Here is a 144,179-nt window from a genome sequence, read left to right on the forward strand (position 1 = left end):
TTGAAAACGCAGAATGTTTATCTCTTTAATGAAAAGACAGCCTCTGTGGTCTAGTGGTAGAGCGTTCGCCCGGAGAGCGGAAGGTCCGGGGTTTGATCCCGGGCCGCGTCATACCAAAAGACGTTAAAAGATGTTACTTGTTGTTACCCTGTCTGGTGCTCGACATTAAGGGGCTAAAACAAGGACTGGTCGGCTCGGAGTCACTCTGTGTCTGAGTGGGATATTCATGTTAAACTGCGGCATGGTATATCAATGAGCTAGCATTATAAATCGGCAGCCACACAAACACACACGTACATTCACGTCGCTATATAAGTGCAATAATCTTGGACGCGACGTTAAACCCTATTTCACCTCACCTCACCTCACCTTAAATGAAAACACGGTAATAAGTTCACAGGTTTATTAATAGCTAATCAGATAAACCGAACCTGCTCTGACAAAGGTCACTGATTAATCAAATCAAAGCAAATACACAAGCGGCTCAGCTAAGCAAGTGTATTACAGTAATAAAACGAGAGTACTTAAACCAACACTTTGACAAGATACCGACCAGATGCCTGGACAACAAATTAAGTCAACTGCGATCAGTTAACACCTGAGTCAATTAACTCAGCACTCTAATGAGTGAATAACCTCGGCTGTGTTAAATAACGGGAAATAAACACAGAGGGCCTATGAGTAATGATTCAGTCACCTACACTGAACAAGGAAATATTAAAATTCCCAAATAGCAAGACAATCACGGAAAAGTTGGTTATCCACGGATTACTAGAAAAACAGATTATTGGAAACACTAATTACTAAGTAGCTAGGCAATTAAGGGGGAGGTTGGTTATCCACAGATTACGAGGAAAACAGAGTATTCCAAACCCTAGCTACTATGTTTAGCTCGGTACAACCAGAGTAAGTGAGCAGAAGATCGAAAGGTGTCCCGAGACCACTAACTAACGTTTCGAAAGAGACCACCTCGAGGCACACCGACTCGTTCGAATCTTGGGGGGTAGAGACACAAGATCCTGACAGAAGTATAACTATACAGCACGCGGGAACTGGGGAGAATCATCTCTCCTGGGCCCTGTTCCTGAAAGCAATCTTACCGCTAAGGTGATCGTAAGTCACATACTTTAACATAGACTTACGATCATTGTAGCGCTAAGATCGCTTAGAGGAACGAGGCTCTGGAGGTAGAGGGGAATGTCCGAGTAACTCTCCATCCCTTAAAACTAATGGAGCAGAGGCCCCGCTGGGGCCGAGACCCATTATTTTTAAGGAATGGAGAGTTACGAGGATATTCTCCTACTTAAAACTCATCCCTACGTTTACACTTTGACAAAATATTCTGTCGTTGAAAATATTTGAAAAATTCAAATGCTGCTTCAAGATAATGCACATACAGTTGACAAGCAACTCTCCATTCCTGATAAATAATGGAGCGTTCAAACAATAGAATGACGTCACAGATGTGTTTCAAAGACGGGGAATACAGTAGTCTGAGGCTTTTAGCCAAACTGTGTTTCCAAACACGAAAAGCAAACTAACTACTATATCCAAAATAAAGCACTGAACATAAGCTATCCAACGGTATGATTAAACATCAACAACAAGCTATATCTATATTTATGTACAATTATCGATGAGGCAAAACTGATAATAAATACAGAAATATGTGAGTGTACATATAAGTTCCCCTAATGTTTGAAACTCATAGTTATAAAAACAGTTTCACCACAAGAATAAGGCAGCGAACATGTCAATACATGGTATGAGTGTGCCATTTTGAAATAGTTGTGCCTCTAATTCCCAAAAAGTATGCATAATGACACTGTACAATGACGACCGCCGGACGTGGCAGAGCGCTGTCGGAAAAAAGGCCGGATAGCGGAGAGGTCACTAGACACGAGAGAAATAACAACCCCGTGACAACAGACATGAACTTTATGTTTTTGTTGAATTATTTTTAAGTCTTCCACTGCGTCTATAATCGGTTTTAATTTAGCCGATTACCGCAAATTTTGAACCACATGGTAAATGTGGCTTTATTTATCGTCACTGCATCAAAATTAAATACTTTTGGAAAAGATTGTCCTACGTTTATGCAGTTATATTCTATTTAGGGACAAAGGGAATCTGGAATGGTAATTGCCATTTAATACATCGACTGTGTGTTGCCAAGATGAAGTTTGTGAAGTTGTGGTTTCTCTTCTTTCAAGTAGTGATTATATTCAAAACGCCTATACTAGAGAATAACATGTCTCCAGTATCTGCCGAAACAGATACCATAGGGTGTAAAAGGAAACGGTGATATGGGACTCTGAAATGGGGCTCCAAAAAGTACTAGAATATATCCGGTCCGTTACTTCTTAAGTGTAATCCACAATATAACATTTTGTTACTTTTGACCACTTTCTGAAAGGTATTGTGTATTCTTTGGTGAGGTGGGGTGAAATGGGATTTAACCTCGCGTTTAAGATTCTTGCACTTGTGTAGGGACGTTCAAGCACGTGTGTGGGTGGGTGGGTGTGGGTGTGGGGGTGGTGGTGGTTGTGTGTTTGTGTGACTGTCTGTACTAGTCCGAACTAATGCCGATTATATAGTGCTAGCCCACTGAGACACCATGTCGCAGTTCAACATTCAACACCCCATTCACACACAGTACACTGACTCCCAGCGGACACGTCCTCGTTTTAGCTCCTTAATGTCGAGCGCCAGGCAGGGTAAGAGGGTTTTTACGTCTTTTGGTATGACGCGGCCGGGAATCGAACCCCCTTGACCTTCTGTTCCCCTGGCAGACGCCCTATCCACGGACCACGGAGACGGTCACTTGTGCATTCATATCTTTCGGCCATGGGTGCCGTGGTAAGCTACACTTATAAGAGTGTTATATAAAGTACCCGATCTAGGCTACCAGTTGTTGGGCTTCCATTTATGTGGAATGCTCGGTGACTGGGATGAACAGATCGCTGACTTAGTGTACATTTAGGTGCCTCATTATGAGAGTGTAGGTTCGAATCCCGGATAGGTATCAACCCACAAAAGGTACTAGAATTTGTAATTTACTAAGAAAGTGTATTCCCAGATAGAACATTTGTTACATTTGAACATTTTTAAGGGCATTGTGAATTCAAACATTCAGGTATATCACGGTTTGTGAGATTGATGAAGGAGGAAAGTCAGAAGTGATGCTGGCCTAAGACGTTTACCACTTTAGTGAAAGCCACGTGCGCCGTATGTAGCTGCCAAACCGAGAAACATCATCAAGTCAAATCGAATCTTGGATTTGAACCAGATCGTAGGTTTCGGGCACGCCTAAGGGAGGCAACTCTACACAGCGATTTCTGGCGCGTTATGCGACTGCTAAATATGATACAGGTAAATATCATTTTCATGAATACAATGTTCTTAATATACACAAAAACGGTTGTAAATAACGGTTTTTTTAGCATTTCATTACACTTAAAAAGCTGTATTAAGTTTGAACTATTGAGCAATAATCTTTGAGAGCAAACTCTAAGCGAGACTACTTTTAATTGTTCGAGGTTTCAAACTTTTAATCATACACATGAAACGGAAAGAACGAAAAAAGAGAAAAAGTATGGACGGAGAAGAAGAGGAGAAGAAGAGAAACAGAGAAGAAAGGAGAAAAAGAAAAGGAAGTAAAGAAGAAATAAGAGAAGAGAGGAAGAGGAATAAAAAAGAGAGGAAAAAATAGAAGAAGAGAGGAAGAAAGAGAAAAGAGACAAAGAAAAGAGATAAAGAAAAAAGAAAGAGAACAAAAAAGGGGGAAGAAAGAGGAGCAGGAAAAGAAACAAGAAAGAGAGAAAAGAAAGGAAAAAAGGAGAGGAAAGATACGAGAAGAGGACGAAAGAAGGAGGAAAAGTAGAGAGATCACACACACCTAACCTGTCTAGATGTACACACACACACCTGTCTACATGTACACAAACACACCTGTCTACATGTACACAACACACACCTGTCTACATGTACACACACACCTGTCTACATGTACACACACACACCTGTCTACATGTACACACACACACCTGTCTACATGTACACACACACCTGTCTAGATGTACACACACACACCTGTCTACATGTACACACACACACCTGTCTACATGTACACACACACCTGTCTAGATGTACACACACACACCTGTCTACATGTACACACACACACCTGTCTACATGTACACACACACACCTGTCTACATGTACACACACACACCTGTCTACATGTACACACACACAACTGTCCTACATGTACAACACACACACACACCTGTCTAGATGTACACACACACACCTGTCTACATGTACACACACACACCTGTCTAGATGTACACACACCTGTCTAGATGTACACACACACACCTGTCTACATGTACACACACACACCTGTCTACATGTACACACACACCTGTCTACATGTACACATACACACCTGTCTACATGTACCACACACACACCTGTCTACATGTACACACACACACCTGTCTACATGTACACACACACAACTGTCTACATGTACACACACACACACCTGTCTAGATGTACACACACACACCTGTCTACATGTACACACGCACACACCGTCTACATGTACACACACACAACTGTCTACATGTACACACACACACACCTGTCTACATGTACACACGCACACACCCGTCTACAGGTACACACACACACACTTGTCTACATGTACACACACACACACAACTGTCTAGATGTACACATCACACACCTGTCTAGATGTACATACACACACCTGTCTACATGAACACACACACACACTTGTCTACATGTACACACACACACAACTGTCAAGATGTACACACACACAACTGTCTAGATGTACACACACACACACACACCCGTCTACATGTACACACACACACACCTGTCTACAGTACACACACACACCTGTCTACATGTGCACACCCATCACCTGTCTACATGTACACACACACAACTGTCTAGATGTACATACCCATCACCTGTCTACATGTACACACACACACACTTGTCTACATGTACACACACACACAACTGTCTAGATGTACACACACACACCTGTCTACATGTACACACACCTGTCTACATGTACACACACACACCTATCTACATGTACACACACACACACCTGTCTACATTTACACACACACACCTGTCTAGATGTACATACACACACACCCGTCTACATGTACACACACACACACCTGTCTAGATGTACACACCCATCACCTGTCTACATGTACACAAAAACACACCAATCTACATGTACACACACACACCTATCTACATGTACACACACACACACCTGTCTACATGTACACACACACACACCTGTCTTCATGTACACACACACACCTATCTACATGTACACACACACAACTGTCTACATGTACACACACACACACACCTGTCTAGATGTACACACCCATCACCTGTCTACATGTACACCCAATCACCTGTCTACATGCATGCACACACACACACACACACACACACACACACACACACACACACACACACACACACACACACACACACACACACACACCTGTCTACATGTACACACACACACCTATCTACATGTACACACACACACCTATCTACATGTACACACACACACACCTGTCTACATGTACACACACACACTTGTCTACATGTACACACACACACTTGTCTACATGTACACACACACAACTGTCTAGATGTACACACCCATCACCTGTCTACATGTACACCCAATCACCTGTCTACATGCACACACACACACACACACACACACACACACACACACACACACACACACACACACACACACACACACACACACACACACACACACACACAAACACACACACACACACAAACACACACACACACACAAACACACAAACACACATATCTTATGTAGTCACTCGCCCTCACTTCTCACTGCTGTACCCCTGGTATTTGGTCCTCGCACTGCCACCTCTACTCATTCTATAAATTACACAATTGTATGTGTACTACCACTATTGAATACAACATGTTGTATGCATCAGTACATGGGGGTCAATATATTCATTGCAATGCTTCAAAGTAAACTGATATATGTAGATCCCTTCCATGATCCGTTATTTGTGAGATCGATTCGCCTGACCCCCACCCTTGGTCTGCGTCACTAAAGTGGTACAAGTCAGCGGTAGATGACGCTGCAATACACTGTGCAGAGATGCGTCCCTTAGGCGTGATAGAAACATATGGTCATGGGTTCGAATCCCAGAATCGCCCTTACTATGTTTCTTTGTTTACCAGTACAATACCCATGCTCGAGGGTGTCTCCCAATGATAAACGAGGACATGCCAAATTATAGGGCCGGAAGTAATTACCTCCCTTGATAAAGTAATTGCGATATGTATCCCTATGAAGATGTGACATTTGGTAAATTTTTTATGGGTATGGATAATATATCTCCCGAGTTAATGTCAGTAATAGGCCCCGGTGGGTCTTTATAAGGGATAGCCGTTGTATAAACTGCATGTGTAAGCCACACCAGCTATTCACGGTGAACAAGTCGCTTACAATGTGTGGACGAGTGGTCTTCCTTCTGTATTTGCCAGCAATATGTTTCTCATTTGGTGAGTGCTTTGTTGAGTAATTACTTATTCATGAATTCATATTGTCCTCAATCAATGTACTAAATGACCACAAACTCATGTCTATAGATGGTAGATGCGTATTATAGATCTTATGGTTGGGGGACCAGGGGCGCCATCAGTTTAATGCACACCTTTCAGACAGTCATATTCTCAATGAAAGATTCACAGAGCTGTGTATTTAGTAAGATCAGTTATGTCGGAGAAAATGGCAAAATAACACATATGGTAGAAGTGTAGCACTTTAATAGCGCCCATGAGAACAAAATATCTGAATCGGAGTCAATTTACGTTAAACTGAATTACTCATTCGCTGTCTCCAGCTGTGCTTTCCAATGATGGCATTGGGACTCAACGTCGGCAGAATCCGGATGAGATTGATGAGAACTGGGTAAACACGACAATTGTTTCGGAGGTTGGGGATCCTTGCCTTACGCAGCTAGAACCCTGCCTGAATCTCTTCCAACCTCTGCAACGCCTGGATGGTCCACAAGACCTCGTTGTTGATGGGGACCTCAATATACCATGCGGGTAAGTAGGCACTTGGTTGAGTGGCTTTATAGTTATGAAGATAGCAGATGCTTTATCTCACTTTGTATTGACTCACTTTGTGAATGGTTACTGCCAGGGCAATTATTTTCATGTACCCCACCAACAGAAACTTCTTACATTGAATCGTAATCGTAACATCAGAAGCACTATGTACTACTACACAAAGGGTTTTAATCAGAATACAGTATTGAATAGTAACAGGAATTTAACGAGAGATGTCAACCACAACATACTTGAATAAAGTTTAATAAAATATGTTTAAACTAGATTTCTTATCCATGTGAATATAGTAATATGAATGTATTATCTCGAATCTGAAAGATTCGTTTAGCGAAAGTACGCAAGGGTGAGAAGTCTAGATGCATTTACACCGTCTGCAAGTTGTTGGGTAATGGAAAATGGAATATTGGTAAATGCGTTACCTTTCAAGGTATTGTAGCTAATGAAATAGATTAAATGTGTTACCTTCTGTGCTACACTCTTCAGAAAACAGATACGCACAGGTAGATTTTTAGTAAATGTATTGTACCTAATAAAGTTGATATATTTAATTTAATATTATAGATAGAGCTCGATAGTCACATGTTGTTGTTTAAAGGCATTTGAAAACTGTTCATTGTATGTCACATAAGGCCACAAGGTTGCGCTGAACTCAGTATCTCGTGTAACCGCCCCAGGCAGCAATCACGGCTCTGCATCACCTCAGCACTGACTGGATAAGTGTACGAATTCCTGTCCTGCAGAATTCTGCGCCATTCTGCTTGTAACGCGTTGGCCAGTTATTGGAGTGTCTGTGGCGTGTTCTGACGTTGACGTACACGTCGATCGAGTTCATCCCAGAGGTGTTCGATTGGGTTGAGATCTGGAGATCTCGACGGCCAGGGCAAGACGTTGATGTTGGCATTATGAAGGTAGTCTACCGTGCCATGAGCTGTGTACGGTGGAGCGTTGTCCTGTTGAAACAGCTCCTTCTGGCGGTCAATGATTGGAAGAAGGTGAGGTTGAAGAATTTGATTCATGTAGCGATTTGCTGTCAAATTTCCCTGAACCATAACCAAGTTAGTTCTCGTGGGGTAGGATATGCGTCCTGCAGTCTCCGTTGCTGTATCACTGCGATGACGAAGGTGGAACAGTCGAATGTAGCGATCCTGTGCAGGGGTGGTAACGCTTGGTCGGCCGGTTCTCGGACGGTCTACAGTGGAATTAAACTGTGTGTTTCGGTCACAAAGACGGCAAATGGTGCTGTGGTGGACGTTGAAGTGGCGTGCAACAGAAGACTGCGATTCCCCTCTTTTGATACATCCTGAGTCTCGGCATTTTCGAACTTAAAACATGTGCATGTTGACAATTGAAGGACAAATTATTGGCTCATGCCTGCCTTTTAGTAGCCATTACCACGAGTTACGAATGACATAACTTGCACGTGCATTTGGCTTTACTGTTTTCCTCAATGACATTTTTGAACAAGTGTGAAGACATTCCAAATCGACAATGGCTGTGTTTTGACGCACCGTTTGTCGAATTTCTGGCCACAAACATTTTCCAATATAACATATATCCAATGTATATACCGGATTTGTTGTGCAGTCAGGTTCAATGAACTACATACTACCTTTGCGTTTCATTTTTTGAAGAGTGTATATGGGATAATGTAATACGGATAAATGCGTTATAATCTACTTTATATGAGGTAATGATGTAAAGGTAAATACGTTACCTACTATATTACACGGGGTAGTGGAAAATGCGTAACCTTTTGATTTATACGGCGTAGTGATGTACAGGTAAATGCGTTACCTTCTGTTTTACACAGGGTAGTGATGTACAGGTATATGCGTTACCTTTTATAATACACATGGTAGTGATGTACAGGTTAATGCGTTATGTTCTATATTCCACAGGGTAGTGATGTATAGATAAATGCGCTATGTTCTATATTACACATGGTAGTGGTGTACAGATAAAAGCGTTACTTTCTATATCACACAGGGTAGTGACGTACAGGTAAAAGCGTTACCTTCTATATTACACAGGGTAGTGATATACAGGTATATGCGTTACCTTCTATATTACACTGGGTAGTGATGTACAGGTAAATGCGTTATGTTCTATATTCCACAGGGTAGTGATGTATAGATAAATGCGTTATGTTCTATATTACACATGGTAGTGGTGTACAGGTAAAAGCGTTACTTTCTATATCACACAGGGCGGTGACGTACAGGTAAATGCGTTACCTTCTATAATACACATGGTAGTGGTGTACAGGTAAAAGCGTTACTTTCTATATCACACAGGGTATTGATGTACAGGTAAATGCGTTACCTTCTATAATACACATGGTAGTGATGTACAGGTAAATGCGTTACCTTCTATAATACACATGGTAGTGACGTACAGGTAAATGCGTTACCTTCTATAATACACAGGGTAGTGATGTACAGGTAAATGCGTTAACTTCTATAATACACAGGGTAGTGATGTACAGGTAAATGCGTTAACTTCTATATTACACAGGGTAGTGATGTACAGGTAAAAGAGTTACCTTCTATAATACACATGGTAGTGATGTACAGGTAAATGCGTTAACTTCTATAATACACAGGGTCGTGATGTACAATTAAAAGCGTTACCTTCTATATTACACAGGGTAGTGATGTACAGGTAAAAGCGTTACCTTCTTTATCACACAGGGTAGTAATGATGTACAGGTAAAAGCGTTATATTCTATATTCCACAGGGTAGTGATGTACAGGTAAATGCGTTACGTTTAATAATATACAGGGTAGTGATGTACAGGTATATGCGTTACCTTCTATATTACACAAGGTAGTGATGTACAGGTAAATGCGTTACCTTCTATATTACACAGGGTAGTGATGTACAGGTAAAAGTGTTACCTTCTATATTACACTGGGTAGTGATGTAGAGGTAAATGCGTTATATTCTATTTTACACATGGTAGTGATGTACAGCTTAATGCGTTACCTTCTATAATACACAGGGTAGTGATGTACAGGTAAAAGCGTGACCTTCTATAATACACAGGGTAGTGATGTACAGGTATATGCGTTTCCTTCTATATTACACAGGGTAGTGATGTACAGGTAAATGCGTTACCTTCTTTATCACACAGGGTAATGATGTACAGGTAAAAGCGTTATATTCTATATTCCACAGGGTAGTGATGTACAGGTAAATGCGTTACGTTTAATAATACACAGGGTAGTGATGTACAGGTATATGCGTTACCTTCTATATTACACAAGGTAGTGATGTACAGGTAAATGCGTTACCATCTATAATACACAGGGTAGTGATGTACAGGTATATGCGTTACCTTCTATAATACACGGGGTAGTGATGTACAGGTAAATGCGTTACCTTCTATAATACACAGGGTAGTGACGTACAGGTAAATGCGTTAACTTCTATATTACACAGGGTAGTGATGTACAGGTAAATGCGTTGCCTTAAATATTACACAGGGTAGTGATGTACCGGTAAATGCGTTACCTTCTATAATACACAGGGTAGTGACGTACAGGTAAAAACGTTACCGTCTATATTACACAGGGTAGTGATGTACAGGTATATGCGTTACCATCTACATCACACAGGGTAGTGATTTTCAGGTAAAAGCGTTACCTTCTATATTACACAGGGTAGTGATGTATAGATAAATGCGTTGCCTAAAATATTACACAGGGTAATGATGTACCGGTAAATGCGTTACCTTCTATAATACACAGGGTAGTGACGTACAGGTAAAAGCGTTACCTTCTATATTACACAGGGTAGTGATGTACAGGTATATGCGTTACTTTCTATATCACACAGGGTAGTGATTTTCAGGTAAAAGCGTTACCTTCTATTTTACACAGGGTAGCGATGTACAGGTAAATGCGTTACCTTCTATATCACACAGGGTAGTGATGTACAGGTAAAAGCGTTACCTTCTATAATACACACTGCGTTATATAGTGGCATTTTATACAGGTAACTGCGTCACTCACTCGCTCATTTCAATGTGAATATTTGTGGAAGGTCACATATCCAGGAGGAGATCCGGGACTGCCTCGACGATAACAGTGGATGTAAGGACAACATGTTCTACATGTTAATACAAGTATCTCAGCAGGCGTGGGATTTCATTTGCCAACACAGCCAAGGTATTCTATTTTCTAAGCATGGCCTTAAATTGATTAAAATCATAAAGCTTGTATTAGTACCCATTGTAATTCACAAAAGAGATCCGTTGTTTAATACCATGAACTGGGCTTATTCATGGCAGATTGTGTGATCGATGGTTATGTAGATAAATTTTACGTGAGTGTCATGGGCGGTTGTGTGCGCGATGGTTATTTAGACTACCTTTACATGGGAGATTGTGTATTTGATCATGTAGATTCATTTCCCATCAGAAATGGGCTTCATACATTATACCGATGTGGGGAATCGAACCCAGGCCTTCGGCCATGAAAGCTGTTAGTTATTTGCAATTTTAGAAGATTGATCTGTAAATTCACAAAGTCAATACCATTATAACTGTCATACAACTCAAGTTATCAATTTATGACATGCTCACGGGTACATTTGCTTTTGGGTTTCATTATGCATGCATCTCAACAGATGATATTCTCAGCAGGGGTGGTAGGGTAGGTCACACCGAAGACGTGAGTCCTTCCCCACGTGGGTACAATGTGTGAATGCCCGTGAAGATACGGGGTGGAATAGGTCTTCAGAAACACATGCTTGCCGTGAAAGGCGACTATGCTTGTCGTAAGAGGCGACTGACGAGATCGGGTGGTCAGGCTCGCTGACTTGGTTGATGCATGTCATGGATCCCAATTGCGTCGATCGATGCTCATGATATCAATAACTGGATTGTCTGGTCCAGACTCGATTATTCACAGACCGCCGTCATATAGCTGTAATATTGTCCAGTGCCGCGTTAAACAACTCGATCACTCGATGAGAACGCTTTAACCACTTGGCTATCCCACCTCCCTACAGCAATTGGAAAGAGAAAGAGGCCATGAAAGCTGTTGGTTATATGCACGTTTAGAAGATTCATCAATCTGTAAATTCACAAAGTCAATACCATTATATTCTCCATACCTAGCACACAGGGACGTTTCACCAGCCATTGTAATTGCAACTGAGGAAGTAGTTCCGAGTTTGCAAAATATTTTAAATCTAAACAAATGTAATTAAAAAAATTAAGGTCACTAAAATTCTTTATCATACTTTTGGTTATGATTATATATAAAATCAACTTCCAAAAAATATTTATAAAGATACGAGACAGTTGTTGGAAGCGAAAGAACCCACTTTGGTCAAGTAAGAAAAATGGCGCTTTGCGAAACGAACAGTCTCGACTGACGAGTTAAATGAGAAATTAACAGTTTATGATAACATTTTCAAGAGAAGAACAAACGACAATATCACCTTGTCAATGTTGAACTAACGTAAAAAGTCAACAGTTTGTGTACAGGCCAGACACTTACAATTTGTTGGGAGATAGCTCCTTCGTCAAAGTCTTATGTTCACTGCAGTGAAATATCAAGTGTTATGTTCACTACAGTGATATATCAAGTGTTATGTTCACTACAGTGATATATCAAGTGTTATGTTCACTACAGTGATATATCAAGTGTTATGTTCACTACAGTGATATATCAAGTGTTATGTTCACTACAGTGATATATCAAGTCTTATGTTCACTACAGGGATACATCAAGTCTTATGTTCACTGCAGTGATATATCAAGTGTTATGTTCACTACAGTGATATATCAAGTGTTATGTTCACTACAGTGATATATCAAGTGTTATGTTCACTGCAGTGATATATCAAGTGTTATGTTCACCACAGTGATATATCAAGTGTTATGTTCACTACAGTGATATATCAAGTGTTATGTTCACTACAGTGATATATCAACTGTTATGTTCACTACAGTAATATATCAACTGTGATATTCACTGAAATGAAAGTATCACTTTTCTCAACTTCAGAAGATTGTTCTTTCACACTGAAGTATATAATAAATTGTTATATGTACTATACTGATTATGTTGAAGGAATATGTGAATATGATTAACGCTCGCAAACGTTTCGTGGGTAATTTTGTGCCACCAGGATCTCCATCTATGTTCCAGGATTTATAGCAGGGGAAGCCTGCTGGGCCTCTTCGGATTTCCACACCACGATCGCTGGGTGTGGCAATTCTAGCCAACAAGAAGTGTGGTAAATAGTTTATATCATAGTATTATGTTCTCACACTATTTACCTGCATATATTGACACGTCCTACACATGATGACATCGAGTTTATTTTGGTTTCAACGGTAGCATGTCAGGAGACAATTCTGATTCTACTTTATACTAAAGCCCACAGAAGTGATCCCTCCCCTGACCTGAAGACGTTAAAAGATAGTGTTTGTTGTTACACTACCTGCCGCTCTGCGTTAAGTTGTAAAATATTCGTTTTTATTGAAGGGTGAAGATCCACCTTTTTGTATACCTTGCCATAGCCCTCTTACTATGAAGCACATTCTGCTGGAATGTGTTGATTTTGCACTTGTCAGGCAACGTTTTTATGATAATGTTCGTACCTTATCTGAACTTTTTACCACGGTTTCTAATCACTTGATTTTAGCGTATTTAAAGGAAATCAAGCTCTATGATAAAATATAGATTTTTACCTGAACAGTCAGTTTTTTACCTCTGAATGTGATATATGACAGAGAGTTTAGTGATTTTCAACATCACTTTTATTCAATTGGTTGATATCTGATTACGAAAAAGACATTTCTCGCCGCGAATAGCTGCAAAATTGCTGATGCGGCGTTAAGCAATATTCACTCACTCACTCACTCACTCACTAAGTTGTAAAATAAAGACTGATCGGCTCGAAGTCGTATAATTGTTTCAGGGAGTGGGGGTGGGGGTGGGGGTGGGGGTGGGGGTGGGGTGGCATTCAGATTACATTGCAGCAGGGTATCTCAGTGGGATGGCACTATAAAAGGGTCCCCAGTTCGGTACAGTACAAGCAGATCATACACACGTCGCTATTGAAATGAAATAATCTCACCTCACATCACCTTGTCTACATGTCAACGACACGATCATATTCGCAGATAATGTTTCTTTCATTTAAAAAAGGCCAAAATGGTTTATATGTCACATCTCCTTCAGAGGAAGTATTCTATCTTGCGATAGAGCTGGTTGTTGTATGGCTCTCAGCGTAATCCCGGAGATACAGGCACTACATGAAATTGTGTCTAGATCTACATCCTTCCAGTTTGATAGTGACTTTCAGTTTGGTCCTCACTGTAAGAAGGTTCATACTCCAATGAACTCACACAAAGTGATAGGCAATTCATAAATAATGATATGTTCAATTATAGGTTACAAAACATAAAGTCCCGGTTAATCCAATATTCAAGTATGTGTGGCAATACACTTTGTGGAGACAGTACGGTAGAAATAAACGAAGAGAATGCATTTCAAGTTTTTGGGACAACAGAAAGCTTGGAATTTATCGCATTTCTATATACGATTGTGTCGTCATATCTTTTGCGTCACAATTAGCGATAACGCAAAAGATATGACGTCACAATGACATGCGGTGTGAAACGATACCATTCAAAGTTTGCTTAAGTTTCGAAAGAAGTGCTCACTACATGCATTCAATGCCTGTCATGTGTTCAAGTGAAGTAGACATGTGAAGATCCGGGGTAGAATAGATCTTCAGCAACCCATGCTTGTCGTAAAAGGCCACTAACGGGATCGGTTGGTCAGGCTCGCTGACTTGGTTGATGCATGTCATCGATCCCAATTGCGTGGACCGATGCTCATGATGTCAATCACTGGATTGTCTGGTCCAGACTCGATTTTTTTACAGACCGCCGTCATACAGCTGGAATATTGATGAGTGCGGCGTTAGACAACAAACCAACAACAATCAATCAAGTGAAGTATCACGGTGTAAAAATACTTCTTGAGCATATACGGCGCAACAGTTTGTTCAAAGGCTGTTGGGGGGCGGTCGGGTAGCCTAGTGGTTAGAGCGTTCGATCGTCACGCCGAAGACCCGGGTTCGATTCCCGACATGGGTACAATGTGTAAAGCCCATTTCTGGTGTTCCCCGCCGTGATATTGCTGGACTATTGCTAAAAGAGGCGTAAAACCATACTCACTCACTCACTCACTCAAAGGCTGTTGGCGATGATTCGGCTTCACTCAATATTTTTGCCAATACCAAAGAGTTCGCGTTTAAATTTGTCATGGTAGAATGAAGGTAATCTTCCAATGTGTTCAGTTAAGCCCTAGGTTACATGTCCATTTACCGCGCTAAATTAAACATTTGAAATGTCAAGCTGCGCGTTTGGTTCCAAATTCAATACAAATGAAAGCTACAGGTACTCTTGTTCTACACTGGAAACACATTATGTTTATCTCCTATTGTTTTGCAATAAGCCTTTAACAGTTTAGGATTACAACAACATAGATTTGGCCACAGTCATATCTGGAGAAAAAGTAACGTTGAGCAAACCTGTTCCCCAAAGTGGAATATATGTATTTACCAAAAACATCAACTTGAATCAACGACTATGTTGAAAAAAGAATAGCTTCAGTAACCCTTAATCAGTTCCAAACTTCAAATTGTCAAGAATGACGTCGATTTCGTTACGCGATTTTGATTGGACTATGTGTGGACTCGTAACTCCATATTTCCAGCCTAGTTTGGCAAGGGTGAAAACTGGATTTTTATAGACAGATAACTCCCTTGCCTCGGGAAGATGGGACCCCTGTGACTAATGCTGTGATTACTTACATGAGAACTTATCACAAGTTTTTCCCCACATGTTGAATTCGAATTTCAAGTTGGATATATAAGGTTTAGAGATCATTGTTGTCTCAATTTGCTTGTATTGAAAATGAATAACTCTTGTCACTTTATGATAATATACGTCTTCATCTTTTAAAAGAGCCATTACCATGACTTTTTGTAACTTAAGTAGTTCAGATAAAAAAAAATTGTTTTATGAATGAAGATTCATTACAAGCTACACTTGATAACATTATTTGTTGTATGTTCCAAAAAAGACAAAAATATTCCCAATCATCTCTTAATATGCTCGTTGCTGTGTAAACGTTTCATACAGCTTTATGGAGTTTATAATATTATTGTGTATCATAAGGCAAGTACGCCTGGATGTGCAGGCGTTTATGGCAGTGATGATATACTCATGTTGGAATATATGCTTGAACATGTGACACATAAATAAACATTTCTCTCTCTCCTCATCTCTCTTTCTCCTCCTCTCTCTTTCTCTCTCTCACCCCTCTCTCTTTCTCTCTCTCACCCCTCTCTCTTTCTCTTTATCACCCTTCTCTCTTTCTCTCTCTCCCTCTCTCTTACTCTATCTCCCTTCTCTCTCTCTCTCTCCCTCCCTCTTACTCTATCTCTCCTCTCTCTCTCACTCCCTCTTACTCTATCTCCCCCTCTCTCTCTCTCCCTCCCTCTTACTCTATCTCCCCCTCTCTCTCTCTCTCCCTCCCTCTCTCATATCTCCCCCTCTCTCTCACTCTCTCCCTCCCTCTTACTCTATCTCCCCCTCTCTCTCACTCTCTCCCTCCCTCTTACTCTATCTCCCCCTCTCTCTCTCACTCTCTCCCTCCCTCTTACTCTATCTCCCCCTCTCTCTCACTCTCTCCCTCCCTCTTACTCTATCTCCCCCTCTCTCTCACTCTCTCCCTCCCTCTTACTCTATCTCCCCCTCTCTCTCTCACTCTCTCCCTCCCTCTTACTCTATCTCCCCCTCTCTCTCACTCTCTCCCTCCCTCTTACTCTATCTCCCTCTCTCTCACTCTCTCCCTCCCTCTTACTCTATCTCCCCTCTCTCTCTCTCCCTCCCTCTCTCATATCTCCCCCTCTCTCTCTCTCACTCTCTCCCTCCCTCTTACTCTATCTCCCCCTCTCTCTCACTCTGTCCCTCCCTCTTACTCTATCTCCCCCTCTCTCTCACTCTCTCCCTCCCTCTTACTCTACCCCCCTCTCTCTCTCACTCTCTCCCTCCCTCTTACTCTATCTCCCCCTCTCACTCTCTCCCTCCCTCTTACTCTATCTCCCCCTCTCTCTCTCTCTCTCCCTCCCTCTTACTCTATCTCCCTTCTCTCTCTCTCCCTCCCTCTTACTCTATCTCCCCCTCTCTCTCACTCTCTCCCTCCCTCTTACTCTATCTCCCCTCTCTCTCTCTCTCTCCCTCCCTCTTACTCTATCTCCCCTCTCTCTCTCTCTCTCCCTCCCTATTACTCTATCTCCCCTCTCTCTCTCACTCTCTCCCTCCCTCTTACTCTATCTCCCCTCTCTCTCTCTCTCTCTCCCTCCCTCTTACTCTATCTCCCCTCTCTCTCTCTCTCTCCCTCCCTCTTACTCTATCTCCCCCTCTCTCTCTCTCTCCCTCCCTCTTACTCTATCTCCCCCTCTCTCTCTCACTCTCTCCCTCCCTCTTACTCTATCCCCCTCTCTCTCTCCCTCCCTATTACTCTATCTCCCCCTCTCTCTCTCACTCTCTCTCCCCATCTCTCTTTCTCTCTCTCCCTCTCTCTCTGTTCACATTAATTACTGTAAAATCCTGAATCTGGACATTTACTAACAACTATGCCTCTTTAACAGTATGCCTACCTGCATCAGAGACGTTGTGGCGAAGATACCTGCTTGCACTGCAGATGACGCCTCCCTGCTTGGTAACCTGTCGACAGTGTCGGAAGCCATGATCCCAAACTCGTCATGCTAGAACAGTACACTCATCCATAGGTACAAGGGACCGGCCGTCTAATCTTCAGATGTTACCTACAGTAACAAGGGACCGGCCGTCTAATCTTCAGATGTTACCTACAGTAACAAGGGACCGACCGTTTTATCTTCAGATGCGCGTCGGATACTTGGTCACGTTAATTGCAAACATCATTTTAATTCTGCTTAATAAAGGAATTATCACATCCGTGTGGGTGTCACATCTATTTTCCTTAGGTCAGAATCGTTACTGTGAACAGTATATCAGTAATATCACGGTGTGTCAGCTTGAGGAAAGCCTCCTATAAAGGAGTGTTTGATACTGACAAACCAAGGTTCATAATCGGGACGAATTCCTGGAACGGTCATTTTTTAAAATTGTTTTCAATCTGAATGCTTACTTTCACTAGCGATGTTCGTGGGGCATGACGAATGACGGGAGATACGTACCGGCTGTATTACAAAGGTATTAATGTTTGGTTCGTGTCACTTGCATCCACATGTAATTTCATGAACCCACAGACGTATGCACAGCCCATTCATCTGCCAAATTACATAGTGTATAACCCAAGTAATTCGTGGTAGATAATGTTCCTCCTGTCAGTGATGCTAATAAGTGTCTACCTCCCATGGCAGACCACACAGGAAGGCTCATCTAACATTTCCTAGTGAGTGAGTGAGTGAGTGAGTATGGTTTTACGCCGCTTTTAGCAATATTCCAGCAATATCACCAGAAATGGGCTTCACACATTGTACCCATGTTGGGAATCGAACCCGGGTCTTCGGCGCGACGAGCGAACACTTTAACCACTGGGCTACCCGACCGCCCCTCTAACATTTCCTAACACCGGCAAGATGGCGGTTATTGCTAACGTTTCTATTACATTTCTCGCACTGGGTAAGGTCAACTGTGACGTTCGGTTTTAAGTCTTCTCTAGTAAATGGTAAGTTAAGATGTTTAGGTGTTGAACGTTGGGAAGGTGGCTATTAATGTATGAGTGTAGCTGGTAGCTAGATAGATTGTTTTCATGGAGAATGTTGGCCTCCGGTCCATGTTTATACAGGTGGTCAGTCAGCAATTTGCATAATAAATACACATAGCCAGGTGTCAAATTTCATTCGTATCCGTTGATGCCAAAAGCATATTGTATTTTTTATGTGTAGGGTACGACATAGATTTAGCAGGTACGTTTTTAACACCGGACACAAACCATCAAAAATGGTATTCATCTTCGACGTAAGCTTCATTGTGCACAGAGTGCACAGCCTTTTCTCTCTAGGAATATTGAAATACCTGCCAGTTCCTATTTTGAGAGAGTGAGTGAGTGAGTATGGTTTTACGCCGCTTTTAGCAATATTCCAGCAATATCACGGCGGGGACACCAAAAATGGGCTTCACACATTGTACCCATGTCGGGAATCCAACACGGGTCTTCGGCGTGACGAGCGAACGCTTTAACCACTAGGCTACCCGACCGCCCTCCTATTTTGAGACCATGGGAACTGCAACGAAAGTTTGCCATCATGTGTACACAGAATTTTGCAATTGTAACATGTTTAAGGTATAATTCCGTATCATTTCCAGTAACTGTTTTAGAATTGCTGAAAAGAAAGGCGTCCCAATACTGTTCAAACCAACATCTTAATCCTGCAATTAGTTCCCTGATAAAGGGTTCTTTACTACTTACTATTTGTGATTCCAATACATAGCCAAATCGAAACAACACACAGGCCATGTCACCGAGTCTGGCCGATCCATTCCGTCGCCTAACGATCGGCACGTGTTGCTTGAATTCAGTTCCAGCCCATATTCCCCACTAAGCCTGTATCAAGAACTCAGACAAAATTGTTATGGATGAGCAACTTCTTTATTACAATTTGGCGACGTTTCGGTGTAGAAACGTCGCCTAATTGTAATAAAGAAGTTGCTCATCCATAACAATTTTGTCTTAGTTACCATTCCAACTTCTAAATGCCACTCAAAGAAGCTGTATCAAGAAGCTAATAGGGTCCATATGACGTCAACAATGACGCGTAGGCTGCGACGTCATTACTATTGTGGCGTAACTTAATATCACGCAAACAATAAAGTTGGTATAATATGTTTTATTACCCACGTGTGTCATACAAGGTTGACCTTGTTTAATTCGTTTTGATTGGATAACCGTGACCTCTGTCACACGGACTACTTTTTTCATTCATACAAAATCGCCTGACGTCATTCATTTTGCAACTACAAGGCAGAACTGAAGCAATCTCATGAGAGCGAGAGATATTTCCGTAGAAATGTGCCTGATTTCTGATTGTGTGGCCCAAAATATCCCAAATGTGAACAATAACATTCTCTATCTCTAGCGTAAAACGCTGTGAGTAGATCACGGTTGTCTTTTCTTATTCCGGTGGTGACCTTGCCCTTCGTTCGAAGCTGTCACTGACATGCAAGCAGGTTTGAGTTTCACGTCTTCAGTATAGGGTTGTACAGTTAACATGAATGTCTTTGGGGAACACTCTGATTTCTCTCTTCCAAAATGGTACGGACATGGTATAAATTCAGCTGATAGATCAAGGAAACCGAACCATTTTGAATGCACAGACGGGACCCCAGCAGTGCGAGTGACCGATCAGCTGTTGGTCCGATATTCAAAGCACGCGCTAATGTGACTTTTCAAATTTTCTTATAGATCTAGATGTTCTGCGTACTTACAACATGGCGTTTGAATTACCATAAGTTGAAGAAATTCTTCCAAAAGGATCTTGAGCGACGGTGCTGTTGTGTTTGGAAAGACAATTGCAGGCGCATGTTGTTAATGAGTATGCACAGACATGTCAACAATGGCCATATTTGGGCATATTAATATTCATACGCAACCACATTTTGCAACCGGTTTAAGTTTGGTCTGTCAACGAACGAAAGTTGCTATGTATTTACTCTTGAATATATATTTAACGTGGGTAATAAATAAGATACCACACTCATTCTCGTCAGATACCATCTTTACGAAACTCGTGATCTTTCTATGGTATCTGACGAGATTAAGTGTAGTATTCTCTATTTACGTCAATAATGGTCTCTTCGTGACATCAATACTTCTGTGAGTCGCGTGAAATCCTTATCCTCTGTATGCAGGTATATTAACTCGAATATTTTACCCTTTGGGCAATAAGCAACGATATCAGCTTCATCAGCTCCAGATCGTTAATATGAAAGGTCAAAACAGTATCAAACTACATGCTTGCCCGAAAAAATGTACATACAGAATGATTTATATGTAAAAATCAAGAGCCGAAATGGGTTCCAATGTTGTAACCATGGTTCAATAAGCATACTACTATGACAAATTCTTCGAAATGTCCTTGAAAAGTTGTTGTTTTTTGTTAAACTAAGCAATTTTGAAGAAGTTGAAAACTGTATAGACAAGTATCCATGACATGAGAGATCATTTGATTAACATATGCTGAAGTTTTTTCCATAAAACATGTACTTTTCATTTAACGCGTGCAATATCCCACTCAATGTGTGTGTGTGTGTGTGTGTGTGTGTGTGTGTGTGTGTGTGTGTGTGTGTGTGTGTGTGTATGTGTGTGTGCGTGTGTGTGTGTGTGTGTAGTGCTAGCTCACTGAGATACCATGCCGCAGTTTAAACTGAATACCCCACTCAGACACTGTATACTGTTTCAAATCCTTAATGCCAAGCGCCATGAAGGGTAAGAGCAAATACGATCTAAAAACGTCTTTCGGTATGACGCGGCTGGTGATTGCACCCCAGACCTTTCGCTCTCAGAGGGGCGGTCGGGTAGGCTTGTGGTTAAAGCGTTCGCTCGTCACGCCGAAGACCCGTGTTGGATTCCCGACATGGGTACAATGTGTGAAGCCCATTTCTGGTGTCCCCCGCCGTGATATTGCTGGAATATTGCTAAAAGCGTCGTAAAACCTCACCCACCCACCCACTCACTCACTCACTCACTCACTCACTCACTCACTCGGTCTCAGAATTTACATCAAACTTTTGTCTATGAAATTATTTATATTAAATAATTTGATTTAATAATTCAATATAATTTATTTATATTAAATAACTAACTAAATAAACCAAAGAATTATTGTTTTCTTTAACTAACACACAACTTTCCTGTGCTGTATGAGATAACACACTACCGTCACATGGATATTACGAGGGTTTATTGATCAGTTCTAAGCCTCAAATAGTCATAATTTTGTGTAATAGTGGAATCTTTTCTTGTGGACATTCCGTGATGTTTCAAGGGAAAAACACAAAACCTCAGTTTTGAGCAAATTGTTTCATCCAAAGTCACAAATCGTTACAAGGACTTTTCTTGAGGCTTAGAACTTATTAATCAACCCTCGCACACTCTAACCCTAACTTTGCACCTTCAACATGACATAATACAAATTGTCAATGCAAAAGAAAAACAAGCCTGCCGAAACAGATTCCACTTGGCGTAAAGGGCAAATAGCTGTAGAAATGATATGAATGGACCACTGTAAAGGGGAAAGCATGTCCTGCCCCACCGGTAGCACCCGTATTCCTACAATTTGCATAAAAGTTAGGATTTATTGCCTGACGCAGCCCATCAGTATCCCTGCCATGTAAACAAACCAGACAATCAAGTGATCGATGAACCAGAAAATCCAGTAATACGGGAGTACCATTACTGATTTTGTTGAAACAAATAAAAAAAGATTTATGTCTGCAGTGTAGCTCTTCCAGATTGAAGAGTGAATACAACCTATATTTTATTTCACCCTCTGGAGAAAGTACTGGTATGCGAAGATCCGGGTTGGAAAATGTCTTCAGCAACTCCTGCTTACCATAAAAGGCGACTATGCTTGCCGTAAAAGGCGACTAACGGGATTGGGTGGTCAGGCTCGCTGACTTGGTTGATGCATGTCATCGATCCCAATTGCGTGGACCGATGCTCATGATGTCAGTCACTGGATTGTCTGGTCTAAACTCGATTATTTACAGACCGCCGTCTTTCAGCTGGAAAATTGCTTGGTGCGGCGTTAAACAACAAGCAGAGAGAAACAGAGAGAGAGGTGTGTATTTCAATACACATGTGTATGAACTGGTCCGTATTGATTATAAATAACCTGTCATTCTAACGGGGCTATTTTGTTAATGTCTGGGACGACATCCCGCGTTTAGGTTAATGGCAATGTTAACACGACTAATTTGTCTTTTTCCAATAAAGCGTGACAGCTGTTGGCATGGCTTCCCGTCCTGACTCGTTACAGCAACTCCGTCCACCGACGACCTGAACAGTGGTTGACGCCGGCAAGGAAAAACATCAATGGGTGGTTGAATGTTGTTTGACGCCAATCATCATTATTCCAGTTACATTAACGGCGGCCTAGGTACCAATAGTCGACCGCCTCCGTGGTCTAGTGTTAGAGCGTCCGCCCGGAGGTTCGATCCCCGGGGTTCGATCCCTGGCCGCGTCATACCAAAAGACGTTAAAAGATGGTACTTGTTGTTACCCTGTCTGGCGCTCGGCATTAAGGGGCTAAAACAAATACTGGTCGGCTCGGAGACAGTATCCTGTGTCTGAGTGGGGTATTCATGTCAAACGGCGGCATGGTTTCTCAGTGAGCTAGCACTATACATCGGCATCAGCACGGACTAGTACAAGCAGCCACACGCACGTGCATGCACGTCGCTATGTAATAGCTATAATATTGGACGAGACGTTGAACCACATTTTACCTCACCACCTGGGTCAGCCATCAAACGTATGTGAATTACACTAAATGTGACTGATTTGATCAATCACAAAGAGTCGAATGAAACATATGTCAAATTGAACACCTTGAGATATTTCAGTTTTGCACTGTGTGTTACAAGCCTCAAATCATCACCTTCTTGGAAACGTAATCAGAAATGCCTTATCGAAAATATAACTATTCTAAAAGTGAGGCAAAAGTAAGATACGTTTCAAGCGCATGGGGGATACCTCTCATTTGAGCACGTCACACGGGTCATTGATGTTCGAAATTCACATTTGTGTGTTGATGTTACCATCTGTCTGTTCAAAATGGCAGCCTCCAGGGAATCAGAAAATGGAATTTTTGCCCATTTAATAGATCTAATTCTGGTTTACATACAAATGTGCAAATTTTCTTCATCTTGATTTAATGTTATTGTGTTTTATACACTTAATGACAATTTCAGTGGAGTATCCTTTGAAAATGACATGGGGCTGTTATTTGAGCATTAAAAATAAATACCAATAAATTAGGCTTTTTAAACATGTATCTATCTCTTTCGTTCGTTCATGAGTCTTGTTTAACACAGTCAGCACTGTTACAGCTTTATCTGAGTGGCCTGTGAATAGTCGAGTCTTAACCAGGCAAACCAGTCACAGAAGGCATGCGCGAACCACGTCATCGGTGCGCGACAACACACACTGAAACAAATCACTTAGCATTATCTGATCAAACTTAGTACCCATTTTCGTCGCCGCTTAGAACGAGCTCTAACCTCGGGTCCACGGCTCTACTTAAATGCAATTGGCTGGATCCATTCCTGGTGACATTCTGAACGCCGGATGTCGGAATGATTGCATATAATTTGACATTTCATTTGCTCTATTAGGACATTGGGATATTCTGTGACATCTAGCACATCGACTGGAGTCAGGATGAAGTTTGTGATATGCGTTGCGGTTTTGGCTCTCCTCTCATCTGGTAGGTAAAAAAGGTTGTAGTTTATCTCAATGTAAAATACGCATCAAAAGCACAGTAAAGTTCCAACTCTCAGGCACCATATAGTTAAAATTAGATCAGCGGAGAAAGAGTGAACACAGTTGTAATTGGCTAGCGCTTTCAGTGTGAGTATGGTTTTACGCCGCTTTTAGCAATATTCCAGCTATATCACGGCGGGGGACACAAGAAATGGGCTTCACACATTGTACCCATGTCGGGAATCGAACCCGGGTTTTCGGCGTGACGAGCGAACGCTTTAACCACTAGGCTACCCGACCGCCCCGCTAGCGCTTTCAACTCGTAACGGTATCGGGGACACGGGTGGCCCAGTCGTCTAAGGCGCCGCGATTCGCACCGCAGAGTTGCGTCCCTTGGGCACGCCAGAAACCTATGATTGTGGGTTCGAATCAAGGTTCGCCCCGATTATGTTTCTAGGTTTGTCAGCACAATACCTGTGCTCGTGGGTTTCACCGAAGTGGTAAACGTCAGAGACCTGCATCACTTCGGGCTTTCCTCCCACATTAAGCTGACACTCCGTGATATAACTTGAATACTGATAAAAGCGGCGTGAAACCCAACTCACTCACTCACTCACTCACGTAACGGTATCATCAGGCCCTAACAGGCCACGAAGCTGTAACATGTGATGAATAGGTGTAAAACTGTGTTCAATCTTACTCCGATAAAGCGCAATTGGTGCTCTTTGTGATATCCACTTCTTCCTTTATGTCCTATTTCCAAACGTCCTGCACTTCAAATTTTGTGTTCTAAGTATACTTCATGTGCTTTCCTCCTTGACAAATTGTCCTGAACTCTTTGAAGACATGGTATCCGGCCTTGAGTGGCTTAGAAGGAGAGAAAGTGAACCAGTATCAAATCTGTTACTTTCTGCTGCATGCAGTTATGTATTCGAGCCAGTCATGCACATCCTGGGAACACCAGCGTTCGAGGATCTTATCGAAAATGGCCACCTGAGCCTAGACTGCAGGTAAGAATTATAATTCGTAAATCAAAAACATTAATGTGTCATGATTATTAAAATCTCTTTTAATGCTAAATCTACCAACAGAGTTTTATTAATTTGATTTTCTCACCTTCAGAAAGTAACTTCAGGTGAACAATTGACTTGTCTGTGCGTGTGTTTGTGACTGATGACACCGGTGGGGCAGAATACGCTCACGTTTGAGCGAACATATGGTATCTTCACTATTTGATGGTGATTTAGACATAGTGGGATTTGGACGTTGGCATTCAGAAGAGATTTCATATGATTATTGAAAACTCGTTTTTAAAAGTTAAATATACCAACAGCTTTTTATTAATTTGATTATCTCACATTAAGAAAGTAACTTAACATCTTAATAGTTAGCCAATACACTTATGCTATATACCGTGCTCTTTTCAGCCCACAGTCCTTGGCAAAAGTAGATGAGTGTCAACGCTCTCCATCTTTACGTGATTCATTATACCTACAATTAAAACTGCCCGCCGCCATGAGCATCTTCTGTAGCCACAAAACAGGTACACGCATTTTTAACTTTATATTATAAATTTCATCTGAATTGTTATTCACATTCAGTGGCAGTAAGAAACACTGGATAGACAAATTATTACAAGTTATTCACAAGATCCATCTTTAGATATCGTCAATGCTTGACTGTATTTTATACTATGTACAGAACAACGGTACACATATTTGAGACATTGCTTCCATTGAGTTGTAATGCATTCAGAACAAAGGAATGAAGTAGGGGACAGTGTCTTTCAAGTCTGAATTACGATACTTAACAAATGAAAGTATATTAATAGATATTATTATGCCGATCAGTTAAATTCAGTATAGAAAACCTGTAAAAACATTCTCGAGACAAGGAAAACACTACCCAAGATTACTACGATTTACTATGTCAATGTGATTTTACGCCACATTATCATAATAAAACATCAGATAGTATGTTTAGTTTAAATATTTCTTTCACAGACATCGAGAAAGACGCGTCATGTTGGATTGGTAGAGACATGCTGACGGCTGCTATGTCATGTCGCAATAGTGACAGGTAGGACAACTGTACGATGTATACCTACATCCACAATGTCTTATAATAACTTAAGACACGGGTAGGGGAAATGTAAAAGTGTACATATGGATGCCTAAAGATAATCGACCTTCATCCACTCAGTTCACAGAAAAGACAAGATGACTACTCTTACTGACCAAGCTTGCCAGTCCACCAATACAATTAGTGAGTGAGTGAGTTGGGTTTAACGCCGCTTTTAACAGTATTCCAGTTTTATCGCGGCGTGTCAGCTTAAAGTGGGAGGAAAGCCCGAAGTGATGCAGGCCAATACAATTACATGACACGTTTGAACCTACATGTATAGCTTGTAACACGGTTATGAGACTTTCAAACACAAATCGAATGGAAACATTAACACAGGGGGCTTCTTTTAGCGACCTGGTAGGCATGGTATTTTTCTAAATACGTATGTTTGTATATTCTGCCTTCAGGAATGTCTTTGCCGAGTGTGCTGAAAGACGTGTGGGCAACGTCACCGGATGCACTAGTACTACAGGCGCCATCATAGGACGGATGATTTTGGAACTATCTGATTAGATGTACATGAAATTATTAAACGAGTCCCAACATCACGTAACAGAAGGAATTTTATATTAAATTTGTTTGCACAAATGTCATCGTCTTGATACACCCATTTAAAATTCAGTTTTATCCTTGTTATCATGTTGACGTATATATCCACACCTCCCTTTATAGTATCGCCGCCATTTGTGTTTCCAAATATCAGTTTTGATGCGTACAGCTTGTCGCATGAAAATAGATCATGTCGTATTTCATACAAATCACGTCCAACAAGTTGCATACGTCAAAAGTTGGTCCGACTGGCGTGTTCAATCGATCCAATGTGTTAAATGCAACAAATTGTATACAACTAGTTGAATCCAGTGAATGCTCCTTAACACTGTTATGAGTTATGAGGCAAATGGAATACCGTTTTAATTGGAACTATATCTTTACATGAATGTATACATTTGGGAAAAGCTAAGGACTCCCAGAAATGTTTAATGACTAATAAAGCAAGTGCTGGGATGAAATTACTGAAACGATTAGCTCGAATAAACGAATATGCTTAGCATATGCAATGCTTACCCTCTGACAATTTTAATCACGCTATTGTTGATGATGATGTTGGAGATTTAAGGAGCGCTTCCGGAGGAGCCGATTTCGCACTCTATTTGAAAGCTATTGAAACACAACCACCGTATGTAGAGAGTACGTACATACGGCGATAACAGGTGATATTTTTGGATAGAAATGTCACTTTGAGTCCCAAGATGACACCCGAAGTTCAAAGGTTCCGCAGCCAGTAAGCACTCCACGTGCCAGGATGGAGGCCCCACCCTGCTTCTCACCCCTCCAGTCAGACGTCAGATCTGCTGAAGGAGCAACTGGAGCCACCCCCGAGGCAAAGGGGCAAAGGGGCTACAGTGCATGTTTACGACGCCCTGATGTCCCTGGCTGTCCCAAATGTGCTTCGGATTCAGGTGTGGACTCGTGGCGAGGCACTGTCCTGGAACGATTGTATCATCCATGTACTGATGTCTTGTGGCGATTGTGTGGTTGTCGGGGCTAACAACTGGTTGCCTTGACCATGCGATCATATAATCTATGTACATGCATATAATAAGACAAATGTAATGTGAAGAATAAGCACCATCTGTGTATATATTTAGTGAGGGAGTGAGTTGAACTGTGTAACAATATTCCAGTTGTATCACGGCGTGTCAGATGTAGGAGGAAAGGCCGAAGTGGCGGAGATCTAAGACGGTTACCGCTTGTTTGAAACCACGAGCATGGGTATGGTGCTGACAAACCTAGAAACATAATCTTGGCGATCCCACATTCGAACCCACAATCATAAGTTTCTGGCGTTGCCAAGGGATGCACAGCGATTCGTGGCGCCTTAGACCACTGGGCCACCTGTGTTCCCGTGTATACATTAAGACAAATGGCATGTGAAGGAGGGCCATGTGGCTTCCATCTCATACATGGACATACATGCATGAAGGAAAATGTCATATCGTGAAGATGGGCGATATACCTTCGTTATCATTTGTATATGTGAGTATAAGAAACATGAATGCTTGGCAAGGTAGATGGATGGATCACAGATCAACACAGTCACCTAACTTATCATCATCCACTCACAGACCAACACATTGACCAAACTGATAATGATTCACTCACAGATAAGCAGTCACCTAACTTTTGTTTGTTTGATTTGTTTGTTGTTTAACGCCGCACTCAGCAATATTCGGCTATATGACGAGTCCATGCATAGTCCAAAAGTCATTCAAAATCACGTAACGAAATCGACGTCTTTTTTGACAATTTGAAGTTTGGAACTGATTAAGGGTTACTGAAGCTATTCTTTTTTCAACATAGTCCTTGATTCAAGTTGATGTTTTTGGTAAATACATGTATTCCACTTTGGGGTTTGTTGTTTAACGCCGCACTCAGCAATATTCCAGCTATATGACGGCGGTCTGTAAATAATCGAGTCTGGACCAGACAATCCAGTGATTAATATCATGAGCATCGATCTATACAATTGGAATCGATGACATGCATCAACCAAGTCCGCGAGCCTGACCACCCGATCCCGTTAGTCGCCTTTTACGGCAAGCATGAGTTACTGAAGACCTATTCTATCCCGGATCTTCACGGAACGTCTAATTGATAATGATCATTTGTATATATGTGAGTATTAGAAACAATAATGCTTAGCAATGTAGATGGGTGGATCACAGATTAAAACAGTCACCAAACTGATAAAGATCAACACAGATCAAAAATCACCTAACTGATAATGATCCACTCACAGACCGACACAATCACCTAACTGATCATGATCCACTCACAGACCAACACAGTCACCTTACTGATCATGATCCACTCACAGACCAACACAGTCACCTAACTGATCATGGTCCACTCACAGACCGACACAGTCACCTAACTGATCATGATCCACTCACAGACCAACACAGTCACCTTACTGATCATGATCCACTCACAGACCAACACAGTCACCTAACTGATCATGATCCACACAGATCAACACAGTCACCTAACTGATCATGATCCACTCACAGACCAACACAGTCACCTAACTGATCATGATCCACACAGATCAACACAGTCACCTAACTGATCATGATGAATAGACAATATGAAAGAACGCACTGCATTGACCACTCGTTGTCTTATGTTGACTGCCCTCATAGGCGGCTATTTACAATTTAATGACGGCCAGCTACATTAACTGCAATCCAGCACATCCACGTAGACTGACATTTTAAAACTTATAAATTATGTATAATTATGAATTATATGTATTATTGTATGATTTGTTAAATAATTACAGTCGACGTGGGCAGGCAAATGTTAAGGTCAACAAAATATGTTTACTCAGTCCTTTTTGTCAAACTTTTGTTATTTTTAGTTTGATAATTACAGGCACTTCAATCTGGTGCAAAGTTTCTTTTGCGGTTCAGTTTTTGGGGATAGCAGTTGGTACCAGGTTATAACTTTCAAGGCCTCAATAAAGCTTTCAAACAGTTTTGTGGCAGACATGGGGCAGACATTTCCAAATTTGACGCATCAGTCTCACAAGTGTTGTCCGATGCAGTTCCCTATGTTGACTCGGACCACATGTTCCTGTGTTTCTTAAGGTGAACAATTGACATGCTTTTGGATGTGTTCGGAGGCGTAAGTTACGCTCACCCTGTCTCGAAACCTGGTATCACCACTATTTCATAGGGATTCATAAACATGATGCAGTCGGAATCGTTCAATCGACTCTGCTTTTAGCAGAGATTTCATGTGGCTATTGACAGGGTATTGTCGCTTTAAATTATAAATCTTGAATCATGAATGAGTGAGTGAGTGGGTATGGTTTACGCCGCTTTAAGCAATTTTCCAGCAATATCACGGAGGGGGACACCAGAAATTGGCTTCACACATTGTACCCATGTCGGGAATCGAACCCGGGTCTTCGGCGTGACGAGCGAACGCTTTAACCACTAGGCTACCCGACCGCCCCTTGAATCATGAATACTAACAAAGTCACACTTCATTATTGTTTTTAATATAGTTACATATGGCTTGTACTTTGCTTACACAATATGTATTTTTTCTTTATCAAAATGAATCGTTAATATGAAACGCCTTTAATGATTAGTTCTATTTCTGTAAAATAAATGAAATGCCTGCTACCTACAATCATGAGATTTGGAGACAGCATTTGAGAAATATTGTAACATGGTTTTCTCCATTCTTTTGGAAAGATTAATACTGATTTCACATTACAGGGCATCAGCATCACAACGCATTAGAGTTAGTGGTTGAATGATGTTTAATAGTACATCTATATCCCATCTACGGTGCCTTTACCACACAGACTAGTGGTTGATAACGTAAACAACGATGCACGCCATGGGTTTACAGTGACACAAAGACAGTCACAGACAGTCGAACGAGTCCCATTCGTATATGTATATGGAGGTATAATTGATAACCAAGGACACAAAGTAGATGATAAACAATGCCAAATTAGGATATCTAACCAATACACACAATTCAGATATGCCTCACTTATGGAGGGTAACGTTCCTCAAGTGAGGAAACAGGCTATTGTGAGACGCTGCTTATCAAGAAACCAACTCCTCTCCAAGAACTCCTCAAGAATTATACACTGGAACCTAAGATCAGTATTCACCTGAAGAAGCAGCCCTGAAACGTCATTATTAAGAATAAAGAAGTTATTATCTTTAAAAAAGTGTCATATCCTCTGAATCTAAGTCAACGGGTTGGTTCCCGCTGAGTGAAAGAACATTTAGATTCCTGTCAGTACAGTGACGTACTACATCTGTGTACAGAGAGTCATACCACAAACACATCACTTCAGACGTCATTTAAAATTAGCATACCGTTTTTATTGGTTTCAACAAAATCAGTAAGGGTGCTATTGTGTCACTGGATGTTCTGGTTCATAGAGCACTGTTGTGCCGCCTCAGGCAGTAAATACTTATTTTTATATGTAAATTGTATGAATGGCGGGTGCTACCGGTGGGAAAGGACATGCTTACCCTTTCCGCGAACACCTGGTGTCTCTACTGATTTTCAGTGGTCCATTCATATAATTCACGGGGGCACAGGTGGCCCAGTCGTCTAAGGCGCCGCGATTCGCTGTGCAGAGTTGCGTCCCTTGGAAACGCCAGAAATCTATGATTGTGGGTTCGAATCCCGGTTCGCCCCGATTATGTTTCTAGGTTTGTCAGCACCATACCCGTGCTCGTGGGTTTCACCGAAGTGATAAACGTCTGAGACCTGCATCACTTTGGGCTTTCCTCCCACATTAAGCTGACACGTCGCGATATAACTGGAATACTGTTTAAAGCGCTGTTAAACACAACTCACTCACTCACTCATATAATTCACAGCTATTTGCCCTTTACGCCAAGTTGAATCAGTTTTGGCAGTAAATCTAGGATGGTTATTCTCTTGTATGGACAATTTATATTTCTACATGTTCAGTATGACCAGCTAGAAGCCATCGGTACCGATAGAGCTGGCATCCCTGTGTTATTGGTTCCGTTGGCTGCCTTCGACGTATAGACCATGGCGTTTTTCTAAACATATTACATACGAGATTTTGAATCTCTATCGATCAAAGACTGGTTGAGGTCGTACCTGTCAGGACGATACCAGTGCCATAGACGCCGAGAATATAATGCTACCATTTGGCTTTCCAGAAGTATCTGTGCTGGATCAAATATCATTCACACTATATACACCTCATGCAAATATTACTAGCAATCTTGGTCTTGGTATCTTGGTCTTGATACCCAGCTGTATTGCTTTCAAACTAAATAGCAGTTACTCTGTTCATGCAACATGTTCTGTTATGTCCATATGAACATACAACATAACTTGTGAAATGCCGGACTTCCTCATTGATAGCATGTCTGTGATATTGGGGGGTAAGCCCTTTAAGCAAGACGTAGGCACCAACTGTGCCCGCCTCTTTGCTGAATTATCTACTGATGCATAAGAATCGGAATTTCTGCTCGGTATTTGGCCAAGAAGTTTCAGGTATATTAATGATCTGATATCGTTCAATGATGGTCAAATAGCAAATGTCCTTCTACTGATATACCAACCTGAACTAGAAATAATAGAGATCAAAGGAACCACATCACCCGGTGTCGTCCCTGATTTTGACTATTCTCGTGTCATACAGACTTCAGGATATTTTCTTTGGCATAGATCTAAATTTGAAACGGATGTTCGGTAAAAGGGTAAGCCCTACAGGTAGTATCAGCCACTCACACAATTTGCATAGAAAACAAACATTTGTTGACTTGACGCCCCACAGCAGTTACCTCAAACAGGAAAACCATTATCATTTGAAGAGAATGTTTGAAGTTAAACCAAAGAACATTAATTTGATATCATAGCTTCTCTGACCGCTACCAGTAGGACATTAGTAGCACAGCACTCCGCATGTCCTGCATATCCTTGACTTCCGGCCGGGCGTTGTCGCGCACATTCCGATAGTTCTCACAATCGTTTGTTCATAATAATTATGATGATGCGTATAACCTTGAACTTCACTCTGCAATCAATTATGTCCACCTGGACTGACATTAAACTTTTAACTTACACATTAGCTATGATTATTACAAATTGATATATTATTATGACAGGCGACGTAAGAATGCAAGTGTTAAGGGCAGCAAGCTTGTTCCATTACTGACGCCTAACCTTTGTAAAGTTCACTTAAACAGATTTATAAAGGATACGTTGATGTGAACTGGTTACTCTTTTTGTGTACCAGTGATCGTTATTCTGCACGGAATTGAGAGAAGGCTTGACAGACATGATGGAAATTTGGAACTTTGTTCTTATTGGCTGCCTTGTGTCATGTAAGTACCTAGTGAGTGGCAAGTGAATACATAGTGAATGGATACATAAAAATGAGCTTCAGGGTAAGTATTGAATGAATGAGTGCGATGTTTGAGGAAGAATATGCTTCACAGAACGTACTAAGTGAGTGAGTGAGTGAGTGAGTGAGTGAGATTGTATATTTCAACAGAAAGGACTGATAACATAATATCATATGTATCAAATACGTCTTTTGGTGATGAATTGTAGTCATGAATCTTGAACACGTACGTAAACACCGACGTACCCACGTTTGATCAATGTTCTTAACATATGCATATGACATAAGATTCTGTTACACATTATTACTTTTCGAAAAACAAATAACCCTAACGATAATTTATGACAATTTATTCTTGATCATTATTCCTGTTTTGCCTCATTGATATTATGCCCTTGGATTAGTAGATGTGAATCTCTCAAGGAACGTATGTTTTACCTAAATTCATAGATACATCGTGAAAATGTGCTTTTTCTGCAGAAATCTACAACGATTCTTATATTCAAAGATTGACGGAAACATCTTACCATACCTTTGCATCGTAAATGATAGTCGGACAGGCATTTTTACTTACCCGGGGCACGGGTGGCCCAGTCGTCTAAGGCGCCGCGATTCCCTGTGAAGAGTTGCGTCCCTTGGGCACGCCAGAAATCTATGATTGTGGGTTCGAATCCCGGTTCGCCCCGATTATGTTTCTAGGTTTGTCAGCACCATACCCGTGCTCGTGGGTTTCACCGAATTGGTTAACGTGTGAGACCTGCATCACTTCCGGCTTTCCTCCCACATTAAGCTGACACGCCGCGATATAACTGGAATACTGTTAAAAGGGGCGTTTAACCAAACTCACTCACTCCTATGAAATAGGCAAGATCAACAATTTGTTTGGAAAGTCAACAACACCATTTCAGTTTCCACTGCTGAGTTCCAGCTACCGACTGAATGCAACTCCTGGCTCCAACAGTGCTACCAGGTCTCGTACCAGGAGGCTCTGATGACTATCTTGTTTTCCCCGTCAAGTCTTACAACAAAGGGCTCGCTCGTTGTCGACTGCTCGTAAGTACCTTAAACGTATTCCATATAAATCAGCTGGCGTATTCATTGGGCTTAAATGTATGCATGCAATAGATACTCGCTTGTATACACCACTCTACAAACGCCATTAGTGTAGTGTTTGCCGGACTAAATATTCCCTTGGTCGCGTGTATCCTATATACTTTCTTGTTCGTGTGTGTACAGCACTAAATATTCCACTTGGCGTATGTGTAAAGCACTAATCGTTCCCCTGGGCATGTGTATCCAGCCCTTAAAAAATCCTTGAATGTGGGTATATCACACTGAATTCTTCACTGAAGGTGGTGACTAAATACTTACTTGAATGTGGGTATATCACACTGAATTCGTCATTGAATGTGGGTATAAAACACTAAATACTTTCTTGAATGTGGGTATATCACAATGAATTCTTCACAAAATGTGGGTATAAAACACTAAATACTTACTTGAATGTGGGTATATCACACTGAATTCTTCATTGAATGTGGGTATAAAACACTAAATACTTACTTGTATGTGGGTATATCACACTGAATTCTTCACTGAAGGTAGGTATAAAACACTAAATACTTACTTGAATGTGGGTATATCACACTGAATTCTTCACTGAAGGTAGGTATAAAACACTAAATACTTACTTGGATGTGGATATATCACACTAAATTCTTCATTAAATGTAAGATTAGTATATCATTCATTCATTCATTCATTCATGTTTGGGTCGATCTTACAAAGATAAAATATATTGTTGTTATGATGAACCAATAAACAATTGATGACGTCATTTCGTAGTGTCCTGCCATGTGTCTGTTGTTTCCCTCAGAGCGGAGACGACCGCCGCTCGACAGCGATGTAAAGAAACAATGCCGATGCCCTTCTGTTCATTTCCTCTGTCGTTCGAAGCCACCAGCCAGTTTCGGTCCTTCCTGTGTGCAAATTCCGACGGTAAGCTGGACATAGTTTTTATAAGCATCTTATTCTAATTGGACGCCCTGGCGTATGCGTTATTAGCATACCATATTTCATTACATGCATACTGACATACGTTACTTCTACCAGGGTATTTCGTTTAGGGTATACACGATGAGGACATATGCATTATATATTGTTGTTTTTATGTGCTTCATAAACACATGCTCATTAAATAGTCGGAATCGTACAGTCCGAGAACAATGGGGAGTCAACTTGGTACCCGGGATGCAAGCGTGACATTTCGAAAGCGAGGTCCGCATATTTGCCATGTTTTTCCGCAATCTTGTCAAATACATTAGTGTCAAAGGGGACAGAAAATTCAATGATATAAATGATTTATCAAAAAGGACAAGATCAGGTTTGTTGGCCTGGATACGTCTAAGGCTGTAAATGGCCCTGAAGAATTTTGAATTGATCATTTTCCATGACGCCCTCTACATATTCCGGGTCGTACCATCGGTGGACCTCTGTGTCAAAACCACAAGCATGGCGAAGACGGTAATAAAATGATCGAGCTACACCATCATGTCGTTTAAGATACTTAGTTTGGGTAGCTGGGTATCCACTGACAATGTGTTGGACAATGTGTTGGACAGTCTCATTAAATTCATTACATATGCTACATTTCATATTTACATTTTGATGCAAAATCACACACTGACGGATACAAGTGGGAAGTGATTGGTCCTGAGCAGCAAACAGAAAGCCTTCAGCTTCACTTTTCAGGCCAGACAACTTCATCCAAGCGAAGGACTCTGCAGGATTACTGATCTTCTCAACACACTGCACATAAACTCGATGCAGTGGTCGTGCAGAATGCCTCTCCTGTCTGGGACGACTTGATATGGCACTTCGCTTGGTTGACACTCATTTCTGCACCGTCCAGCAGTACAGAACCATCAACAAAATCATCACCGACATGGAGATTATGTCCCACATCCTTGGCTCGTTTTAGAAAACTGTGGAATGCATTCTGGAGTTTGTCCCTATTATTATTATTATTATTATTATTATTATTATTATGCTGCTGCTGCTGATGATGATGATGATTATGATTAATATTATTATTATTATTATTATTATTATTATTATTAAGGAAATGCCAATGGAATGATATACCACGCACGAATGATTTTATGAGAGCTTTCTTCTTGACATCTGATTTTTTGTACTGTACCATGACTGTGAAATATCTGCATTCAAATGTATTTTGTAATAAAAGATGCCATGGACCATATGTTAGTCTGGCTGGTTCTGAGTAAATAGAAACATCAAAACCCTTTCCGTATTCTGAGAAATATATGAGTCGATTGTACGATTCCGACTTTATCACGGGCACGTGTTTATGAATCACTATCAAAGAAACATTTCTGATTTATTGCCTTCAAGTGAGTGAGTTGGGTTTAACGCCGCTTTTAACAGTATCGTGGCGTGTATTGCCTTCAAGCTCATACACATACCTCATACCTGAAGGAGGGGGAAGCTTTTAAGCCAAGGGCTGAAGCGTTCGATCCTCATGCTGAAGTTCCCCCACATTGGTATGATGGGTACCACTCCTTGGCGTCCACAAGTCATGTAGCTACCGTCTTACTAACAACGGCGTAATACATTTTGCAAATGTTGTCTTTGTAACTCCTTGACATTTATTTTTATAAATACTTACTTTTTTTATGAAAATTGTATGAATGACAGGTGCTACCGGTAGCGCAGGACATGCTTACCCTTAAGTGGTATCTGTTAAGGCAGAAAATCTAGGCTGGTTTTTTTTGCATTGACAATTTATATTTACTTACATTTCTACACTTTCCTTTTTATTAAAATAGCGTGAGTGGTGTGTGCTACCGGTAGAGTAGGACATGCTAACCCATTTCGAGAACACCCGGTGCCGTCACTGATTTTCAGTGTTCTAGTTATATAATTTTCATCACTGTTTTACCTTTTACGTCCAAAGGAATCTGTTTGTGCAGGTAATCGAGACTGGTTGTTCTTTCTCTTTGACATTTTATACTTACAGTAATCACAAGTAATGCTGAATGCTGGAGTGACCCTCGATTTCTTCAAACGTGGACCGAGTGTACTGACAGGCCCCGCGGGACCCAGTAAGTATATGAAGTCAAAGTGTAAAGTTAGCAAGTATCACGGGGATTAGATATATGTTTGAGGGCACGAAGGAGAATAGAACACTGTGTTAATATTAAGGATACAGGTTAAGGCATATTGTTCGGAGTATAGAAGTGTGAGGGTGGGTGGTTAAATACTGAAGAAGGTACTGGGGTTAATAGTATAGATATGTTGTCGATGAATGGATTAAAAGTATAGAACATTTGAGATGTAAGCGTAAAAGTATAGAACTTTTGGGATGAGGAGTTTTGGGATGGGTTTTTTATCAAAGCTTGCAGACACCTTCCAAGTGTATCCTTCCCACATTCCATCCAAAAGGTATGTATACATGTCACACTTCTTTTTCTTTCAGCATGAACACGGATGAAAATAAGTGTTAGGCTCAGAAGTTATTTGGCGCGTTATTGTGAAAACAATATTTCTTATGTGAAATCTATGACGCGTTATATATGTGAGACTAAATGGCTTAAAATTATGGAAGTGCGGCTATGGGGGTCACATATATAAGTATGAGAATCCAGGGGTTAATAATATCGTAGTGTTTAGCAATGGGGATTAGTAATATATTCATGTGAGACTAAACGGGTTAATAATATAGTAGTGTAAGACTACCGAGGTTAATGATATAGTTGTGTGCGGCTATGAGGTTTAATAATATATCAGTGTAAGACTACAGGGGTTAATAATATAGTTGTGTGCGGCTATGGGGTTTAATAATCTATTAGTGTAAGACTATAGGGGTTAATAATATAGTTGTGTGCGGCTATGGGGTTTAATAATATATTAGTGTGTGCCTCCAGGGGCTAATAGTATAGTTGTGTGCGGCTATCGGGTTTAATAATATATTAGTGTGTGCCTCCAGGGGCTAATAGTATAGTTGTGTGCGACTATGGGGATAAATAATATATTAGTGTAAGACTACAGGGGTTAGTAATATAGTCTTGTGCGGCAATGGGGTTTAATAATATATTAGTGTAAGACTACAGGGGTTAATCATATAGTAGTGTTCGGCTATGGGGTTTAATAATATAGTTGTGTGAGCCTACAGGGGCTAATAGTATAGTTGTGTGCGAATATGGGGATTAATAATATATTAGTGCAAGACTACAGGGGTTAATAATATAGTAGTGTGCGGCTATGGGGTTTAATGATATTTTAGTGTGAGAGTATAGGGGTTTATAGTTTAATAGTGTGTAAGACTGGGGGTTTAAAATATAATTATGTGAGACTATAGGGGTTAATAGTGAGGTTGTTTGGCGATGAGGGTTAATAATATATTAGCGTGAGACTGTAGGGGTTAATTATATAGTAGATAGTAGTGTGAGGTTGTGGGGTTGATAGTTATAATTCTTATTGGTTATGAGTTTTGACATTTTAGTAGTGCGTGGCTATGTAAAGATATATTAGTGTGAGGCTAGGGAGGGGCTTGCGGGGTTTGGGGGCGGGGGTAATATAGTAGTGTGGGGGGTAATAGTATTTTAGGCACCCGGGATTTATAGTGTATTTATGTGACTTACTGCGGGTTAATACTATAGTCGTGATTGAGGGCAAAATAAGGTTTGAGAATATAGCTGTTTGGGTTCAAATCACAGAATTTCCCATGATTATGACCGATGGTTTGTCTGTGGAAGTGCAAAACGTCTTGGACTTGAATCACTTTGGTCTCGAGGCGTTAATGAAACGCCTTGTTCTTGAAGCTTTTGTATGGGATATAGACTGTCATGTCTTTGCTCACATCACCTTATCGGACATACGTTATCTTTTGTTTCAGGTACCCAGGAGACTGTCTGGAGGAGAGACTGAGCACTATTCCAGCTAGTGTGTGTTCATCTTCTGCCGTGTCAGTGGTCAGTGAACTGCCAGGAATATTCATATCGGCTTTCGAGGACATGTGAAGAACAGCACCATGCATTACCTAATTCAACCAAAACTAAAGCACTAGATGGTTACCTCCATAATGATTATAAAGGTCATTGAGTTTTCTTACGGATCATCTTTGACCGGACCTGAAAACAGAAATAAATGGCATATGATTAACATTCTTTCATGTAAATGTTTTGTTCGTCGTTTGTGTTCGTCGTTTGAGATTGATGCACATTTCATAGCACCAGCACGTAATCGTTATGTCACCAGTGGTACTGATAGAATGTTGTCCAGCGTCGTAGAATTAGAGTGTAACGTTCTCTCTAATACTGCACTTTTGAGTTCAAGTCCGAAGTTAAAGAAACCAGAATAATCGATAATAATTCCGTAATGTACTCAACAACAAAAGTTCCACTGACACCATTATTTTAGTGTATTTTTCAAACAAGTAAAATTTGTTTTTCAATATTGTAGTACATGTATGGAATCAAGTCACAAAAACGCAACTGCTACAGAAAAGCATGCATTCCATGCAAAAGTTGACTTCTTGCAAGCCCCATGCATTTCACTACCCAAGAATGGGTATAAAAACATGTGCGTTAACGGGATTCCATATGCATTGTTTAGCATCGTGCTGACAACAACCACTCAGAAAAACAACAAAATTACGCAATTATTCAACATTACGCAATGCCACGCCTGTCCGAAAATGAGCGTCTGGTATGCAGGATCGAGTCAACGTGATGCTGCAAGACAATTTAACGTCCACAGAAACACCATTTGGTGTTTATGGCAACGTTGGCAATAGACGAATGCAGTCAGAGACCATCCTCGGAGTGGCAGGCCACGCGTAACCAATAATCGACAAGACAACTGGATTCGAATAACACACCTACGAAATCGATTCCAGCCAGCAACAGTGACTGCATGAAGCATCCCTGGCCTTCGCCGAATATCTTCGCAAGCCGTACGTCTTCGCCTCAGATGTGCAGGGATTGTCGCCAGGAAAACCCGCCAGACGTCCCATTTTGACAGGAAACTACCGTCAAGCACGTCTACAGTGGTGCAGACAGCGTCCACGCTGGACGGCCATGCAGTGGGGACAAGTTCTATTCACTGACGAGTCTCGTTTTCACCTCAGCCACAGCGATGGACGGATTCGATTGTACCGACGTCGAGGTGAACGTTACGTCATTCATTGCGTCATGGAAGAAGATCGGTTCTGGGGCGGCAGCGTTATGGTATGGGATTACAGCAAGACAGAGGACCCGTTTGATAGTGGTAAGGGGAAATCTCAATGGACAGCGCTACCGCGACGAGATCATCGACCCTGTTGTTCTACCGTTTTTGCGTCGTCATAGCCCAGGCATTACCTTTCAACATGACAACGCTCGGACTCATATTGCTCGACTTGTTCAGGATTCTCTTCAGCAAAACAACGTGAATGTCATTCCCTGGCCGGCTCGCTCCCCTGATCTCTCTCCAATCGAGCACATGTGGGATGAGATGGATCGGCGCCTTCGACCGTCAACCACGTGTTCCACAGACACTCCAGGAACTTCGAAACATGCTCAAGCAGATATGGACAGATATCCAACAGGACCTTGCCATTATACAGACGATGGTCAATGACTTAACATAGCTGATGGTCAATGACTTAACATAGACGATGGTCAATGACATTATACAGATGATGGTTAATGAAATTACACAGACGAGTGAGTGAGTGAGTTGGGTTTAACGCCGCTTTTAACAGTATTCCAGTTATATCACGGCGTGTCAGCTTAATGTGGGAGGAAAGCCCGAAGTGATGCAGGTCTCAGACGTTTACCACTTCGGTGAAACCCACGAGCACGGGTATGGTGCTGACAAACCTAGAAACATAATCGGGGCGAACCGGGATTCGAACCCACAATCATAGGTTTCTGGCGTGCCCAAGGGACGCGACTCTGCACAGCGAATCGCGGCGCCTTAGACGACTGGGCCACCCGTGCCCCCTACACAGACGATGGTCAGTGACATAATATTGCCTAGGGTCAATGCCATTACATAGACGATGGTCAATGCCATTATACAGACGATGGTCAATGACATTATACAGATGATGGTCAATGGCAATATATATTGACGATGGTCAATGCCATTACAAAGACGATGGCCAATGCCATTATACAGACGTTGGTCAATGGCATAATATAGACGATGGTCAATGCCATTACATAGACGATGGTCAATGCCATTATACAGACGATTGTCAATGGCATTATACAGACGTTGGTCAATGGCATGACATAGTCGATGGTCAATGCCATTATACGGACGATGGTCAATGCAATTATACAGACGATGGTCAATGACATAACATAGACGATGGTCAATGCCAATATGTAGACGATGGGTCAATGCCATTATACAAACGATGGTCAATGCCATTACTTAGACGATGGTCAATCACATAATAAAGACGATGGTCATGCCATTATATAGACGATGGTCAATGCCATTATACAAACGATGGTCAGTGGCATTATACAGACGTTGGTCAATGGAAATATACAGACGATGGTCAATGGCATGACATAGTCGATGGTCAATGACATTATATAGACGATGGTCAGTGCCATTACATAGACGATGGTCAATGCCATTACATAGACGATGGGACAACACAATTATACAAACGATGGTCAGTGACATAATATAGACGATTGTCAATGCCATTATATAGTCGATGGTCAATGCCATTATACAAACGATGGTCAATGACATTATACAAACGATGGTCAATTCCATTATGCAGACGATGATCAATGGCATTATACAGACGATGGTCGATGCCATTACAAAGACGATGGTCAATGATATTATATAGACGATGGTCAAAGCCTTTATAAAGATGATGTTAAATGGCATTATACAGACGATGGCCAATAACGTTATATATACGAGGTTCAATGCCATTACACAGACGATAGTCAATGACATTAAATAGACGATGGTTAATTACATTATATAGACGAGGTTCAATGCCATTATACAGACGATTGTCAATGACGTTATATTGACTATGGTCAATGACATTATATAGACGAAGGTCAATGACATTATACAGACGATCGAAAATCAATTACATCTTATAGAAGATGGTCAATAACACATATACGCTGGTACATGACATCATATAGACGATAGCACATGACGTTAAATAGGCCACGGTCAATGACATAACAAAAACGTTCTATGATAAAAGCGACAAAACCCTTTCCATATTCATAAGAAATCTCTGCTCAAAGCAGAGTCGATTGTACGATTCCGACAATATCATAAGCATGTGATCATGAATCACTATCAAATAGTGATGATACCAGGTGTTCGCGAAAAGATGAGCGTATCCTGCCCCACCGGTGGCACCCTTCACAAATACATGCAAAGGCAAGTCAATTGTACGCCTGAAAAAAACACGATAACATATGTTACATGTACGTAGACATACACGAATACCCTGGACTTTTCCTGGACGATCATGAAAAACGTTTTCGGCTGTTCAATACGACCGCTCAACATGACCAACACACCCGTTAATTATTGTCTTTGTACAGTAAACTACGGTTATAACGAACTCAAAGAGACCACTTATTTTAATTTGTTATAACCGTAGTTCGTTATAAGCAAATGTGGGGAATATATACAGCAAATAGACAGGATCAAAAACATAGTTCGTTATATCCGTCAGTTCATTATAAGCGTGTTCGTTATAACCGTAGTTCACTGTATATTTGAAATTGTCTTACGGTCTGACTGATTCAGTGTCATAACACGGGTAGACTGCCTCCGTGGTCTAGTGGTAGAGCGTCCGCCCGGAGAGCAGAAGGTCCGGGGTTTGATCCCCAACCGCGTCATACCAAAAGATATTAAAAGATGGTACTTGTTGTTACCCTGTCTGGCGCTCGGCATTAAGGGGCTAAAACAAGGACTGGTTGGCTCGGAGTCATTATACTGTGTCTGAGTGGGGTATTCATGTTAAACTGCGGCATGGTATCTCAGTGAGCTAGCACTATAAATCGGCATCAGTCCGGACTAGTACAAGCAGCCACACAAACACACACACGTACATGCACGTCGCTGTATAAGTGCAATAATCTTGGACGCGACGTTAAACCCCATTTCACCTCACCCACCTCATAACACGGTTAGGGTTGAATAACCCTGTAATGTTAATAAATAAATAAATAAATGATATCCCATGATTAAAGTAAGAAACAACAAATTAATGCCGGGTTGAGATAACACACTACTAATGTACCTGTCACTTGAGTTGCAAATCATATATGGATCTATAGGTCTCAGCACATGACAGTAAGAACTGTGAAGTCTGTTGAATCAATACCACCGACATATTACCAAACATAAAAATGATTTTCCTCCAATAATCAAACCTCCATAGGTAGAATTCCATACGCGTACATCATTGATTTCTCCCGCATCTGTACAGCGGAGACCGCAACGACAATGAACACTGGCAACTTGCATCTGATTAAACAACTGTGTTGACTGACAGGTATTTGTTTCCTACCCGTGCAAGGAGCTTATAATGAATGTGCTAATTGGTACTGAGCGTTCAGCTCCTCACATTGCTTGTCATGCAGCAGACGGATTCGTGTCCGTCCCGTGGTAAATAATTCAGTTGGCTGATGTGCTGATCTGCGTCACACGGCCCTTGTTTGAATGTATCGATCTAGTTAGTGTTGATATACCACAGGACAGGTAGAACACGGCCACAGCCTTCACTCAGGTAGGCAGGAATACCGACATGGCGACGTTCACGACGGCAGCCTTGGTACTCGTTGTGGTCGTATTTGTTATTCTACCCCATGGAGGCAACGGTGCTGCTACCGACAGACCAACAATAGGTAAGTTCTTCATATATACTTATATAATATATATAATTATATAAGATGTACATACATTATTCATAACTATGATGTACATTTTGTTGTGGTGTACGGCTCGGATCTTAACATTCTGTGATCAGTTTATTACCAGTCGAGATTAAACAAAATATCATGCTGAATTATATGTAAACTGTAATTTTTATGGTATTGGGAATGCGAAGATTGGTGCTGATTGGTTCAGTAGACACATATTGGGGACAGTAGCTTATCATTTGTGATGGCACTGACTACATACCTGGAGCCCAGGGACGGCGAACATGGACTGAAGGCAACACTACACCCGATGTGCACGCATACAAACACCTTCTTCTAGGACGAAAAATGATGAACGGCAAAACAATGTTAATCGTGGCAATGCCTTTCCACGTGAAATCCTCTAATTTACCTTGAAATGGCTGTATTAACTAATTAAGGGCATGGGGTAAATATGTTGACGTTTCAAGAATACAACTTTCGGAAGGGACCGAATTTTCGGGGTGTCAGCTGACGAGGTTATTAATAGTAAGCTTGGGTATTCTGTTCCCAAAGGATTTGAGACTGCAAAATATATTCACACGGATCTGCTGATCAGGGTTGTCACGTCCTGCGTTTTGAGTTTAAAAACTTCGCCCAACTGTTTTGCAAAAGGAATATATTTCTTAACGTTTTTCTTTACTTATAAGCAGCAAAATCTCTGCACTTGTATACAGGAGAAGTGATTCAATATCAACCTTTTTTATTAGTTTCAACAAAATCAGTAATGGTACTCTCGGGTCACTGGATTTCTGATTCATCAATCACTTGATTGTCTGGTTTGTTTACCGGCTGGCATGCGTACTGAGCTGCTGCATCAGGCAAGAAATAGATACCTTGGCGGGTGGTACCGATAGGGCAGGACATGCCTACCCTTTTCGCGAACACCTGGTGTCATCATTGATTTTCAGTGGTCCATTCATATAATTTCCACAGCTGCTTGTCCTTTACGCCAAGTTAAATCTGTTTCGGCAGAAAATCCGGGCTGGTTATTCTCTTGCATTGAAAATTTATATTAACGTAACAGGGATGTAGAGAACGATACATGAGAACAAGTATCACTGTTCCTTCCATTGATGCTATTGATAACATCTATTATCATCGTTAATAATATCATTTTTATTGATTAATTATTGCTGAATGTTATTCATGTTTTCAAAGGTTGTTGTTATCAAACACACATTCGTTTCGTTTATCCAGAATATTCTTAAATATCAAGATCATGACAATGGCTCAGTCCAATGGTCAGATGTTCGATGTACGCTTAGCAATCGATGTTGTGAACGATGCTTATAAATATTTAATATCGTGACAAGGGGTTGTGAAAATATGGGACAACGATGATCAACGACGCAACCCCAATAGAACTAACGATCGACTTTCAGATGAATATGCTGTCATTAACTTTTAAATCCTACATTATTATTTCGTCTACTTCAATACTGAAACTTAAACTTCAGAACTAAGAAAAAGAAAAACTGTCTGCCACACAAATGTATTGTAACAAGATGTGTTTTTGTGTAAAAAATATTCAGGTTCATGGTCTTAATTATACAGACAACCTGGTATTATAGCTGTAGCTGAATAAAATATCCAGTCTCAACCCACACACACACACACACACACACACACACACAGAGAGACACACACACACGCACGCACGCAGGCACAAACACACATACACAAACGCACACACATACACACACACACGCACTCACACACGCGATGTATTACATACCATATATCTGTCTACCCGGTACTGGTTACATCATATTTTATGTCATCATATCGTCTACGGAGTGACCGGACTGTAGAGGTCGCACTATAATATTCCGAGTCATTTGTGCGTGCGTGCGTGCGTGCGTGCGTGCGTGCGTGCGTGCGTGCGTGCGTGCGTGCGTGCGTGTGTGTGTTTCAGAGTCGCACACAGCACTATTTCAGCTGTATTTCGGCTGTATTTCATACAATATGTATCTGTCTACCCGGTACTGGTTACATCATATTTTATGTCATCAAATCGTCTACGGAGTGACCGGACTGTAGAGGTCGCAGTATAATAGTCCGAGTCATTTGTTCGGTGTGTGTGTGTGTGTGTGTGTGTGTGTGTGTGTGTGTGTGTGTGTGTGTGTGTGTGTGTGTGTGTGTGTCTGTGTGTGTGTCTGTGTGCCTGTGTGCCTGTGTCTGTGTCTGTGTCTGTGTTCAAAGTCGCACACAGCACTATTTCAGCTGTGTTTCGGCTTCCTCTAAGTTATCGAGTGGCAAGCAATGAACCAAGTCACCGAGCCTGCCCATCTGATTCCATTACCTGACCTATTACAACACCTAGTCACCAGCTTGACCTTTACAGTTGATAATTTCTTTCTCAAATTATTGCTACAAAGACATTAAAATCAATACAAAGGAAAAGACATGTGTGTACATAGGGTTATGTTACATAGGGCTGCATTACCCTTGCTAATGGAAAGGTTTGTTAAATATTGCTTTATCGCAAAGATATATGCACTGGTAGTAATACAAGAACAAGTCACACTACTAATGAACAATGAATCTCTTCACTTGCACATAGCAGACATAATTCAAAACGTATCGTTTTTAGTTTCAACAAAATCAGCAAATGGACTATCGTGTCAATGGATTTTCTTGAACATCACTTCATCGTCTGGTTTGTTTACAGACCGCCGTCGCATGGCAGTGGTTTTGCTGTGCGGCGTAAGTCAACAAACAAACAATACTTTTTATATAAATTGTAAGGGTGACGGGTGCTTACATAGACATGGGGGCGGTCGGGTAGCCTAGTGGTTACAGCGTTCGCTCGTCACGCCGAAGACCCGGGTTCGAATCCCGACATGGGTACAATGTGTGAAGCCCATTTCTGGTGTCCCCCGCCGTGATATTGCTGGAAAATTGCTAAAATAGGCGTAAAACCATACTCACTCACTCACTTACCTAGACATGTTTACCCTTTCCGCAAACACCTGGTGTGATCCCTGATTTTCATTGATCATTTTCATATAATTTCGTTATTTCGCTATTTTTGCAATGGAATCTGTTTCGGTGGGTTATCTAGACTGATTATTCTGTGGCGTTGACGTCTTATACTGTCGTTTACTGGCTGTCTCTATAGATGGGAACGAGGACTTACAAACACTTAGTACCTACACTCTCTGCACCATAAACTAGCCGCAAAAGAAACTAATTTCCTTCTTGATGCAAGGACATGGGTGGCCCAGTCGTCTAAGGCACCAGAACGCTATGATCGTGAGTTCGATTCCCGGTTCGCCCTGATTATGTTTTTAGGTTTGTCAGCACCATACCCGTACTCGTGGGTTTCACCGAAATGGAAAAAGGTCTAAGACCTGCTTCACTTCGGGCTTAGCTCCTTCATAAAGATGGCACGCCGTGATACCTGGAATACTGTCAGACTCACTCACTCACTCAATCACTCAATCACTCAACCACTCACTCACTCACTCACTCACTCACTCTTAATGCAATTGACATTTCAAAACACAATGTCTAAATAAATTGCGAAAGCCATCGTTATTAAATTTTCTAATTGATGTTCCTAGTAAGTCTTACCATGATATGCTGTATTTTGTCAACAGACAAGAAAAATTCTATATTTAAATCAAAACGGTCAAATACAATCTTTAATCATATGATCCACTTTAATTATCAGGTAAACTTGGCTTCACTTTTTTCAAATAGCACAGCCATCTCTGGTCTGAAGCATAGTTTATTTCATAGCTGACACAACAGGAAGAGTGAGCGTGGAGGCGTAGCTTGATACAGCCCCAGGCCTAGGCCGCACCCCATCTGCTGAAGTGCCTACATCAGTCCATTCCGTTTGTTGCACAAATCAAAATATGGTAAAGCTCCGGCGGCAATAACATAGAAAAGGATCTTCGGCTAATTCCCCATACATAATTGTTACACTGTATGACAATCGTTAGGCAGCATATTATTTCTGTTTATACAGGTAGAATAATGGGGCCAAAATTAGATTTATCTTCGTCAAGTGATACTTCAAAAGAGATATATCTTTGCTAATTGCGTTAATGACATGCACACCAAGATTGTAGTGTTGTTGATCAACACGACATCTGCTCGTTCTATATGTTTCTGTAACGTATGTACAATGTACAATGTCTGTCTGCTGTAGCGGTGTTGTCCAACACGACATCTCCTTGATCTATATGTTTCTGTAACGTATGTACAATGTACAATGTCTGTCTGCTGTAGCGGGGTTGTCCAACACGACATCTCCTTGATCTATATGTTTCTGTAACGTATGTACAATGTACAATGTCTGTCTGCTGTAGCGGTGTTGTCCAACACGACATCTCCTTGATCTATATGTTTCTGTAACGTATGTACAATGTACAATGTCTGTCTGCTGTAGCGGTGTTGTCCAACACGACATCTCCTTGATCTATATGTTTCTGTAACGTATGTACAATGTACAATGTCTGTCTGCTGTAGCGGTGTTGTCCAACACGACATCTCCTTGATCTATATGTTTCTGTAACGTATGTACAATGTACAATGTCTGTCTGCTGTAGCGGTGTTGTCCAACACGACATCTCCTTGATCTATATGTTTCTGTAACGTATGTACAATGTAAAATGTCTGTCTGCTGTAGCGGTGTTGTCCAACACGACATCTCCTTGATCTATATATGTTTCTGTAACGTATGTACAATGTACAATGTCTGTCTGCTGTAGCGGGGTTGTCCAACACGACATCTCCTTGATCTATATGTTTCTGTAACGTATGTACAATGTACAATGTCTGTTTGCTGTAGCGGGGTTGTCCAACACGACATCTCCTTGATCTATATGTTTCTGTAACGTATGTACAATGTACAATGTCTGTCTGCTGTAGCGGTGTTGTCCAACACGACATCTCCTTGATCTATATGTTTCTGTAACGTATGTACAATGTACAATGTCTGTCTGCTGTAGCGGGGTTGTCCAACACGACATCTCCTTGATCTATATGTTTCTGTAACGTATGTACAATGTACAATGTCTGTCTGTTGTAGCGTTGTTGTCCAACACGACATCTCCTTGATCTATATGTTTCTGTAACGTATGTACAATGTACAATGTCTGTCTGCTGTAGCGGGGTTGTCCAACACGACATCTCCTTGATCTATATGTTTCTGTAACGTATGTACAATGTACAATGTCTGTCTGCTGTAGCGGTGTTGTCCAACACGACATCTCCTTGATCTATATGTTTCTGTAACGTATGTACAATGTACAATGTCTGTCTGCTGTAGCGGGGTTGTCCAACACGACATCTCCTTGATCTATATGTTTCTGTAACGTATGTACAATGTACAATGTCTGTCTGCTGTAGCGGGGTTGTCCAACACGACATCTCCTTGATCTATATGTTTCTGTAACGTATGTACAATGTACAATGTCTGTCTGTTGTAGCGTTGTTGTCCAACACGACATCTCCTTGATCTATATGTTTCTGTAACGTATGTACAATGTACAATGTCTGTCTGTTGTAGCGTTGTTGTCCAACACGACATCTCCTTGATCTATATGTTTCTGTAACGTATGTACAATGTACAATGTCTGTCTGTTGTAGCGTTGTTGTCCAACACGACATCTTATTCTATATATGTTTCTCAACATTGTGTGAATGTACAAATGTCTGTCTGCTGTAGCGTTGTTGTCCAACACGACATCTTATTCTATATTATGTTTCTCAACATTGTGTGAATGTACAAATGTCTGTCTGTTGTAGCGTTGTTGTCCAACACGACATCTTATTCTATATATGTTTCTCAACATTGTGTGAACGAACAAATGTATGTCTGTTGTTGCGTTGTTGTCCAACACAACATCTGCTTGATCTATATATGTTTCTGTAACAATGTGTCAATGTGCAAATGTCTATCTGATGTAGCGTTGTTGTCCAACACGACATCTGCTAATTCTACATGTGTTTCTGTAACATGGTGTAAATGTACAAATGTCCATCTATTGTAGTGTTGGTGTTCAACACTGCACCTGCTAGTTCTACATGTGTTTCTGTAACGTGATGTAAATGTACAAATGTCCATCTTGTAGTGTTGATGTTCAACACGACATCTGCATGCTCTACATGTGTCACTGTAGAGTAGAGTGAATGTACACTAATCTATCAGCTGTACCATTGCTGTTCACCCAACATATGTACTGTGAAGATTGAAAGTGCCTGTGGTGATCAGTGTCATCAGATCTATAGCAATGATAACCAGCTGGCACAGAAGCTACAAGAGGAACGCGCGTAGTACATGGAATGTTATTGAAAGAACAGCCAGTTGAGTTTGTTTTTACACCACATTAGTATTTCATTTGTTTGAGGGTGTCAGCGTAAGGAGAGAAAAAGTCCACACCAATGTAGTTCGCCACACGCTTACCACTTTGCCGACACTTGCAGTGTTTTACCGACAACCCAAGAATCAAAATCAAAACTAATCCAGGATTCCAAGTCATGATCAGCGGATCTTGTCGCTGTCAAGTGACACGTTTCTGCATAGCGCAATACAGCACCTTAGCCAGACAACTCCCCTTCTTGGCCTCGTGCAATCGTGCCATCGAGTCATCGTGTCCCTTTCTTATGCAGACGAGTCAGCAATTTCAGATTATGAAAACAAATCTTTTTGCCTCAGGTTTGAATTATAATAAATAATTGTTCACTGGCTTTTGTTGTCCTGAAATAATGTTTTGTGAAATAAATGACATAAAACAACAACCGCCAAACGAATGTTAAACTGCCGGTTCCTGTGTGAGGAATAACCAGATCAATAAGTCCAGATATATGTGTTATATAATGCACGTAGTGTTGGTTTGCCTTTATTGATTTATACCTGTAAGCTACAGTTGCCTTCGTCATTTTGGTCGTTAAAAATGGTTCTGTTAACACCTTACTCAACCTCCTTCCTTGCCTACTTTCTGACCGGATGCAAAGCTGTTCCTCTATTGACCATGTGCTAGGGAAATGATTGTATTGTTTGCTTAAATAAGCGGTGGCCATTAGCGATGTCAGCCTGGTGTTTGTGGACTGTGGAGGAACGGCGGCTCGCATTGATTTGTTCCACTACCATCCAATGAGAGACGACACGAAACATTCGAATAAAGATTACATTAACCATTAACAAATAACGAATGTTATGAACTGTAATGTTAGGCTGACAACTATCTCGAACCTATGCATAAACGTCAGCGCTGGTTTTGTGATAACAGTGTCACATGTAACACTATGTATCCCTTCAGTTCTAGTTTTGTATTGATATTAGTGTCTGATGTTAGGCTGACATCTACCTCCCACCTATGTTACCCTTTGTATCCCTTCACTTCTAGTTTTGTATTGACATCAGTAGCCGATGTAAGGCTGACAACTACCTCCCACCTATGTAACCCTATGTGTCTCTTCAGTGCTAGTTTTGCATTGACATCAGTGTCTGAAGGTAGGCTCACATCTACCGCCCACCTATGTAACCCTATGTGTCTCTTCAGCGCAAGTTTTGCATTGACATCAGTGTCTGAAGGTAGGCTCACATCTACCTCCCACCTATGTAACCCTATGTGTCTCTTCAGTGCTAGTTTTGCATTGACATCAGTGTCTGAAGGTAGGCTCACATCTACCGCCCACCTATGTAACCCTATGTGTCTCTTCAGCGCAAGTTTTGCATTGACATCAGTGTCTGAAGGTAGGCTCACATCTACCGCCCACCTATGTAACCCTATGTGTCTCTTCAGCTCAAGTTTTGCATTGACATCAGTGTCTGAAGGTAGGCTCACATCTACCGCCCACCTATGTAACCCTATGTGTCTCTTCAGCGCAAGTTTTGCATTGACATCAGTGTCTGAAGGTAGGCTCAATCTACCGCCCACCTATGTAACCCTATGTGTCTCTTCAGCGCAAGTTTTGCATTGACATCAGTGTCTGAAGGTAGGCTCACATCTACCGCCCACCTATGTAACCCTATGTGTCTCTTCAGCGCAAGTTTTGCATTGACATCAGTGTCTGAAGGTAGGCTCACATCTACCGCCCACCTATGTAACCCTATGTGTCTCTTCAGTGCAAGTTTTGTATTGATATCAGTGTCTGAAGGTAGGCTCACATCTACCGCCCACCTATGTAACCCTATGTGTCTCTTCAGTGCTAGTTTTGTATTGATATCAGTGTCTGAAGGTAGGCTCACATCTACCGCCCACCTATGTAACCCTATGTGTCTCTTCAGTGCTAGTTTTGTATTGATATCAGTGTCTGAAGGTAGGCTCACATCTACCGCCCACCTATGTAACCCTATGTGTCTCTTCAGTGCTAGTTTTGCATTGACATCAGTGTCTGAAGGTAGGCTCACATCTACCGCCCACCTATGTAACCCTATGTGTCTCTTCAGTGCAAGTTTTGTATTGATATCAGTGTCTGAAGGTAGGCTCACATCTACCGCCCACCTATGTAACCCTATGTGTCTCTTCAGTGCTAGTTTTGTATTGATATCAGTGTCTGAAGGTAGGCTCACATCTACCGCCCACCTATGTAACCCTATGTGTCTCTTCAGTGCAAGTTTTGTATTGATATCAGTGTCTGAAGGTAGGCTCACATCTACCGCCCACCTATGTAACCCTATGTGTCTCTTCAGTGCTAGTTTTGCATTGACATCAGTGTCTGAAGGTAGGCTCACATCTACCGCCCACCTATGTAACCCTATGTGTCTCTTCAGTGCTAGTTTTGTATTGATATCAGTGTCTGATGTTAGGCTGACAACTAACTCCCACCAATGTAACACGTCAGCTCTAGTTTTGTATTAATACCTTGTCTGATGCTAGGTTGGCATTTGCCTCCTATCTGCATGTTAGTTCTGCCCTACGAACTGTCGTATTACATATGGCTGCCCCACAGGGAGGCCGGGGCAACAATGGTCCTCAGGGACCTGTGCTGGTAATTAGAGGCGACTTGTTCGATCGTGTGAACAGGCTCGGTGACTTGATTGACAGTGCGTAATCAGACCTCGACAGCGTGGTATCGATCACTGGATTGTCTAGTTCAGAATCAATAATTTATAGGCCACTGAGACCTGGAATATTGCTGACTACAGTGTTGAACAACAAAAAAGCAAACCAATTTTTGGTATGAAATAAAATAACGTCTTGTCATCCGTGGCTGAACTTAGAGTGACAAGTAAATCCATTGTAGAATTGTAGAATAAAGGATTACCATATCATACAATTTCCCCCATTATCCCTCTAGCCAGCTCGCGCCATCAGGTCATATTACACTAACACATGTTACAATTCAGATCTACGTCAAACCACAATTTGCATTTTTAATACATATAATTTATTTTTACTGATGCGTACTGACACGGTTGTGTCAAACAACGTTGGATATTAATTTCTTTATAAGTGAGTGTTTTACGGTTTTATGTGGATGGTACTAGGTTTACACAATACAACGAGATAATACAATTTTCGCTCTTAATAGAAATGTTCCACAGTTTGTCATTGTTCGAAGTTATTCCTTCGTAGCTGGCGACATGCAGTATCATTCTTATTCAACGGATGACATGCCTTGACGGATGGTTATCTTTCGGGTTATCGGATGACGATCCGTGCCATTCTTTTGTTATGTGTCACACTGGTAAGCGTGCAGTTTAGCGCCTGACGATCCGTGCAATTCTTTTGCTATGTGTCACACTGGTTAGCGTGCAGTTTAGCGCCTGACGATCCGTGCCATTCTTTTGTTTTGTGTCACAATGGTTAACGTGCAGTGTAGCGCCTGACGATCCGTGCCATTCTTTTGTTTTGTGTCACACTGGTTAACTTGCAGTGTAGCGCCTGACGATCCGTGCCATTCTTTTGTTTTGTGTCACACTGGTTAACGTGCAGTGTAGCGCCTGACGTTCCGTGCCATTCTTTTGTTTTGTGTCACACTGGTTAGCGTGCAGTTTAGCGCCTGACGATCCGTGCCATTCTTTTGTTTTGTGTCACACTGGTTAACGTGCAGTTTAGCGCCTGACGATCCGTGCCATTCTTTTGTTTTGTGTCGCACTGGTTAACGTGCAGTTTAGCGCCTGACGATCCGTGCCATTCTTTTGTTATGTGTCGCACTGGTTAGCGTGCAGTTTAGCGCCTGACGATCCGTGCCATTCTTTTGCCTCGTGACAAGCACGTTGTATCATTCCCCAAAAGGTGCTTAGTGCGCACGTGGGCCACGAAAGATGTTGACGTTTGATCTGGTATGGAGACTCAACCCTGGACCGGATACACTAGGGAAAACACCTTAACTACGAGATCTGGTTGACCAAACGTTATCAGATGTAAGTGTGAAGGGCTCTATAAAAGCACTGTCCACTAAACTCCAGTTACTTAGCTCTAATGTCTGGACAATGAGTGAAACACTGACTACAGACCACAGTGGACCAAAACAACGCAAGTATAAACAGTAAGTTAAAGAGTATACATAGGGAGAACGGCGATTTAAAGATTCGTGTCATAGGACAGGCCAATACCATCTGTGCACTTCAAGATAAACTCATGATAGGTGAGAATTATTTTGGACGAAATAGCTATATCCTATTCGGAATGGACATGGAAGAAAAAGAAGAACAGAACGAAACCAAGGCAAAGGTTAGAAGATTTTTAAGAAAGAACTTGAAAAACCATAGTTGAACAAAGTTCATATGCTTGGTATAAAACGTAACCATGACGATTCACCTCAAATCATCATCAAATTTGTTGCAAGAGTTGACAAAGTCGGTGCGTTATCAAAGCAAGTTATGTTCAATTTTCCGAGTTTCATAGGATTTTTCCAGTAAAACTAGGGAAATGAGGAAAAAGCCATGGCCACATCTCAAGAGAACAAGGGGCGAAGGGATACAACTTTCAACAACAACTCGGAATATCTTTATAAATGGTCACAAACTCTGTTTGGATGATGTTACAGGGGAGAATTTATGTCCCTGCAGCTAGAGACTACGGGAAGAGCTTTGATTCTTCAGCTCCGGGGCTCAGTGATCGTATGTTATATCGTATGTCATAGCGACGTGGCCGTGACCATGGCCAACAGAATGAACACACGGACACGGGGAACTCGTGCATCTCGTACGATATTGATGACATCTTTGTTGTGTTGGCGTCAATTGTGTGCATTCCAAACTAAAGATTGATGACTTTTATAGATATACAAGTAAACATTGTACAACCTGCTTTACTGAAACAAGGGCTAGATCTATAGACGATTTTAAAGATGCGTTTGAAACTTTTATTGCATGTCAGTCAGTTCGTCTCAAAGTGAAGAAAGCTGGACGTGACAGCGGAGATTTTGTTGCAGCATTTATTGGTGCTAATATTTCTTCGTGTTTTCAAAGAGTGCACGATGGGCGGGTCGACTGTGTGTTTCTTGACTCAAGTATTCAAAATTTAACGGTTATATTGGGATGTGTTCATTTTAACCCTGAATACTGTTACCGATGGTATTGAAAATGTGGAAATCTGGTTGTCAGTTCTAATAAATAAGTATCCTGACAGCGAATATATTATCTGTGGAAACTTCAACACTCGTACTGGTGGCGAGTTAAACTGTATCAGTTTTGATAACGTTGATTACTTACCAATAGATGATGCAACTAACAGAGAGAATGATTCACCTACTAAATATACATGCAAGAATAAAGATCAGGTAGATCAGTCATGGCAGAGATTTACTGGGAATGTATGAATGTTTGGTTTGTACGTACTAAATGGAAGATTTCAGATGAAGGTGTCTTTATATATGTTGGTGCTTCAGGTTACAGTGCACATTTTTGTTTCTATGATCATGTGAGAAACTTTAATGTTGTATCACGATCTTAATCGGATCATCTACCGTCGTGTGTCGTCTTTTCCTCTCAGTTTGCTTGTCAGCGACCAATCCTAGGCTAGGGTAGTGAGAAAAAAGATGTAAATACAGATTGATTGTCCAAAAATAAGTAAACGATTAAAGCAACATTAATAGTAATGTTTGATGATTTCAAAAGTATGTGTATTCTGATGTTGGCAAAGTGGACAAATTACAACCTATTTTACAATTGTGTGGCAGAGATATGAAAGTATGACAGTGTAATGATTTATCTAGAAGACAGCCCGAATGGTTTGATTTAGAGTGTGAGGAGTCCAAGTGAAAGAAATAGAAAAGACTGAAAATATTTAGAAAATTATAGAATCTTGAAATATGTCCAATGTTATTATCAACAGACGAATAATTTTATTTTTTTATAACTAAGAGTATATAAGATGCAGCAAATGATACAATTGAGTATCCTTCTGGATACATAACGAGTCGTTCGGTAGAGTCTGCTAATGCACCTGAAGCATGGGCTGATTAGTTTAAAGAATTTTTAAATCATCTTCAAGCTGGGGACAATTTTTTTCATCAGGAGTTTTAGATTATCATAAATCCCATAGCGAGGAAGTATGCGCTAACTCCTTAGCAGTGATGATATTTATTGTGTGACTTCATAGATTAAGATGTTGTTGATGCTATCAGGAACCTCTAGTTAATCCCATATCATGGTCCGCAGATATAATAAAGCCGCTCCACAAGAAGGGAAGTAAAATGTATCTCAATACCTTTAGAGGAATTTCACTTCTGATGAGTAACGTATTTCTTTAGAATGTTATATCGATTTGCAAGGTTTGATTGGTGAATAATAGGATGGATTTAAGAAAGACCATTCGACCGTTGACAATATTTGTATCTTGACAAGACATTGTTAAAAAGGGTACAACATATAATGTGCCTTCATTGACTTCCGTAATGCATTTGATATGGTTGACAGGTGCAAGTTGATGCATATTCTTTTACAAAATGATACACATGGAGATTTCTTCAATATTATAAAAGGTATGCACAGCAATGTAAAAGCAACAGTTGACTGAATACTTTGACAGCTCCTGTTGAGCTAGATAGGGTTGTACCCTCAGTCCTATATTGTATTCTTTATTTGTAAATGAATTTGTCATATCTTTAGAAAATAAGTTTGACGACGGTATTGTCATCACTGAGGAAATGTTAAATATTATGTTGTTTGCTGATGACTTGACCTGGTGTCGGACAGTGTTATTAAACTACAGCTGAGGCTGGATGCATTGTATTATTCAATTCATTTTACAAGCATTGATGTGGGTGTCGCCTAGTCTTCCCTAATGAAATGACTCCCGAAGTGATTATATGGATCATTCTTGCATAAGGAGGTTTCCTATTTACAAAGGAATACTCAAGGTGCTAAGGAATAGATCAACGTGCCATTATTTGAACATATATTCCAATATTTGTTTACGACATGATCACGGGTTAGGCCGGATGTGCTGCTCCTTCACATCGGCGAGTCGACTAATGACGCTGATTTGACACGAGGAGCAAACACGGTTGTCAACATACATTAAGGATGGATCTGATTTCATTGTTTACTCAGAATCCTAACAGGATTCAATACACGGTCCACAGTGTCAGGTTTTTGTTATAATTAGCATCATCAAAAGCATCATTACATCGACGTGGCGCAGATTCTAAACAGGGATGACATGTCAAAATCCTGCCATATGTATGTTGACCTCTTCTGGGATATTGGTGTGATTTTTTAATTTTTGTACAACACGTTATTGTGCAACATGAGTGGTGCCATGTGAAAGAAATTATTCCTTACGAACAAATTTCGCTTTCTTTGTTACATTAAAGAGCTGTTATATGTTCAACTACCGACATAAGGAACTCTGTGAGGCGCCTAAGATTCGTTCTCAATAATTAATGAACAAAACCCATCACTTCACATGCCGATGTTTTGTGATGGTTGATGTAAATCTTTATTTTTATTTTTTATTTTCCTTGGTTGCTATATAGGTTTATTGATCTCTGTAATAGTTGTAAATGAGATTATCATTAGAGTAGGTTGGTTTTACGAAATGAGTGTCTGACAAGAGTTTATTGAAACCAGAAGGAAACAAAGCACGAATGCAATGCTCTCTTTGTTATCTATAACTGATACCTGCATACCTGGTGCGACGTCACCATCTTCTGTAATGACTGTATTTAGTCAACAATGGTATATGTATTAAGCTAACAATGGTATATGTAAAAAGTCTACAATGATGTATTATTACGTCAACAATGGTATATGTATTAAGCCTACTATGATGTATGTGTTACGTCAACAATGATATATGTATTAAGTCTACAATAATGTAGTATTACTTCAACAATGGTATATGTATTAAGTCTACATTAATGTAGTGTTACGTCAACAATGGTATATGTGTTAAGTCTAATATGATGTATGTGTTACGTCAACAATGATATATGTATTAAGTCTACAATAATGTAGTATTACTTCAACAATGGTATATTTATTAAGTCTACAATAATGTAGTATTACTTCAACAATGGTATATGTATTAAGTCTTCAATAATGTAGTGTAACGTCACAGGGGTATTAAGTCTACTATGATGTATGTGTTACGTCAACAATGATATATGTATTAAGTCTACAATAATGTAGTATTACTTCAACAATTGTATATGTATTAAGTCTACAATAATGTAGTGTTAAGTCAACAATGATATATGTATTAAGTGTACAATAATGTAGTGTTACGTCAACAATGGTATATGTATTAAGTCTACAATTATGTAGTGTTACGTCAACAATGGTATATGTATTAAGTGTACAATAATGTAGTGTTACGTCAACAATGGTATATGTATTAACTCTACAATTATGTAGTGTTACGTCAACAATGGTATATGTATTAAGTGTACAATGATGTAGTGTTACGTCAACAGTGGTAGATGTATTAAGTCTACAATAATGTAGTATTACGTCAACACTGGTATATGTATTAAGTGTACAATAATGTAGTGTTACGTCAACAATGGTATATGCATTAAGTCTACAATAATTTGTGACGTCACTCTATTGTTTAAGCACTCCATTATGTTTAAGGAATGGAGAGTTGCTGAGGCAATCAGTACCTCGATTCTACTACTCTTGGGAGTATTAGAATGGGATTCGAATACAAAATGTTTCTCTGCTCCATTATTTTTAAGGAATGGAGAGTTACTCGGACATTCCCCTCTACATAATGTAGTATTACGTCAACAGTGGTATATGTATTAAGTCTACAATAATGTAGTATTACGTCAACAGTGGTATATGTATTAAGTCTTCAATAATGTAATATTACGTCAACAATAGTATATGTATTAAGTCTTCAATAATGTATGTATTACGTCAACCATGGCGTAGATTATGGCATTGGATTTATTGTCTTTTATATGCTCTTGGGTCTGGTAAACATTAATAAAACACATGTAGTGTATATTCAGTGTGAGATAGAGATAGATTTAGTTGTCGAGGTATTTCAGTCGTGGAAAGCCCATTTGGTGCCCCGTTGAGCGTAATTACGCTTACAATAGGTGACATCCATGTATACATCATACAACACCGTCACGTTAATTCAAAACTCTAATATGTCCAAGACACACTTCGTCCTTTTTTCCAATATACTTGAATACCAATTTCCGAAATATCTACTGGGTCGAAATGAATTCCTTTGTAAATATGTTCATTGAACAATCTCCGAGGGTTTAAGTTCAACATGAACAGCGTCCAGATCACCATGACAACGTCATGTTTGAGTCAGCCATCAATAAATATCCGAAATTGCTCCTGATCAATGTTTGAGTTTTTCGTCTTTTTGTATGGACTAACTAGATGCAAATGTTTTACAAGCTTAATAGACCCATCCACTTTGTTCGGTTAAGCTCGACCTGGTCGATACAGTATCTGTGGGCAAGGGCATTCATTATGCAAATATACACTTCAATACATCCACAATGTAGTCATATTCACCGATCTAAATTAATAGAATGCGTCGTCATTAACTCTATAAAGACACCATACGTAGATTAAGCGACGTGACTTCGGGGTTTGTTTAGGGTAACTGTGTTTACATTTTTGTGTTTCAGATATACTGCTGCTCATAATTACCTGCCGCTCTATGGCAGTTGGGCGTAATGTGACATTAGCGTTATCGTATGCGAAACTATCCCTATATTACTGGTAGGGACGGGCATGTGTCTTATTTTCGCGGACTCCTGGTGTCATCACTGATTTTCACTGATCGATTCATATAATTTTCACCTTGATTCTCACATAATACACGGAAAGCACTGTGTCCAGTTTAACCAGGCTTGACTGTATTGGTATCCATGTAATCGAACAGCTTGACCTTTCTTTCTCCAATTATTGCTACAAAGACATAAAAATCAATAAAAAGAAAAAGACATGTGTGTACATAGGATTATGTTACGTATGACTCATTACCCTTGTTAATGGAAAGGTTTGTCTTGCGGTGAACATTGCTCTATCACAAAGATGAATGCGCTGGTAGTAATACAAAAACAATTCACACTTCTTTAGAAAATACTAACGACATGAACAATGAATCTCTGCACGTGTACACATCAAACGTCATTCAAAATTAACAAATCGCTTTGAACAAAATCAGAAAATGCGCTGTCGTGTCACTGGATTGTCTGGTCCATCACTTGATTGTCTGGTTTGTTTACAGGCCGCCGTCGCGTGACAATATTTTTGTATGCAAAAAATGGTGTGAGTAATAGGTCAATGGTGCTACTGGTAGGTAAGGACATGATTGCCATTTTTGCGAACACCTGGTGTCATCACTGATTTTCAGTTATTCATTCACATAATTTGCACGCTATTTCGCTTTTTCCGCCCAGTGGAATCTGTTTCGGCGGATTACCGAGACTAATTATTCTCATTGGTATTAGAAATTTGGAAAACAAGAAGGATATACTAAAATTCGGTATCCCTTATTTGTCAGACATCCCTCTTGTCAGACAGCTTATAATCACATAGGTCATAGTTGAGTGGATTAACCCCAAACAAGGTCAACATGACATATTGTTGCATGCTCAAATGGTGTAAATAAATATATCATTTTTTTTAATTTTCCAGGACATTTTCAACATCCTCAAATTCCAAAGAGCGTTTAATATATTATGTTTTGTTTCGTATGTGTGTTTGATGGATTTTATATCGTCTGGTATGCGTGTTTGGTTGATTTTATGTCATATTATAAATTAGTTTAGGAGTTGTTTTATGTGATCTTAGATGTCGTTTAAAAATAATTTTTCTGAGTATTTCAATGACAACTGATGTCTCATAAGCCCTCGAGCCCGGGTGTTGCCCACCGACTGCAATGAAATTTGACACAAGGTCTTGTGCAGCACCTCTAAAAGGGAGGGGGTCAAACATATCAAAATCCTCTCCCAGATAATTTTACTGCCTACAACAACTAGGGCTGGTAAATATGTTTGATCATCTAATAAAGGTCGCTTAGGTATAAACAAGCAGTGATTGCAATCAATTTTAACTTATTAATTATTATCTTAATTATATAACCTTATGTTTATCTGATAAATGAATTTAATTATTTATATGTGTTTAGTTTAAAAGCTTTAGTTATTTCTAAAAAATATGAAATGGGAAAACTATTTATATACTGACTGCATTGGGGGGTATTGAATAGATCCAGTGTAACAATAGGTAGTCCAAGCTTATCATGACAGCCATTCCTTGTTGGCCTGTCTGAAAAACCTTAAATGTTTTATTTGAAGGATTGTTATACTTATTTCTCCAAATATAATGAGTGATTCGTTATACATAAATTCAGTGACAGAGTAACTCAAACATAGAAGTACTTATCAAAATGTGTTGAAAACACTAACTGGCGGATGGATTTCTTCGAGTCCTTTTCGTCAACAGTGTAATCAAACGTTATGCACCAGCGATGAGAAGGGTAAAAAGCTGACCCCTTCAGAAACATAGAAGACCAGCCCGTGTAGAGTAAGATGACGAAGAATGAGAGAGGTGAGGTGAAATGGGGTTTAACGTCGCGTCCAAGATTCTTGCACTTATATAGCGACGTGCATACACGTGTATGTGTGTGTGGCTGCTTGTACTAGTCCGGACTGATGCCGATTTATAGTGCTAGCACACTGAGATACCATGCCGCAGTTTAACATGAATACCCCACTTAGACACAGTATACTGACTCCGAGCCGACCAGTCCTTGTTTTAGCCCCTTAATGCCGAGCGCCAGACAGGGTACCAACAAGTACCATCTTTTAACATCTTTTGGTATGACGCGGCCGGGGATCGAGCCCCGGACCTTCCGCTCTCCGGGCGGACGCTCTACCATTAGACCACGGAGGCGGTCAGAATGAGAGAGAGTTGAATATATGTCTTACATATAATGACCCAATATAACATATCATAGTATAGTCAACAAGCAGTTTTCCTAATATCTAACATTCAGCCAACTATTTCTGACGGATAATTGTTCTGTACTGCAACAGCAAATGAATATGATATCAAATTATTTCTGAAACCTAACCTAACACTTGTTCTGTACTCTTTAATAGTTCAAACGATGTGACAATGCTATAATGATCTATAGCGAAACATAGCTACTTCAATATACAAAGAAGTTGTCTACTTTGTCATCCGTCAACGTCTAAGAAATGCCTATCAAACAATTTAGGTTTAACTAAATGCATATAGTGCATAAAACACGTATATACCTTCGGATATAGAAAGTACTAAAAACACATCTCCTGCTAATTAATTGACTCACAAGTGTTTTTCAGAAATCTGTTCACCTAAAGGAAAGTTAGTCAATCCTTGACCATGAACTCATATAAGTGAAAATAGATAATTTGTTTGTTGTTGTTAGTAAGCCATGTGTTCAACGTGATAAGTGCTTTATTGTTTAATAGTAAACTAAAATTTTGTGAACTTTATAAAGCAAATGGTGTATCAGTAATTTAAGATAGGCATCATTTTGTGTGTCATATCATATTCGTCTGAATACAACTTTGTCCGGCTTTTACAGTCTAAATATAAGATAACTTTACTTTATTCGTCGAGATTTATTAAATGTTCAACATAATAACTTAGAGTCACCTGTTATAGTCCATCCTCTATGCTCTAAATGAACATGAATATGTATATACTAATGTAGACTAGGGACTCAATGAACCGAAGTCTTTCCCATGGATAAACTTCAGTTCTGTTCTGATTCTTTTTTTTAACTGAAATACATACGAGAGCCTACTCATGATCAGAAGAAGGGTAAGCTAAGCTTGGTAATATTTTGTCAGTCTGAGAGTGCTTGCCATTATGTACTGCTAAGCTACCCCTGAGCGGGTTATTTTAAACTATTCGGCTTTATTTCAAGTGTGCATTGTATTAAGGTTTATGGCTCCAGTATTATCGAGTTTGGACCTGTCCATTAGCAAAGTGAGGGGTGGGGACACCTGGTGTGTTTACTATTTGATGGTGTTTGGTAAGCGCATGCTCATGAAAGAATCGGTATCGTACAATCCACTCCTTTGGGGGCAGCGAGTTCTTATGAATATGGAAAGGGTTATTTACTGAGTTAAGTCTGATCACGCACACACACACACACACACACACACACACACACACACACACACACACACACACACACACACACACACACACACACACACACACACACACACAAACAAAACAAAAAAACAAAACAAAAACAAACACACACACACACACACACACACAAACACACACACACACACACACACACACACACACACACACACTACCCACCACACAAGTACTGTAGTCGAACTGACTGTAGGCGAAATGAACTTTAGTCGAGACAAGGCTGCATCGCCACCGATGGAGCAACATTAGCTCACCTTTTCGCGAACACCTGGTATTATCACTATTATGTAGTGATTCATGAACACATGCTCACGATAGAGTCGGAATCGTGCAATGGAAGCTGCTTGTAGCTTGTATAGTTCATGATTGTGAAAATGGTTTTGTCGCTTTCATTAAAATACTGTGACGTGTCAGCACAATGCTACACCGCGTGTTTTCAACCTAATGTTGCACTACATTTCAACTCAACCATAAACTATTTGTACAGGTAAAGGGGTTTTACCTTCTTCCTGGTCTTCATTGCTCAGCTCAATCTAGCTGAAGCCAACGTAGCGTCATTGCTGACACTTTATTTCTGAAGTAGTTTCAGTGCGGCGTGGCCTTCAATTTTCGATTAATGGAGTTGTGAACATAAAGACGATTTGCTCGTTAGACAATCAAATTGTTGAAAATGACCTAAAAATATATTTTGAATTGACATGGCACATATACACGGGTAATAATAACAGTTAATAATTGCCTTACAAATATTAGTTTCCCATTGCAGCAGCTCCTCTTGCTAATGGGTCATGTTTGGTTGTATTTATATTACGAGAAATTATGGATACAGCAAGCAAACCCCATGACACAAAACGAGGTGAATTCTGGACGTTATGTATTTACGCTTCTTGCATCTTCCCGAGGCAAGGGAGTTAACTGATTTTAAAAGTGGGAACTGGACTTTCATAGTCAGTTAACTCCCTTGCCTCGGGAAGATACGCTTCTAGTTCCGAACGCCCTTTTAATGGGGAAAGACAGCTGATGGTGTTTATGTGTCTTGGATATAATCTGTATACATGAGCGCGATTCTGTGGCTAAAAAACTAAATATATTATTTTTATTCATACCCACAGGGGAAATCAAATACATAAAGATCCCGGCCTTTGTCGGGCATTGCTGGAGATGTAACTGAATTAAGCTAAGGTGGGCGTCATTATAGTGTTAGATAAGGATAGACAATATCTATGACGTCACAGTTAGTGGGCGTAATTCAGTTACAGCAATGATTGGTGAGGTAGGGAGAGGTGAAATTGGGTTTAAGGTCGCGTCCAGGATTATTGCACTTACATAGCGACGTGCATGCACGCTTGTGTGGGTGGGTGTGTCTGTACTAGTCCGGACTAATGCCGATTTATAGTGCTAGAGCACTGAGATTCTATGATGCCGCAGTTCAACATGAATACCCCACTCAGACACAGTATACTCCGTGCCGACCAGTCCTTCTTTTAGCCCCTTAATGCCGAGCACCAGGCATGGTAACAACAAGTACCATCTTTTAACGTCTTTTGGTATGACGCGGCCGGGGATCGTCCTCTCCGGGCGGACGCTCTGCCACTAGACCACGGGGGCGGTCAGCATGTCTAGCAATGTAGTGCTGAACCAAATAATGTCCCTGAGTAAAGCCGGGAGGTGGCTATCTTGACATTACGTATATTTAAATATATTTTATTAATGTTTTCATAAGGTATTTTACACCTGGTCCTACGTTGTGTTGTAGTACATGCATATTGATTATTATTATTAAGAATATGCACATTAATACGTTTGTGTTTGATTTACCTTCAGTTTGTGGCACCGTGTTTTTGATCAATATGTCCTACTTTGTTATGCTCAAGTTACATGTACGCAAATAAAGCGACAAAATCCTTTGCATATCCAACACAAATCTCTGCCTGAAGCATAGTCGATTGTACGATTCCGCCTGTATCATGAACATGTGTTTATGAATCACGATCAAATAGTGATGAAAGTAGGTGTTCACGAAAAGGTGAGCGTATCCTGACCCACCGGTGGCACCCATCACAGATACATGCAAAGACAAGTCAATTGTTCACCTAAAAAAACACGGGAACATATTGGACAAGACAAAATAGGGAATTGCATCGAACATCTTTTTTGTCCCTGGTGCGTCAAATTTGGAAATGTTCTCCACATGTCTATCATTAAACGTTTCAGCTTGTCTGTCTTACCGTGTTTACTCTATGTGTTTCAGTTGTCGTCCTCGACGAAGTCATCGAGAAACAAAATGACAAAATACCCAAAATACTGGAAAATTTAAACAAGCCAGACTCGACAGTGACGTTTGAGCTCGTCAACTCGCAAAACAATGATTCTCTCGGCACACTAGATAAAGGTAGGTACCATCTACTCGACAATCGTATCCAACAGTGCGACTCTCTCGGCACACAAGATAAAGGTAGGTACCATCTACTCGACAATCTTATCCAACAGAGCGACTCTCTCGGCACACTAGATAAAGGTAGGTACCATCTACTCGACAATCTTTTCCAACAGAGCGACTCTATCGGCACACTAGGTAAGGTAGGTACCATCTACTCGACAATCTTATCCAACAGTGCGACTCTCTCGGCACACTAGATAAAGATAGGTACCATCTACTCGACAATCTTATGCAACAGAGCGACTCTCTCGGCACACTAGGTCATAGTAGGTACCATCTACTCGACAATCTTATGCAACAGAGCGACTCTCTCGGCACACTAGGTAATGGTAAGTGCCATCTACTCGACAATCTTATCCAACAGAGTGACTCTCTCGGCACACTAGGTAATAGTAGGTACCATCTACTCGACAATCTTATGCAACAGAGCGACTCTCTCGGCACACTAGGTAATGGTAAGTGCCATCTACTCGACAATCTTATCCAACAGAGCGACTCTCTCGGCACACTAGGTAATGGTAAGTGCCATCTACTCGACAATCTTATCCAACAGAGCGACTCTCTCGGCACACTAGGTAATATTAGGTACCATCTACTCGACAATCTTATCCAACAGAGCGACTCTCTCGGCACACTAGGTAATAGTAGGTACCATTTACTCGACAATCTTATCCAACAGAGCGACTCTCTCGGCACACTAGGTAAGGTAGGTACCATCTACTCGACAATCTTATCCAACAGAGCGACTCTCTCGGCACACTAGGTAATAGTAGGTACCATCTACTCGACAATCGTATCCAACAGAGCGTCTCTCTCGGCACACTAGATAAGGTAGGTATTATCCATCTTTTCCACAATCATATCCTTCAACAACTGCACCAAATGCCACTCGAAATGCAAGCAATAGTCACACAGTCGGGGTAATATTCAGGTTGTTAGGTCGATGTTACTATTCAGCTGAAGAAAGGCTTACAATTACGTGTCTCAATGATATATATGGTGTATCATAAGGTACGTCGTGACTGTCTGTCAAATCACAGTTTGACAAAGGTGTAGCTGTAATTGATAATGCAATCAGATCTAAAGTATATCGGATGTATCAAATGTATCAGAAATCTGTACGTAAAAGAATTTAGTGTTAAACCAACAAACAACCAAAAACTGGTATACAATCAACAATTGTATTACAACATTAACTACGTGTGCAAATAAATACAAATAAATGCACAGAAATTACAATGGCAGTACACAATAGAGTGGTAGTACTATATTCGATGGCAGTATAAAATGTGAGAGCAGTGGAAATGACAATGTCAAGAATAATACTCACCTTGCCGCAACAGTGGTTTAGCTTCCGAGATAGGCCTAGGCTGAACACCAGGGTGAACAGTGATCTTCACACGAAAGCCGGTCTTGATTTAATGTCAGATGAAATGTGAGATGAAATGTGAGATGAAACAGGGACACGCCCGCCCCACTTAACACCCAAACACCTTCCAGAATATTATCTAACGCTTCACATCAGTCCACGCTGTTCTGGAAGTTTACATATCACACTAGTGTATAAATATAATAACTTCTTCACCCCTGTTTTCATTAAATGGTACTACATTCCTGACAACTAATCATTGTCCAAATACAGTGCAATAAACGTCTACTGAATCTGAACAGAAACAATGTAATACAGTTACAATTATTATTTAACAACCATTGTATGTCACAATATGTGCAATGTAGAGTGTCCCACGTAATACACCCAGTGTTCAAAAGCCAATGTTGTTATCGTATGAACTATACCCATTGTAGTAGATCCCATGTATTACATCGAATGTTGTTGTTTTTTATCAAATTATATAGTATATACAATGTAGTATGTCCTATGTAGTATGTCCATTGTAGTACAGACCGCCTCCGTGGTCTAGTGGTAGAGCGTCCTCCCGGAGAGCGGAAGGTCCGGGACTCGATCCCCGACCGCGTCATACCAAAAGACGTTAAAAGATGGTACTTGTTGTTACCCTGTCTGGCGCTTGGCATTAAGGGGCTAAAACAAGGACTGGTCGGCTCGGCGTCAGTATACCGTGTCTGAGTGGGGTATATATTCCAGCTATATGACGGCGGTCTGTAAATAATTGTGTCTGGACCAGACAATCCAGTGATTGATATCATGAGCATCGATCCACGCAATTGGGATCAATGACATGTATCAACCAAGTCAGCGAGCCTGACCACCCGAACCCGTTAGTCGCCTCTTACGAAAAGCATAGCGTTACTGAAGACCAATTCTATCCCGGATCTTCACGGGTTTCCCATGTAGTATTACAATGCAGTATATTGGATGTGGTATATACAATGTGGTATATCGGATGTTGTATATCCAATGCAGTATGTCCCTAGAGTATATACAGTGAGGTATACCGGATGAAGTATGTCCCATGTAGTATATACATTGTAGTATATCGGATGTAGTTTATCTACTGTAGTATGTCCCATGTAGTATTTACAATGTAGTATGTCCCATGTGGTATATACAATGTAGTATATCCGATGAAGTATGTCCCATGTAGTATATCCAATGTAGTATGTCCCATGTGGTAAATACAATATAGTATATCCAATGTAGTATGTCACATATAGTATATCCAATGTAGTATATCCCATGTGGTATATACAATGTAGTATATATAATGTAGTATGCCCCATGTAGTATATACAGCGACGTTTATGGATTATAGCATAACCAATGTAGTATATAGAATGTAGTACTGTGAACAGGGATTTTTTGCGAGTTTTGCGAACGAGACTCAGTCGCAAAAATTAAAAACGCAAAAATAAGTATAAATAATACATACATACTTTATTCATTGCAACACGTCATCAAATGTTGAAATCATCAACCAGAACCACAAGTTACTCAATAAGTTAAAAACACAAATGAATCCAGAATGGTCACACAATACATCACAAATGACAGTGTAAACAGACCAATAAGTGTCACTGTTACCTCACAGTAATCCTGCCTTCTTTCAACCTCGCTTGATTGCGTTAGTGTCCTTTGCAATTTTGTCCACAATTTTGTTTGCATTCAAACTCACAGTCAGGACACTGAGTTGAGTCAATTAACGTATTTGATAATTGGTCGCAATCCCACCCGGTAAACTTTTCGACCAACTCAGATTAACTAACTTTGGAGAGATACTGTCTATTGTTTGGTAAGCGATAGGTCATTTCAACATGGCAACTCGCAAAAAATCTCGTCGCAGTATTGTCTTTGGTGTGGTATTCGCAATATTTTAACGGCGCAGAAATAAAGCTGTTTACCGTATATCAAATGTAGTATATCTAATGTAGTTTGTCCCATGTAGTATATACAATGCAATATATTAGATGTAGTACATACATTGCAGTATATCGGATGTAGTATGTACCATGTAGTATATACAGTGTAGTATATCTGATGTAGTATAGCCAATGTAGTATGTCCCATGTAGTATATATAATGGAGTATTACCCATGTAGTATATACAATATAGTATGTCCCATATATACATTGCAGTATACCGGATGTTGTATCGGATATAGTATGTCCAATGTAGTATATTGGATGTAGTATACCCAATGTAGTATATTCTATGTTGTATAACCAATGTAGTAGGTCCCGTGTAGTTTTGCCATGTAGTATGTCCCATGTAGTATATCGGATGAAGTATACCCAATGTAGTATATACAATGTAATATATACAATGTAGTATATATATATAGCAGTAAATCGGATGTAGTATTTACCATGTAGTATATACAGTGTAGTATATCGCATGTAGTATAGCCAATGTAGTATGTCCCATGTAGTATATACATTGCAGTATATCGGATGTAGTATGTCCCATGTAGTATATACATTGCAGTATATCGGATGTAGTTTGTACCATGTAGTATATCGAGTGTAGTATATCCCATGACGAGGTAAGTGAGCTTTTTACGGGTGGAAACGCCGTGGGTATGACTATCGGACGCAGTGGCCACAAGGCTACCGTCCTGGCCTGGGGAAGTTGAAAGAGGTTTGAGGTAGAAATACACAATAATGCGGTTTCCTGTCAAACTCGATTCTCCGGGACTTTGGCAACATGGCGAGAAATAGCAACATCTGCTCGCTTGATGAAATGTCATGTAATGTCAATGTATTACCTCGGGCCTACTGGATGGTAGCGACCTGATTGTAGACTACCATTTATATTCTGGTACTCCAGCATTTCCTGGAAAGATGATTGTATTCCAGTCACTACTGTCTCCTGATCTGTAAATATAGATTTTAACATAAAATGTACTTTTAAAATCCTTATTATTTAATTTAAGTTTCTTAATAAGTGGGAGAATGGTGCGTTATGTTGCGCAAGGGGTGCGTGTTAACTATCGCTCAAAATTCAGTGTTACATACACAGTATAATAGAATCTGGGATTCGAACCCACGACCAGCCGATCCTAACTGACATAAACCTCTGGTCCACCTTACCTCACGTTAATAATATGTATGCAAGAACGTTACAGAGGATAACGCGGCCTTAATTCTAATGATATATTCGACTTCAACGCGCTGATGCGAAAATATTTCTATTCTGTACAAACCGCTATCACAAGACATTTCCCTGAAAGCATACAGGGGTCATCTGATAACTACATTGTTCATACTCGTATACGAATATTTAAGCTTTCATCATCCTAGATCCGATTGCTCGTTATATTGGCGTGTTGATTGATGTATATCTTTGGGGAGCTCCGCACTGCAAGATGATACGACTAGTAATAATATTAATAATATGTTGTGTTTAGTTCAACGATCGATGGCTTTTGAAGGTATTTTTTGTATTTCATATCAATGAAACATCTCTCATGCTTTGGATCCACCATATGTGACTCTAATGGAGCGAATACAAATCTATTGTTGTTGTTCCAGCTGCGCTCCTGGGGAACGTATGACTATTCTCCAGGATTAATAGCTGACCACAAAAGGCTTTACAGATATAGCCATTATTTAATGTAAATGTTAACTTATCCAGTGTATTGTATCTCCATTCTATGATCATAAATGTGGACCCTTTCGCTTCCGTAACTTCGTCGAAAGGTAAACCCTGTACTCCTTCTGAGGGAGGAATCCATTAAATACTAGTATCGATGGATTAGTACTAAAAAACCGACATGAATCAGGACAAGTACATGCACCCACACCTATGAATACGCGTCGCTATATATGTGCAATAATCTTGAACGCGACTTTTAGCCCCATTTCACCTCACCTCACCTCACCTCACCTCACCTCACCTCACCTCACCTCACCTCACCTCACCTCACCTCACCTACAATTATCAATTTCAATTCATGTGTTAGAATATTGCTTCATATGACAGAGGGGTGAGATAGTGTTATAATATTGATAAGTGAGAGGAAGTGATATCTTGGAATATTGTTTTATGTAACAGAGAGGTGTTATGGTTGTGTATTGCCTCATATGACAGAGGGGAACATGACAGAATATTGCTTCATAGGGGTGATATGATACAATATTGCTTTATTTGAAAAAGGGGTGAGATGGTGTAATACTAATTGAAGTGGCACAGTGGCGACATGGTAGAATATTGCTTCATGAACAGAGATGTGATATAATAGGATATTGCTTCATGTGACAAAAGGGATATATGGTAGAACATTGTCTCATGTGACTGAGGGGTGATATTGTGTCAGACTAATTCAAGTGGCAGGGGGCCATAGGGGATACTATTACTTCATGTGGCAGAGGGGAATATGACAGAATATTGCTTCATGCGAAAGAAGGGTGATATGACAGAATATTGCTTCATGCGAAAGAAGAGAAGAGTGATATGACAGATTATTGCTTCATGTGACTGAGGGGCGACATTGGGTAATACTAATTCAAGTGGCTGAAGGGCCATAAGGGGATAACATTGCTTTTATGTGACAGAGGGGAATACGAGTGACAGAATATTGCTTCATGTGACAGAGGGGAATATGACAGAATATTGCTTCATGTGACAGAGGGGAAAATGACAGAATATTGCTTCATGTGACAGAGGGGGAAATTATTAGTTATGGTGTCTTTAGTTTCCGTATACGGTGTCATATTAGGTTAGCAGGAAAATATTGCGCGAATTTATTATGCCGAAAGGTTTACACCATTTAGTATCTTTGTCGCACTTGTCATGTCAAAATGAAAACTTGACACTTACAACCGGTATAAATGACAGGACCAGTACATATGTTTCCGATACAACGCTCTAATGTAAACACAAACGTTAACAATGGAATATATAACTCACTAAATGTGAACGTTTAAACAAGTATTATACCTAAAATGGATAGAATTATAATAAAACTGCCCGCATGTTAACAGGACTCTGTGGTCAACAGTAACTTGATAGCAGTCCGCTTATCCCTAACGTCGGGCTGCTATTGCTATTCTATTGCTATCTGACGTCATTGGCGTCACGTTTGTTTGTGACGTCATCCTATATAATGTTCTATGACGTTGCTATTTGTAAATCCGTGACCTCCGTTGTGAGCTATTTTTCTCTATAATATAATAAATAAAGTCTGTGCTTCAAAGTGAGATTGACCAATCAGACAGCAGAACTACTGATCCCACATGAGCCCGTATTTAGATCATTATATATAATATTCCATTGTTAATATTTATGTTTACATTAAAGCATTGTATCGGAAACATGTGTACTGGTACTGTAGTTTATACCGGTTGTAAGTGTTAAGTTTTCATTCTGACATGACATGTGTGACAAAGATACTAAATAGTGTAAACCTTTCGGCATAATAAATTCGTATGCGGTGTCATATTAGGTTAGCAGAAAAATATTGGGCCTCGCCCAATATTTCCCCGTTAACCTAACATGACACCGTAAACGGCAACTAAAGACACCATAACTAAAAGTATTGATTTATGTTACAGAGGGGTGATATGGTAGAATATTGCTTCACGTGACAGTGGCGCGATATGATAGCCTTCTGTCTCACTTGACTGATGGTTGGATAACCTTTTATTGCATGTGACAGGGGGCGATAGGAGTAGAGTACCCTCGTCCAATTCTCTCTCTACACTCACACACAAATACCCAATATTGAGATTGAAACACAAGCATAACAAAAGCATTAAATTTAAACTATAAAATAAACTAAAAAATTGTAAGAGAAATTCTAAAATGTTCATGGTATTTTCAGTTTGTGACAGAGTCGCGGACGGTGTGATTGGCATCATTGACATCACATCCCCAAGTGTTGCACCGTTGATGAGGTCCTTTGCAAGCACACTCGGCATCGCCTACACCTCCATTGTCGACAGCTCCTACTACCGCTACTCCAGCGGCGACAGCACCATCCACTTCGAGGTGGAACCTACTTCAGTCGAGTTGTTGCGTGTCGTCGCAGCAATCGTTCGCAAGGAGAATCTGAACAATGTTGCCATTGTCTATGATGAGTCTTTTGGTAAGTATTTTATGCAGATTGTAGGAGAGAGAGAGTTTGTAACCCCACAGCGCTGAAATGATCTTGAAACAAGAATATTACCTTACGAAGACAATGACATAGATAGATAGATTGATATTTAAAGCCACATGGCCTATTGTACAGTTGACATTTTCAGTTTCATTTGTTTAGTCACGTGATGTACATGATATATAAAAACTATCTGACAGAGAATATATGTTTCAGCAATATGGCTAATGAACGTATAACAGCAGAGTTGTTGGATTTTATAAAACTGATCATTAACATCTCTATTTTTTTGCCTATTGTTAAACATAGGAATATACATTTCTCCAAGATGTTTATCTTTTTCACATACTAATAAAACATGAAATTCATCCTCAATTTCTCCTAATTGGCAGTTTTTACAGATACCCATTTCAACGTCCCTTTTTTCACACCTACGTCTAAAATTTACACTGAAATTGTGTAATGACATTCTGAATTTACACAATTCCCCAACAAGTGATTTATCATCTAACATACTTATATACCTCTCTGGTTCTATAGCAGACTTGATATCCTTGTAATGGCTTAGGAAACGAGAAGAAGATCATGCCAGTTTTGACTATACATATCCTGTTACCGTTGTTTAAAAAAGTATAAGGATAATTCTTTCTCTGAATTCCTTACAACCTTTCATTTGAATACATATACATAACATTAACAAGAATAAATCAAATAAAATCAGTTGGCTTGATATATTGTTGTGTTGTATATTTTCTAAGAGGATTACGCTAAACTATTCTTCTATCAGTGTAAGATTAAAAAAGAGGCGACAAAACACTTTCCATATTCATTAAAAATCTCTGCTAAAACCAGAGTCGATTGTATGATTTTATTAGGCCAACACAAATGTAAAGAAAAATAGACAAGAAGTGACAGATTGCTTGTCTCCCGCCAGACATCCAGAACACACCCCGGCGAGTGCTGACGAATGTGCCGGCCCAACATCTGTATGTCCGCCAGACGGCCGACCAGGAGGAGACACAGAGGCAGCTCAAGATGTTGCAGGACATCGAGATCAAGAACATCTTCATCATATCCAACGTTGACAATGCTGAAAAGTTCCTCGGCACTGTAAGTTTGTCTGTAGCCTCCTAGTGGTGGAGGGTAGCTATGTTGATAAAGCATTTGTTCAAAGAGCAAGTTTAACTCCGCTTTGAAACAGTATTCCAGTTATATCACGGCGTCAAATGGCCAATGACCCAGGTCCTTATTGGTTCAATCTGGGAAGGCCATTATTGGTGTCCCCAATCATTATATTGTTGCAGTGTGTCTAAAATTTGTTTTAATATTCGGTAGATTCCTAATTACAACTTCGTATGCTTATAACAAAGGGGTAAACAGCCCCGTGGTTCTATGAATTATTGATAACATAAATATGATAATGAGTCATAATAATTCTAAAACATGTGTAAATCGTTATTTTGATGTAACGGAATTCAATTTGACTATGCCTCTTTTTCATTCCAGGCAGACAAGCTGGCTAACAGTAACTTTGACGTCAACTGGTTTGTGCTGACAAAGGTGAGTTGTCACGTCAGACAAAGGGCCATCAGCCACACATACCAAATCGTCTGTATATTTAGCTCACGCGAGTACGTTATTGTTATTGAAGGTTTTCTGTGTCTACCGTTATTTATGTATGAAGACCTGTCTTGGTGGCTGGAATTACACCTTTAATATTTTTCTATTTTGTCAAGCCTTTGTTCACACAATACATCGCACAAAGAAACACAATACATCCCATTTCACAGGACAATCAATAAATCACTAAATAACACATAGCACAACACAAAGCACACCACAACAAAAAAACATAACACATCGCACAAAGAAACAATACATCGCATTAAACAGAACAATCAACGGATCACAAAATAACACATAGCACAACACAAAGAACACAACAACAAAAAACATAACACATCGCACAAAGAAACACAATACATCCCATTTCACAGGACAATCAATAAATCACGAAATAACACATAGCACAACACAAAGCACACCACAACAAAAAATACAACACATCGCATTAAACAGAACACAGCACAACACACAACATTGTACGACACAACACAATGCAATACATCACAACACAAAGAGAACACACAGCACAAAATAACCCAACTTAACACAGGACTGAAAACCTCAGCACGCTAAACAGCACAGCACAGCACAACACATAGCAACACAGCAACAAAAACAGCACGATACACCGCAAATTTAAGTTTGTGCAAATCATTATTTACACAGTGTAATGAAAGGCAAATTTAAAGTTTACTGGTTCTTTTCAAGGCACTTGCGACTACAGCGGAAATTAAATTTCAGTTGTAAGTGTATATGAGGACAATATTGACACGTTCTTTGGCCACACAGCCACGGATAGTTGCCATTGTCTACACTTCAAAGGTGTGGCAGCAGTATCGACTGGTTTGGTTGCAATTCTTTTATGTGTCAAACCGTAAATCAATATAAATTACAAAGCAATCCTGATGTTATACATTGGCACATTTGTAATCTGTGGTATTCAAACAGATGCAGAATTGCTTATTCCTTCGATCATTCATGCCACATGCAATAGAAGGCCGCCATCTGACTGCATCCTTACAACATGTAGTGGAGAGGCCACCATCTACCTTCATCCATACCTCATGTAGTGGAGAGGCCACCATCTGTCTTCATCCATACCACATGTAGTAGAGGGCCACCATCTGCCTTCATCCATACCACATGTAGTAGAGAGGCCACCATCTACCTTCATCCATACCACATGTAGTAGAGAGGCCACCCTCTGCCTTCACCTTTACCACATGTAGTGGAGAGGCCACCATCTACCTTCATCCATACCACATGTAGTAGAGAGACCACCATCTGCCTTCACCTTTACCACATGTAGTAGAGAGGCCACCATCTGCCTTCATCCTTACCACATGTAGTAGAGAGGCCACCATCTGCCTTCATCTTTACCACATGTAGTAGAGAGGCCACCATCTGCCTTCATCTTTACCACATGTAGTAGAGAGGCCACCATCTGCCTTCATCTTTACCACATGTAGTAGAGAGGCCACCATCTACCTTCATCCATACCACATGCAGTAGAAGGCCACCATCTGCCTTCACCTTTACCACATGTAGTAGAGAGGCCACCATCTGCCTTCACCTTTACCACATGTGGTAGAAGGCCACCATCTGCCTTCATCTTTACCACATGTAGTAGAAGGTCACCGTCTGCCTTCATCCATACCACATGTAGTAGAGAGGCCACCATCTGTCTTCCTTACCACATGTAGTAGAGAGGCCACGTTCTGCCGTCATCCATACCACATGCAGTAGAGAATCCACCATCTGTCTTCGCGTTTACCGCATGCAGTAAAAGGCCACGATCTACCTTCATCCATTCCACATGCAGTAGAAGGCCACCATCTGCCTTCATCTTTACCACATGTAGTAGAGAGGCCACCATCTGCCTTTCATCCATTCCACATGCAGTAGAATGCCACCATCTGCCTTCACCTTTACCACATGTAGTAGAGAGGCCACCATCTGCCTTCATCCAAACCACATGTAGTAGAGAGGCCACCATCTGCCTTCATCTTTACCACATGTAGTAGAGAGGCCACCATCTGTCTTCTTACCACATGTAGTAGAGAGGCCACGTTCTGCCGTCATCCATACCACATGCAGTAGAGAGTCCACCATCTGTCTTCGCGTTTACCGCATGCAGTAAAAGGCCACGATCTACCTTCATCCATTCCACATGCAGTAGAAGGCCACCATCTGCCTTCATCTTTACCACATGTAGTAGAGAGGCCACCATTTGCCTTTCATCCATTCCACATGCAGTAGAAGGCCACCATCTGCCTTCACCTTTACCACATGTAGTAGAGAGGCCACCATCTGCCTTCACCTTTACCACATGTGGTAGAAGGCCACCATCTGCCTTCATCTTTACCACATGTAGTAGAGAGGCCACCATCTGCCTTCATCTTTACCACATGTAGTAGAAGGTCACCATCTGCCTTCATCCATACCACATGTAGTAGAGAGGCCACCATCTGTCTTCCTTACCACATGTAGTAGAGAGGCCACGTTCTGCCGTCATCCATACCACATGCAGTAGAGAGTCCACCATCTGTCTTCGCGTTTACCGCATGCAGTAAAAGGCCACGATCTACCTTCATCCATTCCACATGCAGTAGAAGGCCACCATCTGCCTTCATCTTTACCACATGTAGTAGAGAGGCCACCATCTGCCTTTCATCCATTCCACATGCAGTAGAATGCCACCATCTGCCTTCACCTTTACCACATGTAGTAGAGAGGCCACCATCTGCCTTCATCCAAACCACATGTAGTAGAGAAGCCACCATCTGCCTTCACCTTTACCACATGTAGTAGAGAGGCCACCATCTGCCTTCACCTTTACCACATGTAGTAGAGAGGCCACCATCTGCCTTCATCTTTACCACATGTAGTAGAGAGGCCACCATCTGCCTTCATCTTTACCTCATGTAGTAGAGAGGCCACCATCTGCCTTCATCCATATCACATGTAGTAGAGAGACCACCATCTGCCTTCATCTTTACCACATGTAGTAGAGAGGCCACCATCTGTCTTCCTTACCACATGTAGTAGAGAGGCCACCATCTGCCTTCACCTTTACCACATGTAGTAGAGAGGCCACCATCTGCCTTCACCTTTACCACATGTGGTAGAAGGCCACCATCTGCCTTCATCTTTACCACATGTAGTAGAGAGGCCACCATCTGCCTTCATCCATATCACATGTAGTAGAGAGACCACCATCTGCCTTCATCTTTACCACATGTAGTAGAGAGGCCACCATCTGACTTCCTTACCACATGTAGTAGAGAGGCCACGTTCTGCCGTCATCCATACCACATGCAGTAGAGAGGCCACCATCTGTCTTCGCGTATACCGCATGCAGTAAAAGGCCACGATCTACCTTCATCCATTCCACATGTAGTAGAAGGCCACCATCTGCCTTCATCCATTCTACATGCAGTAGAAAGGCCACCATCTGCCTTCATCCATTCCACATGCAGTAGAAGGCCACCATCTGCCTTCACCTTTACCACATGTAGTAGAGAGGCCACCATCTGCCTTCACCTTTACCACATGTAGTAGAGAGACCACCATCTGCCTTCATCTTTACCACATGTAGTAGAGAGGCCACCATCTGCCTTCATCCATTCCACATGTAGTAGAAGGCCACCATCTGCCTTCATCTTTACCACATGTAGTAGAAGGCCACCATCTGCCTTCATCCATTCCACATGTAGTAGAAGGCCACCATCTACCTTCATCCATACCACTTGTAGTAGAGAGGCCACCATCTGCCTTCATCCATACCACATGTAGTAGAGAGGTCACCATCTGCCTTCATCTTTACCACATGTAGTAGAGAGGTCACCATCTGCCTTCATCAATTCCACATGTAGTAGAAGGCCACCATCTACCTTCATCCATACCACATGTACATGTAGTAGAGAGGCCACGTTCTGCCGTCATCCATACCACATGCAGTAGAGAGGCCACCATCTGTCTTCGCGTATACCGCATGCAGTAAAAGGCCACGATCTACCTTCATCCATTCCACATGTAGTAGAGAGGCCACCATCTGCCTTCATCCATTCCACATGCAGTAGAAGGCCACCATCTGTCTTCATCCATTCCACATGCAGTAGAAGGCCACCATCTGTCTTCATCCATTCCACATGTAGTAGAAGGCCACCATCTACCTTCATCCATTCCACATGCAGTAGAAGGCCACCATCTACCTTCATCCATTCCACATGTAGTAGAAGGCCACCATCTACCTTCATCCATTCCACATGCAGTAGAAGGCCACCATCTACCTTCATCCATTCCACATGTAATAGAAGGCCACCATCTGCCTTCATCCATACCACATATAGTAGAGAGGCCACCATCTGCCTTCATCCATACCACTTGTAGTAGAGAGGCCACCATCTGCCTTCATCCATTCCACATGCAGTAGAAGGCCACCATCTACCTTCATCCATACCACATGTAGTAGAAGGCCACCATCTACCTTCATCCATACCACATTTAGTAGAGAGGCCACCATCTGCCTTCATCTTTACCACATGTAGTAGAGAGGCCACCATCTGCCTTCATCTTTACCACATGTAGTAGAGAGGCCACCATCTACCTTCATCCATTCCACATGCAGTAGAGAGGCCACCATCTACCTTCATCCATTCCACATGTAGTAGAAGGCCACCATCTACCTTCATCCATTCCACATGTAGTAGAGAGGCCACCATCTGCCTTCATCCATTCCACATGTAGTAGAGAGGCCACCATCTCCTTCATCCATTCCACATGTAGTAGAAGGCCACCATCTACCTTCATCCATACCACATATAGTAGAGAGGCCACCATCTGCCTTCATCCATACCACTTGTAGTAGAGAGGCCACCATCTGCCTTCATCCATTCAACATGCAGTAGAAGGCCACCATCTACCTTCATCCATACCACATGTAGTAGAGAGGCCACGTTCTGCCGTCATCCATACCACATGTAGTAGAGAGGCCACCATGTGCCTTCACCTTTACCACATGTAGTAGAGAGGCCACCATCTGCCTTCATCCATTCCACATGTGGTAGAAGGCCACCATCTACCTTCATCCATACCACATATAGTAGAGAGGCCACCATCTGTCTTCGCGTATACCGCATGCAGTAAAAGGCCACCATCTGCCTTCATCCATTCCACATGTAGTAGAGAGGCCACCATCTGTCTTCATCCATTCCACATGCAGTAGAAGGCCACCATCTGCCTTCATCCATTCCACATGTAGTAGAGAGGCCACCATCTGCCTTCATCCATTCCACATGTAGTAGAGAGGCCACCATCTGCCTTCATCCATTCCACATGCAGTAGAAGGCCACCATCTGTCTTCATCCATTCCACATGTAGTAGAGAGGCCACCATCTACCTTCATCCATTCCACATGTAGTAGAGAGGCCACCATCTGCCTTCATCCATTCCACATGTAGTAGAAGGCCACCATCTACCTTCATCCATACCACATGTAGTAGAGAGGCCACCATCTGCCTTCATCCATTCCACATGTAGTTGAAGGCCACGATCCTCCTCCGTGTATACCACATGTCGAAGAAGGCCACCATCTGCCTTCATCCATTCCACATGTAGTAGAGAGGCCACCATCTGCCTTCATCCATTCCACATGTAGTAGAGAGGCCACCATCTGCTTTCATCCATTCCACATGCAGTAGAAGGCCACCATCTGTCTTCATCCATTCCACATGTAGTAGAGAGGCCACCATCTGCCTTCATCCATTCCACATGTAGTAGAGAGGCCACCATCTGCCTTCATGCATTCCACATGTAGTAGAGAGGCCACCATCTACCTTCATCCATTCCACATGTAGTAGAAGGCCACCATCTGCCTTCATCCATTCCACATGTAGTTGAAGGCCACGATCCTCCTCCGTGTATACCACATGTCGAAGAAGGCCACCATCTGCCTTCATCCATTCCACATGTAGTTGAAGGCCACGATCCTCCTCCGTGTATACCACATGTCGAAGAAGGCCATATCTGACTGCATGCATGAACATGCAGTTATCGGCCATACTGTACCTCCACGGATACCACAAATAGTTATAAGTCTTCCTTTAAGGACGCGTTTTTACAAACATTCTTTCCAATTGGAAAGCACACTTGAAAATTGCATCTCGCCTAATGTATGTCGAGTTATATATGATTAATAGTTCTCTCATATGGCGAGGAAGGCAATGCCATGGCTGGGCTCATACATATTTCCTGGCACCAGAAGCCTGCGTCATCCATCATCTCTACCCTGCCTCAGATCCACACAGAAGGCATATTGACAAAGAGCTTTTGTGAAATGTCCCCGACATCTAAAACTCCAGGACAAATATAAATCAATCTGTTGCTTGTGAATAAACGTTTTATAATGCATGTTATAAAAAAATATTGATCACTTTATAATCTACTAGGAAGACGAGGAAATATGTTTCCACGCACTCTCGTGTGAGTGAGTTAGCGTGTTTTAGAAATATTCCATCAATATCAGCGAGGGACACCAGAAATTGGTTCAATACATTGTAACCAGTGGGGAATTGAACCCTGGCCTTCGGCGTGACGAGTGAACGCATTAACGACTAGGCTACTCCCCCAATACTCTTGAACTTGCAACCGAATTGTCACAAAAAATTCATCTCTGTGTAAGATTGGAAAAACTGAAGATGAAATGGAGATCACAACTTAAGCATACTTGCAAACTATCTATGTTCAAATATCTGACAATGTATATATAAAGTATATAATTTAATCCTTTAATGCTAGGGAAAGTTATAAATGTATTCACATATTACTTTCCCTAGAATTAAAGGTTTACACTTCATACTTTCACCGTTATATCTGACATGCAACTATTCACTGTCCCCGTCACCATGCCACCCGTTCATGTTACCTTCACCATGCAACACTTTCACTGTTACCTTAACCATGCTACACTTTCACTGTTACCTTAACCATGCTACACTTTCACTGTTACCTTCACCATGCTACACTTTCACTGTTACCTTAACCATGCTACACTTTCACTGTTACCTTAACCATGCTACACTTTCACTGTTACCTTAACCATGCTACACTTTCACTGTTACCTTAACCATGCTACACTTTCACTGTTACCTTCACCATGCTACACTTTCACTGTTACCTTAACCATGCTACACTTTCACTGTTACCTTAACCATGCCACCCGTTCACTGTTACCTTAACCATGCTACACTTTCACTGTTACCTTCACCATGCTACACTTTCACTGTTACCTTAACCATGCTACACTTTCACTGTTACCTTAACCATGCCACCCGTTCACTGTTACCTTAACCATGCTACACTTTCACTGTTACCTTTACCATGCCAACTGTGAACTGTTTCCGTCACCATCCTACACTTTCATTGTTACCTTAACCATGCTACACTGTCACAGTTACCGTCACCATGCAAACTGTTCACTGTTTCCGTCACCATGCCAACCCTTCACTGTTACCGTCACCATGCCAACTGTTCACTGTTACCGTCACCATGCCAACTGTTCACTGTTACCGTCACCATGCTACACTGTCACTGTTACCATCACCACGCCAACCCTTCACTGTTACCTTCACCATGCCACACTTTCACTGTTACCGTCACCATGCCACCCGTTCACTGTTACCTTCACCATGACAACCGTTCACCGTTACCTTTACCATGCTACACTTTCACTGTTTCTGTCACCATGCCACCCGTTCACTTTTACTGTCACCATGCCACACTTTCACTGTTACCTTAACCATGCCAACCATTCACCGTCAACTTTACCATGCTACACTTTCACTGTTACCGTCACCATGCCAACCGTTCACCGTTACCTTTACCATGCTACACTTTTCACTGTTACCGTCACCATGCCACACTTTCACTGTTACCGTCACCATGCCAACTCCTCATCGTTACCATTTCCACGCTTCACTTGCACTGTTACCTTCACCATGCCACACTCGCACTGTTATCTTCACCATAACACACTTTCACTCTTACCTTCACCATGACAACCGTTCACCGTTACCTTTACCATGCTACACTTTCACTGTTACCGTCACCATGCCAACCGTTCACCGTTACCTTTACCATGCTACACTTTTCACTGTTACCGTCACCATGCCACACTTTCACTGTTACCGTCACCATGCCAACTCCTCATCGTTACCATTTCCACGCTTCACTTGCACTGTTACCTTCACCATGCCACACTCGCACTGTTATCTTCACCATAACACACTTTCACTCTTACCTTCACCATGACAACCGTTCACCGTTACCTTTACCATGCTACACTTTCACTGTTACCGTCACCATGCCACCCCTTCACTGTTACCGTCACCATGCTACACTTTCACAGTTACCTTCATCGCGCCTTGATATTGCTAGAATAGTGCTAAAAGCGGCGTAAATCCATACTCACTCACTCACACATCGCGTTTCCCACCACTGTTTCAGGACTACACGCTGGTGTGTGGGGAGTGTCAGAAAGCAATAGTGGTCAACGAGATCGTTGCCAGTTCGGATTACCCTGCTGATAGCGTGTACTATGAGGAGTTCTTGGGTCTCCAAAGGACCTCCATGAAGGTAAGTAATCATATATGTGTTATATGTGCGGATATGATTGCATGGTTCCTTTGCAATAACTCATGTGTTGCAATAATTCGTGAGTTACAATGTAATACATATGTTGAAATAGTTTACGAGTTACTGTGTAATACATGTGTGTTGCAATCATTCTTGAGTCACAATTCAAAACATGGGTTGCAATAATTCACCAGTGTAATGCATGTGTTTCAATAATTCGTGAGTAACAATGTAATACATGTGTTGCAACAACTCACGAGTTGCAATGTAATACATGTGTTGCAATAGTTCGCGAGTTACAATGTAATACATGTGTTGCAGTAACTCACGAGTTACAATGTAATACATGGGTTGCAACAACTCACGAGTAAGAATGTAAGACATGTGTTGCAGTAACTCACGAGTTACAATGTAATACATGGGTTGCAACAACTCACGAGTAAGAATGTAAGACATGTGTTGCAATAACTCGTGAGTTACAATGCAATACATGTGTTGCAATAACTCACGAGTTGCAATATAATACTTGGCTTGTAATAATGTATGCGTTACAAACAATACATATGTTCCGATAATTCACTAGTTTCAATATTCTACTTGTATTGCAATAATTCATGAGTTATAATCTAATACATGTGTTGCAATAACACACGGGTTTCAATTCAATACATATGTTCCGATAATTCACTAGTTTCAATATTCTATTTGTATTGCAATAATTCATGAGTTATAATCTAATACATGTGTTGCAATAACACACGAGTTACAATTCAATACATATGTTCGAATAATTCACTAGTTTCAATATTCTACTTGGATTGCAATAATACACGAGTTACAATTTAATACATGGATTGCAATAACTCATGATTTACAAAGGGGCACGGGTGGCCTATTCGTCTAAGGCGCCACGATTCGCAATGCAGAAACCTATTTTTGTGGATTCGAGTCCCGGTTCGCCCCGATTATGTTTCTAAGTTTGTCACCACGTGCTCGTAGGTTTCACCGAAGTGGTAAACGTCTGAGATCTGCATCACTTCGGTCTTTCCCCTTATACTGAGCTGACACGCCGTGATATAATTGTAATAACTGTTAAAAGCGGTGTCAAACCCAGCTCACTCACTCACTTATGATTTACAATGTAACTTTAGAATGATTCATGAGTTAAATTGTAATATTGGAATAATTCATGAGTCACATTTTAATATTTCAATTCCTGATTAGATACTTTGTGATATAACAATTGTTCAAGAGTTCCGTTGTAATATTGCAATGACTCAAGTGTTATAACATTCTGATTTCGCAATGATCCATGGGTTGCCCGTAACATGGCATTGATCATGAGTTACAGTTTTATACTGCAATGACGATAGAGTTACTATTTAATATAACCATTGCTATTTGGTAGTGATTCATGTACACATGCTTATAATGTAGTCGGAATCGTACAATGGACTCTGCTTTTGCTTGAGATTTCGTATGATTATTGGAAAAATATGTCGCTTTTATTCAAAGTTTCTTTTTGATATTGGAATGATTCATATTGAATTCGATTAGTAATATTGCAACGATTCACGTGTTACTTGTTAAATTATACTGATTGATTAGTTAAATTGTAATATCACAACGATTCATGTGTCACTTGTAATATTTACATTCGTAAAAATGCAGATTCATATATTACCTCTCATAATACAATATTGATTAGTTAGATTGTGATATTGCAACGATTCATGTGTAACTTCATATAATACAATATGGATTTTTTAAATTGTAATATTGCAGCGTTTCATTTGTTATCTGTAATATTACAGTATTGATTGGTTACATTGTAACACTTCAATGATCATTATGTTACTTGTTATAAAACAACATTGATAAGTTAAATTATGATATTACAACGTTTCATGTGTTGCTTGTAATATAATAAACAATAGTGATTAGTTAAAATATAATATTGCAACGATTCATGTGTTTCTTGTTAAATAACAATGATTGATTAGTTCAATTGTAATATCCATTTATGAAACACTTAAATTTTGATTTGATTCTTCCAGTTTATTTGAAATTCATCACTTCTATGTGACTCACTTATTCTAAATGTTAGCATTTGCCGAAAAGTCCATGAATGCTATGAAAGTCCGTGTGGATTCCAGCCCCCCCCCCCCCCCCCCCCCCAACCTGTGCTTGTCGCCGGAGCGACTTAATGGATTAGATGGTTAGGCTGGGTGACCTGGTTGATTGTGAGTCATCGTAGCCCGACGGTCTTGATCATGGCCCATAATATGTATTACTGAACTGTCAGGTCAGTTGCTTAAAATTCAATGTCATATGGCGGATGCTATTGCTTACTCTGGTTTTACAAACAACAAACACCCATGGTAACTAAGTAATGCGATCACTTATTCAGGTAGACGAAGCGCTCGTATATGACATTGGCATGATCACGAAGAAGGCTCTGTCCAAGTTCCCCGACCTCCGGTCCATCAACTACACTGACTGCTACAATGTTTCCGAGCCGAAGGTCACAGACTTGCAACAGAGCCAGAACATCACTCAAGCTCTTAAAGAGGTATTGCCATCTTAGTAATCAACCAGGGCGGTCGAGTAGCCTTGTGGTTAAAGCGTTCGCTCGTCACGCCGAAGACCCGGGTTCGATTCCCGACATGAATACAATGTGTGAACCCATTTCTGGTGTCCCCCGACGTGATATCGCTGGAATATTGCTAAAAGCGGCGTAAAACCATACTCACTCACTCATTCACTAGTAATCAATCAAGCCGTTCGTAACTCCATTGCAAGTCGCATTTTGTATTCATTTGTAGATGTACATACATTCCCTGACAGGGCCATTGGCTTTTTAGTAGATCAATCTCATGTATAGTCCCCAGGGAGCTGAGAATGACATTTGAGAGCACACTAATGCATTTGTGCAGGGTAAAAATAATGTAGTGGTATCAGCATACAAACTTGCGTTAATGTAACGATAAGGGCACGTTTCGGCAAACATAACATCACTTTTAGAATACATGCATGGGACATTATTCTGAGCTTTGCAAGCATGCAACGTATTTACCGCCACTAAATGCGACTACAAATTAGACTATTTGCGGACTGTGGAAAAGCCTTCATGCATCTAATTAGTCACTATTTTGCTTGAGGTATTTGGAAATTGTATAGTAGTCATTGTATAATAGTAACACATAGTTCACTATATACGAACACGGGTGGCAGAGTCATCTAAGGACTTCCCCGGAGAGTTACGTCCCTTAGGCGTGCCAGAAACCTACATTCGTGGGTTCGAATCCCTTGGTCTCTAGGTCTGTCTGCACCATACCCGTCTCACCAAGGTGTAACAACCTCTAGGTTTACCTCCCAAACTAAGAAATTCGGAAATTTCGTAGATTTAATTTGTCGATACAGATTCAAATTTACACACATTTGATCGTGTATGTAACAGTAAAATGTTGTTTCATCTAGATATCATGGAATGGAGTGTTTGGGGCAATGTCCCTTCAACAAGGCATTCTCCGCTATAACTTCTCTCTGAAAATCAACAAGATTGGCTTTGAAGGAGGGGACGACCAAAACAAGAACATGGTCAGTATAATACAGCAGAATATAGTCAGTAGACTTCAGTTGGATCAAGGTCAGAATTATTCAATAAGAACATTGTCAGTGTACTACAGTGTAACGCAGCAAGATCAGTAAGATCTTGGTCAGAAACAAGAACATGGTGAGTCTAGCACAGCAAGCACACGGTGAGTCTAGCACAGCAAGAACATGGCGAGTCTAGCACAGCAAGAACATGGTGAGTCTAGCACAGCAAGAACATGGCGAGTCTAGCACAGCAGGAACATGGTGACTCTGGCACAGCCTGAACATGGAGAGTCTAGCACAGCAAGAATGCTGTGAGCCTACAACATCAAGAACATGATGAGTCTAGCACAGCGAGAATATGGTGAGTTTAGCACAGCAAGAACATGGTGAGTCTATCACATCAAGAACATGATGAGTCTAGCACAGCAAGAACATGGTGAGTTCAGCACAGCAAGAACATGATGAGTCTAGCAAGGCAAGAACATGGTGAGTCTAGCACAGCAAGAATATGGCCAACATACACCAACATTAGGAAGAATATGGTCAGTGTAACCGGATATGAAGAAAATAAAGTATAAACATTTAGAGGTGAATAATTAAGGTACACACAAGATTAAAGTATATACTTGTATGAAAATATATCATGTTTGGATAGAAAGAAGTGCTATGTAATCCTATTGACAAGCGAAAGATATGAGGTATATACTTTTTTGAAAAAATACTACGTTTGGAAAGAAAGAGTACGCTGTAATCCTACATGCTATTAACTATTAACATGTCACAAATGTTATATATGGGATAAAACTTTCTTAGTAAAGTACAGTACTTTTGGGGGGTTGAGTCCGGTCCGGGATTCGAACCCACACTTGCCAGAGTGAGGCACCTAATCCCCAGCACACAAAGTCAGCGATCTAACCCACTCAGCCACCGAGGCTTCCACAAAAAAGAAAGTCAGACAACTGAGAAAGTGTTATCCCAAATATAACATTTGTTACATTTGACTACTTTCTAAATGGCATTGTGTATTCATATTAACATGTCCTTTCGTGTCTCCATTAGCTTTGACAGCTGTTATAGCTGATGTGTGTATAACAGCTATCATAGCTAAAATGGATATATTTATCATTAAACCGCCTGCATATTATCAGAGATGAGCGGGCTACCGTAACTTGGTAATGTCCTCATATTGCTTGACGGCGAGCCATTATCACGCCCGGTGTAAGGTAATGTCATAGTATAGGTATAGGTGACGTCACGTTGAATAGTGACGTTATCTGGTTTGTTCTGTGGCGTTTCCATTTTTGTAAAAAAGGGTCAGTGACATTCGTGTTGATTGCAGTAAATGTTTCAAAACCGATATTTTATTTGATAACAAATTCCATCCATTTTAGCTATAATAACGGTAACGCTTCCGGGCATTATCATTAGCAGAAGCCCTCGGTCTTTTCAACTGCCCTCCTTCGTCGGGCAGTGAATGGAAGACCTCGGGCGTTACCCTGATAATATGCTACAGGGTAACATCAGCTCCCCACCTCTATTTATGATGAAAACTCCATGTTGTACTCTTCAGGTCGGCAACTGGACGGAGCAGACTGGTCTGTCCCTCAGTGTGCAGTCCCTGACCAAATCCAATAGCAAAAGACACTACAGGGCCGTCACTGTACCAGGCGTAAGTTACCATCACGATGAGTGAGTGAGTGTATTTGATATAACGCCGCTTCCAGCAATATCCGGGCGCGTTAGTCTAACGTGATGTTGGGGGTAGCTTAAAAGCTTTCATTCACAAGAGAAGAAACACCCGGCGAAGCCGATCCTGGGAATGCATTTTATTAGTCCTGTATGCACATTTGTGCCCCTTGAGTTAAATTCCAATAATATAGGTATGTCTGGGATGACACAGGCAGCTCGGGTTGTGTACTCCCCTTGGAGCTGAGAAATGACATTTAAGAGCACACTGATTCATTGACCGGGGTCATAATGGTTTAGCGCTTTAAGCATACTTGTGTCATAAATACTTCTCGCATCATTTGGCATTTAAAGCTATTGTTGTTTAACGCCACAATCAGCAATCTTCCAGCAAAATGATGGTGATCTGTCAATGATCGAGTCTGGACCAGACAATCCAGTGTTTGACATCATGAGCATCGATCAACACAATTGGGATACGATGACTTGCATCAACCAAGTCAGCGAGCCTGACCACCCGATCCCGTTACTCGCCTGACGGTGATCGGGTTGGTTCTTTCCTTCAACCGACTTGGTTATATCGGTAGTTAGCTGTTTATACCCATAACAAAATTATAGCAATGGTTGTTGTTGTTGTTGTTGTTGTTTTTGTTGTTATGATGTACAGATTAAAATACAAAAATGCAGCAAAGAGGGTTTGGGTGATCCTGGCACAGTCAGGCTGGTTAGGCTCATCATCAGCCCTGGGCCCTGGGCCCTGGGCCCTTGTCCCCTCTATACGCAGCCCAGACAGCGACTGGGAAGCGCTGCCTTGCCAAACCCACCCAGAACGTTTCGGAGAATGTGAAGACTCCCCAGCACTGCAGCCTTCTGCATTACCCAGATTGTCAGAAGGGCTATATTCCTGGTAGCAAATCCGGGTACTCTCCCAATGTCAGTCAACAGATTGGGAGCTACCAAACTGAAGGCTCCGAGAACAATGGGGAGTCGGACAACCTGGTACTTGAGATGCAAGGGTGACATTTCAAAAGAGAGGGCTGCATATTTGCCATGTTATTATTATTACTATGATTATTATTGTGAATGCAACCTTTGCAATAGGTGGACAAAGAGGTTGTTTTTCGTGTACACATGAGGCCTTTTTGGACATTTCTTGCATATTTATGTTCCAGATGCACCCGTTTGTGTACAAGGAGGGGGGCGAGAACGGCACTAAACCCACATACTCCGGCTACTGTATTGAGCTGCTGGACAAGATTGCCGAACGGATGAGCTTTACGTATGAGATATACGACAGCCCTGACGGCTTGGTGGGCTCCATGGCTTCTGATGGTAGCTGGAGTGGACTCATCAACGAACTCATTCAGAAGGTGACGTGGGGACAAGTTGCATTGTTTCGATCAATTAGAAGTACACACTTGATAAAAAGCAAAGATCAAAAGCTTCAGATTTAAACGCAATCCTGTCCTATCCTTTCAGCAATGGACGTTAGCGCCAGCTTATGGCGTCTGTATTTCGCAATTGGTTGATGTGCTTTAGAGCATTTATGTTTATCAAATTTCATTTTGATTACAAGTTTTCAATAATTTCAATCACGTTTTCACCATCAAAGGCCTGGTTAAATAATTCCAGAAATGTTATGTAAACTTCAGTGACTTTCACTAAACATGACACGTCGCTTGTTAACATGATGCGTGACACTATCCCAAACTATGGCCATTACATGGAGTTTTCAAACCTCCTTGCTCAATGGCACTTACGTGTTTAATGGAAATTGTGATATGTGCAAGCACATAAATCATGATGTCCCCACTGATTAATTCCTATAAGTTTCATCACTATTTCGCCATTTTCGCCCTTTTGAATCTGGAAGCTTTTCGAAGTCGATGTCTTGAATTCACTAATATGCAGTCTCGCGTAGCTTTGTCGTTAGGATCAGATTGGCTAAAAATCAGATTGCACTTTAGAATTTATGGATGTCAACTTCTTTAATATGAGGAACACAACGTTTCGGAGTATGTACTTATTCATAATAAAGAAGTTGACATCCATAAATTTTCCTTATGTGTATCACTTCTAAATGCCTTTCAAAGACATGTTACAAACAGCTTTTAGAATTGCTCACAGTTACATAATAGTCTCGATGATGGCAACAGGACATGCACTATAGTCCTTGCCACTTGAAATGGGATCTCGATATATTGCGATGATTAATTAACAAAGAGAACTGCGTGTATGGTAAAATATATAGAGTGAAAACAAGTCGTTCCGGTAATAGGAATATTACTTACAGTAATTACAAAAAGTGCACTTTTCAAGAAATATCCATTTGTGAACGATAAACATCATCCTTGAGTTTTGATCACGTGGATACGATTCGGGTTAAACTCGGCTGTCAGGTGACTGTGAGCGGCTATAACTTACCAGCGTCTGCAGCATATGTACAATACCAGCACGAACTGAAAGAAAATACCAGTTAAGATGTACTATGTAAAGCTCTATTGAACAAGTTCACTGCTGAATATAACCGCTCGCAGTCTCCTTACGTCGACAAGTATGAAAAAAGAATACATTGCTGGCTTCAGGCAATGTGGAGAAATACAAAGATATAAATACATGAAATGCAAAGATGACTTGATGATTTATATAGGCCCGGGCGAGGGAACGACCATTCTATGTTTACCTTCTGAAGGCAGAAAATTTGAAGGTAAAGTAGGGTCCAGTTTGAACATTCAGTAAAATCATATTCCAACACAAGGAAACTTGAGGTCCTGAGGTCATTTATAATGTAAAACGTCTGACATCTACAGATATGATGCCAAGGTTGCTTAATATCTAACAGTGAATAAAGTTCATGATACGATACTAACATGCTTTTGTTTATTTTTCAGAGAGCTGACATAGCAGTGGGTCCAATCTCTGTGATGGCAGAGCGGGAGAATGTCGTGGACTTCACCGTTCCCTACTATGATCTGGTAGGCTTGACCATTCTGATGAGGAAGCCCAGCTTTGATTACTCCCTGGTCAAGTTCCTCAGCGTCCTGGACGAGGATGTGTGGGGCTGCATCATCGGGGCCTTCTTCCTCTTCAGCATCCTCATCTGCGTCTTTGACAAACTTAGTCCCTTCAGCTACCAAAACAGCAAGAGAGAATGGAACGGGGAGGGCCCGGAGCCGCGAGTGTTCTCCTTGAAGGAAGGCATCTGGTTCTGTATGATGTCACTCACGCCCCAGGGTAAGTTCTGGTTGTGTCAAATGTTCTCATTCTTCAGGGTAAGTTCAGGTTGTGTCAGATGTTCTCATTCTTCAAGGTAGATTCTGGTTGTGTCAAATGTTCTCATTCTTCAGGGTAAGTTCTGGTTGTGTCAGATGTTCCCATTCTTCAGGGTAGGTTCTGGTCGTGTCAGATGTTCCCATTCTTCAGGGTAGATTCCGGTTGTGTTAGATGTTCTCATTCTTCAGGGTAGGTTCAGGTTGTGTCAGATGTTCTCATTCTTCAGGGTAGGTCCTGGTTGTGTCAGATGTTCTCATTCTTCAGGGTAGGTCCTGGTTGTGTCAGATGTTCTCATTCTTCAGGGTAGGTTCTGGTTGTGTCAGATGTTCCCATTCTTCAGGGTAAGTTCAGGTTGTGTCAGATGTTCCCATTCTTCAGGGTAGGTTCTGGTTGTGTCAGATGTTCTCATTCTCCAGGGTAGATTCTGGTTGTGTCAGATGTTCCCATTCTTCAGGGTAGGTTCTGGTTGTGTCAGATGTTCTCATTCTTCAGGGTAGGTTCTGGTTGTGTCAGATGTTCTCATTCTTCAGGGTAGATTCTGGTTGTGTCAGATGTTCTCATTCTTCAGGGTAGATTGTGGTTGTGTCAGATGTTCCCATTCTTCAGGGTAGGTTCTGGTTGTGTCAGATGTTCTCATTCTTCAGGGTAGGGTCTGGTCGTGTCAGATGTTCCCATTCTTCAGGGTAGGTTCTGGTTGCGTTAGATGTTCTCATTCTTCAGGGTAGGTTCTGGTTGTGTCAAATGTTCTCATTCTTCAGGGTAAGTTCAGGTTGTGTCAGATGTTCTCATTCTTCAAGGTAGATTCTGGTTGTGTCAAATGTTCTCATTCTTCAGGGTAAGTTCTGGTTGTGTCAGATGTTCCCATTCTTCAGGGTAGGTTCTGGTCGTGTCAGATGTTCCCATTCTTCAGGGTAGATTCCGGTTGTGTTAGATGTTCTCATTCTTCAGGGTAGGTTCAGGTTGTGTCAGATGTTCTCATTCTTCAGGGTAGGTCCTGGTTGTGTCAGATGTTCTCATTCTTCAGGGTAGGTCCTGGTTGTGTCAGATGTTCTCATTCTTCAGGGTAGGTTCTGGTTGTGTCAGATGTCCTCATTCTTCAGGGTAGGTTCTGGTTGTGTCAGATGTTCCCATTCTTCAGGGTAGGTCCTGGTTGTGTCAGATGTTCTCATTCTTCAGGGTAGATTCTGGTTGTGTCAGATGTTCCCATTCTTCAGGGTAAGTTCAGGTTGTGTCAGATGTTCCCATTCTTCAGGGTAGGTTCTGGTTGTGTCAGATGTTCTCATTCTCCAGGGTAGATTCTGGTTGTGTCAGATGTTCCCATTCTTCAGGGTAGGTTCTGGTTGTGTCAGATGTTCTCATTCTTCAGGGTAGGTTCTGGTTGTGTCAGATGTTCTCATTCTTCAGGGTAGATTCTGGTTGTGTCAGATGTTCTCATTCTTCAGGGTAGATTGTGGTTGTGTCAGATGTTCCCATTCTTCAGGGTAGGTTCTGGTTGTGTCAGATGTTCTCATTCTTCAGGGTAGGGTCTGGTCGTGTCAGATGTTCCCATTCTTCAGGGTAGGTTCTGGTTGCGTTAGATGTTCTCATTCTTCAGGGTAGGTTCTGGTCGTGTCAGATGTTCCCATTCTTCAGGGTAGGTTCAGGTTGTGTCAGATGTTCCCATTCTTCAGGGTAGATTCCGGTTGCGTTAGATGTTCTCATTCTTCAGGGTAGGTTCTGGTTGCGTTAGATGTTCTCATTCTTCAGGGTAGGTTCTGGTCGTGTCAGATGTTCCCATTCTCCAGGGTAGGTTCTGGTTGTGTCAGATGTTCTCATTCTTCGGGGTAGGTTCAGGTTGTGTCAGATGTTCCCATTTTTCAGGGTAGGTTCTTGTTGTGTCAGATGTTCTCATTCTTCGGGGTAGGTTCTTGTTGTGTCAGATGTTCTCATTTTTCAGGGTAGGTGCAGGCTGTTGTTAACACCATTTAAGTGTACTTTTACACGGTAAACATAAAAATGTATGGCATAATAATAATTTGCTTTTACTCAAGTCAGATTGTCAATTTCAAATTTTAAAAAGAACAGACAAATATTAATATACTTAGTTGAATTAAGTTAAAATGAATTGAATTATGTGACATGATACATGACACACCTCTTTGTATTTTCCAAAACGAAACATGGGTTTTGAGCGAAGGAACACATTCTCGCCAATGGGTGAATTATTTCTATAACGCTATAGAATAGTTGAATTAAGTTAACATGAGTTAAAATATGTGTCACGATACACGTTTATGGCCTTGCAAAGCAAAAACATGAATTTTGAGCAAAGGAAAATATTCTCGCCCATGACCCTACCCATGGGCGACAAAGTTTAAAGTTTCAGTTTTCGAAACATTTGTTTTCCATTTTTCCTTCCTTAGTAATACCTATGAACATAGCATGTTTAACTTTGTAAATACCTTTGTCCGAGACTGACTACAGCACCGAGAGTTTCTGGACAAATTGGTTTCCAGAATTAAAATTGGACGTGTTTCAGGTTTATTTCCTAAAAGTAATCAAAATAGTAAATAGCGCCTCAAATACTGACACTAATACTGTGCAATTTAGTCCCAGGTCTTTCTCTGGTATAATATCTCTAATGATACGTTTTAAACACTTTGTTGGTCTTCAGGGGGAGGAGAGACTCCACGTGCGTTGTCAGGGAGACTGATTGCTGCCACCTGGTGGCTTTTTGGTTTCATCATCATAGCTACATACACTGCCAATCTGGCCGCCTTCCTCACCGTGTCTCGTCTGGAAACACCAATAGAGTCACTCGATGACCTCTCGAAACAGTTCAAGGTCAAGTACGCTCCTATGAATGGCAGCAACGCTCAAATCTACTTCCAGCGAATGGCGGATATTGAAAACAAGTTCTACGGGTAAGAGGACAAGCGATAATTGGCTACAAATATCATAATAATTGTATTTGGTTATGAACAAACGTATAAAAATCTAATTCTGCTGAGGCATTGCCAGTGTATGAACCTTAAGGATGTAAGTATTGCTGGTGTATAAACCGTGGTGTTGATGATTTATGTCAGTTGGACAAGCTGCAGCTGATGAGTTTTTGTAAGTATTGCTAGTGTATGGGTATCTGTGGTAATAACAATGAAATCACCTGAATATGTAAGTATTGTGTGTGTATAAGTCTTTGTTCTAATAACGGTATACAACCAGCTGAAGATGTGTGTATTGCTCGTCTGTAGGCCTCTAAGGTAACAAGGATACATTCACGGGAAGATGTAGGTATTGCTGGTATGTTTCTCTGTGGTAATACCGGTGTACAATCTGCTGAAGATGTAAGTATTGGTAGTTTATGGGACTCTCTACTGATAACGGAATACGTTTTAATAATGATGTTGGTATTGCTAATGAATGTAAGTTGCAACTAACGGTATACATTCGGATGAAGATGCTGATATTTCTTATGTATGTACGTTGCAACTAACGGTATACATTCGAATGAAGATGCTGGTATTGCTCATGTATGCAAGTTGGAACTAACGGCATACATTCGGATGAAGATGCTGGTATTGCTAATGTATGTACGTTGCAACTAACGGTATACATTCGAATGAAGATGCTGGTATTGCTCATGTATGCAAGTTGGAACTAACGGCATACATTCGGATGAAGATGCTGGTATTGCTAATGTATGTAAGTTGCAACTAACGGTTTACATTCGGATGGAGATGCTGGTATCGCTAATGTATGTAAGTTTCAACTAACGGTATACATTCGGATGAAGATGCTGGTACTGCTAATGTATGTAAGTTGGAACTAACGGTATACATTTGGATTAAAATGCTGGTATTGCTAATGTATGTATGTTGCAACTAACGGTATACACTCGGATGAAGATGTTGGTATTGCTAATGTATGTAAGTTGCAACTAATGGTATACTTTCGTCTGTCAGCATATGGAAAGACATGTCCCTAGATGACAACCTGGACGTGGTGTCACGGGCCAAGCTTGCAGTGTGGGACTACCCGGTTAGCGACAAGTACACCAAGCTGTGGGAAACGATGAAGACGTCCCTGTTCCCGAGTAACAAGAAAGAGGCTGTCGAAAGAGTCCTGACTGGAGAGTTTGCTTTCATTGGTTAGTCTTTTTGCCTGACTTTTCAAAGTTAGCCCTAAAATCGTACTTGCTTGTTTAGGTTTGTCTTTAACTTGTACTCACAAGCTTTACTAGGTTTCAGAGGTTCAAGTTCAACTTGCTTTTATAGGTGTGTCTCTACGCGTTAATCCCTTTCATACATTAGCCTTAAGTTTTCATTGGTTTCCGTTAAGTGGCATTCGCTTTCATATGTTAATCTTTAAGTAGTCTCGTGGTAAAAAGCCTTTAGCTCGTAACATCGTAAACCCTGGTTCGATTCCTCATACATGAAGTTTTCTCTTCTTTAACGGGTTGGCGATACTCTGGTGGGTTATATCATCGCCTTGTCAAGCCGAGGACTCGATTTTCTATTCCCCAAATGGGGACAATGTGTAATGTTCTCAGTAGTGTTTTCCCTGGAAATTTGCTACAGCGTAAAAAAGTCACCCTCTGCAGTTTTAAATAGATTGATAAAAGAATTGTCGATCCGAAGTTATCATGGTAATGTAGCGTTGTTGTGTCGCTTTCAGCGGATGCCACCGTCAACAAGTACTCTACCCTGACGAACTGCGACCTGTGGGAGGTGGGAGAGGAGTTCTCCAGGAAGCCCTATGCCCTGGCGGTACAGGAGGGGTCGCCTCTCCGAAGTCAGCTGTCTAATATGTACGATTACTTATAAAAGCTCTTTATTTCACTGACCTGTGGGGATTCCGGATAAGAATATAGTCCCAGATACCTATGCTTGTCGTAAGAGGCGACCTAATGGATCGGGTGGTCAGGCTCTGTGACTTGGTCCATTGCATGTCATAGCATTCCAATTATGTGGATCGATGTTCATGATGGTAGTCACTTGATTGTCTGGTCCATACTCGATGTTTTTGAAGACCCCCCGTCATATAGCTGAAAAATTGCTGAGTGTGCGTTAAGCAACAAACAAACAAAACATTGTATTTCACTGGTCAATATGTTTCAGTTGCCTACAAGAGTTCAATGAGTGAAGCCACTTTTGGAGTACCTCGCTGTGGTAAAGCTGGAATAATGCTGAAAGCGCCCTAAAAACCCACGATATTCTCTCGCTGGACGATATCCATTGATACAAACCTATACATAGTGTTACATTTTCTTGTCATACACTATTTAAAATCGTAATGAACTAATAATCGACCCGTGAAGATCCGGGGTAGAATACATGTAGGTCTTCAGCAATCCATGCTTGCCGTAAAAGGCGACTTTGCTTGTCGGAAGAGGCGACTAACGGAATCGGGTAGTCAAACTCGCTGGCTTGGTCGATGCATGTCATTGTATCACTGGATTGTCTGGTCAAGACAGACCGCCTTCATATACCTGGAATATTGCTGAGTGCGGCGTTAAACAACAACAAAACAAAACAAAACTAATAACCTGTCCTGATAATCTTCGGTTCCTCCTTTCACAGGAAAAAACTTTGTTGTTTTGTAGCAGTGACTGACAAAAATACCCTCTCATAAAATCCCAGAAAAGCCACATATAATGGAAAAGACTGGTAAAACTCGTGTTTTATTTGCACAATGAAAGACCTCCATCCCTCTTTTCACAGCATCCTCCAACTGATCAACCAGAGGGAACTGGAAGAAATGAAGACCAAATGGTGGAGAAAGGATCAAAAAGAGTGCCCAAAGATCGAGAACGAGAGCGACGGCATCAGCATCAAGAACATCGGCGGTGTGTTCCTCGTCATCGTCATCGGCTCCGGCCTGGCTCTCATCACGCTGGCCCTGGAGTGCTACTGGTACAAGTACAAGCCGAAACAGAAGAAGAAGCTGTACAACATCAACTCTCAGACCAACCTGACCAAGAATACTGTGTCCTCGGTATCACTGCCTAATGGCATAGAAAACGGTGGCTTTGAAACTTCGTTTGAGAGCATGTTTGATAAGGAAAAGAAAGAGGAAGAGAACAGGGTCAACGGAACTATTGACACGGGCAAGAACGAAAAGGAGGACGGTTACATCAGCGGAGGGTTTCTGGAAATGGTGGAACGTCTCTGAGCCACACATAGTCATCTGTATGTTGATGTCAATGCCAAAAGTCGCACCCGGGAGATTTGCCATCAGAAGTCCATCATGTATCTGTTACATCAGCAACTGTTCTACTACTCATCACGCACGATGAAGTCGTAAACATTAATTAAATCTGTGTGGTCTAGCGTATCCATTAGAACTTTACAATTGATGTTATTACACATGTTTGTGACGAGTGTTTATACTGGAATTATATTTCTGATTTTTGCATTGTTTCTACGTGATCACGTTTGCAGGAAACTTGACCTTCAACTGACCCTGTTGCACAACGTAAACGCCAGGCATTGAACGCCAGCATTTGCGTAGTTATACTGAACAAACAGGTTAAGGATCACGAATATATAGAGGATAGTTTTATGTAATTGTGTGATCAATCTGATCACTGCAAAAAGATATCCACAAAAATATTCATGAGCCCCAACTATGTTTTGATCACTTTGTAATTCCTATATGGCCGCACAGTAATAATAACTGCCAGTGGTTGTTCTTCGTTAGGCATCTTATTGATACAGTTCCGTCCAGTGTGTGACAATGTGCGTGTTTTTACAGTGTTTATATTATATGCTAATATTGTGTAATTTATGCTTGTGCAGACCATCACAGTAACGTTAAAAGCAAGCATCACCGAAGTGTCTTTCATGACGTTTTCTTAGTCACGTTTTGCAAACATGCCTTGCTCGTTCGTTTTGTTTTAACGTTCTTACACTGTAGATCCTGTTAAATACATCACATATATATCCTTGGCCTTCTTTGTATGAATGATGTGTCATTTATTTGTCATACGACACATATTATATATGCCTTTTTATACTCTCGCCGATGTCTTTTATATAGGGTGGTTAGGTAGCCGAGTGGTTAAGCGTTCGCCGCAAAGACGAAGCCCCGGGTTTGATTCTCCACATGGGTGCGGTGTGATTCCACTCTGTCAGGATTATAAAGCGCAGGACGTTTGTAAAACACAAACAATACAAATAACCTCAGCGATGTCAGTGCCTTAGGGTTTTCATATTCGTCTTACCTCCCGGTCCTGTTCAGAACGTACAGAATTTTGTTACCTGAACGATTTCTCACCGAACAATTCGGATGAATGGATTTCATTGTTCCCTACATCTACATCTCCCCTACATCTGAACATCTTTTGACAAAAATGTAACCTTTAAGCTGTATGCTTACTATGCATCGCTGTTTAAGACTTTAATGAATTAGTTTCTCTGATGTGGGCGTATTTGCATTGTTTCCAACATGTGTAGATAATGCACAATATCTAAATGTATTTCATAATATATATTGTATTAAATTATATCCTTGTTTCAAATTATGTTATCTGTTTTTTAAAGCAGTGAACCTCCATCCTACATGTCATAATTGCTCATGTTTATTATTGCGATGGTGCCTTTAATAAATAGATATATGCATTGACATCGCCGACAGTATGGCGAAAAGGGTGAACTTATGTTGTTGTTTTTACCATTCTTAATGATGATACAACATAGTCATATCAGGGGCGGCGGGGTAGCCGAGTGGTTAAAGCGTACGCTCGTCACGCCGAAGACCCAGGCTCGATTCCCGACATGGGTACAATGTATTAAGCCCATTTCTGATGTCCCCCGCCGTGATATTGCTGGAATAGTGTTAAAAGCGGCGTAAATCCATACTCAGTCATATCAATGAGTCATGAGACTCTACGTTTCAGGTCTTGTTAACCATGTGCGTTTTCTGTTGTCTTTGGCACACCTGAGTTTACACAGTCAGGTACGGGTTGATGAGGAGTATTGATTATCTGTTCCTTGTCAAGCCTTCACTAAACCATTCTTCGCCGATTAGTATGAATTAATCAAAATTGTTATCACCGCACACATTCCGAATGTTGATGGCCTATACATGCGTTTCACATTGTGACGTCCCCTGACATATAGTTCAGTTCACTCATTTGAGTCCAACAACTTGAAAAATATTTCTCTTTATGTCAGTTCAAATCGGACAATCAGAAAACTGAATTTGAGTATGGATTATGAATCTAATGGCCATAGGCATACTTTATAACCCGTACGTTATTGTGCAAACGATTGTTCTGTTATACGTGTAATTATTGCATGAATAAAGTTTTATAGATATTATCATACCTGTAAAAGTGTATTGTGACACCATGCTAGTTGTGATCTGACACGGTGCTAGGTGTGAACTGACGCGGTGCTGGTTGTGACGTGACATGGTGCAGCTGTGACGTGACACCAGGGTAGTGTGATCTGACACGAGGCTAGCAGTGACCTGACACGGAGTCAGTTGTGACGTGACATGGTGCTAGCTGTCATCTGACACGGGGTTGGTTGTGACGTGACGCGGTGCTAGCTGTGACCTGACACGATGCTAGCTGTGACGTGACACAAGGGCAGTGAGTGAGTGAGTATGGTTTTACGCCGCTTTTAGCAATATTCCAGCAATATCACGGCGGGGGACACCAGAAATGTTGTGACGTGACACGGTGCTAGCTGTGACGTGACACGAGGCTAGTGTGATCTGACACGAGGCTAGCAGTGACGTGACACGGTGCTACCTGTGACCTGACACGAGGCTAGTGTGATCTGACACGAGGCTAGCAGTGACCTGACACGGAGTCAGTTGTGACGTGACATGGTGCTAGCCGTGACCTGACACGAGGGTAGTGTGATCTGACACGAGGCTAGCAGTGACCTGACACGGAGTCAGTTGTGACGTGACATGGTGCTAGCTGTGACCTGACACGAGGGTAGTGTGATCTGGCACGAGGCTAGCAGTGACCTGACACGGAGTCAGTTGTGACGTGACATGGTGCTAGCTGTGACGTGACACGAGGGTAGTGTGATCTGACACGAGGCTAGCAGTGACCTGACACGGAGTCAGTTGTGACGTGACATGGTGCTAGCTGTCATCTGACACGGGGTTGGTTGTGACGTGACGCGGTGCTAGCTGTGACCTGACACGATGCTAGCTGTGACGTGACACAAGGGCAGTGAGTGAGTATGGTTTTACGCCGCTTTTAGCAATATTCCAGCAATATCACGGCGGGGGACACCAGAAATGGGCTTCACACATTGTACCCATTTCAGGAATCGAACCCGGGTCTTCGGCGTGACGAGCGAACGCTTAAACCACTAGGCTACCCGACCGCCCCTGAGGGTAGTGTGATCTGACACGAGGCTAGCTGTGACCTGACACGGAGTAAGTTGTGACGGTGCTAGCTGAAAAGTGACACGGGGTTGGTTGTGACGGTGCTAGCTGTGATCTGACACGGGGTTGGTTGTGACGGTGCTAGCTGTGATCTGACACGGGGTTGGTTGTGACGGTGCTAGCTGTGATCTGACACGGAGTTGGTTGTGACCGGACACAGTGCTAGCTGTGATCTGACACGGGGTTTGTTGTGACGGTGCTAGCTGTGATCTGACGCGGAGTTAGTTGTGACCGGACACAGTGCTAGCTGTGATCTGACACGGGGTTTGTTGTGACGGTGCTAGCTGTGATCTGACACGGGGTTTGTTGTGACGGTGCTAGCTGTTATCTGACACGGGGTTGGTTGTGACGTGACACGGTGCTAGCTGTGACCTGACACGGAGTTAGTTGTGACCGGACACAGTGCTAGCTGTGATCTGACACGGGGTTGGTTGTGACGGTGCTGGCTGTGATCTGACACGGGGTTTGTTGTGACGGTGCTAGCTGTGATCTGACACGGGGTTGGTTGTGACGTGACACGGTGCTAGCTGTGACCTGACACGGAGTTAGTTGTGACGGTGCTAGCTGTGATTTGACACGGGGTTGGTTGTGACGGTGCTAGCTGTGATCTGACACGGGGTTGGTTGTGACCGGACACAGTGCTAGTTGTGATCTGACACGGAGCTATAGTGACCCCTCGATCAAATACAAAATGACGATACCAGACAAATATGTGTATTTATTGAAACTGTAAAGGGGGTGTTCTTGGAAAAATAAGCCACTACCACAGTATGAGCAAAGCTCCCTGTGGCAGCAGTGAACAACTGGCACAAAGGTTATGTCACTGGGTGGAGAAACATTCTTAACGCCGCCGCTGCTTGATGTTAGCGTCGTGGAAAGGGTTTCCAATATCCGAGGTTAACCGTCATTTGTACGTTACATGTGAGGCGTGGCCACCTGTTCTGGACATCTTGTCAGTCGGATCTGCAACACAGATAGCTAAGTGTGATAGGTAGTGAACAGCTCGTTACGACAAGCATGTGTAGATGGCCCGAATACACAAGATGATAGTAAATAACGGCATAACAAAATAATGGCACGACTATAAACATATCTCTCTTTATACATGTTAAAAACGTTAAAAACTCCAGAAAATTATCACTGTCGAATATACGCCGAAACAGATTCCTTAGAACGTAAATGGCAAAATAGTGATTACACTTATATGAACAGATCAATGAAAATCAGTGATGACTACAGGTGTTCGCGAAAAGGTTAAGCATGTCCAGCTCAACCGGGTTCTCTTAAAAAAATAAGTTTTCTAAATATAGTATATAAGATTGAACTGGGCCTATTTTTATCAAGGAAATTTCAAGTTTAAAAGACATTTTCACGCAAACACTTTGAGGAAGTCCGATGTCCCTGTGACAGTTTGAAAACTGCCGATCGAAACGTTCAGAAACTTAAATAATATTATAATGCAACCACGTTGCCCTGTCTGTTTGTCTCTCTGTTTACAGCGGTGATCATTCATTGGCGGTTTAAACTACTTTTACAGTGTGTATATAGACTCACAACACAACAACTCAATCATTATTGACAGGCAAATATTTACGAGGACAATGAATGCTACGATTTATGATGTGTATCGCTACAACTAATCGAACAGTCACGTTAAAAAAAATAATGCCTAATAAAAAGAATTTTATGACAAATCCAAAAAGAGCACTAATCGGAATGTACTTTGTTACATCCACGTCTTCATCATTATCATTCATCAGACCAAAGTACATGTCTTCACAGTAGCCGGTACACGTTAGATGTGCCAAGGGTGGGGTGTGTGAAACTGTGAATACCTGTTTGTAGTGACTAGTGTGTGTTAATACCTGTTTGTAGTGACTAGTGTGTGTTATTGCCTGTTTGTAGTGACTAGTGTGTGTTATTGCCTGTTTGTAGTGACTAGTGTGTGTTATTGCCTGTTTGTAGTGACTAGTGTGTGTTATTGCCTGTTTGTAGTGACTAGTGTGTGTTATTGCCTGTTTGTGGTGACTAGTGTGTGTTAATACCTGTTTGTAGTAACTAGTGTGTGTTAATTACTGTTTGTAGTGACTAGTGTGTGTTAATGCCTGTTTGTAGTGACTAGTGTGTGGTAATGACTGATTGTAGTGACTGGTGTGTGTTAATGATTGTTTGTAGTAACTAGTGTGTGTAAATTACTGTTTGCAGTGACTAGGGTGTGTTAATGACTGTTTGTAGTAACTAGTCTGTGTTAATTACTGTTTGTAGTAACTAGTGTGTGTTAATTACTGTTTGTAGTGACTGGTGTGTGTTAATTACTGTTTGTAGTGACTAGTGTGTGTTAATGCCTGTTTGTTGTGACTAGTGTGTGTTAATGCCTGTTTGTAGTGATTAATTTGTGTTAATGACTGTTTGTAGTAACTAGTGTGTGTTAATTACTGTTTGTAGTGACTGGTGTGTGTTAATTACTGTTTGTAGTGACTAGTGTGTGTTAATACCTGTTTGTTGTGACTAGTGTGTGTTAATGCCTGTTTGTAGTGATTAATTTGTGTTAATGACTGTTTGTAGTGACTAATTTGTGTTAATGACTGTTTGTAGTGACTGGTGTGTGTTAACTACTGTTTGTAGTGACTAGTATGTGTTAATGCCTGTTTGTAGTGACTAGTATGTGTTAATGACTGTTTGTAGTGACTAGTGTGTGTTATTGCCTGTTTGTAGTGACTAGTGTGTGTTATTGCCTGTTTGTAGTGACTAGTGTGTGTTATTGCCTGTTTGTAGTGACTAGTGTGTGTCATTGCCTGTTTGTGGTGACTAGTGTGTGTTAATGCCTGTTTGTAGTGACTAATTTGTGCTAATGACTGTTTGTAGTGACTAATTTGTGTTAATGACTGTTTGTAGTGACTAGTGTGTGTTAATTACTGTTTGTAGTGACTAGTGTGTGTTAATGCCTGTTTGTAGTGACTAGTGTGTGTTAATTACTGTTTGTAGTGACTAGTGTGTGTAAATGCCTGTTTGTTGTGACTAGTGTGTGTTAATTACTGTTTGTAGTGACTAGTGAGTGTTAATACCTGTTTGTAGTGACTAGTATGTGTTAATGCCTGTTTGTAGTGACTTATTTGGGTTAATGACTGTTTGTAGTGACTAATTTGTGTTAATGACTGTTTGTACAGACTGGTGTGTGTTAATTACTGTTTGTAGTGACTAGTGTATGTTAATGCCTGTTTGTAGTGACTAGTGTGTGTAAATGCCTGTTTGTAGTGACTAGTGTGTGTTAATGCCTGTTTGTAGTGACTAGTGTGTGTTAATGACTTTATGTAGTGACTGGTGTGTGTTAATGATTGTTTGTAGTAACTAGTGTGTGTTAATGACTGTTTGTAGTGACTCGTGCATGTTAATGACTGTTTGTAGTGACTAATGTGTGTTAATACCTGTTTGCAGTGACCAATGTGTATTAATACCTGTTTGTAGTGACTAATGTGTGTTAATACCTGTTTGTAGTGACTAATGTGTATTAATACCTGTTTGTAGTGACTTATATGTGTTAATACCTGTTTGTAGTAACTAGTGTGTCCTGTTCCTGTTGACGATGGTTTATAAGGATAAGCTAGAAAATATATGTTTCGTTTATAGGTACTTCTGACGATGGTGTACATGCAAGAAGATACATTTACTGTAGGGAGATCTTACATTGTCCATGAAGCCGACGAAGCCTTTACAGCCATGCGTCTTGCCGATGATTAAAGGTGAATGCTTGATCTTGATGCCAGGAGCTGTACATAGGAAATATATAGGCATTGTTATCCATAATATATGTGATTTTACCAGGTAACAGTTTGTTCTGTACATAGGAAATATATAGTCATTGTTATCCATAATATAGGTGACATTACCAGGTAACAGTTTGTTCTGTACATAGGAAATATATAGTCATTGTTATCCATAATATAGGTGACATTACCAGGTAACAGTTTGGTCTGTACATAGGAAATATATAGCCATTGTTATCCATAATATAGGTGACATTACCAGGTAACAGTTTGTTCTGTACATAGGAAATATATAGTCATTGTTATCCATAATATAGGTGACATTACCAGGTAACAGGTTGGTCTGTACATAGGAAATATATAGGCACTGTTATCCATAATATAGGTGACATTACCAGGTAACAGGTTGGTCTCATCTCGTGGCATGATTAAGATGCTATTTGTTTTGATTGTTGCATGAGTGAAATGACACCTTTACAAAGTCCCTCGGTGAGACGGGAAACCAAATGTTAAAATGTCGATTATTGTATTGCGTTTTTGGTGCAATGCTTCTTCCTCTTAAGTCGACCGCCTCCGTGGTAGGCAGGCATGCATGCAGGTCGTTAAATGGGTGAAATAATCTTGAACGCCACGCAAAACTTTATTTTACCTCACCTCACCTTTCCTTATTTTGGGTCTTGAATAATGAAGGCATGAAAAAAAGTACGGCATTACGTTTTTTTTCACTTAAGTAAAATAATCGAATTTTGTTTCGATATCTATGAGGCCGTAATCGTTTTCATTTACTCTCGTATGCACGTTACTGTAACATATACACATTACTGTGACATGAAACATTACTGTAACATATAAACTTTGCTATAACGTTTACACATTGCTGTAAAATACACATTACAATAACATGTACACATAACTGTAACATACACATTGCTGTAACATATACATATTTATGAAATATATACACATTGCTGTAATATACAAATTACATTTACATTAACATATATTCATTACTGTAACATATACACAGGACTGTAACATATATATAGGACTGTAACATATACACATTACTGTAACATATACACATTCCTGTAACATATATACTTTACTGTAACATATACACATTACTGTAGGATATGAATTACTGTCACATATACACATTACTGTAACATATACACATTCCTGTAACATATATACTTTACTGTAACATATACACATTACTGTAGGATATAAATTACTGTCACATATACACATTACTGTGACATATACACTTTACTGTAACATACATGCATTGCTGTAACATATATATTTTACTGTAACATATACATATTACTGTAACATATACACATTACTGTAACATATATGAATTACTGTAATATACACATAACTGAAACATAGAGACATTACTGTAACATATAGGCATTACTGTAACATATATACATTACTGTAACGTACACATGACTGTAACATATACACATTATTGTAACGTATACATATTACTGTAACATATATACTCAACTGTAACATATACATATTACTGTAACATATACACATTACTGTAACATGTATACATTACTGTAACATATAAACATTACTGTAACATATATACATTGCTGTAACATATATACTTTACTGTAACATATATATATTACTGTAACATATACATATTACTGTAACATATACATATTACTGTAACATATACACATAACTGTAACATATACACATTACTGTAACATATATACTTTATTGTAACATATATATATTACTGTAACATATACACGTAATTGTAAAATATATACATTACTGTAACATATATACTTTATTGTAACATATACATATTACTGTAACATTTACACATTACTGTAACATTTATACATTACTGTAACATATACCCATTACTGTAACATACACATACTGCTGTAACATACAGCTGCAGCGTTTGTAGCTACGTACCGTGGCTAACTCTGACGGAGGGTAGGTTGTCCACCTTCAGGAGTATGGCATGCTTGTATTTGGACAGCCACACCCGATGCTTCACGTTCGGTGCCTGGAGAAACATACACAACGTCGTTACAGTACGGAGAGTAGGTAGTGCAGCTTTACATACCCTAGCCAAGACTTGAACCATATATTTCCTGGCTAGACTAAAATGAAATATAGCAAGTTAACTTCCTCACTGTACAAAGTTCTTTACAAGACCTTTTTGAAAGGTAACACCAATGGTTGGATTCTGTATGATTACAAAACCTGTATTGTACTGGCATTTCCTATACATTTAGTTCCAATTGGGATATTGATACGTCATGGCTCAATCAATAAGTATCTATTAAAAGACCAATATAAACCCTCACTCGAATATATCATTAAAATGGGGAAAATATTTTTTTTTAAATAATAATTTGAGTTAGAATACTGTCATGTAATATTGAAATACTGTTCAAATGGCGTTAAACAAAACTGTTTACTGAAACCTACGGTATCAACACACCACAACACTAAAATAATAGTTATAGCCTTTATTCCCGTAATACGTCACCAGAAAGTCTTTAAACTATACATTATATAATCAAAAGAAATAGAAGAAAATGCACCAACAGGAAGTGACGTCGGCAGAAGAAACGTATTTCTTCTGCTGTTAATTATTATTTTGTGGTGTGTACTAACTACTGTTTGATTCGCCTACTGATAATGGCGGGCAAGAGAAATAAAGTCGAGTACAGTTCAGTTCATTGCAATTCTACGCTGACAATGATACTGTGTATTTAACAACCTCTTATTAGTAAACCGACATTCATGGTAAAGGAAACAGAAGACTGAAATACTGAGAGTACTGTATATCTCATTGGACAGAATCGTGTTCAATAAAGATCTCATCTAAAAGTTATGGTTAGTACACGATAATATGCTAGAAATCTGCAGTTAATTTACAAGTACAGTTAACTACGGTTATAACGAACACGCCTATAACGAACTGACGGATATAACGAACTTACTTTTAGGTCCCGACTATATGATGTAGTTATGCTGTATATATGCTTATAACGAACTACGGTTATAACGAACTAAAATTAGTGGTCCCTTTGAGTTCGTTATAACCGTACTTTACTGTAACTGGTTTTACTCTTTTACAAGTTTAAGTAAATGTGTTATTAGGAGACATGAGCTTCACTTATCGCGTACCTGATAGAGTATTACTACACAAAAGCCCCTGGTGCCAGCGAGAACATGAAAACGTCATTTAACACGAATACAGGTGTACAGTTACAGTAATATATTATCACTGTCAAAATTACTAAAAGTGATCTGACATAAATGTCCTCTTAAAACACCCAGCTGGTAAGGACTGACAGCTGACAATTCCCCAGTCGGTAACACTGTGCTTGTGCGTTTATACGTCATATGGTCTTTGTCAAATTATTGTAGATTATAGAACGTAGGCATACGATTGCGTTTGGTAGTCGTAGGCACACTACAGTAACGACGTGCGCGTTGTGATCGTAAACAGACTAGGGCATATAATAGGCGTAGTAAAACTTTGATTTTGTGGACGACGCGAAGCGTTAATATATTATATTCGTAATCACATTCTGGCATGTTGTAGTCGATATTCAGAACATGACATATCATTGTCGTAGTAAAACTGTGGCACATTTGGCCGTTCTCACGCGTTGATATATTTTAGAAGTAGTCACACTATGGTATATTATAATCGTAGTCACACTATGGTATATTATAATCGTAGTCACACTATGGTATATTATAATAGTAGTCACACTATGGTATATTATAATAGTAGTCACACTATGGTATATTATAATCGTAGTCACACTATGGTATATTATAATCGTAGTAAAAACTATGGTATATTATGATAGTAGTCACACTATGGTATATTATAATAGTAGTCACAGTATGGTATATTATAATCGTAGTCACACTATGGTATATTATAATAGTAGTCACACTATGGTATATTATAATAGTAGTCACACTATGGTATATTATAATAGTAGTCACACTATGGTATATTATAATCGTAGTCACAGTATGGTATATTATAATCGTAGTCACACTATGGTATATTATAATAGTAGCCACACTATGGTATATTATAATCGTAGTCACACTATGGTATATTATAATCGTTGTCACACTATGGTATATTATATTAGTAGCCACACTATGGTATATTATAATCGTAGTCATACTATGGTATATTATAATAGTAGTCACACTATGGTATATTATAATAGTAGTCACACTATGGTATATTATAATCGTAGTCACACTATGGTATATTATAATAGTAGTCACACTATGATATATTATAATAGTAGTCACACTATGGTATATTATTATCGTTGTCACACTATGGTATATTATAATAGTAGTCACACTATGGTATATTATAATCGTAGTCACACTATGGTATATTATAATATTAGTCACACTATGGTATATTATAATAGTAGTCACACTATGGTATATTATAATCGTAGTCACTCTATGGTATATTATAATAGTAGTCACACTATGGTATATTATAATAGTAGTCACATTATGGTTTAACATAATCATAGTCACACTATGGTATATTGTAATAGTAGTCACACTATGGTATATTATAATCGTAGTCACACTATGGTATATTATAATCGTAGTCACACTATGGTATATTATAATAGGAGTCACACTATGGTATATTATAATAGTAGTCACACTATGGTATATTATAATAGGAGTCACACTATGGTATATTATAATCGTATTCACACTATGGTATATTATAATAGTAGTCACACTATGGTATATTATAATCGTAGTCACACTATGGTATATTATAATAGTAGTCACACTATGGTATATTATAATAGTAGTCACAATATGGTATATTATAATAGTAGTCACACTATGGTATATTATAATAGTAGTCACACTATGGTATATTATAATAGTAGTCACACTATGGTACATTATAATAGTAGTCACACTATGGTATATTATAATAAAAGTCACACTATGGTATAATATAATCGTAGTCACACTATGGTATATTATGATAGTAGTTACACTATGGTATATTATAATAGTAGTCACACTATGGTATATTATAGTCAGACCTGAACAAAAATCGTGAATCACGGTAACAGTGTAGACACTAGGTGTTCATTAAACTGTGAGTATATCCAACTGTAAGCACCAATAAGAAATAAAGGTCAAGGTTACGATACGGTTAATCCTACTGCCTCAGTGGAAAGTTGAAGTAAAATATATGCATATCCAGTTATCGGATGAACCGCTTGACTTAGATCCAGTTGACTATCATTAACGCTTTGTTGATTGTTGTTCAATGCCGCACTCAACAATATTCCAGCTATGTGACGGCGGTTTGTAAATAATCAAGTCTGGACTTGACAATCCAGAGATTGACATCATGAACATCGATCTACGATGAAAAGTATCAACCAAGTCAACAAGCCTGTCCAAACGATCCTGTTAGTCGCTACTTACGACAAACAACAAACAAACAAATCGGTATTTCATATAACAGTATTTTTGAGATGATGGATGAAAGACTGGATGGATGGATGGATTTAAATCTGGAGTGAGTGAGTATGGGTCTATGCCGCTTTTAGCAATATCACACCAGAAATGGGCTTCACACATTGTACCCATGGGGAGAATCGAACCCGGGTCTTTGGCGTGACGAGCGAACGCTTTAACCACTAGGCTACCCGACCGCCCCTTTAAATCTGGATGATGAATGGTTTTAAATCGCCAGATTAGGACTATACATCACTACTATAAATAACAATGATGGACCAATAACATGCTAGCATAGTTTCACACATACATGTAATACAAAAAAAATGTTCAAAATATTCTTTGCATATAGCATTGTCTTACAGGTCGTATATATACTCACCACGCCCTTGACAACAAGGGCCAGTTTTCTTCCATCTTTACACTCAATTCGCGCAATAATCTCTCCTCTGATGGTGTCAAGGGTCACCTTCAAAGTGAAGTACAAATCGTCCTTAAAATCGTTGCCCAAGAGAGCAACCTCTCCTTTCTCTTTGCCAAGATATTGAAAGTCGAAGGACAAGGCAAACATCGAGTCAAGGTCAAGGCCGTCCATCATCCAGATAACAGCGTAGCCTCCCTTCCCGAATTGAGCCTTCTCATGATAGGGAGTGACTGGACCGCATGTTGTCAGGGACGCCTTGTTGTATTCGTCAAGTGTGTTTCCAGTGAACTTGAAGTTGAATAGTGCTGAACACCCTGCAATAATTGACGACAATTAAGTTATGTTTTTGACGTCCCACGTCGTATTGACGTATTCATAAAATAGCAAGTCTAGCAATTGAACATAAATCAATGCAGAGAAAAAACATCCTAGATTTTCTGCCGAAACAGATTCCAATTGGCGTAAAGGGCAAATAGCTGTGGAAATTATATGACTGGGCCACTGAAAATCAGTGATGACACCAGGTGTTCGCGAAAAGTGGGATTATATACAAGTATGGCCAGTACAATAGAACAATCAAGGGCGTGAAATTTATAACGTGAACGCCGGAATATGCACGTCCATCAATCATTGTTCTCATGTAATATGACTTTCCGTGTTATTGCGTATTGATTATTCCAACAATAACTTATAAACTTGGCAACAAAAGACTATATGAGTGCTTCACAACCACAGTTATGTGTTAATGTCTTTCATATTTGTATACATAAACCGTCAACGCCAGAGAATAACCTCGATTATCCGCCGAAACAGATTTCCTTTGGCGTAAAAGTCAAAATGACGGTGAAAATTATATGAATGGACACCTGGTGTTCGTGAAAAGGGTAAACATGTCCTTTCCTACAGGGAGCACCCGCACAATATTTGCATAAATAAATTACGTGTTTGTTTGTTGTCAGACGCCTTAATTACAGCATGACACGAACGCTTCTGAGAGGACATCCAAAACATGTACCGCCAATACGGCTTTAATCCACTTCAACGCTGTTACTTGACGTAGTCACACCTTATATGTCCCAAGTCATATTTTATCATATCATTCGCACAGTTTCTACTGGTGCCAAGTACAAATACAGAACAAATAACGGTAATCGTTGTTCTCTCTCGAAGTTGTCACTTGACAAGAGCGATTAGTGAACACAAAGAGATTTATCAGTCTTTCATGTCCTTGGTAGAAACCATGGAGTTGTTACCGTAGCCGAACATAAAAACATGTCAGCTGCCAAAAAATCACATGAAAACAAGTAAAGCATTTACAAAATATACAGGGAAGGTATAAACTGACAAACAATCACTTAACTACAAGGGGAGGGAGTTATTACCTGGTGGATTCATTTTGTCATCGTTCCCCGACAATGAGGATCTGACCAAGTCTTCATTGTCCAGTTTTCAATGATAATGCTGATCGCGGTGAATATCAGCACACATTTTAGCCAGACTAGTTAAATAAGACACTCACTGTATTTTGGAGGGTGAAATCCCCAGTCACAGACGCACTTTTTGGGGTTGAACAGCAGGCCCGAAGGACAGGGCATCTTGTACAGCACCCCGCCCGCCCCCTCGATGTAGTACTTTGTGGCATCCCCGGGGAAGGGGTTGACATGTGGGGGGCAACCTGGACATGAACACCAACGCATGAAGATGATGATGATGGTGATGATGATAACAGTAATGTTACTACTACTACTACTACTACTACTACTACTACTACTACTACTACTACTACTACTACTACCACTACTACTACTACTACTACTACTAATACTACTACTACTACTACTACTACTACTACTACTACTACCACTACTACTACTACCACAACTACTACTACTACTACTACTACTACTACTACTACTACTACTACTACTACCACTGGAGTATCGTGGTATTCCGACGGTGTGGATCCTTGTACAACATCAATCACTGGATTGTCTGATCCAGAATCGATTATTTATGTCAACGGAGTATTAGCTACAATATTGCTCAGTGCAGCTATATGACGGTGGCCTATAAATAATCAAATCTGGATAGTAGTAGTAGTAGCAGCAGCAGCAGCAGTAGTAGTAGAAGTTGAGGTAGTAGTAGTAGTAGTAGTAGTAGTAGTAGTAGTAGTAGTAGTAGTAGTAGTAGTAGGTAGTAGGTGGTGGTAAAAATTAATAACCAGTTCATGCATGAGCTGTCTGATAATGTACGAGGGTCCATGACATCACAAGCGACTGTAAATGTTTCATGCAAATATTTCAGAGGTTACCGGACCGCCTCCGTGGTCTAGTGGTAGAGCGTCCGCCCGGAAAGCGGAAGGTCCGGGGTTTGATCCCCGACCGCGTCATACCAAAAGACGTTAAAAGATGGTACTTGTTGTTACCCTGTCTGGCGCTCGGCATTAAGGGGCTAAAACAAGGACTGGTTGGCTCGGAGTCAGTATACTGTGTCTGAGTTGGGTATTCATGTTAAACTGCGGCATGGTATCTCAGTGAGCTAGCACTATAAATCGGCATCAGTCCGGACTAGTACAAGCAGCCACACACATACATACACGTGCATGCACGTCGCTACATAAGTGCAATAATCTTGGACGCGACGTTAAAACCCATTTCACCTCACCTCTGAGTATTCAAGAATATCTTGAATCTTTAACGTAACCCTTGTTAATCAGTCCGCTGTGGTATTTACTTCACTCCGGCGATATTTGTTTCAAAGGATGTCTATACAAAAGGTCATAATTTTCATAATTATGTTGTTAATTTCAATCACCAATAATATGGTCCATAATCGAAGTAAAAGAATATATGAATATAAATAAAATCCTTTCCAAAGAGTCGACTGTACGATTCAAACTATATCATGAGCATATATTTATGAATCACTATCAAATAGTGATGATACCAGGTGTTCGCGAAAAGGAGAGCGTATCCTGCCCCACCGGCGGCACCCGTCACAAACACATGCAAAGGCAAGTAAAGTATTCACCTGAAGAAACACGGGAAAATATGGTACAAGTCAAAATAGGGAATTGCATCGGACATTATTTTTGTCCCCGATGCGTCAAATTTGGAAATGTCACCCCCATGTCTTCCATAAAACCTTTTAAAAGCTTTATTGAGGCCTTAAATGTTGTAACCTTGATCAAACAAGCAAGAGTCGTATGACGCTCTCTGTAATCTTGGTATGAAAATAAAATACTCACCAACGCCCTGATGTTTCCACGAATATTGTTTACAGGCACGATCCGGAATGCAACGTTTACCGTTGAAAGAAAAGCCTTGGCGACAGCGATGGTAAACGGATCGTCGTTTCTGACATACGTAGTAGCCGTAGCAGTAGGCGCCGTCGGAGTAAGTGTAGCCAGGAGGATGCTGCCTGCAGGGATCTAACATCAAACAGAACATGGTGATTGCTGGGTCTTACAAAGATCTCACATGAAACAGAACATGGTGGTTGACGGGTCTTACAAGGGTCTAACATTAGTGAGTGAGTGAGTGAGTGAGTGAGTATGGTTTTACGCCGCTTTTAGCAATATTCCAGCAATATCACGGCGGGGGACACCAGGAATGGGCCTTACACATTGTACCCATGTCGGGAATCGAACCCGGGTTTTCGGCATGACGAGCCAACGCTTTAACCACTAGGCTACCCGACCGTCCCGGTCTAACATTAAACAGAACATAGCGATTTGTGGGTCTTATAAGGGTCTAGCATCAAACAGAACATAGTGGTTGGTGGGTCGTACAAGGGTCTAGCATCAAACAGAACATGGTGATTGGTGGGTCTTACAAGGGTCTTATAAGGGTCTAAGATTGAACAGAACATAGTGATTGGTGGATCGTACAAGGTTCTATGATTGAACAGAACATGGTGATTGGTGGGTCTTACAAGGGTCTAGCATCAAACAGAACTTGGTGTTTGGTGGGTCTTACAAGGGTCTAGCATTACACAGAACATGGTGATTGGTGGGTCTTACAAGGGTCTAACATTGAACAGAACATTGTGATTGGTGGGTCTTACAAGGGACTAACATTGAACAGAAGGGTCTAACATTGAACAGAACATGGTGATTGGTGGGTCTTACAAGGGTATAACATTGAACAGAACATGGTGATTGGTGGATCTTACAAGGGTCTTATAAGGGTCTAAGATTGAACAGAACATGGTGATTGGTGAATCGTACAAGGGTCTATGATTGAACAGAACATGGTGATTGGTGGGTCTTACAAGGGTCTAGCATCAAACAGAACTTGGTGTTTGGTAGGTCTTAAAAGGGTCTAGCATTACACAGAACATGGTGATTGGTGGGTCTTACAAGGGTCTCACATTGAACAGAACATGGTGATTGGTGGGTCTTACAAGGGTCTAGCATTACACAGAACATGGTGATTGGTGGGTCTTTCAAGGGTCTCACATTAAACAGAACAAGGTGATCGGTGGGTCTTACAAGGGTCTAGCATCAAACAGCACATTGTGATTGGTGGGTCTTTCAAGGGTCTCACATTGAACAGAACATGGTGATTGGTGGGTCTTACAAGGGTCTAGCATTACACAGAACATGGTGATTGGTGGGTCTTTCAAGGGTCTCACATTAAACAGAACATGGTGATTGGTGGGTCTTACAAGGGTCTAGCATTACACAGAACATGGTGATTGGTGGGTCTTTCAAGGGTCTCACATTAAACAGAACATGGTGATTGGTGGGTCTTACAAGGGTCTAGCATCAAACAGCACATGGTGATTGGTGGGTCTTTCAAGGGTCTCACATTGAACAGAACATGGTGATTGGTGGGTCTTACAAGGGTCTAACATTGAACAGAAGGGTCTAACATTGAACAGAACATGGTGATTGGTGGGTCTTACAAGGGTATAACATTGAACAGAACATGGTGATTGGTGGATCTTACAAGGGTCTTATAAGGGTCTAAGATTGAACAGAACATGGTGATTGGTGGATCGTACAAGGGTCTATGATTGAACAGAACATGGTGATTGGTGGGTCTTACAAGGGTCTAGCATCAAACAGAACTTGGTGTTTGGTGGGTCTTACAAGGGTCTAGCATTACACAGAACATGGTGATTGGTGGGTCTTACAAGGGTCTCACATTGAACAGAACATGGTGATTGGTGGGTCTTACAAGGGTCTAGCATTACACAGAACATGGTGATTGGTGGGTCTTTCAAGGGTCTCACATTAAACAGAACAAGGTGATCGGTGGGTCTTACAAGGGTCTAGCATCAAACAGCACATTGTGATTGGTGGGTCTTTCAAGGGTCTCACATTGAACAGAACATGGTGATTGGTGGGTCTTACAAGGGTCTAGCATTACACAGAACATGGTGATTGGTGGGTCTTTCAAGGGTCTCACATTAAACAGAACATGGTGATTGGTGGGTCTTACAAGGGTCTAGCATCAAACAGCACATGGTGATTGGTGGGTCTTACAATGGCTCAATTTCGCAATGAATGTAAAACAATAAGCCACGCACACCGAGACGGACTACTTTCACCACAATGGAATGTCGGAGTTCCCAGTGCAACTTGAAGGATTCCTCTGTCGCCTTCTACCTGGGTCCACTTGCACAAAAAGATCTTATCGCTACAAGTACTGTTAAGCCATGAGATGGCGATATTCAGCTTCGGCTACAATCGCCATCTACTTCCAAAACACGACGAAAATATCATCGATTTAATATCAGAAATATTGTTACTCTAGATAGCGATCCACAACTATCGAGACCATAGCCTAAATACAAATTTCTGCGGAAGTTAGTGTCAAACAACGGACCTTTAAGATTCAAATATCAGATTTAATATCAGAAATATTGTTACTCTAGATAGCGATCCACAACTATCGAGCCCATAGCCTAAATACAAATTTCTGCGGAATTTAGTGTCAAACAACGGACCTTTAAGATTCAAAGTGGGGAAAGTATCTGCAAGCTACAGCAATGACCCTTGCTAACCCAGGGGCAGCTGATCGAAGAGCATGCTCCAGTTAGGAATTGTCTCCCTTTGTATTATACCAAAGTCCCTGGAGTAACTTGCTAATGTTAATAATGAGTTGTATTTGTTCACGGTTCTTCGTTCTTTTTATACTAATTTGCGTTGATTGGCTACTAACACTTTTAGGCGTGCCAGTTAAAGTTACTAATTTTACAAGTCATCAGACACATGTCACGACACAAAATGTTTTCCTACGCCAGGAATGTTGATCGATCTTCTCATGTGTATCTGTTTGTATTTATATGATTGTTTGTCATTCAACTATTGTTGAGACCACATGGTTTTTATTGTGAAGTTTAATTATTAAGAGTTTTCGGTTCATTATTGTATGAAACGAGGAACCGATGTGCAAACTATAAAAATGCACAGTCCATTCTAAATGAAGCCAAACTCAAAATGTTTATTCGTTAGTAATTAATTGTTCCACATGCTCTTAATTATAAATATAATTTTGTGACAGTTTTTTGTTCTTAAATTTTGAAATATTAAAATATACCGTATTCGACCTAATAAGCGCCCGGGGCGCTCTTAAAATTGGAAAAAGTGGGCTCTTATTAGAATATGATCTTGGTGAGAACAAAAACAGAGTTGAAAAATTGTTAATTTCGTAGTTTATGCTGACAGCCTGAAATAATACAAAAGAAAAATATGTGCGTACCATACACGACAGATATATTTTCCAGAATGTAATTGCCCACATTTAAGGGTGCATATAACACACGACTGAGTATTGTACAAGAATCAATAAGTCTTGTGCACATTGATCAGTCGGAAGGGGTGTTAATTGGGATTGTTCACTAGCAAATATATTAGCAAATATCGCGAAAGGGCGCTTATTACAGCGGGGCGCTTATTACGTCGAATACGGTATGTAATATAAAAACAATGTGTTATCATAGCAAGAGATTGTTCACGGTGTATGTAGACGGTGGAATGCCTACCACGGCACGCTGCCAGCGCCGCTACTCCACTGATTGGTCTCAGTGATTTCGTGAAAAGATTATAAGCAGCAGATTGCCATTATATGTTTGTTGTTAGGTGTTTGTTGTTTAACGCCGAACTAAAGCAAAATTCAAGCTATATGACGGCAGCCTGCAACCCAGTGATTGATAGTGTGAGCAACTGTTGAAAGAGAGCCTCCCCTCGTATAAATTCAGGTGAACGAACCGTTGATAAAAAAAACTTGGTAAAACAAATGTGAAATTATTCCAGCATTATCACCGCTGCAGACACCAAGAATGGGTACACGCGTTGTTTCCATGTGGGGCATCAAACCCGAATGTTGGGCGTGACAAGCCAATGGGTGCGATAGTGACATCAACCATTTGCCCATCCCACCGGGCCGCTACCGAGAAACCTCACACCCCTTGAAAGAATAAGTGTGATTCAGAAGTATTGAAATAGTGTAACACTGCCTGATATTTAATCAGTTCCATCAGACCCTACCGTCTTTACAATCAACGTCCACCGCATGACGACACTTCTTGCCATCAAAAAAAGTCCCCGCTGCGCACGTCTGCAACTCCTGGCTTTTGGCTGCGCAATGGGCGAAGACGTTGCAATATCCGGGCACTCTGTAGTAGCCTTGTCCCGTCTCCAGCAGGCACGTGTCACAGTATCCTACAACCGATACACACCGAGAGCTGACACAAGAAACAAGAAAATGCGCATTAAAAAATATTGAAACACCATGGACACATTTGTTTGGAAATAATCATGGAAGATTTTCTTAGGCAGATCAACTGATTTCAACCCACAACGTTGTACAGTATAGATGGATTGAACAGGTCAACGTAGACCAAGATGCAGTAACAGTAGACATATTAAAAAGGCCACTCTAATTAGCAGATGAACAGACCTTCGAACCATCTGAACTCTTGAACATCTTTTTTTTATTTTATTTTTTTTTACTTTTTTTTTTTTTTATTGTTCCTGGTAAAAGTACATCATGTTTGGATGAGAGTCAAAACACATGACCAGGGTTTCTCTTGAACATCTTGATCAATGTTCTTTGTCTTACTGGCACGAGTAAATGCAGAATACTACATAAATATACATACATGTAGTTTCTTCATACATAGGTTCCAGAATACAATCTCGGAATGGAGTTTATAATTGGGGGATAATTCTTGACATCACCTGTAGTCTGTGGTTAGGTACACCCGCAGGGCTGACATGTTCTTTGTGTTGACCAAGTGAGTAGATGAACTGAATCTGATGCCGATTTAAGCAATATATCAGAAACCAGAAATGGGCTCCACGCAATGTATCCATGGTCACTATGAACCTGTGCGTTTAGCGTTATGGGCGAACGCTTTAACCACTGAGCTACTCTTCCGCCCCCTTGATGTATGTAGAGCGTCCACCCGAGGAGCGGAAGGTTCAAGGTTAGAACGTTAAAAAATGGTACTTGTTACCCTGTCTGGCGCTCGGCATTAAGGGGCTAAAACGAGGACTGGTCGGTCGGAGTCGGTGTTCATGTTAAACTGCGGCATGGTATCTCAGTGGGCTAGCACTATAAATGCGGCATTAGTCCGGACTAGTACAAGCAGCCACACACACACACGTGCATGCACGTCGGTTTATAAGTGCAATAATCTTGGACGCGACGTTAAGCCCCATTTTATTTACCTCACCTTGATGTATAACGCATATTTAAAATACAACTTTACTTATTTATTTATTTTTTTAAACATATACCACTAGAAACGCTCCACGAAATTAATGTACATCAATATAATTCTGTCCACGAGCTTTATCTGAAAGGAAAACTGAAAAACGAATACAGGTAATGTTGAAATATTGAATTGACGTGACTTACCTTTAAAATATGATAATTGTCGTTTGGTCGTTATAATTTATCACAGGTTGAAGATTATTAAAAAAATATTAAAACTACAAGTATATGATTCATCTTTTCGCGTCATCTTAAGATAAAAAAATGCGAAAAGACCGAAGATTCAGTCAATCAAAAGGAAATGCACAAGCCTTACATCAATCTATCATTATTCATCATACTCAAACAAGCAAACCGAAAGCCCTTGGTTCGTACACTGGGATGACAAGATTGTCAAACTTTGAAATATGACATATGCAATAAAACATATTGCCTTGTTAATAAGCTTTCTCCGTGCGTATGTATTTAGGTAGTTCTTTTTTAATTAACATGGCATTAAACAGAGTTATATGCTACTGATCTTGTCAACACTGTAAACAAATTCCTAGAAGCTCCCTGTATCTATTTCAGTATTTGCTATACACTTACACGAGCGCCTTCCCGTAATCTATGATAATTCTTTCAGACGATTTGCTTTGGATCTTAATATTTCCATCTACCGTAGACATCACAAGTCACATTACAATACAGCTATATGAAATATCGAGGCCTGTTTATAATACAAGTGGACGCATGCGCATACACGTACACATGTCACACCAGTTCATCATATCAGCGTCTGTTTTATATGTATTTTAATCAGTTTTAATTCCTTTGTTTCTTTTCTTCTCATATCTTACGTACATACTGAAAACCGATGAATCTTTGATGGAAACAAACGAAAAATCACAAATGCTTATTAAAAGTCAGACTTTGACCCACTATTTTAACAAATAGTGAATGTTATCAGAAGCGTCATTGGCTAAACAACTAAACCAAAGCATGGATAAAGTTAGAATGTGTAAGAAATGCATTTTTTCTACAATTTGAGCATGAATAAGAATGAAAACATAGGATCAAGAAATTATCTCGATTCATGGACTTTGTCCAGAATGTTACTCATTTTAAATCGTGAAAAAAACACCATTTTAAAATTTGGCCTATTGAGTTGATCATTGAAGGCTTTTTATGCTCCATGTTTCTAGTACATTATACATCCTAGAAGCTTACAAATAAGTACAGTAAAGCCATAACGAAATTGTTCAGAATAAAGAATCATTTAAACGTTGCAATGACCCTTTCGTCATAGGAACCAGTAGTTAATCAGTATTGTTTAAGAACTTACTTTTCACAAATGATGCTTTCGGACCATGCGAGTGGACAAGTCCAAGAAGGACTGATGTCGCAACAAGAACCATGAGGTTGGCTTGCGCCATGTTAGGAGGCTGTGCGTATCTGGGCGAGGTGTTCTCCTGCAACTCCAACACCGTGTGCTGCACTATATCAATCACCTAACAAAGTTAAACACACACTTGGCATCAAAGTTAATTCTGTATGCTATAAATCATATGTCGGAACCGTTGCACTTAAGAACTTGACAATGATCGTCTTGATTCGTCAGTGATTGATTCCCAGTTCTGTAGAGATTATCACAAGGAGGTATTGCAACGACAAGAACTGCAGCTGTCTCTAATTGATCACCATGCAATAAACTGACGACTGACAGTAGACTATATATATACAACAGAAAATATAGTTTGCCAGGGGTGATTATAATTGAGATCTGACTCCGATGACATACGGTGACGTCACATCATGTGATCAGAAGGCAAAAACAGATTGTCGAATGCCTTTTGGCGATATATATTGATGTGCTTAAGAATTATGAATATGAAACGTGGTTACAAGGTAATTTGGCCAGGAAGTTTAACTTAAGCTTCAGTTATATCGATGATATCTGATATCGTTCAATAACAATCAAATAGCAAATTCCCTTTCACTGATTTACCCACCTGACCTAGAAATATGGGTGACCAGTTACACCGCCTCATCTGTTTCGTATTTAGATCTGTGCAAGATTCAGGGTGACAAAACCCTCTCCACATGTCGGGCAATATTCCAGCGGCTCCAGCCTTTTGTGTTGACATTTCACAACTTTTGAGATACTACCGAGCATGCTCTTTCTACCAAGATTTCAAAGAGCGTCATACGACTCTTGCTCAGAAGTTGTTTGATCAAGATTACAACAATCAGGGCCTCAGTAAAACTTTCAAAAAGTTTTATGTTTGACATGTTGAGAACATTTCCAAATTTGACGCATCAGGGGCAATACTGATGTCCGATGCAATTCCTTATTTTGACTTATACCATATATTTTCATTATTATAATCTACTGTGCATATACCTCTCAATAAGTTTTGCAACTTCAATATAAGACCAAGTCGCAGAATATCTTTTGCACTTTCATTTTTCAATATAATCTCCTTTCACCTCAATACACGTATTCCATTTGTCCTTGAAGCTTTTAATATCAGTTTTATAGAAATCTTCAGATTGGCCCTCTAACCACGCCTCTGTGGCAGCCTTTATGTCCTCGTCATCCTGGAAGCGTCTTCCACGTAGGGCAGATTTCATGTGCCGGAACAGTAAATAGTCACTGGGAGCTAAGTCTGGACTGTAGGATGGGTGATTTAACTGTGCGACTAACGGACGACTAACGGGATCGGGTGGTCAGGTTCGTTGACTTGGTTGAAGCATGTCATCGATCCCAATTGCGTGGATCGATGCCCATGATGTCAATCACTGGATTGTATGGTCGTATTATTTACAGACCACCGTCATGAAGCTGGAATATTGCTGAGTGCGGGGTAAAACAACAAACCAACCAACCATTTTTCGATATATGATGGCACAATTGTACCTATTTTGTTATACGGCTGGGGCATTAACTATTTTGAATCCATTGAAAAAGTTAATACTTTGTATTTTAAGGTATTTTTTAAGCATTGGTAAATACGCTTCAAATATGGCAGGACTTGTTCATAGCCAGCTGCGTGTTGATAAAATTATTACAAATAGAAGCTCATAGGTACCCATTTCAATCTTACCAAATGCTAAAGCAATTGGATGATGAAGGGAAAACGAATTGGGTGTCTGGTGTAAGAAGCATATCATTTAATACTGAATTTACTTTTGTATGGATCTCACAAGACATCGGTAATGAAAAGCTATTTTTAAATACATTCAACAAAGATTATTAGATATTTTTCAGAAAAACTGGCACCTACAGGTTTCCTCTTCACGCTTTCTTTCAAGCATTATCCTGGTATCAAATGTTACAACCAGAAGAATATTTAACTATATTTCAAGATAAATCTCTGTTGAGAGAATTTAGAATATCTCTCCATAACTTTCATGTCAATCAAAGTGGAACCAAGGTTAGTGAGTGAGTGAGTGAGTGAGTATGGTTTTACGCCGCTTTTAGCAATATTCCAGCAATATCACGGCGGGGGACACCAGAAATGGGCTTCACACATTGTACCCATGTCGGGAATCGAACCCGGGTCTTCGGCGTGACGAGCTAACGCTTTAACCACTAGGCTACCCGACCGCCCACCAAGGTTAGTGATATTGTAAATTGTATATGTACTTACTGTAACAACCAGGAGATCGAAGACAAGTTTCATGTTCTTTTTATATGTGAAAAATATAAAACTTTGAGATCAAAATTTCTATCTAATTTAGATATTAGACACAGAGACAATCAATTAATGATCAATGTGTTGAATTCCAACAATGAAGATGATATAAAATCTTTAGAAATGTATTTAAAACATATATTTAGGGTAAGCTGGATATATATTATGCTGTGTCACGCTGATTTTTCATGTACGTGTTAAAACTGAACTGTACTATGGCCTTACATACTGAATAAACTGTCTATCTGACTGTCTGGTTTACAGTGCGTACAGTTATATTGTCCAGTGTACACTTGCAATAATTGCTTACAGTTTATATTTTATGGGCATTGTTTACAGTGTGACCATTACAAAAATTATTTATATTGCGTACTTGAATGATACGGTTTATAGTGCGTACTTAACCGATATGGTTTATTGTGCGAACTGTTCCGATATGGCTTAAAGTGCATACTTTAATATGGTTTATAGTATGTACTTTAATTATATGGTTTATAGTGCGTACTTTAATATGGTTTATAGTGCGTACTTTAATATGGTTTATACTGTGTACTTTAATTATATGGTTTATAGTGTGTACTTTAATGATATGGTTTATAGTGCGTACTTAACCGATATGGTTTATTGTGCGTACTCTTCCGATATGGTTTTTAGTGCGTACTTTAATGATATGGTTTATAGTCCGTACTTGAATGATATGGTTTATAGTGCGTACTTAACCGATATGGTTTATTGTGCGTACTCTTCCGAAATGGTTTTTAGTGCGTACTTTAATGATATGGTTTATAGTCCGTACTTGAATGATACGGTTTATAGTGCGTACTTTAATGATATGGTTTATACTGTGTACCCTACCGATATGGTTTATAGTGTAACTTTACTAGTCTCCACGTAATGCCTGGCGCTAGGTGTTTACTGTGTGATTGCACATGCTACGTGGTATTTTCTTTCATCATATTACAAGGAAGTCCGTGATTTACAAGTACTACTCATGATTCACAAACACATTTGTTTTTATCAAATAATGAATTTACACTTAAATCATGCTTCTATTTGGGGGCATTTGCATTGATGGATATATCGAGAATTAAAAATAAGTCTGAGATTTGTAAACGTGAATAATTGGTCTGTCCTCGTGTAGTCCCGTGCGAGATGACATGCATGTGAGACATAAGGTGTGACGCATGTTGTGACATCGTACATCAACCCATGCTTAGGTCATGTCCTGGTATACGCAGTGGCTTGTTGACAGGTGCGCGCCCCGGGGTACAAGGAGGTGTGACAGTGCAAGGAGATGTGAAGGAACATCACTTGATTGAACAATTAAGTGGCACGGTCTTTACCATAGCAATATGCTGTTTCCTGCCAATCTTTAAAGCCGTAAAAGAAAGATTATACATTAACATGTCATTGACTTCACAAGATGTCAAATGAAATATATATCATATCCGATGAAATGCATCACGGTAAATATATATGCTTAACGTTTTCTGAAACAAATGTATTTTATTAGAGTGAGTGAGTTTTGTTTAACGCCGCTTTTAACAGTATTCCACTCATATCACGGCGTGTCAGCTTAATGTGGGAGGAAAGCCCGAAGTGATGCAGGTCTCACATGTTTACCACGTTGGTGAAACCCACTAGCACGGGTATGGTGCTAACAAACCTAGAAACATAATCGTAGTGAACCGGGTTTCGAACCCCCAACCATAGATATCTGGCATGCCCAATGGACGCAACTCTGCACAGTGAATCGCGGCGCCCTAGGCGATTGGGCCACCCATGCCCCCTATTTTTATTAGAAAAAAACCAATAATGCTGAAAGGAATAAATTCTGATTTAGCTTCAGTGTTCTCCCGTGACACAATTGTGGGGTGAAGAAACCTAATTCTTTCGTCACGTATTACGTCTATGTCGAGCTGACACCGATGCAAGGAATGACCTTTAGGTCGATGCCCGATACTATCGCAAATACTAACGTCCATTTTAGAAATTTAAAAATGTCCATTTTGATGTTTGCATTTGAAAATGAAATTAAGGTTAACACCAATAAAATGCGTTATGTCTTAATTTTATTAACGATATAACAACACATTTGTGAGGTGAGATGAGGTGAAATGGGGCTTAACGTCGCATTCACGATTACTGCACTTATATAGCGACGTGCATGCACGTGTGTGAGTGTGTCTGCTTGTACTAGTGCACACTGATGTCGATTTATAGTGCTAGCTCAATGAGATACCATGCCTCAGTTTAACATGAATCCCCCACTCAGACACAGTATACTGACTCCGAGCCGACCAGTCCTTGCTTTAGCCCCTTAATGCCGAGCGCCAGACAGGGTACCTACAGGTACCATCTTTTAACGTATTTTGGTTTTACACGGCCGGGGATCGAACCCCTTACCTTCCGGGCGGATGCTCTACCAGTAGACCACGGAGGCGGTCTCACGTCTGTGTCTGGCATTGATAATGCATGCATTTTTAAATGATATTTGTTTCAGACTCCTTGTTGTGGAACAGAATCATCATACAGAATAGAGATCACTGGTAAATATACAATATCTTAGCTTGTCTCTTAGATATTATATATTTTTTTTAAATAATTCATATTTGGGTGGGCACAAGTGGTGCATGAAGTGAGCAACTGACGTGTACAAGTATGTTATATCCACGAATGTTCGTGACAATTTATTTTCTGTCAATCAATCTGCATAACCCCCTTCAATCAAATAAAGTATGTGCACATGTTTAAATTATAAACCTTCAGGCGGGTGTGTTTTTTTCGAAAACTTTGGTTTTAAGTGTGTGCTGCGCGGATATGGTTTCAAGTGTGTGTTTTACGAGCATGGTCTATAGTGTCTAGTTTACGGATAGGGTTTATAGCGTCTAGTTTACGGATATGGTTTATAGCGTCTAATTTACGGATATGGTTTATAGCGTCTAGTTTACGGATATGGTTTATAGCGTCTAGTTTACGGATATTGTTTATAGCGTCTAGTTTACGGATATGGTTTATAGCGTCTAATTTACGGATATGGTTTGTAGCGTCTAGTTTACGGATATGGTTTATAGCGTCTAATTTACGGATATGGTTTATAGCGTCTAATTTACGGATATGGTTTATAATGTCTAGTTTACGGATATGGTTTAAAGCGTCTAGTTTACGGATATGGTTTATAGTGACTAGTTTATGGATATCATTTATAGCATTTAGTTTACGGAAATAGTTTATAGGTCTAGTTTACGGATATGGTTTATAGCTTCAAGTTTAAGGGTTATTGTTTATAATGTCTAGTTTACAGATATTGTTTATAGTGACTAGTTTACAGATATCATTTATATCATCTAGTTTACGGATATGGTTTATAGTGTCTAGTTTACGGATATGCTTTATAATGTCTAGTTTACAGATATTGTTTATAGTGACTAGTTTACGGATATCATTTATAGCATCTAGTTTACAGATATGGTTTATAGCGTCTATTTTACTGATATAGTTTAAAGTGTCTAGTTTACAGATATGTTTTATAGCGTCTATTTTACGGATATGGTTTATAATGTCTAGTTTACGGATATGGTTTAAAGTGTCTAGTTTACAGATATTGTTTATAGTGTCTAGTTTACGGTTATGATTTATAGTGTCTAGTTTACGGATATGCTTTATAATGTCTAGTTTACGGATATGGTTTATAGTGACTAGTTTATGGATATCATTTATAGCATTTAGTTTACGGAAATAGTTTATAGGTCTAGTTTACGGATATGGTTTATAGCGTCTAGTTTACGGATATTGTTTATAATGTCTAGTTTACAGAAATTGTTAAAGTGACTAGTTTACGGATATCATTTATAGCATCTAGTTTACAGATATGGTTTATAGTGTCTAGTTTACGGATATGCTTTATAATGTCTAGTTTACAGATATTGTTTATAGTGACTAGTTTACGGATATCATTTATAGCATCTAGTTTACGGAAATAGTTTATAGGTCTAGTTTACGGATATGGTTTATAGCGTCTATTTTACGGATATAGTTTAAAGTGTCTAGTTTACGGATATGGTTTATAATGTCTAGTTTACGGATATGGTTTAAAGTGTCTAGTTTACAGATATTGTTTATAGTGTTTAGTTTACGGTTATGATTTAAAGTGTCTAATTTACGGATAGGGTTTATAGCGTCTACATTACGGATATAGTTTATTGTGTCTAGTTTACGAATAGGGTTTATAGCGTCTAGCTTGCGGATATGGTTTTAAGTGTGTGCTTTGCGAACATGGTTTATAGCGTCTAGTTTACGGATATGCCGTTGGGTTGAATCATATTGTAGGAAGACAGAAAAACCTCGTTTTTAATATTTACAAGATATTCATCTTTCTAAAAATAATGAAAACATAATGAGAAAAGAATAGGATTTATAATACACAGTGACTCCTTACAACTCTAATTCTAGAGGTGTCGCAATTCTCTTTAATAATAACGTAAAGTTACACAAAGGTGAGGTTGGTTGGTTGGTTTGTTGTTTAACGCCGCACTCAGCAATATTCCAGCTATATGTGGGCGGTCTGTAAATAATCGAGTCTGGACCAGACAATCCAGTGATTAATATCATGAGCATCGATCCACGCAATTGGGATCGATGACATGCATCAACTAAGTCAGAGAGCCTGACCACCCGATCCCGTTAGTCGCCTTTTACGACAAGCATAGTCACCTTAGACCTTTTCTACCCCGGAATCTTGAAGGGTCCACAAAGGTGAGGATGGACATTTGATAAAACAAGGCAATACAGTGGAGGGGATACGATTGTCACTCACTAATATGTATTATGTGACGATATTGATGACATTGGTAATGAATCGTTGGTGATAAGTGGCGACTGGAATCAGGTACTAAGTCCTTTGGTAGACTATGAAAACTATAGAAATATTAATAACCCTGGAGATTAAAAAGATGTTAGATAAATCTTTAATCTTACTGATTTTTGGCGAGAATTAAACACTGACAAAAATAAGTTCACTTGGTGGAAAAAAGTCCTGAAAATATGGATATGTAGATACACTGAAGACATTTTCAAAATTACTTCTATGAGGATAACCATGAACAGAGGAGTTATTGCATGTATCCCGCAGGCAAATAAATACAGTTCCTCGCTGAATAACTGGAGACCCATATCGTTATTAAATGCTTTGAAAGATAATAAGTGCTTGCATAACAAAGAGAATTCAACAAACTTTAAATGTTCTCATTCATGACAATCAGACCTGATGTATTCCTGGTAGATGCATAAGCGGAAATATTAGGCTATTTTGTGATATTTTGTTTGAAACTAAAAGGCCAAAAAAGCAAGGTTTATTACTATTAATGGACTTTTAAAATACTAATATATATTAAATAAATATAACTTCCAAAACCTCCAAACAAATGTGGTAAAGAGGTAAACGATATGTTCTTTAAATGTATGTGGAATGATAACAAGGATAAGATACGTGAATACGGAATATGTGAATACGTGAATACGTAAATACGTGAATACGGAAATACGGAATATGTGAATACGTAAATACGTAAATACGGAAATACGTGAATACGGAAATACGTGAATACGTGAATAAGGAAATACGCAAATACGCAAATACGCAAATACGTGAATACGGAAATACGTGAATACGGAAATACGGAAATGCGTGAATACGGAAATACGGAAATGCGTGAATACGGAAATACGTGAATACGGAAATACGGAAATACGGAAATACGTGAATACGGAAATACGTGAATACGGAAATACGGAAATACGGAAATACGTGAATACGGAAATACGGAAATGTGGAAGGTGGACTTGGGATGTTAAATGTTGGCACTTTTATTGACTCCTTAAAGATATCTGCTCTTAAACGACACCTTTAAAAAAGACAACCTTTGAGGTTTCCCTTTGGATGATGTTTACCAACTGGTTGGTAATATTAGGAAAAGAAGTCGGGTTGACAACCCTTGTTGGAAAGATATCTGTAGCAATCTGTATGCTTGGTCAAAATACATTAATAATTGTATCTTAAACGACAAAAACATAAATGAAATTCTGACGCAACCACTGTGATTTCATAATCAATCACTGCTTTCAGAAGGGAATATATACGTAAAAGATATATGCAACTCACAATGACTTATACCATTTACCGAACTTAAAAAATGTATGTGATATCAAGGTTATTATACTAGATTACAATCGATTGACCCTAAATATACCTAAATCATGGAGAGACCATATTCACAGAACTATTATTATTAACACTTTATCACTAAATATGAGAAATCCCTGATATGACCTCCCTAAACTAATGCACAAGCACATATTGTTCAATTTACTAACAAAGAAGTTTTTGGGGAGTGCTTAATAACAACTTTCTCAATCAGTAGTGAGTGAGTGAGTGAGATTTAACGCCGCTTTTAACAGTATTCCACTTATATCACGGTGTGTCAGCTTAATGTGGGAGGAAAGCCCCAAGTGATGCAGGTCTCAAACCTTTACCACTTCGGTGAAACCCACGTGCAAGTGTATGGTGCTGACAAACCTAGAAACATAATCGGGGCAAACCGGGATTCGAACCAACAATCATAGGTTTCTGGCGTGCCCAAGGGACCCAACTCTGCACAGCGAATCGCGGCGCTTACTTTAGAGTTGGGTCCCTTGGGCCCACCATAAACCTATGATTGTGGGTTCGAATCCCAGTTTACCCTGATTATGTTTCTAGGTTTGTCAGCACCATACACTTGCTCGTGGGTTTCACCGAAGTGGTAAAGGTTTGAGACCTGCATCACTTCGGGCTTTCCTCCCACATTAAGCTAACACGCCGTGATTTAAGTGGAATACTGATAAAAGCGACGTTAAACCAAACTCACTCACTCACTCGCTCACTCATTTTTTCGGTGCAGGATGTGTAGCGTATAACAGTTTGTGCCAAGTCATACCCTGTGTAACACATTGCAGGATATATAGTATCTTATCCATATCCTGTCAGATATTGTGCAGGATGTGTAGTGCATAACAGTTTGTGCCAAGTCATACCCTGTGTAACACCTTGCAGGATCTATAGTATCTTATCCATATCCTGTCAGATATTGTGCAGAATGTGTAGCGTATAACAGTTTTTGCCCAGTCATACCCTGTGTGACACATTGCAGGATCTATAGTATCTTATCCATATCCTGTCAGATATTGTGCAGGATGTGTAGTGCTTAACAGTTTGTGCCAAGTCATACCCTGCATAACACCTTGCAGGATCTATAGTATCTTATCCATATCCTGTCAGATATTGTGCAGGATGTATAGTGCATTACAGTTTGTGCCAAGTCATACCCTGTGTGACACATTGCAGGATCTATAGTATCTAATCCATATCCTGTCATATATTGTGCAGGATGTATAGTGCATTACAGTTTGTGCCAAGTCATACCCTGTGTGACACATTGCAGGATCTATAGTATCTAATCCATATCCTGTCAGATATTGTGCAGGATGTGTAGCGTATAACAGTTAGTGCCAAGTCATACCCTGTGTGACACATTGCAGGATCTATAGTATCTTATCCATATCCTGTCAGATATTGTGCAGGATGTATAGTGCATTACAGTTTGTGCCAAGTCATACCCTGTGTGACACATTGCAGGATCTATAGTATCTTATCCATATCCTGTCAGATATTGTGCAGGATGTGTAGTGTATAACAGTTAGTGCCAAGTCATATCCTGTGTGACACATTGCAGGATCAAAAGTATCTAATCCATATCCTGTCATACATTGTGCAGGATGTGTAGTGTATAACAATTTGTGCCAAGTCATACCCTGTGTAACACATTGCAGGATCTATAGTATCTTATCCATATCCTGTCAGATATTGTGCAGGATGTGTAGCGTATAACAGTTTGTGCCAAGTCATACCCTGTGTAACACATTGCAGGATATATAGTATCTTATCCATATCCTGTCAGATATTGTGCAGGATGTGTAGTGCATTACAGTTTGTGCCAAGTCATACCCTGTGTAACACATTGCAGGATCTATAGTATCCTATCCATATCCTGTCAGATATTGTGCAGGATGTGTAGCGTATAACAGTTTGTGCCAAGTCATACCCTGCGTAACACATTGCCGGATCTATAGTATCCTATCCATATCCTGTCAGATATTGTGCAGGATGTGTAGCGTATAACAGTTTGTGCCAAGTCATACCCTGTGTAACACATTGCAGGATCTATAGTATCCTATCCATATCCTGTCAGATATTGTGCAGGATGTGTAGCGTATAACAGTTTATGCCAAGTCATACCCTGTGTAACACATTGCAGGATCTATAGTATCTTATCCATATCCTGTCAGATATTGTGCAGGATGTGTAGTGCATTACAGTTTGTGCCAAGTCATACCCTGTGTAACACTTTGCAGGATCTATAGTATCTAATCCATATCCTGTCATATATTGTGCAGGATGTATAGTGCATTACAGTTTGTGCCAAGTCATACCCTGTGTGACACATTGCAGGATCTATAGTATCTAATCCATATCCTGTCAGATATTGTGCAGGATGTGTAGCGTATAACAGTTAGTGCCAAGTCATACCCTGTGTGACACATTGCAGGATCTATAGTATCTTATCCATATCCTGTCAGATATTGTGCAGGATGTATAGTGCATTACAGTTTGTGCCAAGTCATACCCTGTGTGACACATTGCAGGATCTATAGTATCTTATCCATATCCTGTCAGATATTGTGCAGGATGTGTAGTGTATAACAGTTAGTGCCAAGTCATATCCTGTGTGACACATTGCAGGATCAAAAGTATCTAATCCATATCCTGTCATACATTGTGCAGGATGCGTAGTGTATAACAATTTGTGCCAAGTCATACCCTGCGTAACACATTGCAGGATCTATAGTATCCTATCCATATCCTGTCAGATATTGTGCAGGATGTGTAGCGTATAACAGTTTGTGCCAAGTCATACCCTGTGTAACACATTGCAGGATATATAGTATCTTATCCATATCCTGTCAGATATTGTGCAGGATGTGTAGTGCATTACAGTTTGTGCCAAGTCATACCCTGTGTAACACATTGCAGGATCTATAGTATCTTATCCATATCCTGTCAGATATTGTGCAGGGTGTGTAGCGTATAACAGTTTGTGCCAAGTCATACCCTGCGTAACACATTGCCGGATCTATAGTATCCTATCCATATCCTGTCAGATATTGTGCAGGATGTGTAGCGTATAACAGTTTGTGCCAAGTCATACCCTGTGTAACACATTGCAGGATCTATAGTATCCTATCCATATCCTGTCAGATATTGTGCAGGATGTGTAGCGTATAACAGTTTATGCCAAGTCATACCCTGTGTAACACATTGCAGGATCTATAGTATCTTATCCATATCCTGTCAGATATTGTGCAGGATGTGTAGTGCATTACAGTTTGTGCCAAGTCATACCCTGTGTAACACTTTGCAGGATCTATAGTATCTTATCCATATCCTGTCAGATATTGTGCAGGATGTGTAGTGCATAACAGTTTGTGCCAAGTCATACCCTGTGTAACACCTTGCAGGATCTATAGTATCCTATCCATATCCTGTCAGATATTGAGCAGGATGTGTAGTGTATAACAATTTGTGCCAAGTCATACCCTGTGTAACACATTGCAGGATCTATAGTATCTTATCCATATCCTGTCAGATATTGTGCAGGATGTGTAGCGTATAACAGTTTGTGCCAAGTCATACCCTGTGTAACACATTGCAGGATCTATAGTATCTTATCCATATCCTGTCAGATATTGTGCAGGATGTGTAGTGCATTACAGTTTGTGCCAAGTCATACCCTGTGTAACACATTGCAGGATCTATAGTATCTTATCCATATCCTGTCAGATATTGTGCAGGATGTGTAGCGTATAACAGTTTGTGCCAAGTCATACCCTGTGTAACACATTGCAGGATCTATAGTATCTTATCCATATCCTGTCAGATATTGTGCAGGATGTGTAGCGTATAACAGTTTGTGCCAAGTCATACCCTGTGTAACACATTGCAGGATCTATAGTATCTTATCCATATCCTGTCAGATATTGTGCAGGATGTATAGTGCATTACAGTTTGTGCCAAGTCATACCCTGTGTGACACATTGCAGGATCTATAGTATCTTATCCATATCCTGTCAGATATTGTGCAGGATGTGTAGTGTATAACAGTTAGTGCCAAGTCATATCCTGTGTGACACATTGCAGGATCAAAAGTATCTAATCCATATCCTGTCATACATTGTGCAGGATGTGTAGTGTATAACAATTTGTGCCAAGTCATACCCTGCGTAACACATTGCAGGATCTATAGTATCTTATCCATATCCTGTCAGATATTGTGCAGGATGTGTAGCGTATAACAGTTTGTGCCAAGTCATACCCTGTGTAACACATTGCAGGATATATAGTATCTTATCCATATCCTGTCAGATATTGTGCAGGATGTGTAGTGCATTACAGTTTGTGCCAAGTCATACCCTGTGTAACACATTGCAGGATCTATAGTATCTTATCCATATCCTGTCAGATATTGTGCAGGGTGTGTAGCGTATAACAGTTTGTGCCAAGTCATACCCTGCGTAACACATTGCCGGATCTATAGTATCCTATCCATATCCTGTCAGATATTGTGCAGGATGTGTAGCGTATAACAGTTTGTGCCAAGTCATACCCTGTGTAACACATTGCAGGATCTATAGTATCCTATCCATATCCTGTCAGATATTGTGCAGGATGTGTAGCGTATAACAGTTTATGCCAAGTCATACCCTGTGTAACACATTGCAGGATCTATAGTATCTTATCCATATCCTGTCAGATATTGTGCAGGATGTGTAGTGCATTACAGTTTGTGCCAAGTCATACCCTGTGTAACACTTTGCAGGATCTATAGTATCTTATCCATATCCTGTCAGATATTGTGCAGGATGTGTAGTGCATAACAGTTTGTGCCAAGTCATACCCTGTGTAACACCTTGCAGGATCTATAGTATCCTATCCATATCCTGTCAGATATTGAGCAGGATGTGTAGTGTATAACAATTTGTGCCAAGTCATACCCTGTGTAACACATTGCAGGATCTATAGTATCCTATCCATATCCTGTCAGATATTGTGCAGGATGTGTAGCGTATAACAGTTTGTGCCAAGTCATACCCTGTGTAACACATTGCAGGATCTATAGTATCTTATCCATATCCTGTCAGATATTGTGCAGGATGTGTAGTGCATTACAGTTTGTGCCAAGTCATACCCTGTGTAACACATTGCAGGATCTATAGTATCTTATCCATATCCTGTCAGATATTGTGCAGGATGTGTAGCGTATAACAGTTTGTGCCAAGTCATACCCTGTGTAACACATTGCAGGATCTATAGTATCCTATCCATATCCTGTCAGATATTGTGCAGGATGTGTAGCGTATAACAGTTTGTGCCAAGTCATACCCTGTGTAACACATTGCAGGATCTATAGTATCCTATCCATATCCTGTCAGATATTTTGCAGGATGTGTAGCGTATAACAATTTGTGCCAAGTCATACCCTGTGTAACACATTGCAGGATCTATAGTATCTTATCCATATCCCCTGTGTGACACATTGCAGGATTTATAGTATCTTATCCATATCCTGTCAGATATTGTCCAGGATGTGTAGTGTATAACAGTTTGTGCCAAGTCATACCCTGTGTGACACATTGCAGGATCTATAGATTCTTATCCATATCCTGTCATATATTGTGCAGGATGTGTAGTGCATAACAGTTTGTGCCAAGTCATACCCTGTGTGACACATTGCAGGATCTATAGATTCTTATCCATATCCTGTCAGATATTGTGCAGGATGTGTAGTGTATAACAGTTAGTAACTGTCCCCGTCACACAGTACACAATTGAGCCTCTGTAGTGTTTTACCTACTTCTCACACTCCGCCATAATGTGAAGGCTCTGTAGTGTGTTACCTACTTCTCACACTCCGCCATAAGGTGAAGGCTCTGTAGTGTGTTACCTTCTTCTCACACTCCGCCATAAGGTGAAGGCTCTGTAGTGTGTTACCTACTTCTCACACTCCGCCATAAGGTGAAGGCTCTGTAGTGTGTTACCTACTTCTTACACTCCGCCATAAGGTGAAGGCTCTGTAGTGTGTTACCTACTTCTCACACTCCGTAATAAGGTGAAGGCTCTGTAGTGTGTTACCTACTTCTCACACTCCGCCATAAGGTGAAGGCTCTGTTGTGTGTTACCTACTTCTCACACTCCGTCATAAGGTGAAGGCTCTGTAGTGTGTTACCTACTTCTCACACTCCGCCATAAGGTGAAGGCTCTGTAGTGTGTTACGTACTTCTCACACTCCGCCATAAGGTGAAGGCTCTGTAGTGTGTTACCTACCTCTCACACTCCGACATAAGGTGAAGGCTCTGTAGTGTGTTACCTACTTCTCACACTCCGTAATAAGTTGAAGGCTCTGTAGTGTGTTACCTACTCCTCACACTCCGCCATAAGGTGAAGGCTCTGTAGTGTGTTACCTACTTCTCACACTCCGCCATAAGGTGAAGGCTCTGTAGTGTGTTACCTACTTCTCACACTCCGACATAAGGTGAAGGCTCTGTAGTGTGTTACCTACTTCTCACACTCCGTAATAAGGTGAAGGCTCTGTAGTGTGTTACCTACTTCTCACACTCCGCCATAAGGTGAAGGCTCTGTTGTGTGTTACCTACTTCTCACACTCCGCCATAAGGTGAAGGCTCTGTAGTGTGTTACCTACTTCTCACACTCCGCCATAAGGTGAAGGCTCTGTAGTGTGTTACCTACTTCTCACACTCCGCCATAAGGTGAAGGCTCTGTAGTGTGTTACCTACTTCTCACACTCCGTAATAAGGTGAAGGCTCTGTAGTGTGTTACCTACTTCTCACACTCCGCCATAAGGTGAAGGCTCTGTAGTGTATTACCTACTTCTCACACTCCGTAATAAGGTGAAGGCTCTGTAGTGTGTTACCTACTTCTCACACTCCGCCATAAGGTGAAGGCTCTGTAGTGTGTTACCTACATGTACTTCTCACACTCCGTAATAAGGTGAAGGCTCTGTAGTGTACCACATGAGCTTACACAGCAATAATTTCTGCTCCACCCCCCAGTAAAATCTTTGCTAAAACATCATGGCAATGTTAAAACATTACCAGTGTCAACCAGCATTGATATATAAATAAATAAAAAAACTTACAAAAAGACATTTTATTGAGCAATGAGTTGACATGACACGTTAAACCAAATCCAAAAGCACAGTCATCCTTTAAGAGTTATAAAAACTGCAAACAATAATTTGATAGTACTAAAGTGTTCTTTATATGTTGCAATTATCAAATGAATCGTACAGTGAGTATACTTTGTATTATCATGATAAGGTATGTATCGATATCTATAGTATCGCGGACACACACCACGCAGAACACGTCATTGTAAACTTGGGGGATCTTGGGGGTGTATGGACTTGCATCAGTCGCAGTGTTCACGTCGGGTAGGCGGGGTATGTGGGGTATGCGGGTATGTGGCGCCGGACATCAGAACAGGCTGGATATACTGAAGAACCCGGGATTGACACACGGGAAGTATACAAACTGAAGTATAATCAAATCACAGTTGTTAAATAAAGGACGGCTTGATGAAGAAAGGTCTGGTCTGGTGATACAATGATATACATACATGTTAGCATGCATACATACACACACACAAGCACGCGCGCGCACGCACGCACAGTCACACACACATAAACACACACAAACACACACATACACAGTAATGTATTGTAACAGGAATTGCAGATGTATCTGTCGAAAATGACAGGTGTTCATAAATATTTGCAATCACAGTTGTGTTAGACGTATTGTGCAAAAGCGTTCCATGTTCAGATTAATATTCGTCAAATCTTTACACCTACACGCACACGCACACGCACACGCACACGCACACGCACACGCACACGAATGGTGCAAGGAGGGTGCATGCACGGACACATCATATGGTCTTTTTTTCTCAACAAGGAAAGGCACTATTGCACCATGTACATTTGATGATTAATGTAAATTAAATGCTTTACGCTGTTCCGTACCACCAACGGCAAACAGGAGTGTTCGTCATCTTTCAGGATATGTATAGAGAGATGATGAAACAGATTCGGCTCCTTTTTTAATGAAGGAAACGAAAATCGACATGATCAGTCATAGAATGGACGGATATCATGACGGATATCATGACGGATATCATGATAGATCATGAGCAGTAACACCCTGAACGTACGTGTACCCATCCTCCTGATTATATTGACACGTTTTTTCCGTCAGCATTCGACACATCATTATAAATGTACATTGCAATGTGTCAGAGTGTTAAAACATAATGATACATGCGTTAAAGGAATTTCATGCTCGTACCATAGCCAAATTCATCACATGATAAAACCTATTTTGTTCGCAAGGTAAACCCATTTAAACATTATATACTGGAGGCAATGAATAAGGGGACGTGTTATTTTTAGACCTTACATAGCACTACTTTTATAAACATAATAATGTTTATGATATAATGTCCATTCCAATATTTCATTTCACTCAGGGGTCATATATTTTTTAACATGAACAAGTGTGTGTATGTGTGTGTGCTTGTGTGTTTGTGTGTGTGAGTATGTATTCGTGTATGCGTGCGTGTTTCTGTGTATGCGTGTGTGTATCGCTGTGTGTTTGTGTGTATGTATACGTGTAAGTACGCGTGTCTCTGTGTGTTTGTGTGTTTGTGTGAAAGTACGTGTGTGTTTGTGCCTGTATGCCTCTGTGTATGTGTGTATATGTATACGCGTGTGTGTTTATCTGCCTGCCTTTGTGTGTGTGTGTGTGTGTACGTGTGTGTACGTATGTGTGTGTACGTGTGTGTGTGTACGTGTGTGTGTGTGTGTGTGTGTGTGTGTGTGTGTGTGTGTGTGTGTGTGTGTGTGTGTGTGTGTGTGTGTGTGTGTGTGTGTGTGTGTGTGTGTGTGTGTGTGTCTGCTTCTGTGTGTTGGAGATTGGATGAGTATTTCGTTGGTTCAAGGTATTGAGTTACACATGTAAGTTTTCCACTGCACTTGATATTTCCATCAGCTTATATATAAAAATAAAATTCGTTACCTCGTCGAACTCGCCCACGTAGTTGTCTAGGCCCCTGCCGGCCCCTATCTGCAGAGGACAGTCACTGCGGCCGATGTAGTCGTTCACATCTGCACAACAAACAAACAACATGTATACTAGGAATACTAACACTACACGTTTTGTTCCAGGGACATAAAATACATAGAGGCTACTTCATGCTTTTTGTCGAATACGATTTATATTTCGTCTCGTGAAGCCTCAAACCCTATATTGTTTCTCGATCTTCGATCTCGAAACAACATGGGGTTTGAGGCTTCACTCGACGAAATATAAATCGTATTCGACAAAAAAGCATGAAGTAGTCTATTTATTATATACATCTCCCATTTTTACATATTTGAAATTGAAATTTAGTCAGATCTTTCAACTACGAGAACGACGATATTTCTCGCGTCTCGATCTGCTCACATACGACCTGTCGCTTTAACGATGAAGTAAATAGTTCGCTCAATTTATACTCATTTCAAATTGTCAAAGAAAACAAAATACAAATGTGAATCAAAAACATTTATTCAAATTGGCATTTTATCAATTTCTTAATGTATTATTGTATACAACTCATTGTCCAAACAATGTTTCGCACTAACGTCAATGCGTAGGAATACATAATAATCCATAGTCAGCTGATTGTGTTCAGAGAAAAACAACGTCGCACACTCGCTTCGCTTCGAAAGTTTGAACTTTTGTCAACAAAGTCAACAACGTAAAAGGATATAACAAACACTGAATATGAACGTGAAAAGGTAAGTCCAAACATATTCTGTTGTCAATATTTTATGACGAACATTATTTATGCCATATTTCAAGATGATCTTGTCATTCTATTGCAAGCATGGTCTTTTCAATGGTGGTAACTCGTCTTTACATGTGTTTGATGTTGTCGCATTTGCAGTGTTTTTTTCGGAGGACATTGATACATTGAACATGTCAGGTGATAGACATATGTTAACATTTCCGTTGATGGTATTTCCAGACAACAAGCTTGTCAGAAAATGTTGATTCTGAAGGCGGTTGGACACAGATTGCATCGCAAATCCACCCTGCATTGGTGCCGAGTCCGGATTTCGATCAGCTGTTGTGACTGTGCTGCTGGCGGTGTTACTGTTTGACAGAATGCGAGATATTCCCTTCTGCTTTTCAGTATTCATACTTGAGTAATTATTTATCGAATTCACGTTTTTGTGGCCTGAAATTTGTCAAACAAAATAATTCAAAATAACATTTTATCCATATTTTGAAAGATGAATGAATGATATTTGTATTTCTCTAAAGAGTATTTTATTTTGTATTTGGTATTTCATTACTTTAATGTCTTAAAACAACAAGTTTATAGGATGAGGCCAAATGTTTATTTTATTCACCAATATATGTTCTCATAATATTCAAAATACCAACAAAATGAATATAACTAACTTATACAAACACATTTTAACCATTGATATTTAAAAAGGAAACTAAATTTGTTATTGTCCCCAGACTTATTAAATAAGTGTAGATAAAATTAATGTATATTTTCACTTCAGTGGAATACTAACCTTCAAAATCTATTTCTAAATATGTTTTTTCCATATAATTTGATTGTTTTAATATATGTAGTATAAATATTTCATAAATTCATTTTTTTATGTTTACAGCTGTCATCTCACCAGATATCTGAATGATGTCATTGGGAGAAACGCCACTGTCTGTCAACTTCTGGACCAGGTGTTTCCTCATACTGAAATGATTCAGGTATATTCAATATCATGCCATTTATTTGATATTTATTACCTAATTTATTTTGACTTACTTTATGGCTGATTGTCATTGTATTTCCCAATATTATACTGAAGTGTTTATCCAAAACTAATATAGATATTGAATATTTACCTGTATGGTGTCAATCTTTTGTCATCAGCTATGTCAGCACCTTCTGTCATAGCCTTCATAATTCCATATAGCTTGTTGACACCCAGTGGGGCATTTTTGTACCAGTACGACTGTTCCTTCCTGTTGTTGTTGACTGCTAGAAAATATGGACTGTCTGGTGTACAAGAGGCTGGTGGTCGTCTTTGTCTGTACAATTTATATGCATTGACAGGGCATTTTTCCAGGTCTTCTGGTGTTGCATAGGCTCTTGGTTTTATTTGCCGTATGTTTTTAGGATTATCCCCAGGTCTTGTTTTTGTTTGTCGCTCACTTATAAAGATAAAATACTCGGATCCATCATCATCATTTCTAATGTCAATGTTTCCCCATTGTAAATTTCTGGTTTCCTTTCCAGTTCTCATGCCGAAGTTCAGACAACAAATCATCCACATGGTGTGAAGGAGGCTGTGTTGGTTATCACTTCCGAGGGTCTTGGCATCGTACATGGCATCAATATCCATATCTGACAGCTCTTCAGCAGCCTTGGGTTTGTTGCCTTTACCCATTGATTTAAGTTCTTTTTGTTTGCATTTGAGTGTTTCTCTAGATCTTGCAAATGTGATATCGGAAATGATGTTAAATGTAGAACCCATTTGTTTCAAGCATCTTTGTAGGGAAGATTGGTAGCTTTTTAGACTGACTGGTTCATATTCTGATCCATCATTCTTTTTTACTGACAGAAAAAATCTTGACAAATAGGAATCTAAAGATACTGCATCGATTTCTTCAATTTTTCTAGTTTCCCACTCAACCATCACTAGGTACTCACTGATAATTCTAATGTCTCTATCTGTCTTCTTTCTTGTGTTTTCATTTTCCAGATCTCGAAGAAACCTTGAAACATCATCATCACTGATAGATTTATACTTTTTATCACCAATTATGCTGTAATCTATTGCAGATAATAAATTATCCACATCACCTCTCTCTATGTTGTCGCTCATTTTGGCTAGCAGACGATCCAAGGGAGGTAATCATGAAATTATCACTCTCCTACCCAGAGTTCCATGCGGCCGGCAGCCAGCTAGTATAGTACCTCTGCCACAGGTCAGCGCCATGTGACGATTCGTCACATCTTTCACAGTCCAGTCAAGATATTGCATATGCTTTTCATCCGTTTCATGTTTGACAAGTCTACACATTTTCATGAACAAATGTCAAAGAATGGTTAACTTTCATTGAGAAAGTATGCAAATACGTAATAATCTACTTGTTTTTGCGTAGTTATCCTATGTTTACATTGGTTGTACGGCTCCACGTGCTGTCACCGAAGCCCAACGGAGAGCTAGCGACACGGTTACTTTGATGCATAAATATATATTGTCATGCAACTCACTGTCGCAGTTGTAGTAGCATATCTATATAGTTATGCAAAACAATATGTAAAGCGCCCCCAAATACTTGCATTAGTCCGTTCTATACTGATTTCTGAAAAAGCGCGTTTGTTTACAAACAAGAGAAAAGTCCGGTCACGTGATATGCAAATTAGCCTGTGGCAGTGGTGTTATGCTGAGTCACCACTGCGACGGAGTGTGTGAAATTATGTCCCTTTGTATCAAGGGGAAGTAACTCGAGATGAAAGTAGTTCCGGTTCAAACCTTATATTTTCACCGGTGAAAATATAAGCTTAATTTTCACTGCAGTGAAATATCATTTTTCAAATTTATTTCACAATACCATTTATATTTTCACTATATATCTATATATTTCATACTTATGTATATAATAAAAGGGATTATTTCACCTTTTTCCCTTATACATGTGGGCGGGTAGTTGGCTCTTACACGGCTTTGAACAGTACTTCATTTTCATCAAGGCGTGTCGAGTCGTTGTGGGAGGAACACGGGTTTGGTTCTAACAACCCCCCCCAAAAAAAAATATCAGGGCGAATCTGGGAATCGAACCTACGGCCATTGTGTTCCGAAAAGTTCAAGGGAAGTAACTCTTCACAGCGACATGACGCGATCGCGCGATGTCTGGGACAACCCTGCACCTTGTAGACGTAGAGCAGCCGGGTAGCACGATTGTGTAAGTGTTCGTACACTGGTTTAAGTCCCAACATGGATGCGATTCGTACAGTAAATTCTCTTTGTATCATTGCATTGTATTAAAAATACTCATAATCACGTGTTATTTTCGACTGATACATCTGATATTTCTGTTACAATACAGTAAACTACGGTTATAACGAACTCAAAGGGACCACTAATTTAAGTTCGTTATAACCGTAGTTCGTTATAGGCATATATACAGCATTTAAACAACAAATGGTCGGGACTAAAAAATAAGTTCATTATATCGGTCAGTTCGTTATAAGCGTGTTCGTTATAAACGTACTTTACTGTACACAACTAACAGGTGTTCACTCACACACTGGCTTTTCATTCCAGTTACAAGGTGACAAATGCAGTT

The 144,179-nt window shown here is 40.3% G+C and overlaps 7 protein-coding genes and 1 long non-coding RNA gene across 8 annotated transcripts in view; 5 read left to right on the forward strand and 3 right to left on the reverse strand.

Moving 5' to 3' along the window:
• Positions 1-6,493: 6,493 nt before the first annotated feature.
• LOC124138078 lies at positions 6,494-18,226 on the forward strand. The gene is made up of 5 exons (XM_046504597.2): positions 6,494-6,639; positions 6,981-7,188; positions 11,257-11,381; positions 13,374-13,461; positions 17,899-18,226. Exons 1-5 carry the CDS (start codon positions 6,540-6,542, stop codon positions 18,017-18,019), a joined length of 642 nt encoding a protein of 213 aa, XP_046360553.1. The 5' UTR covers positions 6,494-6,539; the 3' UTR covers positions 18,020-18,226.
• Positions 18,227-24,566: 6,340 nt separating this feature from the next.
• LOC124138140 lies at positions 24,567-27,912 on the forward strand. The gene is made up of 5 exons (XM_046504677.2): positions 24,567-24,723; positions 25,564-25,729; positions 26,147-26,262; positions 26,723-26,798; positions 27,251-27,912. Exons 1-5 carry the CDS (start codon positions 24,678-24,680, stop codon positions 27,354-27,356), a joined length of 510 nt encoding a protein of 169 aa, XP_046360633.2. The 5' UTR covers positions 24,567-24,677; the 3' UTR covers positions 27,357-27,912.
• A 5,678-nt stretch (positions 27,913-33,590) lies between these two features.
• On the forward strand, positions 33,591-39,967 carry LOC124138076. The gene is made up of 5 exons (XM_046504596.2): positions 33,591-33,748; positions 34,677-34,821; positions 35,645-35,766; positions 37,808-37,892; positions 39,686-39,967. Exons 1-5 carry the CDS (start codon positions 33,703-33,705, stop codon positions 39,807-39,809), a joined length of 522 nt encoding a protein of 173 aa, XP_046360552.2. The 5' UTR covers positions 33,591-33,702; the 3' UTR covers positions 39,810-39,967.
• Positions 39,968-44,437: 4,470 nt separating this feature from the next.
• Positions 44,438-101,359, forward strand: LOC124138075 (ionotropic receptor 25a-like). Its single transcript, XM_046504594.2, has 15 exons — positions 44,438-44,687; positions 66,554-66,694; positions 73,982-74,245; positions 75,189-75,364; positions 75,761-75,814; positions 84,386-84,514; positions 86,925-87,086; positions 87,995-88,114; positions 89,685-89,783; positions 90,973-91,170; positions 92,692-93,034; positions 95,727-95,976; positions 97,015-97,199; positions 97,727-97,859; positions 98,773-101,359. Exons 1-15 carry the CDS (start codon positions 44,588-44,590, stop codon positions 99,221-99,223), a joined length of 2,805 nt encoding a protein of 934 aa, XP_046360550.1. The 5' UTR covers positions 44,438-44,587; the 3' UTR covers positions 99,224-101,359.
• Positions 101,360-103,161: 1,802 nt separating this feature from the next.
• Positions 103,162-122,611, reverse strand: LOC124138074. The gene is made up of 8 exons (XM_046504593.2): positions 122,246-122,611; positions 119,691-119,864; positions 115,440-115,622; positions 113,712-113,867; positions 112,151-112,506; positions 108,178-108,271; positions 106,148-106,230; positions 103,162-103,426 (listed from the first exon to the last, which is right to left on the reverse strand). Exons 1-8 carry the CDS (start codon positions 122,334-122,336, stop codon positions 103,379-103,381), a joined length of 1,185 nt encoding a protein of 394 aa, XP_046360549.1. The 5' UTR covers positions 122,337-122,611; the 3' UTR covers positions 103,162-103,378.
• Positions 122,612-137,898: 15,287 nt separating this feature from the next.
• LOC124138139 overlaps positions 137,899-144,179 on the reverse strand; it is a 16,469-nt gene continuing 10,188 nt past the window's right edge. The window contains exons 4-5 of the mRNA XM_046504676.2: positions 139,839-139,927; positions 137,899-138,296 (exon numbers count right to left, since the gene is read on the reverse strand). Coding sequence (XP_046360632.2) covers positions 138,240-138,296; positions 139,839-139,927 — 146 coding nt within the window. The 3' untranslated portion in view covers positions 137,899-138,239. The remainder of the gene's footprint in view (positions 138,297-139,838; positions 139,928-144,179) is intronic.
• On the forward strand, positions 140,501-142,243 carry LOC125378214. The gene is made up of 4 exons (XR_007220101.1): positions 140,501-140,602; positions 140,833-141,013; positions 141,494-141,590; positions 142,123-142,243. It is a non-coding gene; the product is annotated as an uncharacterized LOC125378214 (long non-coding RNA).
• On the reverse strand, positions 140,600-142,360 carry LOC125378213. The gene is made up of 3 exons (XM_048393282.1): positions 141,729-142,360; positions 141,506-141,576; positions 140,600-141,045 (listed from the first exon to the last, which is right to left on the reverse strand). Exons 1-3 carry the CDS (start codon positions 142,358-142,360, stop codon positions 140,681-140,683), a joined length of 1,068 nt encoding a protein of 355 aa, XP_048249239.1. The 3' UTR covers positions 140,600-140,680.

The sequence above is a fragment of the Haliotis rufescens genome, unplaced genomic scaffold (assembly GCF_023055435.1).
Source record: "Haliotis rufescens isolate VD_foot unplaced genomic scaffold, xgHalRufe1.0.p SCAF_12, whole genome shotgun sequence".
NCBI lineage: Eukaryota > Metazoa > Mollusca > Gastropoda > Lepetellida > Haliotidae > Haliotis > Haliotis rufescens.

Bases quoted from the DNA above. Each gene is read 5' to 3' on its own strand.
- LOC125378213 (XM_048393282.1), bottom strand. From the start codon at position 142,360: ATGGGTTCTACATTTAACATCATTTCCGATATCACATTTGCAAGATCT. The intron at 141,577-141,728 runs GTAAATATTCAA...GAATCATTTCAG, and splicing joins AAAAGATTGACACCATACAG to TATGAGGAAACACCTGGTCC. The intron at 141,046-141,505 runs GTGAGATGACAG...GACAAATTTCAG, and splicing joins TGACATCATTCAGATATCTG to GCCACAAAAACGTGAATTCG.
- LOC124138074 (XM_046504593.2), bottom strand. From the start codon at position 122,336: ATGGCGCAAGCCAACCTCATGGTTCTTGTTGCGACATCAGTCCTTCTT. The intron at 119,865-122,245 runs GTAAGTTCTTAA...TATCGGTTGTAG, and splicing joins GAAAGCATCATTTGTGAAAA to GATACTGTGACACGTGCCTG. The intron at 103,427-106,147 runs GTAAGATCTCCC...TCTGTGTTGCAG, and splicing joins TCGTCGGCTTCATGGACAAT to ATCCGACTGACAAGATGTCC.
- LOC124138075 (XM_046504594.2), top strand. From the start codon at position 44,588: ATGGCGACGTTCACGACGGCAGCCTTGGTACTCGTTGTGGTCGTATTT. The intron at 84,515-86,924 runs GTAAGTAATCAT...TCACTTATTCAG, and splicing joins TCCAAAGGACCTCCATGAAG to GTAGACGAAGCGCTCGTATA. The intron at 93,035-95,726 runs GTAAGTTCTGGT...GTTGGTCTTCAG, and splicing joins GATGTCACTCACGCCCCAGG to GGGGAGGAGAGACTCCACGT.
- LOC124138078 (XM_046504597.2), top strand. From the start codon at position 6,540: ATGTGTAAGCCACACCAGCTATTCACGGTGAACAAGTCGCTTACAATG. The intron at 6,640-6,980 runs GTGAGTGCTTTG...CGCTGTCTCCAG, and splicing joins AGCAATATGTTTCTCATTTG to CTGTGCTTTCCAATGATGGC. The intron at 13,462-17,898 runs GTAAATAGTTTA...CCTCTTTAACAG, and splicing joins TCTAGCCAACAAGAAGTGTG to TATGCCTACCTGCATCAGAG.
- LOC124138076 (XM_046504596.2), top strand. From the start codon at position 33,703: ATGATGGAAATTTGGAACTTTGTTCTTATTGGCTGCCTTGTGTCAT. The intron at 33,749-34,676 runs GTAAGTACCTAG...ACACCATTTCAG, and splicing joins TATTGGCTGCCTTGTGTCAT to TTTCCACTGCTGAGTTCCAG. The intron at 37,893-39,685 runs GTAAGTATATGA...CTTTTGTTTCAG, and splicing joins GACAGGCCCCGCGGGACCCA to GTACCCAGGAGACTGTCTGG.
- LOC124138140 (XM_046504677.2), top strand. From the start codon at position 24,678: ATGAAGTTTGTGATATGCGTTGCGGTTTTGGCTCTCCTCTCATCTG. The intron at 24,724-25,563 runs GTAGGTAAAAAA...AACTCTTTGAAG, and splicing joins TTTGGCTCTCCTCTCATCTG to ACATGGTATCCGGCCTTGAG. The intron at 26,263-26,722 runs GTACACGCATTT...TTTCTTTCACAG, and splicing joins CTTCTGTAGCCACAAAACAG to ACATCGAGAAAGACGCGTCA.